The sequence below is a fragment of the Myotis daubentonii genome, chromosome 11, assembly GCF_963259705.1.
Source record: "Myotis daubentonii chromosome 11, mMyoDau2.1, whole genome shotgun sequence".
NCBI lineage: Eukaryota > Metazoa > Chordata > Mammalia > Chiroptera > Vespertilionidae > Myotis > Myotis daubentonii.
Window position 1 is genome coordinate 64,509,339 of NC_081850.1, and position 136,815 is coordinate 64,646,153.

At 44.0% G+C, this 136,815-nt stretch overlaps 1 protein-coding gene across 4 annotated transcripts; it reads right to left on the minus strand.

Annotated features, from left to right (window-relative positions):
* Positions 1-19,668: 19,668 nt before the first annotated feature.
* On the minus strand, positions 19,669-112,440 carry SUSD1 (sushi domain containing 1). Of its 4 annotated transcripts, XM_059657650.1 has the most exons (17): positions 112,189-112,440; positions 99,088-99,201; positions 97,318-97,473; positions 90,326-90,478; positions 89,257-89,436; positions 73,489-73,668; positions 67,580-67,677; positions 66,780-66,966; positions 57,958-58,067; positions 53,734-53,926; positions 44,068-44,159; positions 42,593-42,779; positions 36,947-37,043; positions 33,201-33,459; positions 31,305-31,344; positions 24,487-24,580; positions 19,669-24,136 (listed from the first exon to the last, which is right to left on the minus strand). In XM_059657650.1, coding segments are annotated over exons 1-17 (2,247 nt in total). In that variant the 5' UTR covers positions 112,295-112,440; the 3' UTR covers positions 19,669-24,135. The 4 variants fall into 4 exon arrangements, 3 of the variants coding, with proteins under 3 accessions (XP_059513633.1, XP_059513635.1, XP_059513636.1); XR_009447698.1 differs by lacking the exon at positions 31,305-31,344; XM_059657652.1 differs by lacking the exon at positions 89,257-89,436.
* Between the last annotated feature and the right edge of the window lie 24,375 nt (positions 112,441-136,815).

Below are 136,815 nucleotides of genomic sequence, written 5' to 3' on the forward strand. Positions count from 1 at the left end.
CACTGAGCGCACTGAGCCATAGCAAACATTTTTGTTTAATGTATTCTACATATATCAGTAATTTAATATTCACACCAATCCATTGAGAGAGGCATTATTATTATCACTATTTTACAGATAAGGAAAAAGGCACAGAGAGATTAAGTAACTAGCCCAAGGTCACACAGCTAGTTAGGAACAAAGCCAGACTCTAAACCCAGAAAGTTTGGTTCCAAAGTTGGTGATTTAACCTCTGTACTACCTTGCCTTTCAAAACAAAAGGCAGCCCTGGCTGGTGTGGCTCAGTTGGTTGGACGTCGTCCTGTGCACCGAGAGGTTGCTAGTTTAATTCCCGGTCAGGGTACATGCACAGGTTGTGGACTAGATCCCTGAAAGTGGGGGAGGTGGGGAGTGCTTGTGGGAGGCAGCTGATTGATGTGCTCTCACATTGATGTTTCACTCTTTTCCCTTCCCCTCTAAGAAATCAATAAACTATTCTTTAAAAACACACACACCATTTGTCAAGTTGACTGCTCCTGCCCAGTAACAAAATGAAGTTTGCCAATGAGTGTTGCCCTCACCAAAGGAAAAATCCAGTGTTTCTCATAAGAATAAAGTAGGGACACGGTATTAGAGTGCATGTTTATTCCTGCGGAGGCCTTAAAATATCAAAGAACCCCACAACAAGACATCAAAACTTCTTTAACTTAGTAGTTCCCAAACTCAATTCACTGTAGCGCATTGAGTGATTTTAATCAAATCTAAGCCATCATTATGGCAAAACACAGCATCATTTTACATATCACCGAGAAGGAAAAAAATGCCGTCAATGAAACTAAACGTCCTATTTATTATAAGGTGCATTGGATCTTAGAGATGATGTTAAAATGTGAAAAATAGTCCATATCTTAGAATCAATGAAATATGGTTGTATCAGTGTTGAGAGGGTGAAACAGGTCACTCCTATAGAGTGCCTAGAGCAGTGTTCGACCCACAGTAGGAGCTCAGTAACTGTTAGCTATGAACATTATTACTGAAATGTCTTGGCTATTCGTATATTTAGTATTTAATTCCAGTACAGGTTGGAAGCCCTCTTCGGGGTGAAGAATTGTCTCGGGGCAGAATGGAAAAGTACAGGTTGAGTTGGTGAGCTGAGTGGTCAGAAAGACAGGCTGCTTGGAGCGTGTCACAGTGTAGAGACACGCAGGAAATGAAGCAGCCCTACCTTCTAGAAGCAAAGTCACAGCAGGAACAGCCTGGGCAAGAAGGTTTAAGAAACCTGTATCATTATCTTTAAAATGAGGCCGAGAATTAATAACATGCCTGGTGGGAAAGGGTCCCTCACCATCTAAGAGAGAGTGATGATGGTCCTGAGGGAGCTGGGCATTGATGGAGTGATGGCACCGCCAGGGAAGGAGCAGTAAGGCTGCCTCCTGACACTTCTGTGCCCACCTCCCAAAGTTCTGTGCGGGACCCGTGTGTCCTCCAAGCCTTCATACCCTTCTCCCACATCCCCTTTGGTTTCACATACATTGTCGTCTAGGACTTACTGTTCAGAACAAGGAGTTGGAGCCCCAAGGCTCTCATGAAGAAGGCATGCCATCGGTCAGAGCAGATGACGTGAGCAGGTGACACATGCTAGCCCATCTGCTTTCTGTTTCTCAGAAACCCACATTCGAGGAAGTGCCACGGCAGCTGCCAGCAGTACCCACGTTGAGGAGACTTGTTGAAGAAAGCTGCTTCCTCCCTGGTCCCTGAGCTCCTCTCTGGCCCATAAAGTGGAATCCATCCCTTGTGAACTAATCCCAGGCCTGCATATGGTGGCAGGCCTGTTGGGGGAGGCATGCCGGGCCAGGGGCCAGAGTCAGCTTCTGAGTAGCTCCCTCTTGAGCAGGGAGCATCATGGGCAGAGCCAGGGCTGTTTGAGAGAAGGGCTGTGGCTTCTGTTTCTACTCAGCCTTTGGCTACGAGGTTTCCCGTTGAGTGGGGCTCAGAAAGGAGACAGCCTATGCTTCCTGTCCACCGACAATCAGGGCTCACCCAGATTTCCCCACCATCTCCTAACAAGCAGCATACATGTGGCATGTACGGTTCTCTCCCCCAAAGGAGAAAGGCGTAGAAAACTATGAAAGGAGTTGCCCGGCCAGCATGACTCAGTGGTTGACCCTCAACCTATGAACCAGAAGGTCACGGTTTGATTCCTGGTCAGGGCACATGCCCGGGTTGCAGCTTGATCCTGGTGTGGGGCGTGCAGGAGGCTGCCAGTCAATGATTCTCTCTCATCTTTGATATTTCTATCTCTCTCTCCCTCTCCCTTCCTCTCTGAAATCAATAAAAAATATATATATTTAAAAAAGAAAACTATGAAAGAAGGGTCACCTGTGAATCAAGAGTTTTACGTAGAGCCTTTGGTGTTCATAGCTGACTTTGGTTAAATCTATTTTAGAATAATATGAGTAAATAAAATACTCAGAGCAAATCATTTTAAGACAGAACATCCTGATTCAAACCAATCTTGGGAAATGTCAGAGAGTTTATGTTCTCTTCTGCACAAATACTTTTTTCACATCTCAAATTTCAGATTTATGATTTTCAAGCCTAAGGTCACCTTTGAAGTCTCAAGGCTGTACAACAATAACTTCCCATCGCTTAAGGTTCCTCGCGAACACTAGAGTTTCCACACACTCTCTGAAGCTGTTCAGCGCACATCAAAGAGAGACTTTGATCAACAACATGGTGCTTCGGCCAAGGCCCAGCACTGTGGTTCATTTTCTTTTTTCTTTTTTCAATATGTTTTTATTGATTTCAGAGAGGATGGGAAAGGGAGAGGGAGAAGGAGAGGGAGAGGGAGAAACATCAATGATGAGAATCATTGGTTGGCTGCCTCTTGCACGCCCCCTATTGGGGATCAAACCTGCAACCCGGGCATGTGCCCTTGACCGGAATCGAACCCAGGACCCTTCAGTCTGCAGGCCGATGGTCTATCCACTGAGCCAAACCAGTTGGGCCATTTTCTTTTGACCAGGACAAGTGGGCAGGTGTGTGCACGCACACATAGATGTTATTTTGATTGCATTGATTTCTCCGAGGAAGCTTTAAGCAGAGACAGAAATCTACTATTGTGATTTACTAAATGTTTATTTAAATGAAAAGACTGGTTCCCAGGAATTTCCACTGAATTCTTTATTCTAAGTAAAACACCGGCTGTCACCATCACATCTTGCCCAAGCAACAGCAGACAGGGCGCTCTACCCCAAATTCTCTTCTTGCTTTAGCTTTCTCATTTTTCTTTCCTTAGCACCAATAACCGGAACGGCGAGCCGGGTCTTTTTTTCCTGGGGTCGTGTCTTGCAACGCTGAAGAATGAGCTCCATGGACCAGAAGATTTAAGCAAAAGTGTGGAAAGACTATTACAAGCAGAGTCAGACTCCCCGCATGGGGAGGGGAGCCCAGTAATGGCTGCCCCTCAAGCCTTGTAGTCCAGGGTATATATGTGCTACAAACCTGCTCTGTGTCTATCTGTGTCGTCACCTGATTGAGTCCCTCACTGTTCTTACCCAGCAAAGGGCCTGAACTCTGTTTCTGTGTGTGCGTACACCTTGTTGCTACAGGCCCTCCCTTGTTTTCCCACGCTTCCTGCTCTGAGTTCTGCTTGGTTGGTTTCTGTGGTTAGGCTGCTCTAACTGCCATGTTGGCCTCTCCTATGTTCTACCTGCCTTTGTTTCCCCACCGGACCCCTGCCCTGCCTGCCCGCGTTTCAAGTTAACCCTCTCAGCACCATCTTCCTTAAAATACTAGGTGTCCAACAGGCATTCACAAACTCCTCTCCACAGCAAGATCTCTAAGGAGGAGATCGGTACCAGGCTGCTTGGAATTCTTGCTGGAAGAAAGATATGTGAGACGTCCACGACTCAGGTCAGGACATTGTCCTGCCGACCCCTCAGAAAGAAACACTGAAGAGGGAAAGTAGGCATTACCTTTAAGGATCAAAGGAATGCTGTGTGTAGGATCTTTTAAAAAAAATTGTAATTAATGACTTTGTTGAGGTATAATTTACATACCAAAAACTTACCCATTTAAGATCAATGGCTTTGGTACATTTACAGAATTGCGCTTCCATCACCCCAATCTAACTTGAGAATACGTCCATCACCCCAAAAAGAAACCTTGTGCTCCTTTACAGAAACGCCCCACTCTCTTCGTCTTTTGGCTATGATGAATAATGCTGCCGTGAATGTTTGTATACGTGATTTGTGTAGATATATGTTCTATTTCTCCTAGGACCTAGGTAGATACCTAAGAGTGACATAATGAGGGATATTAGCTTCCTCTTTCTACTGTATCACAAACCAGTGGCTTAAAAGGACACAAATTTACCTTAAAATTCTGGAGGCCAGAAGTCAGAACGGGTCTTATGGGCTAAGATCAAGGTGTCAGTGAGCTCTGCTCCTTCTGGGAACCCGGGAGATAACGCCTTCCTGCCTTTGCAGCTGCTGGCATTCCTTGGCTCACGGCTCTTGTGATTCCATTGGGCCCACGCAGTTAATCCAGGATAATCCCTTTACCTCAAAATCCTTCAGTTCATGGCATCTGTGGAAGTCCCCGTGGCCGGGTAAGGCAGTGTGTTCACAGGTTCTGAGAATGAGAATGTGGACTCCTTTGGGGAGACCCTGGTTCTGTCTACCATGTTGGGCCGCATGGTAATTCTACAGTAAACATTTTGTGAAATTGCCAAACCGTGTTCGAAGTGGCTGCACCATTTTACATCCCTACCAGCAATACACGAGGGTTCCAATTTTGGTGCATCCTCACCACCAGCTGCTGTTGTCCTTATTTGTTATTGCAGCCATGCGCGTGGGAAGGAGCTGGTCTCTCGGTGTGCCTTTGATCTGCATTTCCCTGATGGTGATGACGTGGAGGGTCTTCTCACGTGCCTAGGATCGTCTGTACCCATTTGATCTGTTTCAATCAGGGCCTAGGACTGTGAGAACACAGAGATAAAATGCATCTCTTGCCTTCCTCAGTGTGCAGTCTCTCACCTTTCTCATCCCTCTTTTTCTTTAAGACTTTTTAAAAACTGATTTTTAGAGAGGGAGAGGAAGCGGGAGGGACAGAGAAAAAGAAACATCAATGTGAGAAATACATCAATGGGCTGCCTCCTGCATATGGAGGCCACAACCCAGGCATATGCCCTGACCAGGAATCAAACCAGGACCTTTTGGTGCATGGGGACGATGCCCAACCAACTGAGCCACACCAGCCAGGGCCTCACCCATCTGTCTTATAGCCCTTGCACAATTCAGTGACATCTGTAAGCCAGTCCTGGGGCCCAGAATATAGAACCCTGGAGTACAGAGGAGTTGGACTGCCACCCTCAGTGTCATGCCCTATGTCCATGATTAGGTTCCCTCCTGTAAAGCCAAGTCCTTTCCCAGGTTCCCAGTTTGGAAAGGTTGAGAACCTGACTGTAGTGTGATGACATTTCTCCATGGCAATCCTCAGGGTTGGAGTAGTGAGACCACCTAAACACTATCCTGTCCTTGACTTCTCAGAGCCTCTGTCAGCCAGACAGGGAGGAGTCTCTCTCCGGCAGTGATGAATCCTTTGTCATCGATAGAAACGCAAGGCCCCTCACAATCGAAGGCACAGCAGAAGCGCTCACCCACACAGCACGTGAGAAAGGCCCTGCTCAGAACAATCTCTCCCTGCCCCTTCGCAAGCCTAATTTGCAGGCCGGACACGCTCAGAGGATTCAGGCCGTTCTGGCCCCAAAATGACTCGTGTCAGTGCCTGAGAGATGTCATGTCTAATCAGGCCTCTCAGGCCTCAGTCACGGGAGAGGCAAATTCTCCTATCCCCCCTCCCCCCAATCCCCACCCCCCCCAACCCACCTGCCATCGCCCACCTTCCATCCCTTTCTTCCTACTCTGTACTCCCTGGTCCCTGGCCCCTACCTCCTCGCAGGCCCCACCTCCTCTCACTCTTCCTAAGGTTTTTTAGGGAGCCCTGAGGACCTCATGCTCAGCAAGAAGTGTACCACCCCAGTCTTAGATTGACCATGTGCTCCAGTTATTTTTTTTTTTGGGGGGGGGGCGGAGGTGATGGCATAAGACCACAAGGAAAGGCCACCTGGCCCGGGCCTGCTTCCTCATTGACACCAGCTGCCCCACAGCTGCCAGTACCGATGTCTGTGAGAAGGAAAAAGCCCCTGTTACTCACCCAAACCACTGTCCCCAGTTGAGTTCTGTTAAGTCTGAGTGATTTTTTAATATCTATCTATTGGGAACTAGAAAAGACTTTTGCCCCTTCGAACATTAGAATAGTGTTGCAAACTATTTAGAAAATCTATAATAATAAAAGCGTAATATGCTAATTAGACCAGAAGTCCTTCTGGATGACCTTCCGGACGAAGCCGGGGCTGTGAGGGAAGCCCAGGTCCTGGGTGCCAGAGGGAAGCCGGTGCCGGCAGCCAGGGGAAGGAAGGCCTACTCTTGCACGAATTCCGTGCATCGGGCCTCTAGTAGAACTAATAAAAACTAACAAGATGCTGCCATTAAATAATGCTTTTTATCACCAAAGAATAACAATAATGTGTTAACATTTAATGACAGAGATTTAAACAGAATCTACCCTAAAGCAATCACGATGAACAAAACGGGATGAAACAGATAAGAAACGCAAGAGCTGTTTCTTTGGGAAAACAAAAAACAGAGAAACAAATTTCTGGCAAATCTAGTTATTAAAAAAAATAAGGCAACACAAATAATTATATTTATCCTAAGCTTAAAGGACTTAATTACTGATGTGAAGATTTAGAAATCATTAACAAAGACCATAAACTGCTGTGTGCTCAGGAATATGAAAGTCTCAATGAAATACACAATTCTTGCCTCTGCCAAGCTCCCTCCCCCCCTTACCCACCCCCCCATCTCCCGTGACACTCCCCCTCATTCCCCCAAAGCTTCACTCCTCACTTCAGCAGCCCCGAAGGCCGAAAGGTCTCTTAGAGCAAGGCCATTGGCCTACACTTCCAGCTTGGCAGGGCTCTTTGACCCCTTTCTCCATCTAAAAATGCAAAAAGTTCAGGTTACCCTACAAACCTGAGGGCACAATGCCGGTTCCTTTCAAGTATTGTTGACCTTGTCTCTATTCAAGCTGAACTGCAGCCCCGCTTCTAGCCCTAGTAGAAAGCCTAACTGAAAGGGAACACCTGGGGAATGTGGAGACTAGAGGGCATAGAGCCCAGTGTTTAACCGGGAAAATAGTGCACTTTGTTACAGGAGAACGTGAAGGGGCGAGGAGTGGGGAGGGTGGAAGTCGGGGAGAAGATAATAAATGTTCCATGGGAAAAGGTTCAACAGCTTTGCTAATCTGCTAATATTTTTTTTTAATCTAGTCCCATCTTTTCTAAGTTTTAGTTGTATAACTTCTGGTTTTATATTTTCTGTAAATTAGAGATAATCACCACTTATCCCACAGAATTATTAGGAGGAAGTAAGGTAACACATATGGAAGTGTTTTTGCAAAGAGCAAACCTTGATACCACGGTAGTGCAATAGAGGGTCTCACTGCTTATTTGGGGGGAGAATGGACAAGACACGACATTCAGCTTTCAGATGCAGCCGTCACCCCTCACCGGCCACCGGCCTCCTGTGTCGGTTCAGACACACCTGGAGCTGCCAGTGGGCTGCTGTGGGGTGAAGACCCGTCATACGTCAGAAGGTCCGGGTTGTCCCAGCCAAGTTGGGGGAGCATACTTTCAGCGCCCAGTAATCTCACAAGGATGTAAATAACGGCAACAAGGAGACCCTGTGTTACCTTCAGGTACCCAGATTTTTAAAAAATATCTGTATTGATTTCAGAGAGAGGACGGGAGAGAGAGATAGAAACATTAATGATGGGAGAGAATCATTGACCGGCTGCCTTCTGCACACCCCACACTGGGAGAATGAGCCAACCATCCGGGCCTGTGGCCTGACTGGGAATCCAACTGTGACCTCTTGGTTCACAGGTCGACACTCAACCACTGAGCCACGCCAGCTGGGCTGAATCCCACATTCGTAATGACATGCCACACTTATCCCACCCGCTCCACCGTGAGCACCACAACATACAGGGACTATTTCATGCTCAAATGCTGAGTCTGAATTTGGTGCTAAAAATGAAACCCTTGGGGAGAGAGTGGAGGCTGGGAAGAGGAAGAACTAGACTTTCTTGAGTGCCTACTAAAAGTCAGGGGAAGAGCTGGGCCCTTTTCCATGATCTCGTGTGGCCCTCAGACGTGAGTATGAGTTCAGTATTTTCATTTATTTCCAGGTAAAACAGGAAACTGAAGTTCAGTATTAGAAATGGAATTCCAACCCAGTGCTGGTACCAAGCTCATGATTTTCTGAGTACACGCAACCCAGGCTCTTCCCCTAAAAAATAAAAATGTAGATCTCCATTCATCCAATCTCCCCTGACCACGGGCCAGAAAACGGAAGGATGGTAGGACAGCAGGTGTCAGAGCAGGACTCACGATTCACAATAACAGGATGTGCTGGTGTGGCAGAGTTCTCTGTCCCCCTCCCGCCAGGCAGCTGCTCTTCTCTTGCCTATTTACAGCTCAGGAAATGAAGTGGGGGGGGGGGGGGAGGGGACGAGGGGAAAATTGAAAAATTTAAAGCAAGCAAACTCTAGGGCAGTGGTTCTCAACCTGTGGGTCACGACCCCTTTGGCGGTCGAACGACCCTTTCACAGGGGTCGCCTAAGACCATCCTGCATATCAGAGATTTACATGACGATTCACAACAGTAGCAACATGACAGTTATGAAGTAGCAACGAAAATAATTTTATGGTTGGGGGTTACAACATGAGGAACTGTATTTAAAGGGCCAGAAGGTTGAGCACCACTGCTCTAGGGGTTTCACTCAGCAGTGAGGTTCTCTCACATTTTGTTACCAGCAGGATAGAGACAATGTCAAGGTTGCGGCCAAGACGAGTGGGTAGATCATGTCTCCCAGGGCCACACAAGGCTGCGCCATAGTAAGAGCAGAACAGTCACGGGCGTTGGCTGAGCAACTTAAACAGAGCCTGAGGCACCAGCAGCGCTCCCTCACCATCCCCCTTCACCCCCCCACCCCCACCCCCCACTACTTCCCGTCCCGGCCCTCATCCCTCCCTTTCTGATCCAAGGGCCAGACTTCCGAGGTAGGCATGCTTGGTTTAAATCCTGGTTCCACTGTGTCCCCTTAGAGACGCGTTGTGAGAAAAGTGTATATGAAGGACCAGCACTGGGTGGGGTCTACTCGCTTTACTTGTCAGGGTAACGCTAGACTTCAAATGCTTACAGCCTCCTTCCCCAGCCTCTGTTCAGGCTACCAGGATGTTCCACCAAAACATCCCATCTGACTTTTCCATCATCACAGAAATACAGATTTGAAAGAAAAAAAACAAGTGTATCATTGGACTGTACACCTGTATTCTCCAGTCACACCACACACCGAGGGTGCACTGTTACTTAAAATGGTGTTAAATGCCTCCAGTTCTTGTTAGGGAGTTATCTTGCGGAATAGCACTTTGTGCACTGCCGTAGGGGAAGGCGTGGGTTTCACTCACTTTAGTGTGAAGAGTCATTTCTCGCTTAGAGTTCCCCATCTTCTTGTCACAGCTGACTTGAATGCAGCCTTGGTCTGGGTGGCTTGGTTCAGTAAAAGTGGTTCCGCTTCTAGGGTAAACCCCAGATATATATTTTTTTCGACCATTGGTGACAGTTCATTTACAATGTTGTGTGACCATCACCAGCGTCTACCTGCAGAATATTTTTCTCACCTCATACCCATCAAGCAGTCACTCCCTGTACTCCTCCCCCTAGACCAGTGGTTCTCAACCTTCTGGCCCTTTAAATACAGTTCCTCATGTTGTGACCCAGCCATAAAATTATTTTCGTTGCTACTTCATAACTGTAATGTTGCTACTGCTATGAATCGTCATGTAAATCTCTGATATGCAGGATGGTCTTAGGCGACCCCTGTGAAAGGGTCGTTCAACCGCCAAAGGGGTCGTGACCCACAGGTTGAGAACCGCTGATCCTGGCAGCCACTAATCTGCTTTCTGTACCTATGGATTGCCTATTATGGGTATTTTATACAAATGGAATCATACAGATAGTGTATTGGGGTTTTGTTGTTGTTTTTTTTAAAATATATTTTATTGATTTTTTTACAGAGAGGAAGGGAGAGGGATAGAGAGTTAGAAACATTGATGAGAGAGAAACATCGATCAGCTGCCTCCTGCACACCCCCTATTGGAGATGTGCCCACAACCAAGGTACATGCCCTTGACCAGAATTGAACCTGGGACCCTACTGTCCACAGGCCGATGCTCTATCCACTGAGCCAAACCGGTTAGTGCCAGATAATGTATTGTTAAGAGCTAAGGATAACCATCTGACTGAGTGGTCCTGGCCTGGGCGGCCCCAGGCCAATCAAGATTCCCCAGGCGGTCCTAGCTGGTTTGCATCCTGGGTTCAATTCCCATCAAGGGCACGTACCTCAGTTGCAGACTCAATTCCTGGCCCTGGTCAGGGCGTGTGCGGGAGGCAACCAATCGATGTGTCTCTCTCACAACAATGCGTTTTTTTCTTTCTTAATATAATTTTATTGATTTCAGAGAGGAAGGGAGAGGGAAAGAGAGATAGAAACATCAATAATGAGAGAGAATCATTGACTGGCTGCCTCATATGCCCTGACCAGGGATTGAACCGTGACACCTGGGTAATAGGTCAACACTCAACCACTGAGCCACACAGCCAGACAAGAGCTTGTGTAAGGTGGATAGGGAATCGCCCGTGGAGGAGAGATTTATGCCGCAGGAGAGAGAATAACCACAAACGGTGGTGTCTCAGAAGGCAGAGGATGGAGTTGGGACAGGGATGCTCTGAGAATGGATCGGCCCCAGCAGGAGAGTCTGGGGAGAAACCGCCAGGCCCACCGTCTGTCAAAGACATCTGGAAGGAGGGAGAGTCCTGGCAATGACCGTGGGGAGGAGAACATGGCAGGCGGAGAGCTCCTCGCCCACTGGCCTGGCCTCATATCACAGTGACCTCCCAGAAGTGTCTTAGACAAGAAATTGGTGCAGAGCCAATGTCCCTCCGGGACTCCCTCACAGCTGTCCTAGAGGCAGACAACGCCTCTATGTGAGAGTTGTGTAAAGGGACAGTCCTGAGTGGAAAAGATAGATTGGAGCAAGAGCCAGAAAACAGGATTCCTGACTCCCGAACTCTGATTCCTACCCTTCCTAACAGGGCGACATCCCTCAGATGGAGCAGGCGCTGAGAGGCCGACCAAGTCAGCAGACAGAGGCAGTAACTAAAGTAAGTACGCAGAGCATGTTTCACAGGAAGAACAAACAATATCACGTCATTTAAAATAAATAAATCTGCAGGCTTTGGGGTCATTAGTTAGCCTGTCTCTGCAGGATATACTTGCTGAGATTTGTTTGGAGCCTCCAGGATCTTTGGCTCCATTTCCAATGAGATTGCTCAAAAGCCAAGGCCAAGCCCCAGCAGAGAGGGAACTGTCACAGCCCCTCTTGCAGAGTCACATGACACTGGTGACCAGGCACCCAAGGCCGGAGCACTCAGCAGGGCACAGGGACGGCTGCTCCTCAGCCTGCAGCATCAACTGAAGCACCCATGGGCTCTGCCCGTCCTCCTCCGCCTCTGCCTCTCCAGGCCTCCGCTTGCCCGGCATTTACAGTCCAGCCTGATTCGAGGCAAACTCTCCCCTCCTCTGCTCTTGGGTCTCTCCACCCCAGCCCTGGTCATGTGACTCTGATGTGATTATGAGGATGGAGGTGTGGGTCAAGGGAACGCTGCTAGTTCTCAGGGCTAGTCACAGCCCTCGGAAGAATGAGAAAATGTGGGGCCACATGCTTGTTTTCAAAGCCAGAGCCTTATCTTCCCCCCACAGTCCAAGCTTACGAGGAAAGGCTGTCCCTCCATACCTCAGAGGGTATTGTGTTGGGCGTTCTCAGAAAACTCGGAAGGGAAGCCAAGTTGTGGTGACAAAGAGGGGAAGTACACAATTTGGCCTTCCTCAGGACACCTGGCTCTACGTAAGGTGACTCACTGTCTTGGCTTATAAGCAAATTTGCTGGTTATTTTGTGCAACCACTGGTCCCTACCAGCTGCCACTCCAGGAGGACTCCCAGCACATCTGTGGTACAAAGAACGTCTACCAGCCAATTTCCACTTTCCCCACCAAAGCCTGTTTTGCTTCCGCTTTGGGTGAATTGCTTAAGCTCTGTGAAACCTGAGGTACCATAAGAAGAAAAGGAGATCAAATGCACTTCAGTCATGTCATCGTCTCCAGTCCCTCAGCCCAAAGAGGCCTTTTCCATCTTCAGAGCACACGCTCAACGGCGCCCGTTTCCCATGGCATCGTACTCTTGGCCGACGTCGGGTGTCTGTGGGCATAGCGCTGGCTTCAAGCATGGTTCCTGCAGCCACCTGCTCCCAGCAGGATGGCCAGGCTTCCTGGAAGAGAATGTTCTCTACGCAAAGAAATATGAGCTAGGATAAGTCATCCTCGGGGGGTAGGGGTTGGGCTGGCACTCGAGCTCTTATGGCGTCCACAGGAGGCAGGCGTCTGCTGCCCAGACTTGAACGCTATTCTCTCAAGTGCAAAAGAGAAACCATCGTCCAGGCTGATTTCGTGCTCCTTCTCTGTGCCCCCGTCAACCTTTGATGACAAGATCATTTTTTATGCCCATGCGTATCAGACAGGAAAGACTCAACGAAGCTTCGTTATATGGATAAATGAGATGCACTCTCAGGAATGTAGCAGTATTTGCTGAATTTCCTCCACAGCTTTAGAGAGATTTTATAAAATAGCCTTATCATTTCACAGGGCTGTATTAAGCCCCCTGACTTAGTTGACTTCACTTTTTTTAACTTGACAAAATGATCCTTTTGTTGTTGTTGTTAATTCTCACCCAAGGATATTTTTTCCCACTGATTTTTAGAAAGAGTGGAAGAGAGGGAAGGAGAGAGAGAAGCATCGATGTGAGAGAGACACATTGATTGGTTAGCTCCCACCCTGACTGGGGCTGGGGATCCAACCTGCTCTTGACCGGGAATGAAACCTGAAATCCTTCGGTGCTCAGGCCACTGAGCAACACTGGCCAGGGTGATAAAATGCTTTGTAAATTCTGGATGGCTGCCACACATCTGCTTTCAAGACAGAAGTGTGTGTGTGTGTGTGTGTGTGTGTGTGTGTGTGTGTGTGTGGTACACCCTTTATCAGCAAAGTAAAAGCTTCCCCGGAAACTCCCCTGGCGGACCTCACTGCAGTGGAATGGACTACCAGCGGTTCTCAACCTGTGGGTCACGACACCTTTGGGGATCAAACGACCCTTTCACAGGGGTCGCCTAAGACCATCCTGCATATCAGATATTTACATTATGATTCATAACAGTAGCAAAACTACAGTTATGAAGTAGCAACGAAAATAATTTTATGGTTGGGGGGTCACAACATGAGGAACTGTATTTAAAGGGCCAGAAGGTTGAGAACCACTGGACTAGACAGTATACTCGGTCCTCAGGGCAGCAAAGGAGGTTGGAAACTCTAGTGTTCATCTTCTCCAGCCTCTGTTGAAGAGGCGGAGAGGGTTTGGAAGGGTATAGAAGGAGTTAAGCTGAAAGTCTGCTGCAAATAGCTACACAATTTTTAAAAACAAGAGCACTGAAGGGGAAGCTAGATCTGTTTGCTACTAAAATATGTTATAAAACCACAGGATTCAGAGAAAATGAGAATTAGCCTAGAAACAGATCTTAGTATATTTAACACCCCGACTGGGGGTTGAACCCACACCTGGCTATGTGCTCTGACCGGGGATCAAATTTGCTGACCCTTTGGTACAGGGGCTCATGCTCTAACCACAAAGCACACCGGCCAGGACTATATTCCTGTGTCAAGTTCACGTTACTTTTATTACTGTTGCTTCATAGGATTTAAAAGGGTGTTAAATAACTACAGATCAAACAGGATGATGAGTGAGAAGCTGCTGGATTTGGACTTAGGTCCCCTGTGAGTAGTTCGCATGGGCAAATGGAGATGAATGCTAGATGTAGCAATGTTTGGGAATGAGAGGGAAGTATAGGCTGTGCTCCTGAAGAATGGGACAATGAGAAGAGGGAAGGAGGGGGTATGGAGGATTGAGTGGGAGGCAGGAAAAAGAAAAATGTTTTAGGGCCCAGGAAAGACTTGCACATTTGTGCCCAAAATGAAGGAGTCCGTGAAAAGAGACTAAAAACTGTTCATGTTTATTAACATCTTTGCTACAAACATCTTCCCCAAAGCACTTACCAGGTAAAATAATGTCATTATCATAAAATGGTGTTACTTGGTTTCAGTAGAAATGTGTGTTGCTGTTAAGTTTGCTGTAGTCTCAATTCAACATTAAGCAGTGTATTGAAAAAATAAATACAATCAACTCCATTCTCCTCATTTGGGGAAAACAATAATGAAGTTAATTTTTTCTCTGTTGAGTATGATCCTGGGAACAGATACCGAGGGAGGAAAGTGGTGGAAAGCACTGGACTCCAAGGCATCACAGGGAGCCTGCTTCTTGGGCAGCAAGGTGGCAGCAGTGGTGGTACCTAGCATTTGCGGGCCCCTTTTATTCTGCTCCAGAGAGGAGAGTGGCTCAAGCTGTGCCCTGGGGCTCTGGGGTGGTGTTTTCCAAACTTGGCTGCACCCTGGAGTTTCCTAAGGAGTTTTTGTTTTGTGTTTTAATCTCAACTCCCAGATGGCCCTCCAGACCAATTAAATCAGAATCGCATGAGACCTGAGCATCAGTATTTTTTTTAAAACTTCCCCGCTGGTTCCAATGTGCAGCAGGGGCCGCAAACCACCGATCCGGCGCTTCTGAATCAGCTGACAACGTAATGCTGTTTCTTGAGACTGGCACACGAGAGCCTTGGCCAGGCCTAGCGTGAGGAGACAGCTAACCAAGACAACATGTGCTGGGGATATTCTCCGTGAGCTGATTTACTTAGGATAACCTTCAAAGAAAGTTCTACTGGTACCTGGACTTGGGCTATTTTCCAAGATGTTTCTAACATGGGCAAGAATCAGAAAGGCATGAGAGTGTTCCCATAATGGGGTGCAGGGGAAAAATATGTTTATCACAGGAAACGAAAGAGCAGTTACTTCTGATAGGGAGTTGAATGTGAGCATTTAATTGCTAAAAGCAAGAAAGGAGTCATTCACTTAGTAGTTTCCTAGGAGGTGAACTCATTGAAGGCTCTTTAAACCAACGGCCTAGCGGCATGTTAAAATTAACTGTAGTACAAATTGTTTTGACATGCAAGCACCTAGCACAAACACATAGTCACACCCACCTCAAATCAAAGTTTGCAAAACTGAAAACATATTTACCAGGAAACAAAATAAAACATGTTAAAACTTTAAAAAATATCTTTATTGATTTTTAGAGAGAGAAGAAGGGAGAGGGGGCGAGAAACATCAATGGGAGAGGGGCTGCCTCCTGCACGCCCCTTCCCAGGGATTGAGCCTGCAACTCGGTCATGTGCCCTGAACGGAGTCGAACCAGCAGCCTGGCAGAGCACAGGATGATGCCCAACCAACTGAGCCACACCGGCCAGGGCGAACATATTGAAATCTGAAAACTAGAACACTAGGGTGTCACCCTGACTTTTGAGAAGCAAATAGAAATATTTATGAGTGTTTGCGTTTGTCAGTTGTTTTGTGATCTCTTACCTAAAGAACAGAAAGTTGAGTTTTTTGCCCAGCGAACTCTCAAATAATGAGTGGGATCAATAGGCCAAAATCTAGGCCTAGGGAGCTACACTGACACCAGGGTTTGCCCTGGATATGTGTCTGGACTTTCATTTAATTAATTTGCCTCTTTCAGCGCCCATACCAATTTACTTATTTTCTGGTAAGGAAAACTTTTTTCCCCCCAAAATTGTCTAAGATTTCCACAATTACTTATTTTCCCAAGCGATCTTTTAAATTATTTGCTCAGAGACTTTTCTGAAATGAAACGAGCTGAGAGGACTTATAAGGAAAATGAAGAGGGAAGTGAATGTTAACCCCCAAACCCTTTACCAACAAAAATGGGATTGAAAAAGAACTGGAAATAAGGGAAAGTACTTGAAGGATGGAGTAGCTCTGAAAACTGCATTATACTTAACACTCTGAAGAATGCAGCCAGATATCATGCCATCCTGAGAGAGTCCCATGACCTAACACCAATCTCTAACTCATGAGCACAGTGCAGGGCTGCAGGTCACAAGTGGAGGAAATTCCAAAGAGCCTCACCGGTATGAGTTCTGGGGTCATGGGCAAAAAAGAATAAGCAACACTCCCCCTGGGAGCCCATCGTCGATAGCTAAGGGGGGATGTGTTGCAATAGATACGCCTTGCCAAGCACACCGTATCTTCTCTGTCATTGTTTCCTACCACTTTGGGGCCGTGTCTAGAGGCCGTGTCGCTCTTGCAGAGAGAGTCACAGCTGCTTACTTCCTGATTCGGGTCATGGGAAAGGCCTTTCCTCCCTTCGCAAAATGACTCCGTTTTTGCAAAATAAAGCCAGTTATTGATGAGCTAAAGTCCAGTCCTCCTCAAAATCTGCCACTAGCATGAGTCTTTCATGGCATCAGGAAATGCCCTTCACTCCCCAATTTTGTCCGGGTCTTCATGGGTGATTTAGGCAGAGGTTCTAATCATGAGTGACTGCACTGGAGGCCACTGTGGACCAGAGACGGTCATATAACAACTTGTCCACCCACGATGACAAAAATTCCCCAGAGCATATGTAATCATGGAACATGGTCTCCGTGCCAACAGTCATCTGCAGGGGCCAACGGTGACTCCAACACTGGGGCTGCTCACAGTATTGTCGGAATCCTTCTGATCGCCTCAGAGCCTGCAGCCCATTTGGGGGGATGTTCTGAGTCCACAATTAGGATCCTTTTCAGGTTGCATTCGATTTTTGGAAATGGGTAAAAGCCATTTGCCACATGCTCCGGTTTCTAAAAGTCCAACTGGCTCAGTTTTAATGATACATATTTTATATACACGTATAATGTTTTCACCATACACTGACAAAGACAGAGAAAACTGTGAGGTAATATTGACATTCTTTCGTAGCTCATAAACACATTCCAAAGGCAATCCACAAGGGACTTTTAAAGATTTCTTTAAACACTAGTAACATCACTGAAATAAATGTTCAGCCTTTCAGAGTAACTACTTAGAAGGAGAAAGAAATATAATTTCTATGAATATCTAGTATGGGTTTTATTATTTTTTGGGGGGGGTAGTCTCATTAGAGTTACAACTTGTGTATCAGCTGTAACTCCTGTACCCCTACCTACCTCCTGTACCCCTTCAATACTCACCCAATCCAATGCACCAACTCCTTCATTTTTACTTTGGTAATGTCTCCTTGACATTGGACCTTCCTCTCTAGTCCCTGGATTGCAATCTTTAATGTCTCTCTTTTTGAAATGTCTTGCCTTGGTTCACATTCTTATGTTCCCCTCTCCCATTACTAGAATTTTCCTCCTGGTCTTCTCCACCTGACAAAACCCTAATAACCCTTCACAGTCCAGCTCAAACTCCCCCTGAGGAGCCTTGGCTGGCCTCCTGCTCGTCGTCCTTCTGCTCGTCACCGAACCACGGTGTAGTGTAGAAACCCCATCACCGAAGGCGATCAGTAAGCTACTTGCTGGGTGTTGTGAAATGAAGCCTGCACTGATTTCTCAATCACGGGGTAGGTTCAGGGTCAAAACAGGAGCAAATGACATCAGTTCATTTCAGTTTGGCAAGAGTTCCATTTGCTCAGAAGGAATGCCACATGAACACCGGATGGGACAGAACTCGACACTTCCAGTCTCATTCCTCTGAAAATGTATTCAGAAGCTTCCTGGGGACACTCAAAGGAGAGGGCACAAGGCAAGACCTCCTTCAGGTTTAAACAATATGACTCAGAGAGAAATGATCAAGGGGGAGCCATCCATGAGACGAGTCGTGTTAGGCAAGAAAATAAAGAAGTGCTACCTGGGTGTAGAGAGGAGGGAGACACACGTTGCGTTGAGCTAGGATGGAAATCACCCCTAGCCTTTAGAGAGTGAAAACTGTAGTCAGCTGTCTGATGTCCACCTGGCTTCCTACTCCGACGTTCCCACAGAGAACACTTGTTGCTCCGTTTTTGCTGGTGTGAGAAAATTCAAACGCAGGTATGACCGCCAGAGAAGAACATCAGCAGACTTGCCGTGAATCGTCTGATCATTTTCCCCCTTGCAGGAGGATCTTACAGCTTTTCCTTTTGATGTGTAAGGCTTGTATGTAGTAAACCTATTAACTCTTTGTTAACCATACTGATTGCAAACAAGTTTCCCCCCAAATGGTTAGATAGTTATTCCCACACTTCCCTAATAATCCATCATCCCCACTAATTTGAAATTGTCACCAAGGCTTGATAGTTAGCCGGGAGTATATGCACTTCTCCAAATGACAGACAGGCAGGCCCCTAAAGATGGGATCAAGGTTGGGCCCAGAGCAACTCCCAGACAATTGGACAATGACATTCAGGAAACTAGTAGTTTAAAAAAACAAGCCAACCAACCAGCAAGACTTTTCCTGAGAATAATTTTTTAAAAATAATAATCTACACACTTTGGACTTAGAGTTTGCGATATAGATATTGAGTTTGGAACATTTCCAAAATAAAATATAACGCAGAGTAAGTTAAGTGATGATTTCTCTTTCTGTGCATCAAATCCTATTCCTTTGTGGTAGGGATGGTTTAAAAAGCTTCCCTTTCACTCTAAGGATTCAGTCCAAACCTTATGAAAATAGATGTAAGCGACTCGGATGACCTATCACCACCCTTAGAATGGGGTTCCTAAGGAGCTCCCTCAGAATTAGACGGGAATGCACCCAGATCCGAGAATTATGGACCTTCTCGGTTTAAACGCTTGAAAACTCAGCATAGCTGGGCATCCTCCCCTTTGGACTCGACTGAGTCTCAGGCTCTCATTTCACTTAGAAAGTATCTGCTCAAAAGAGGTTCTTTTTCCTGTTGTTCAGGTCAAACAATTGACTTTCCCTTCCATTTACCAGAAGGTAGCATGATGCCTGACCAAGCAAGCAAGTTTGCAAAGCAGAAATCATGTAGCAAAAAAGGTGAGTCCATTTGGAAACTTTATCAGAGTTTGCAAAAATGCAGGCTAATGCACGGCAGCAGACTAGAGGTAGTGGGAACTGCATGTTCTTGGGAAACTGGTGAACACATCCCCAAGAAAAATGTTGAGATTTTGAGGGGGAACATAACCAAATAATTATCTAGTGTATGTACTATAAATATATGTACATGAATAAATATACAATAAAAGCTGAGAACACTCTGAGAATCAACTGAACAAGAGTGGTAGCTTTGGCTTGGTATATAAAAAAAGTATTTCACAATTACAGTATGTGGTACTGGCACAGAAATGGATCAGTAGAACAAAAAAGGAAGTTCAGAAATAGACTTTAGGATATAATTTAGTATGATCCAAATCACTAGGGGAAAAACTAACAATCAATGACTATTAACAGGACAACTGGCTAAACCATTTAGCAACAATTAAAAATATATATATTCCCCCAACCCCACTCCTTATACTTAAATAAATTTCAGATGTTAAGTATTTTATTTTCAACTGCTGCATTATATTTCTCACCTTGAGAATGGAAGTTCTGAGCATGGCACCAAAGGCAAAATACATAGGAAAGAGACTGATAAATTTGACTATACAAATTTAAAGTTTTTATGTGGCAATTTATAACACAAACAAGGTCAAGGGAAATGATAAACTATGAAAGTTTGTTTACAAAACACAGGGTGTCCCAAAATATATAAATATACACTTTGAATAATTATTAATTCCAATGAGCTAAATCTGAAAGAAAGAAACATCAATTGAGCTATCAGTTGTTGAAGTGTATATACATTTTTTGGGAGCCCCTGTATATGACAGCTAAGAGTGAAAATTACTATGATACACAGGGCTTTTTCAAACCAATAAAAGACAAACATGCCAAGTACTGAGAAAAAAGAAAAGTCACCAAGACAGAATTACAAATGACCAATCCACATGAAAAATAGTCAAGAATATACAAATAAAACACTGAGACAGCATTTTCACCTACCAGATTAACGAAGATTAGAGATATCAGTAATGCCTAGTGGTGTTGCAGCTTTCTGCAGGTGAGAGTATAAACTTCCTGTGAGATTCCTCTGACAATATGTAGTAAATATAAAATGTAAATAGTGGTTTTCATTACAACAATTTCACTTCTAAGAAGTTAGCCTAAGTAATAATTGCATACAATTATGCAGACTTGTATAAGGATAATAAACATCTGGAAACATTCTAAGTGCCCAATAGAGTACTGATGAGATAAATTATGATTCAAACTTTTTAATGCAAGCATTATTAACATGGAGGATGTGTTGATGAATGAAAGAAGCATATTACAAAACTACATGCATAGTTTGACCTCATTATGGGAAGAAGGAGAAAAAGGAGGAAAAGAAGGAGGTGGAGGAGGATGAGGATGAGGATGAGGATGAGGAGGAGGAGGAGGAGGGAAGGGGAAGAGGAAGAAGCAGAAGGAGGAGGAAAAAGCAGGAAGAAGAGAAAAGAAAGGAAGGAAGGAAGGAAGGAAGGAAGGAAGGAAGGAAGGAAGGAAGGAAGGGAGGGGATAGTTTGGATATATAAAGACCTGACTCTCCCAAGAACCAAAAGGGCTGTCCAAAGGTTAGCTCAAGGTCTATGAAATCCCAGCAATGAGAACTAGGCTTGCAGTCAGAAGACTTGGCCCACAATTCAAGTCACATATCTGTCTGAATCCATTTTCCATTCTAAATTATGGTAAACAATAACCCCTAACATTCCCACCACACAGAACTGTTGTGAGAATGAAGTGAAAAACCACGTACAAACAGAAACTAAGGTGGAGATAAATAAAAGCTATGAGCCGCACACACACACACACACACACACACACACACACACACACACAATCAGCCAGGAAACAATGAGCTCTGTATCTGGGCAGTGCCCCACTTTGGGTTCCTAGTCTAGAAGGGAGCTCAAGACTAGATCTCAGTGCCCACCCCTCCACACTGTCCCAAGACAGCCAACAGGGAAGGTCCTTCCTTCCTCCATCCCCACCGTGGGACCCAGCTTTATGTCTGGCACTCATTACCCAATTCCGGGTGCCACCTGACCTGTCCTTCGATAGAAGGACCCACATTCTCCCAGGAAGACGAACTGTCAGTCTCCTGAGATGCCCTCCCCCCTTAACCTGGAATCCATTTTGTGGGGGAAAAGAGCAATATAGCGGTAAAGCTACCAGGCGACTTTAGAAAGCTGAAAGCTGCTTTCACGTTGATGAGAAAGCTGTTAGGAGCGAACTGCAGAAAGATGGCACATCCTTTCCGCAAATGCTCAGCACCTGCTTCTGTTAAGGATTAACACTGAGGGACTCTGTTACAATCTGGAACATCTAGAGGAAGCAGCAAAGTCCATGCTTTTGCTATCTTAGTAGTCTTGCCTGAACAGTTTTCATATTTCTGCACGGTACCCAAAAGTGCATTTTACTTAATAGTTATTTTAACTAGGATTTTTTATGCTAAGCAAGTGGGATTTCCCAATGACAATTATGCTAAGTTTCCATGCGGACCACCGTAGCTTGTTCAGAAGTTAATTCTAGAGCTGGAAATTAGGGGGGCTATGAAAACATTTGTTGTTTACATAGCCAGTATTAAAAAAAAAAAAGGAAGAGCCTGGCTGGCATGGCTCAGTGGTTGAGTGTCGACCTATGAGCCAGGAGGTCACGGTTCGATTCCCAGTCAGGGCACATGCCTAGGTTTTGGGCTCGATCCCCAGTGTGGGGCGTGAAGGAGGCATGCTCATAATTTCCCTCTCTCTCTCTCTCCCTCCCTCCCTCCCTCTGTATCTGGGCAGCCCCTCCCCCTTCATCTCTAAAATTAAAAAAATTATTTTTAAAAAGGAAGAGGAGGAGCGGGGGAGAGGAAAGGCTTAGATTCTCGCTTGGGGCAGAGGAAAATCCTTATTCATCAGCGATCCTACCCTATATAATCACAATAATGTGTAATGATTCCAATTTTCATTCAAGCTGTGAAAACAGTATGAGTTTGAATTGTTGCACATAAAATGAAAAGTAGAAAGCTGTCTGCATCAATCTATTGAGAGCTCTACTCTATAATTCACCTGAGACGAGAGCAGGAATAGTTCTAAATGTGGATCCTAAGTTGTAGTCTGAGGTAGTACTTCAGAGGATGAAGGACAATTATTTCTAATACTGCCCCGTACTGGCAGGGGCCAGGGCTGACAGCTGGCACTGAACGCCCAAGTGTCGGGATATTACCTCCATCTCTCTGACTCCTCCCAAGGACATGGATGCACCTGGGGCTGGAGCCCTCAGGGCGGAGCAACCGCACGGGCATTTTGCACCTGTTCCTATTGTCTGCTCATCTGCCTACAAGCCCAGGCTACTCAAATCTGTCCCTCGCCAATAAGCCCAGGAAGCCGGTGGAGAACCCGCCAGCCCACCCTGTGGGCAAGGCTGTCCCTTTTCCTCAGGGCTGCAATGTTTTCCAATTCTAGGATCATGTTCTTACACGCCGCACCCGGAGGTTGTGCAATGTAACTGTCCTCCCTTTGTCTCCCCCACGCTTCTTATTCTCCGGGCCTGGGAAGGGAGGGAGGAGGAGAAACCACTGTTACTTAGGGAAGTCACGAGCCTCTGCTTTTCTTCTCCGTTGGCTTCTTACTGAGCCTTGGAGTTACATGTCAGTCAGGGAGGAAAGTTAAATACACATTCACTTTGGAAGTCAAATCTGCACTCCACCTGTCAACGCAGCATCGTCACAGTAGGCCCAGGACAGCCTCCACCTAATGCGTCGTGGTTCACGATAGAGAGGCAGCCGTCGTTGCTGTGGGTAAACGGGATGATCACGGTACCCACATTGTTCCCCCTCCCCTGGAAACATGGATTCTGGCCATGGGCTTGATATTGTTCCAACCCAGTGTTACTATGTGAATCTAAAGGGGGGCACAGAGCACTTTTATGAGACCCTCATTAATAAAAATAATTAACCAAGGCTGCTATAAATATTCATATTCAAGAGAATGGTCTAAATTCACAGAATATTTTTCCTCAAACCAACACTTATGGATTTTGAACACGTAAGACTAATGGGACTGTATCAAACAGACATGGCAGGGAACATACCCTTTCTAATTAGATGTCAATTAATTATAGGAAAAGGGCTGCTCTACAGTGTTTGACAAGCTGGCCTGGGTCAGTGATCTCTATCCTTTTCATGACCTTTCTCAGTCAAATTCTAATCCAAACTTAAATCCATCTCACCCAGTCGGTGTTGCTCAGTGGCTGAGCACTGACCTATGACCCACCAAGTCACGGTTCAATTCCCAATCAGGGCACATGCTTGGGTTTCAGGCTCGATCCTCATTGTGGGGCATGCAGGAGGCAGCCAGTCAATGATTTTCTCTCATCAGTGATGTTTTATTTCTCTCCCCCCTCCCTTCCTTTCTCTGAAATCAATGAAAATATATTTAAAACACACACACACACGAACAAAAAAACTTAAGTCCATCTCATTGCTTATTGTAAAAGAATGGATTCCAAATTAATTAACAAAGATGCTATAAAAGAAGACACAGAGATCCTCTGGCATTCAATGTCTGGAGGAGCTGTCTCTCGGGCCTCACTCAGAGGAAGATGCAGGCCCAGCCCATGTGATCTGTAGCCCGTGGTCAATATTCCATCATATATCAAGGGTCTCAAGTTCATAGACACCAAACTGGTTGTGTATGTAGCAGGGGAGACGTCAGCAATTCCTGAGTTTCCTCCTTTTGGGGGGTTCCATAGTTACCATCTTGAATCCAGGAATGGGGCCAAGCTGGGAATGGAGAACGTCACAGGCCCCCACACACCTGGATGGAAGCCATGCACCTGGATGGAAGGTGCTCTATGCAGACACCTGAGAAGCTGTCATAACATCTGCCGCAGCAGCAGTGCATCCGCCCCACGTAGCACCCATCTGCAATCAAGACATGGAGGAGGAAAGAGAGTCCATTGGCACACTTTGGTTTTCCCATGGTGCATCCCTGTGAGCAGCCCAGGCACATTCATGAGAAGCTGCATGAGAGAAGAGCCACCACTCTGAGTGGCCAGGGCAGCCATCACTCACCTGGCTCTTCCCCTGGGACAGGAGGGCATCCCCACCACCCTAAGGTACAGAGTTACTCATGCCTTTTGCCTGCTGAGTGTCCATTGTGCCCAGGACAACCTCCACCCGTATCCCTTTGACCCTCTCAATCCCAGCCTCTTCATGACCCCAGCCCCATCCTCCCTCCGCTGCACTCATTTCTCAAAAACAGGCTCACATACCACACTGCTAAGAAGGATAGGAACGCGAGCACCATCACGACAGCCACGGAGCCCAGCCCAACGCCTACCATCTGCTGCAGCGTGAGGGATGAATCTGTGGGACAAAACCACACACTGAGCCCACAGTGCCCGGATCACGCCCGCCCAGGAGGCGCACACCCACCTGTGCTCACCCCGTTTTAACCCCAAACTTGGCTCCATGTAACAAACCATCCCGGAAATGCCCAGAGAGCCTCCTGCCCCCTGGGTTGGCCCCGAGGATGCAGGGCCTCAGGAAAACAGTGCCAGGGTATTTCTGAAAAGGAGGCATAAAACCAGGCCACACTCAAGTCACAAGGGAGGAAAAGACGGACCTTGGAGAGCATACAAATGCAGCACACTGTGTGCTTTGGTTGGTCCTCTCTCAAGTCAATCACTTATGGCTAGACTAGACTTATGGGCAGTTTTCCTTTGCATTGAGGAAGAAGTCGTTCCGACATCACTTGGATTTTTTGCTCAAAAAATGATAGCTCCAATAGTTGAATAGAGCAAATCAATCCTGTCTGTTGGTAGACGTATCTCTCATTTTCCCTTCACATCAGCAAGAGTGGTACCTCCCTGTTCTGCTCAGGTTCCCCTGGGGACAAAATAAGAACATTGATGTAAAAGCTCTTTGAAAGACGTTAATATTTCTATTTGGGGTGCATCACATGCCAACTTCTGGGAGATCCCTGGTTATAAACTGGAAAAGACCCACATGTGAGGTATACATTTGGGCCCAGAAACTGTCATGTTCAGTTCTGTCATGTTCTAAACTAGTGGCCATGTTTTAATTTGCAAACACTTATTAGCACTTACTACGTGCCAGACCCTGTTCTAATTACTTCCCCTAACCACCCAGTGGGTACTATTTTTTCACAGCAGCACCTAGACTAGCCTGTAAATAAATGGGAAAAAATGGGTGTACACCAGGGCCCAGAATTTGTGAGGCCATCTAGACCTCTGCCAATCACAATTATGAAGGTTTTATTTTATTTTTTAAATATATTTTTATTGATTTCAGAGGGGGAGGGAGGGGAAGAGAGAGAGAGAGAAACATTAATGATGAGAGAGACTCATTGATCGGCTGCCTAACGCTCACCCCACACTGGGGATCGAGCCCACAACCCAAGCATATGCCCTGACCAGGAATCGAACTGTGACCTCCTGGTTCATAAGTTGATGCTCAACCACTAAGCCATACCAGCTGGGCTAGGCTTATATCTTGATATAAATCTTATCTGGATTATTTAATTTGACAAGGACACCCCTACTATGCTTTTTCATCAAACTGTACTTCTGGTTCCCTATTAATCATTCAACCCAATTCCATAAATTCTGATTAAGCACCTAATGTGTGCTGGGTACTACTCCAGTTCTTCAAATGGTCTCCCTCCAGGGTAGGAAATCTGGTAAGAAAAGACAAGTGTACCATTGTTCTAAAGCAGGGGTGGAGAACATCTGGCCTGGAGGCCATATAAGGCCCATGAAATCATTTAGTCTAGCCTGCCAAGGCATTAGGGGTGAGTTAATTAAATGTTTGACCATATATAGCAGGCTCATTTTTAAGTTGGTAATTCTGTATGGCCCTCGGATGATGTTATAAATACCCAAATGGCCCTTGGCAGAAAAAAGGCTCCCCATCCCTGCTCTAAAGTACGGCAGAGTGGCTAAAGAGAGGAAGAAATAGAGATCCTGTCCCATCGAGCACACAGAAAAAGCTTCAGGAAGAAGGTGGCCCTTGGTTTAAGTCTTGAAGAACAGGTGGGACTGTAATAAGGAGAGATTACTGGAAGGGTATAGGGCAATCCAGATGGAAGTAAGCATGTAATCGTATGAGCAAGACATGAAGGAGAGAAGGCAGGGCCATATCCAGCGAGGGCTGATATATAAGTTTGCGTGAAGAAGAATGAGAGATGCAATTAGAAAGGTACATTGGTGTCACACTGAGGCTTGGAAATAAAACTAAAAAGTCATGGAGAACTATGGAAAACTGTCAAGGGAAATAATAAAATCAGAGCTGAAATCTAGAAATATGAGTCAGGTGGTGGCGTGCAGGCTAGGGAGAAGAGGGAAACCCTGAACACTTGTGATGGGAAATGAGACAGGAGGCTTTACCAGTCGTCCATGCTAGGAAGTGAACACAGAGATGAAAATCAGAGAGGCATGCCCAGTCGTGCAAAATGTGGGCAGAAAGAGAAAGAGGAGAAGTGACTGACTCAGAGGTTTCTGTCTGCAGCTGAAGAATGTTCCCTGATTGCAGTTTATCATTTCCTATGTATTAAATGACCTCGCTTTGCGACTCAAGAAATCAGACTCACAGTCCTTTGTGGCGGGAAGGGATCGCAGAGATCTTGGGAAGAGGCCACCGAGAATCAGCCAAGTTAAATATCATTTCAAGCCATTCGGCTGATTAGTAGCAGATCTCGGGCAAGGAAGCCCAGGCCTTTGCGTTTCCCATCAAACCCACTGCTGGTTCCCTGGTAACCATCACAAAGCCCTTTTACGGGCAATTTGCGAAAGGTAAACATCATAATTCATGACTGGGCAAAGGAAAGAATGGGCCTTTTGCTTGGCATGAGTGAAATGGAACAATTTCTCCTTTTCACAGAAGAGATTGCCAGAGGTTAGTGTACAACACAGGTTAATTATGTACATAGAAAAATATGTGCTAGCATTCCCCTCGGAATTTCAACATACCCATGGGTGTTCTATTACCTCCAGATCTTTCCAGTAGTTTGAATTCAAAGGTTCACACTCACTTTCAGTGTTGGTCCTTAATTTGAGAGGCGGGGGCGGGGGGGGGGGGGGGGACTGCCAAATGCCACTTAGATATTTCCAAAGCAAAGTCCTTCCTGTCTAACTTAATCATAGTAGAATGCAGCCAGCTCGTTGGCCATTTCTTCTACCCAGTTTGAGTGTTTGCCAATCACAGTTGCTGAAAGCAGTGGCATCTGGAAGTTATCAATTCTATGTCCGGGATACTTGCACATCTCTATTCTTCTGAAAAAAGCACCTCTTTTCCTTGTGGCCACCACTCCATTCCTACCCTTAGCGCTTCAGGGAATGGACTGGCAGAGAAATGTCCCAGTGTTGAATGTCTGGCTGTTTCTTGTGGCTTTCATTCAACTCCAAGAAAGGGAGCTTAGCCTGTCTGCACCCAGAAAGGAATAGCACACATCTTTGTTAAGCAAGGTCCTCACTTATTATGCTGAGTGAAATACGTCACACAAAGAAGGACAAATTCTATATGAGCTCCCTTTTATGTAGAATCTAATGAAGCTGAACTCATCAAAACAGAGAATAGAATGGTAGTTGCCAGGGGGTGGGGGAAATGGGGAGATGTTGATGTAAGGGTACAAACTTCCAGTTATGAGATGTTCTGGGGATCTACTGCATAGCATGGTGACCATAGTTAACAATACTGTATTGTAAACTGCAAAGTTGCTAGGAGAGTAGATCTCCTATGTTCATCTATATATATAAAGAGCCAGGGTCCATAACGACCGAAGGCTGACCAAACACCGGAAGTCAGTGCTGGGCTGCCGAGGCGACCCAGCACTGACTGCAGCCTGTGCTGGCGCAGCAACCCAGCACTGACTGCTGAGGGAGCTGCAGATCAGGCCCGGAGAGAGACCTGCAGAGAGAGAGGCAGGGTCTGATCCGCAGCCTCTGTGGCAGCTGTTGATCAGCTGTTGCCTCTCTCTTTCTCTCTGGGCTTCGCCAGCAGCCGTGCTTCTGTTTCTCTCCAGGCCTCTGTGGAGGCTACTAATCAGACCTGCCTCTTTGATCAGGCCCAGAGAGAGGCCTGGAGATGCCGACTGGCATAGAAACCGACCAATCAGAACCTCATCTGGGTGAAGTGCCAGAAGCCAATGGCTGTCTAGGAGGCAGAGCTTTTGACGCTGACTGGCATTGAAACTGACCAATCAGAACCTAATCTAGGTGAACAGCGAAGGCAGAACCTAAGGTGGGGGCTGAGGAGGGGTTTTAAGGGCAACAGCTGTTTGGTGTAAGGTGTAAGAAAGCGGTTCAATTTTTTAATGACCGTTTTGGCAATATAGTACATATGGCTGGCTATCAGTTCAGATATAGGGATTATGTGTTTTTGTCTCCCAAGAGCATCTCCTCCTGCTGAAAAAGGCTTCCTCCCCCATTTAAGCAATCCTATCCTATATAATCTATCTATACTAATAAAAGGATAATATGCTAATTAGACCGGGTCGACCTGCCATCTTCCGGACGTCCGACTTCCTTCTAGACAAAGCCATCTTGGTGGGGGCCGAGGCAGAAGCCATTAGGGGCGATTGGGCTAGCAGGGGAGGGGAGTTGGGGACAAGATCAGGCCAGCAGGGGAGGGGAGTTGGGGGTGAGATCAGGGCAGCGGGGGAGGGCAGTTAGGGGCAATGAGGCAGGCAGAGGCAGTTGGGGGCAACCAGGGCAGCAGGGGAGGACAGTTGGGGTCAAGATCAGGCCAGCAGGGGAGGGCAGTTGGGGGTGATATCAGGGCAGCGGGGGAGGGCAGTTGGGAGCAAGATCAGGCTGGCAGGGAGGGCAGTTGGGGGCGATCAGGCTGGCAGGGGAGCAGTTAGGCATTGATCAGGCTGGCAGGGGAGTGGTTAGGGGCAATCAGGCAGGCAGGCAGGCGAGTGGTTGGAAGCCAGCAGTCCCAGATTTTGAGAGGGATGTCCAATTGCCGGTTTAGGCCCACAGGGATTGGGCCTAAACCGGAAGTCAGACATCCCCTGAGGGGTCCCAGATTGGAGAGGGTGCAAGCTGGGCTGAGGGGAGCCCCCTCCCCAGAGCACAAATTTCATGCACTAGGCCTCTAATGTGTGTGTGTGTGTGTGTGTGTGTGTATGTATATGGTTATTTTGTGAGATGATGGAGGTGTTAAGTAACTTTATTGGGGTAGTCATTTTATAATACACATGTATGCCAAATTATACACATTATACACTTCAAACTTACATGATATCATGCCAATTATATATTCATTCTTTCTCAATAAAGCTGGAGATAAGAGAGCAAGAGAGAAACCTTCACTGTCTGGCCATCCATAAGCTAAGATGGTTCGTGGTCAGGTACTACCCTTCCCAACTGAAAAACCAAGTCCTCTACCCTTGGTGAAGTTGGTGTGAGTAGAGTAAAAAGAGGAGAAATAAGCTGAGGGGATGAGCAGACAAATGAAGAAAGCCTAATTCCCCAGGTCCCCCTCAAGCATTTCCTGCTAAGTCCCCTCTAATGACAGGGTAGGAATCTCCCTGAAAGCAAGGTTACATCCGCTCTTCCTCACCACCCCAGCCTCTTGTTGTATGCTGCTCTGAAGTAAGGGACAGGATGTAAGGGGTTAAACTGATACTGCGGGCTATGGGCAGAATTCCTCAGGAAGTTGCTAGGACTCATAAACCACAGGGAAAGGGTCCAGACTCAAAGGTCGTAAACTTGACAAGATTTCTGGTATTAGCTATAAACTAATGGAATTCTGGGAATCAAGTCCCCTGGCTGGCTGCTGGGGAAATCCCAGCCTGGCATACAAGGATACAAGGACCTGTCATGGCTTAATCCCTGAGGCAAGTCCCCGCCTGGATAAGTGCATGTAGGAAGCAGGAGGTTTAAACTGTACAGCACTCAGCAGAGCTCCTCCCAGCTCATCTCTTCGATGTGGCTTCGGAGGAAATAGACAAGGCTACTCCCCAACAGGCAGACCCAGGAAAAGACCGAGGCAGCCCAACCGACTGATCAAGTGACCCATTCTGCGGCCAGGGCAAGGGGTACTTGCTTTTCCTCCCCAGCATGAGGTGGTCATTGTTCTAGGCCCCCTGACCAGTGCACAGTACTGTAGTTTTTCCTCCTTTCTAAGTGAAAGTACTTATTGTTTTTCCTTTCATAATATATACTGTGGTTTGAGAATGGCAGCCGTTTCGTCATGGATTGCTAAACAGATCGTGAGAAGCACATCTGGATTTGATGGAGAAGAACGGAACCATGCCTGGGAATCTTGGTCTTGGAGCTGGAGGCAGTCAGAGACCCCCGTTTGAGTTATCTTCCACGAGGGTGCCACTTGTGGTTGTGTGGCGGACCATTCCATTTCCTTAATGGAAGATGTCTTTCTTAATGGCATGTGTGTATGTATGTGTACATGCAAAGCAGCCAAACGGCTGGAAGCAATGGGCTGCTGTAGCTCTTTGTTGTCGTCTGCCAGCATGTTTTTCTGTGCCTCTTTTCCTGATGGGGATCATGTCCCCCTCCTACTGCAACGCTGATGGGGTTGTCTATCACATCGATCTGCCCCCAACCAGTCATATGAGTAAGCCCCAAACCCAAGATAGACCAATCATCGTACCCCATCTCCTGTGTACAGTGACTCATCCAACAGACAGTCACATACCCTAGGAGAAAAGGCGTTCCCTGAACTGAGGAACTTTCTGTGCCTACTGAAGTTGCTAAGGTGTGGTAGCTGGGGCCCATCCCTCCCTACCACATGGCTTATAGTCAAAGAAAATGATGCCAACTCACACTTAGAAACAGAGCAGAGACAAGAGACAGAAAGAGAGAACCCCACACATGGTGCTGAGTCCCAAGTCCCAGTTCCTGGGGTCCTGGGGATGCTGCTCTTATGGGACTTCCATAAACTCCCACCCTTAGACTCCCATTCTTCTCAGCTTTCTGCTTAAGCTGCTATGAGATGGGTTTCTGGCACCTGTGACAATTTCAAAAGAAATCTCACTAACATACACTTGATGCTGCAGACTGGACATAGAGATGAGGACAGGGTTCGTAGCAGAAAAGGGTTTTACCTTTCACCTGAGCCCACACTGCACAGGAGCATCTTCTCACCTGTAACGGCAAACACAGCAACATGTTTAAGCTGATGGCACAATCTGTCTGTCAGCATATCTCACTCTCCAAGTTTCAGCTCTTAATTTGAACTAGAACATCTTTGAAGTCTCATCTAGCTCCAACATATTACATCTCAACCATGTGATCACCAGGTGTTCAGGGGACTGGCAAGTGACCCCAGGGATCACTTCGATAGCTTTCCATCGATCTCAGAAAGCACACCCTATGGGTAAACAACAGGAATGGCAGTAAGTTTCATTCCCCTTGTCAGCGCTGAGCAACTGGCACTGACCCACAGGAGAATGATGTTGAAAAGATTCTGAGGACAGATCCAGGCTCAGCAAGAAGTTTTGATGCACATGATAGGCAAGGCTACTAGAACTCCTGGCACATAATACTTCACCTATAATGATGACACTTATCTGGCAACCACATTTGCCCAAACAGTAGCCAAGAACCAGGAAGAAAGGGAAAAGAACATGTATGGCCCGACTAGGTGGCTCAGTGGTTGAGCGTCGACCTATGAACCAGATCACAGTTTGATTCTCGGTCAGGGCACATGCACAGGTTGCAGGCTCCTTTCCAAGTAAAGGGTGTGTAGGAGGCAGTCGCTCAATGATTCTTTTTCATCATTGTTGTCTCTCTCTCCTCTCTCTCTCTCTCTCTCTCTCTCTCTCTCTCTCTCTCTCTTTTCTTCTCTAAAAGCAATAACAATATATTTTAAAAAATTATTAAGATGGTACATTTTATTTTACCACAACTAAAATTAAATATTTTTTAAAATCACTACTATAATGTTCTGGAATTAGACGGTGGTGGGGGTTGCACAAGCTTGTGAACACACTAAAAAACACAGAATTTCTCACTTTAAATGGGTAAATTATATGGTATGTGAATTTTATATCAACAAAGCAGTTTAAAAATGAGTAAGTCACTACTGATTTTAATATGACTAATATATTTGAAACCCCTGGGGTAAGTAGTTGCGATTCAAATATGCAAGTCCACATACACATTTTTTCAAAGCTTCTTATCTCCTTTAGCATCCCTAAAAACAGGCACATGTTCCACTCAGCTGTATGAAAAGGAGGTAACAATGACATCACAGGAAAGCTTCCTATTAACTAAAATTTTTATCATAACCTCCCGCTTTATTCCCTCTGTCATAGACTCAATGTTTGTCCCCCAAAATTCATCTGTTGAGCCCTAACCCCAGTGTGATGATATTTGGAGGTAGGGCCTTTGAAACTTACAGAGTTCAACCATCACAATGTTTACTCCAGAAGACCTTCCATCCCTGGCTGACTGATCCAGGTCATTATATTTATTTATTATGTGATGAGTATTCAGTTCTACGTCTCACGGAAGAACCACAGCTGGGGGAGCACAGCCTTTCTAAGGACAGGGGAGAGGAGAGTGAGGCCTGTGCAATAGCCACAGACGTGATGGACAGTAGGGCAGGACTGAGCCTAATGTGCCCTCCCCCCTGCTTCCAGAAGAATGAGGGGAGGCTGCAGCCTGGCAGGAGAACGGGGAAGTGACAAGAGATCTAGAAATTCCTCTCCAACTCGGGCTTCCGCAATGCACTGGAAGGAGGGCGTCTGTCAGCGTCAGAGGAAGAACCAAAACCGGATCAGTCCAAACGCAGGTCCAACCAGGTCCTCCAGGAAGTTGAGACTATCACCCTCCATAGAGGTTTCACCTGCCCGTCCTTTACCAAGGCCAAGGGTTCAACACATTCTTATGGTTATTATGTGCAGTGTCCATCTCAAACACTGGAGAAACAAATGTTCAACCATCCAAATTTCACGTGAAGAAGAACATAGTTCAGAAGAGCTTTTAAAGAAATATACCTTATTCCACTCGCTTGTGATTCGTAATATAATGCAATAATCATTCCCTGCTTTCAAGGGTGCATTATAATATTTCCCGTAATACAGCCTGTCTCCAATGGAGATCTCCATGGCATCATCTGGAACATGTCTGGCCAGTAGTTCTGCAGCCACATAGCCATCGGTATGAGAAGCATTGCTAAAGAATGAGGTCGCCCCTTCAGAATCACAAGAAAATGTGCTTTGGAGGGCCAGGGGAACCACTAACACCTGATAGGAACTGGAAGGAAAAAGAAAATGTCTATCAGACTCTTGCTTAGGGAGTCATTCATTCATTCATTCATTCATTCATTCATTCATAGTTAAGCACTTGCAATGAGATAAGCACTTATCTGAGCACTGGAGCTACAACACTGGACAGAAAAAAAGTCCTTGCCCATGTGAGATTTAGTCTGACTGCTCCAACAGTCAAAGGAACTCCAGTTTTAACCTGCAGCGTTATTGCCAGATGACACTGGGCGAGGGATGTCTTCATGTTCTGGCTACCGATGGACACCAAGCACATCTTTAGCTGAGAGAAGTGGTTGTACACATCACCGCCCTGGACATACAAGCCATAAAGTTGATCTGATCAGTGATTTTTCATGTGGGCAAATAAAGCCCTGCTGTGGAAAGGGTTTAGTCGTCACGTGGAGGCTGGCTGTCCGCAAGAGTTAATGTACTAAGTCTGCAAAAAGGCTCCAGGAAATCACATGGTAACCGAACATGGAACTCATGTGATTTACATTCCCTGCAGCTCACAGACGGATAGCAAAGTTCATGTGAAATCAATGAGAAGAAGGGCGTGCACAGTCACCATGGCTTCATCTCATCTGACAACATCCCGAAACAACCAGACTGGCCAAATGTCACCTGTGTATTGTGAAACCGCTCCCTAACTGTGGGCACAGGAACACGTGAGCAATCAGGTGTCATTTTGTCATGTGTATTTTTATTTATCCCCCCAAATAGAAAACCTGTCAGTGAAAGGAAGTCTAAGAATAAAATTTCACTGAGAATGAATCACGCCTTCCCTTTCATTGCCCTCTCCTCAGTACATATCACCTGACGCTGGTGCAGTAATTGTTTGAACATCTGCTTTCTCGATCAGGCTTGAGGGCAGGTACTTGAATGATTTACTCTCATATCTTTGCAACTCCTTACCCTGGTCTTTGGCTGTGACTGACTTCCCACTAATGTTTCCTGAGTTAAAACTTCAGCAAAGAGAGAAAAACATGCATCAGCAGCAGATATGATTAGGGTAATTTCCAAAAGTCATTAGGCCACATAATTCTGTTTTAGCCATAAATGCACACTTCCTATTCCACATGCATAATGCCCCATCTCTTGCTTGCTAACGGCCCATGAGTCACTGGGCTAAGGAAAGGGAGCCCTCCCCCACAGCAGGTGTTGGGTTTGGAAAGTCTCCATTCCAAACATCAGAGGTGTCCTCAGGGCCCCGATTTCCACAAAGTGTGGGTTCACTTTCGGGCCAAGTGTTTTCTACGAAAGGGACAAGCTAAAGCCTGCAGGGCAATGAGGTGTCACTGTCATCACCAGTAAACATTTACTCAGCGCCCACTGGCTACAAGGAAACACCTGTCACACACACTTTCCTGGGGACTTGAAGGTTTCCCAGTGAATCATGGCTGCAGGGAAGAAAGTACAAGTTGCAGCAGCTCCATCCTTCCCATAAGCATATCTTCAAATCCCTCTGATCTTTCCACATAGGTGGTGCTGCTCAAGTGCAAAGTCAAGGTTCACCTGAACTATTTGACTGTGCATTGTCCATTGAAGGCACTATTCACGTGGCAGAAAGCAGTCTCCCCAGTTAGCATGGTCATAATCACCCGAGCTGCTTGATAATTATACAAACTTCTAGCCCCCCTGCGGGCACTACTGGTCAAAATCTCCAGGAGTTTCCCTCAGTGGGTAGAGCGTTGGCCAGCAGACCAAAGGGTCTCGGGTTCAATTCCTAGTCAAGGGCACATACCTCAGTTGCAGGTTTGGTCCCCAGTCCCGATTGGGGTGCATATAAGAGGCAACCAGTCGATGTGTCTCTCACATTGATGTTTCTCTCTCTCTCTCTCTCTCTCTCTCTCTCTCTCTCTCTCTCTCTCTCTCCCTCCCTCCCTCCCCCCGCACCTCAGTCCTCCCTCCTACTTTCTCTCTAAAGATCAATGGGAAAAAAATATCCTTGGGTGAGGATTAAAAAAAATCTCCAGGAGTTGACTCTGAGAATTTGTCTTGCTACTAACACCATCCAGGTGACTCCTGTAATCTGGCAAGTGTGGGAGACACCACCATTGAGAAAGCCCAGGAACAGGCCGCATCATCTACCCCAGGTCACCAAGCTAAGGAAGAAAGCCTCGGTCCCAGAGCCCCTCCCCTGCTCCACCATGTGCCCCCAGCCACTGCCCTTTATCAACAATGCATCGCACACTGGCAAAGCTGCTACTCCCAGCTCAGATCAGACACAGCAGTCAGGCGGAGGACACCACCCCACTGGCCTGCTGGTAACTAGCCCTGATGATATTGGGGGGGCAGTTGGGACTGTTTAGAACAGGACTGTTCTGGAAGGACTTTTCCCCTCTTTCTCAGCACACCCTCCCTTGAGTCACTGGAAGGATTTTTCCCCTCTTTGTCATCACCACCCTCTTTGAATGACTCACAGATCTCCACTTCCTGTTTTGGAGGCACGTGCCTGCACAAGCCATAAGGGTAGACTGTCATTGGCTTTTCTTTTTGCCTTGCATCATTATTTGTTCCAAATATCACATTTTCTCTTGCAAATGCTCTCAGGTAGTGATGTCACAACTTCTGTTGCCTTTATAACAACAGAATTACAGTGCATTCCAGTCACTTGACAGGAATCAAGAAACAGAACAATTTAGGCAACATCCATCCCAGGAAAGACCTTTGAGCATTTACTGAACGTAAACTAATGGGAAGACAGAAGAAGCCTAAGTTTCATTATCAATGGACACACAAGTGTCCCCAGGTGTTCTTTTTTATAGTATCTCATGCTTGGATTGGACTGACGGGTCAAGAGAGATAAAGCCATGTCCGTTAGGTCAAGCATGGCGAGGTATTGTTATCTCCTTGATGTATGCCTGTGAGGCAGTTGCTCATCTCTCCAGGAAACCTCTATCTTCCTCTCTTAAAAGGGGGATAATTCTGCTTTCGTGACCCTATCATGACCTTTGTAAATAAAATGCTTAATTGAACACAATGTAGTCCTCCAACCGAGATAAATTAATTCCATCCCACTACTATCTGGGATTCCAGAAGCAGTCATTAACTATGTGGTATTTTGCCCATAACTCAATACATGAGTGAATTAAAAGAATTATCCAAATGACCTTTTCAGAAGCTGCCCATCCTTAAGTAAAGGAAAATATGTACTGGTTTTGATAAATGTAATGATGCCCCTGATCCACCGCCACTAACAGATACACATGGAGATCTGAGTGCCAAGGATAATGCCTGACATGTCCCAGACTCCCAACCATTGCTTGTCCAATGATCAAAGAAATGGACTGAATTTCTTGACCTGAGCTGCCTAAATGCTGGTCTCTGGTCCTTTGGAAGTCTCTGTATTTGTTTGGAAGGGGACTGGTTGAAATTAAGGGTCCAGTCTGTACCCAACTATTCAGGTGCTGCCACCCAGACTCCAAAGCACTCCATGAGGGTTCCTGGGCAGCCCTGGAAAAGGGGCGGCTACTGACCTGATAGGCCCATTGTTCTCCTTGGCTCTCCTCAGTTTCAGGCGTGGGAGAGGCCCTCCGTGCACTGTGAAAAAATCTACTTCCGGAAGGGGAGGCTCTGAAAACATGTGGAAAAGAAGAAGAGAGTACGATCAGAATAAGTAGAAGCAGGAAGAAAGTGGTCCTCGTGGGGCCAACAAAAGGAAAGGTTTAATGTAAGAAGTGATGAGCATATTCGGGTACATGCTACAACATGGATGGATCTTGAAAACATTACCCTGAGTGAAATAAGCCGGACACAAAAGCACAAATACTGTATGATTCCACTTCTGTGAAATAGCTATAACAGGCGAATCCATAGACACAGGGAAGTAGATTAGAAGTTGCCAAGGACTGAGGAGGCTGGGTCAGGGAATGTGGAGTTACTGCTTATGGGTCAACAGAGTTTCTGTTTGGGTTGATAAAGAAATTTTAGAAATAGGTAATGGTGATAACATTGTAAATGTACTTAATGCCAATGAATTGTGTACTGGAAAATGGTTAAAATGGTACAATTTATGTAACATATATTTTACCAGAATAAAGAAGCGATACCCGAGCACTGGCAGAGGGTGGATGCTCTGGGCATTATCGTTCACTGAGTGGACAGGTCCCTATTTGGCGGAGAAGACCAGCACGTTAGACTTCTAGATCCTTTATAATCACACAGTTCTCTGTCTTTATTCTGCTCTCCCCGGCAATCAAACTCCCCAAATGGATTTTCCACTGGGAGGAGAATATACTAATTGTCTGACACTGGTGTTCTAGCATTTAACCAGAAGCTACCTTCATGTACCAGCTGCCATTCTGCCTTGTGGATGAACTGACCACTAACCGAATGCACTAGATGTGTCCTGTACATGCCTCATCTCATTTAATCTTCTAAACAATGCTATCGAGTAAATGAGATTTACAGACAGAGGGAGGAAGAGAGAAAGAGAAGGAATAAAATATGAGTATGCCCCCTTCTGGCCCTAAACTCTGCCATAATGAAATCAAGGACTGGGAGGCCAAAACAGACTCTATTTACCCAATTAGAATATACCTTTGAGGTAGAAATTCTCACTCCAAATTTTAATAAATAAAAATGTAGACCTTCCTAGATAGTTTTAAAAGCTCTATTGAAAATAGTAGAGACAGTTTTGTAATCACAAGAGGCTTAGAGCTATGATAAAGTTATACACCTGGGCGAGGGGAGGAGGGAGCCTATGGCACACAGAAACAGCTATCTGCAGGAGCAGGAGGTGAGAGGGTGCGGACAGCACTTCAGTATGGCGGAGGATGAGTCCAACTGGGTAGAGGCAGGCCATAAAGTGAGAGGTGTGGGTGGAGGTCAGATCTAAGTCCTAGAAATAAGAAGTCATTTAAAGATTCTTAGCAGACACTAGCGTGGCTCAGTAGTTGAGCATCGACCTATGAACCTGGAGGTCATGGTTCGATTTCCAGCACATGCCTGGGTTGTGGGCTCCATCCCCAGTGTGGGCTGTGCAAGAGGCAGCCAATCAATGATTCTCTTTCATCATTGATGTCTCTCTCTCTCTCTTCTTCTCCCTTCCTCTCTGAAATTTAAAAAAAAAAAAAAAAAAAAAGAACCTGACTGGTTTGGCTCAGTGGCTAGAGTGTCGGCCTGCATACTGGAGGGTCCCAGGTTCGATTCCGGTCAAGGGCATGTACCTCGGTTGTGGGCACATCATCAGTAGGGTGTGCAGGAGGCAGCTAATTGATGTTTCTCTCTCATCAATGTTTCTAGCTCTCTATCCCTCTCCCTTCCTCTCTATAAAAAAATCAATAAAATATATATTTTTAAAAAGATTCTTAGCAGATGCATATTTTAGAAGAACAATTTAGATGGCTCATTGGAAGATGAATTGGAAAAGAGCACGTGTACAGGCCATCTAAAATCTAGGTGAGCAGTGCTTGAGATGTGAGGCAAATGGTGGCATGGAGACTGAAGAAGAGGGCCAGATGGGAAGCGATGGAACAGGAAGTGGTGGAAGACGAGGAAGGGGAAGGGATCTGGGCTTGGGTTTTGGCCTCTGAGTCAGTGGTGACGACCTTCATCAAGATCCAAGGGGAAAGTTGCCCTGTGAAGTTCGACGTGCTTATGGGATTGTCCAGCAGCCAGTTGGAAACACACATCTGATTGCTTCTCAGCCTCTTGGCTAAGATCAAGTGTAGAAATACAGGTCCAGAGCTCAGCAGCACACTGTGGTGGTGCCATGGAGTCAGTCGTCAGTAGGAGAGGCTATGGTTATTTGGGGGACAGTATAAATGCATCTGAGAAAAGATGGGCCCAGAGGGAACCACTGGGCAACCCAGGCCTCTAGGGCCAAGTGGAAGAGTGAGAGTCCCTGTAGCTTTTGTTATGCAGCGCTAAATCTGGAATTTCTTCCAATGTCACCAGGTATGGTCACTTGGATTATGTATGAAACCTGTGGAATTGCTGGGGACCCCAGGAGGCGACAACCAGGGCCTCACACAAAGATGCTGAAGGCTGTTTCTAAGAGGCATCCAGAAGGAGAGTCCATACTGACACTCCCCAGCGAGACCAGCTAGGTTCCGGGTAATGGCCTGAAGCAGGGCAGGCAGTTGGCAAAGCCCGGGCCCAGGCCCCACGGGAATGTGCCCCTTCCAGTTTGAGGCTTTCTGCCCCCAGCCCCCATGCTGCCACTGAGATGCCCTTCTGTTTGTGCTGTTCTGCTGTCTCGGTAAAGGTAAGTGGCTTTTATCACACATTTCCTGCTTTCCGCCCAGAGCGAGATGAACTCTTTTCTCTGTGAGAACCCTCCAGAGGCTCTTTTAAGTTATTCCTCTGTTTGATCTTCCCTGAGATGAAAACCTCTAATTCTACTAACCTTTTAAAACCACCCGTTTCTCCCTTTCTCACCGCCCTCGCCCTCGGTAACAGCGGAACGAAGCGCTCGCTCAGCTCTGAAAGGCGCATCCACAGCCGAGCAGGAGGCCTCCGAGGCTCGGCCCAGGGCCGCCGGGCACTGGGTCTTCGGCTCTGAATGTGCCACTGCCATCAGGTTGATTCAGTCACCTGTGCTTTCTGCTCGGCCTGCGCTGGGCCTTCCCACCTGAGATTTCAACAGTCGGCTCCACCTCCCCGATGTACACGCCTGAACCTCATCACGCTCATTCTCACTCCGCCACCTTTCGAGGTGAAAGAACGCTAACTTCCAGCCATTTTCCCACGGTCCTGTTCCCCATCCCCCCCCCCCCCCCCCCCCCCCCGCTGCTGTGCTTGGCAGCTTTGTTCTCCTTTCCCTTAGCCTCGTGGCGGACTGAAACCAAATCAGATTTCAGGCAAGAAATGGGGGGTGTCTGCAGAGCGTGTACGGTGGGAGGACCCAGAAGGCGACCCTCACAGCCATTCCCGGGTGTTGACAACATCCAGCCCCTCCTAGAAGCAAAGGACAATCTGGGGCTGCCCTGTGGGAAAACTTTACAGAGTGTGGAGGACAGCAATGAAGGAGGACTTGACCTGGAAGAAATTAAATATATTCTAAAATCACCATAATTGAAATAGTAAGACATAAGCACAGGGCAGGCAAAGGAACGGAAGAAGCTAGGACAGTCTTGAAAGAGACCCAAATAACTGGAAAAAAAAATTTTTTTTTTAAATAAAAAGATAATAAATAAAGAGACCCAAATAAATAAATGAAAGTAAATAAGGGTGTGACATGAATAGTCTTCCCAAAGGTGACAGGAAACTGGCTTATCATTTGGGGGGACACTACCATGTGAATTTAGCCTTACACCACACATCCAAACCAATCCCAAATGGATCTAAGTTTAACCGTGAAAAGCAAAGATATTAAGAGCACTAGAAAACAAGAATTAATCTGATTTCAGGGTAAGGAAGGCTTTTCTTGGCATGACCAGAGGCAGAAACCATAAAGGAATCGATGGAATTGATCACATGAAAATTTTAAAATGTCAAAAAGAATATTGAAAAGAGAATTGAAGTGTAAATAGCCTGGGGGTTGTGATAGGTGGAACAAAAGATTCATTTCACTAATGTAGACAAACTATTAAAATCCATAGAGAAAAGAGGTAATGTAAGGGCAAATGTGTTAAAATTCCTCTAAAACCCACCAAAAATGAACTAAAAGAACCAAAAACAGGAGAAAAATGTATTTGTACCAAAACCAAAGTCCCAACATTATACTATGTAAACTTCAAGTAAGTGCAAGGACCTAATACACATAAATAAATATGCATAAATAAAGACACCACAGTTGTTCTTTCCTCATCCTTACCACCCCACAGAGATGTTGCCACCCACTGAAGGCAGGATCAATTGAAATTGATGGCCACAGGAGACCTGGTAGCATACACCATAAGTCATCAGACGTCACAAGGCTAGCTACATCTCCCCATCGATAAAGACTTGGCTCCCAGCAAGAAGGAACAATCTTTTTTTCATCTCTACATCTCCGTCAGCACTTAGCCCGGCTCGTTGTACATCGCCAATCCATAAATGTCCGCTGAATTAAATTGTTAAGTTGCAGCATGCCCCTCCCCCACTCCTCTGCCCCACAGAAACCCTGGTTCTGGGTTCCTGGGAGTTCCCATCAGTAAGATTTAGTTTAGTGTAAGACACTCGGAAGGGAAATCCCATTCACTTTTCTTCTGGGAAATCAGCTACTGCGTTTTCCAGGGCCGACCCCCTTCCTTGCCTGACATTTCTGGTCAAATTCAAAAGTCCATGATGTTTCTGAAACAAAGCCACATCTTTGACAACCACATGTGCCTCTAAACAAAACACCATATATTCTTCTGATATATATATATAAAAGTTCCCATTCGCGTTTTCTAAAAGCCACCGAACGGATTTCCACCTCGCCCGCCCCTCTCACCCCCTTTCACGGCAACACTTGTCCCTGTCCTTCCGCATTCCTGGAACGTCAGACCTCTGCTGAAGTCAGCAGCACCGCACCGCAGCTAGAGCGCTAGTTTTCATCCTGTTCCCATGAGGAAGGTTTTGTTTAATGTAAGACACTCAGAAGAAAATTCATTCACTTTTCTTCTGGGAAATCAGCTGCTTTGCATTTTCCAGGCCCAAATGCCTTGCCTAACATTTCTGGTAAAATTCAAAAGTTCACAATTTTCCTAAAATAAAGCCACATCTTAGGCAGGCGTACCTCTTCGTATCAACATATAAAGTTCCCTTTTTTCCTCTTTTATAAAAGGGATGGGTCCTCCCCCCCACTTTCGTAAGATCTTAACAGCTTGAATTTTTACACTTATTTAAAATTGCAAATTCTTTAAAGTAGGGTAGAGTTGGAAAACATGCTGTTGTGGGTCTCAAAGAACTTAAGCAGCTCACCAGTGCCCCCTGGTGGCCATAAGCACAAATACAGAAGGAATTGAACCAACACTCAGGTACACACTACCCAAAATTTAACCAAAGATAACATTTTGTTTCAGACATCTTTGTAAGAAATAAAACAGTCACCGTTTCAGGCCCCTTAGCACCCCTCTCCAATTCCATGTCCTTCTTCCTCTCTTTCTTGAAGTTCATCACATAATGATAAAAAGGAATACTGTCCCTCTTTACCCAGGCCTAGCCACAGCCCCGTGGTGACCCTGTGCATCCAAACACCTGTATTTGAGATGTACCTGTTATCTGGGTTGTCAGGGAGATGAGCACGGGAAGGACAGAAGACCAAGCGTAAATGCTGACACTGTAGTTGGTACCCGGGCGCAGGTCTAAGCACATCTCAGGAGCCTGGCTGCTGCTGGTGATATTAAAGGTGATTTCCTGGGCAAACTCCTCCTGATACCATCTCTGGCCCTGAATGCGGAGCTAGAACACAGACAAGTTTGCAGGTGAATCATGAGCTTGAAGGGCTAGATCTTTACCTTTCTCATGAACTCTCTTGCCCTTGACTCTAAAGTTCCTTCAAAATGTGAAATGCAGCAATAAGTAAAGATTAGAGTCGTCATACCACAAATACTGTAGTTACAATATTATCAGTGTGATAAATATATTTTTATATCAAAATGCACGAGAGGTCGAGGGCCAAACACTGGCAACTTTCTCTTTCTTGTTCTCACATACACAGTTCAATGTGAAAGTCTATTGGCAAAATTTTAGAAGCAAAGCCGAAGAACATTTCCCTAGAAAGAAAATTAAGAATCTGACATAAGGCCCTGGCTGGCGTGGCTCAGCAGTTAGAACCATCGGCCCACGCACCTGAGGGTCTCGGGATTGAATCCTAGTCAAGGGATGCAGGTTCGATCCCAGGCCCAGGTCAGGGTGCATGAGGGAGGCAACCAATTGATGTGTCTCCTCTCTCACATCTATCTCTCTCTCTCTCTCTCTCTCTCTCTCTCTCTCTCTCTCTCTCTCTCTCTCTCTCTCTCTCTCCCTCTCTCTCTCCCCCTCCCTCACTCCCTCCCTTCCTTCCACTCTCTAAAAAATCTACGGGAAAAATATCCTCGGGTGAGGATTCACAACAACAACAAAGATCTGAAGTAGGGCTTCTCCAAAGCAGGACATGAATTAGGATACCCTCAGGTGGTCTGGTGAAACCTGGGAAGGGTTTTTCTCCTCTGCCCACCCCTTTCTGACATTCCCTATACTTCCCTGTAACATTCCAGTACCTGCGCCAATACACACACACACACACACACACACACACACGCTTCTTTCTACTTAATTCCTTTTAGTAACAGCTCATCCCAGGATCTTTCACTTTCTTACTGACAACCACATCTAGCTTCCAAAGTTCCCCTGGACTCTCTAGGCAACACATTCAGACCCTTGTCAGGGACACTGGTGTGGAGAGTCACACACATGCAAAAGCCTTTGGATTCCTCCTCGGATCCTGCCTGAACATCAACTCTCAACTCTGCTCTGGCTATGTGCTCACACCCAGAACACCTCTCCTGGCTTTCTCACCAGTCCCCAAGGTCACTCTTGTCAAAAATGCAGCAGAAGCGCCCATTTTATTACTTCTGACTATAACTGTCACTATAATTCTCTTATTCGCAATGGCAGCTATGTAAGCAGATTTTTAGGTGCGTGGATATTTTTTAAACCTCCCACACAACACAAACAGCCATCAATAGAGTAACTTTCAGTAACTCACTAAATACATTTCCTCTCTATCAGCTATCTTCATGTTTCTCCATCTCAAGCAGGTTTCATTAAATATTGAAGTGTTGCTGATGGTCTGTTTAACTGCAGGGAGAAAAGAATGAGAAGTCATTGGACACCCTGTACAAAAATACTACCTTTTCATTTTCCAAGGATAAGCATTTCCATAGAATGATTTCAGCAGCATTTTAGTTTACAAATGAGTGGTAACACACTTTTACATTTATGTAAAATCAGCCCTAATGAAAGATGTAGGATTGCAAGATGCCCAATCAGAGGATCCCTCTTAAAAATTATTTAAATCTGTCCTGCTGCTATGACTCAGAGGTTGAGCATCAACCTATAAACCAGGAGGTCATGGTTCACTCCTAGTCAGGGCACATACCTGGGGTTGTGGGCTCAATCCCCAGTAAGGGGCGTGCAGGAAGCAGCCGATCAATGATTCTCTCCCTCCCTTCCTCTCTCTGAAATCAATAAAATAAAATAAAAACATGGTTGTTTTTTTTTTAAAAAAATGATACTTTTTAAAAAACTATTTAAATATCCAATTTTGCTGCAAACTCCCTTGGTTTACTTAAGTTAAAACAGCAACTCATTGTACCAGCTTTGGAAACATCACTTATACAAATAAGCATCAGTTTGCAATTCTGAGCTGAGGGCCACGTTTCAGCCCCGAGCTGAGAATCGCTCTGTGAGGGCCTGAGCATCCCTATCGTAAGCAGTCAGGCTTTTCATGATGGGAAGGCTTCTATGTTGGGCTTCCTCATCTCTGATGATCAAAGTACTTGTTGGCCTCTGCTCCCTTTCATGGTAATCAATCCAAAGTTAGTTCAGATCTAGTACAGTGTAACAAAGAAGCAACCTCCACCGCCAGCTTTTTAAAATAAAGACTACTTTTCAAAACTCTGCTATCAGAGGTCTACCCCCTTCAATAATTATCCCTGTCCCTAAAGTGAAAAAAAAAAGAGAGAGCAGGCTTGCTAAGAAGTCTCATAGGAACACTGTGATAATTAAGACGTGATAAAGACAACTCCCACAGCATCTGAAAAAGAAGTCTCATGAGAGCCAAGCCTTTATGTGTAAGCCCCTGGCCCGACAGGTTCCTACGAATGAAGCCAAGTTGGTCAACGTGAGAGTTCTTTATGGACCAGGTGGCTTTGCCCAGAGAAAACCTGTCCCACAGGTCACATGCTATCCTCTAAATGTTGTAAGACCGAGTAGGTAAGAAGGTATCGATGATTCAGGATAACATACCTCACTTCTGGATAGAGAAGATGGTTTTAGAGATAAGTAATAGTGGCCCAAGGAACCTCACACTGATGACACATACAAAAATGAAATAACTTCACTACTATTTAATCAGTTCCAGACTATACAAAAAGGTGGCAAGTTTCCCAGTTCATTCACTATGACTAGATAATCACACACCCAAACGGTACAAGGATGGCACAACCAATCGCTGAACACACTATGCCAAACTCACTTATAAATACTAAAATCCAAAATAAAACATTAGCGAATAGGCAGTAAACCCAAAGTACAATACACTATGATCAAGAGAGAGTTATTCTGGGAATACAGAGATGATCATTATTGGGAAAGCTATTAATAGATGAAAAGAGAAAATAACATATGGTTATTTTTATAATTACAACGATGAATACATTTAATATTTAGTATTAATACATTCCTAACTAAAAATCTTAATAAACTAGGATTTAATTTGATAGAAACTCCTTAATTTAAAAGTGTTTATTAGAAGCCACCATGCTTATAAAACATTCTCAGTAAAACAATGAAGCAATTTCTAGTAAAGTTAAGAACAATACAAGGATGCACGGTCTCATAGCTATTAGTTAGCATTAGTCAGAAGATTCCAGACAATCAGAAAGAGGCAAGAAAAAAATGAGCTATAAATACCAGTAAGAAAGAGAACAAATGACGCAACTGCCAGTAAATCTAAGAGAATCAACTGAAAAACAAATATAAAATGGCTTGAAAACAGAAAAACAAATATGGGAGTTTGGCAAAGTGCACACAACCACAAGAACATAGAAAAACTAATAGTTTCTTATATAGCTGCAAGAACAAGTATGGCAGGCTGAATAACGGCCCCCCCAAAGAGGCCCACACCCTGGTCCCTGGAATCTGTGAGCATGCTACATCACCTGGCAAAAGGTCTTTATAAATGTGATTAAAATAGGGAGATTTTCCTGGATTAGCCACATGAGCCCAAAGTAGTGACAAGGGTCCTGATAAGAGGAAGACAAGAAAAGCAGAGTAACTGTTTAGTGTGGCTCAGTTGGTTGAGCACCATCCTGTGCACCAGAAGGAGGTCTCCAGTTCAAATCCAGGTCAGGGCACATGCCCAGGTTTCAGGCTCAATCCCCAGTAGGGGATGTGCAGGAGACAGCCAATGGATGTTTCTCTCTCACATGGATCTCTCTCTCTCTCTCTCTCTCTCTCTCTCTCTCTCTCTCTCTCTCTCTCTCTCTCGTCAATTAAAAAAGAAATAAAAAGGCCCTAGTCTGTTTGGCTCAGTGGATAGAGCATCAGCCTGCAGACTGAAGGGTCCCAGGTTAGACTCCAGTCAAGGGCACATGCCCAGGTTTCAGGCTTGATCCCCAGTAGGTGGTGTGCAGGAGGCAGCCAATCAATGATTATCTCATCATTAATGTTTCTATCTCTCTCTCCCTTTCCCTTCTTCTCTGAAATCAATAAAAATATATTTTTAAAAAAGAAATAAAAAGAAAATCCAGGTTTGAAAAAGATTTGTGGACAAAAGCAGAGATTAAACTGATGAGCTTCAAAGATAGAGAATTCCACCAGGAATGAAGGCAGGCTCCAGAAACTGGAAAGGGCAAAGAAATGAATTTTCCTCTTTTTATAAGATAGTAAATTTGTGTTGTTTTAAGCCACTAAATTTGCAGTAACTTATACCAGCAATCAGAAAGTAAAACACCAAATAAAAGACAACAGAAAAATTAAAAGATCCCTATTCACAAGAGAAGACACCATGAACAGCCCCGGTTGGATAGTTCAGTTGGTTAGAGTGTCATCCCAATATACTAAGGTTGTGGGTTTGATCCCTCAGTCAGGTTCAAGTTCTTTCTTTCACACTCTCTCTCAAATAAATAAATAAAACCCTAGCTGGTTTGGCTCAGTGGATAGAGTGTCGGCCTGTGGACTAAAGGGCCCCGGTTCGATTCCAGTCAAGGGGACATGCCCGGGTTGTGGGCTCAATCCCCAGTACAGTGCATGCAGGAGGCAGCCAATCAATAATTCTCTCCCATCATTGATGTTTCTCTCTCTCTTCCTCTCCCTTCCTCTCTGAAATCAATAACAATATAGTTAATGGATAGATAGATATTTTTTAAAATATTTTTTTAAAAACCACACCACAAACAAACTTCCAATACCTGGAAATAAATCTAACTAGAAATGTCCAAGAGTTGCAGGAAGATTTTTTAAACTTTTTTTCCTGAAGGGACAAAGAAGAAAACAATAAAGAGAGAAATGACACATCTGTGAACAGGAAGGCTCGCAGGTGAAAAGAAATCAATTCTCCACCAATAAACCTATAAATGGATTGCACTCCCAATGGTGATTCCGATGGGCCTCCTTGAAATGTGGTCAGTTTACACATTCATTCAGTGACTATTTAGAAAGTTCTCACCATGTGCCAGGCATGCCTTAGGGGCTAAGGATAAAGTGGTGAACAAAATCCCTGCACCTCATGGAATTCATTCTAGTTAAAAAGGCAGAAAATAAAGTTACAAATAAATAAAAATATCATCTTGTGGGCTAGTAAAGACTATGAAGAAAAGCACCATAATGGGACAGCTAGAATGCCCAGGGAAGGCCCTCGGAGGATGTGATACATAAGTAGAGACCTGAAGGATGTGAGTGAATGAGCCACCAAGAACGGAGATAGAAGGGTCACACCGAGGGCTCCAAGGTCAAAGGCCCAGATGCAGGAATCAATTGGGCACACACATTCAATAGAAAGCAAAACTGCTAAATTCCTTTGGGAAAATTCATGAGAATAGCAAAGGGAAAAGCTATTGAAAGAGGACACAGCAAGGTATCAGTACCTATTATAAAGGTATAACAGTGTTTCTCAACCTTTTTTCATTATAGTCCTATAAGCAGTCCTTTTTATTTTTAAAAAATATATCTTTATTGATTTCAGAGAGGAAGGGAGAGGGAGAGAAACATCAATGATGAGAATCACTGACTGGCTACCCCCTGCATGCCCCCAACTGGGGATCGAGCCCGCAAGTATGTGCTCTTGGCCGTAACCAAAACCCGGGACCCTTCAGTCTGCAGGCTGATGCTCTATCCACTGAGCCAAAGCAGCTAGGGCCATAAACAGTCTTTTTTTTAACACCACAGAAAATTGTGTTTCTTAGATATTGTGTGTATACTATGCTTCATATATAAAAAGAATAATTTTTTTTTTTTGCCCCTCAATAACTAATTTTTGCCCTCCTGGAGTGAATTTTGACCCCTGAAGGTGGTATCACCCCCATTAAGAGTGCTATAATAATTAAACAGTTTGTAACTACTAAAGGTATAAGTGAAATAAATAGAGCAACCCTGGCCTGTGTGTCCCAATGGTTGAGCATCAAGTTTGGTTCCCAGTGAAGGCACACGCCCAGGTTCAATTCCCAGGAGACGGCGTGTAGGAGGAAGCCGATCAATGATTCTCTCTCATCATTGATGTTTCTATCTCTCTCCCTCTCCCTTCCTCTTCGAAATGAATAAAAAATATATTTAAAAATAAATAAATAAATAAATCGATCAATGAAACAAAACAGAATCCAGAAATCTATCTATGCATGGGAATTTATAAACAGTGAAATTTCAAATCAGTGGAAAATAAATTGAGTTGGGAAATAGTTATCCATAGAGATAAGCTAATATTGGACTCCCACGTGGTGTTGGGTATGCACACGTAATGGTACAGTAGTGGTGGGTCTGTAATCCCTCCTGCTCACAGGAATGTGGGAGAGCAACTCTGCTCTGTACTCCCTTAGTACCTTGCAAATACCTCAACTACATTTTGTCTTTTTTCCATTGATTTGTAGAGAGAATGGGAGGGATAGAGATTAGGAGGGGAAGAGAGAGAGAAACATCTATGTGAGAGAGACACATCGATTGGTTGCCTCCCACAACCACCCCGATTGGGGCCAGGGATCAAACCTGCAACCCAGGTACATGCCTTTGACCAGAAATCGGACCCAAGACCTTTAGGTGCAGGGGCCAATGCTCTAACAATTGAGCTACCGGCCAGGCCTCAATTACATTTTATGTATTACTATTGATCCTTGTCTATCACCCCATTGAACTGAGAGCTCCTCCTTCATCGTGTCCAGGACAGTGGCAAGCACAGCATTTCTAGTCGTTTAAATGAAAACAATCAGCAATAAGGGAAAGGCTAAGCACCTCATACCATATTAACCCAAGGGAACAGAGGAGCTCTGAATAAGACATATTAAGTTTCTGCCCTTAATATGTATTTCATCTAGGAGAAGAGTTACACCCTCTATCAGTATGACAAAAATTCAAGAGAGTGCATAGCAAATGTCATAAGGTAAATGTAAGTAATAATTAACATTTGGCAGATGCTTATTGTGTATTAGGAATTGTGCTGGTTCTCCATAACCCATTCAGTCTCACAAGTCTCTGAGACTCCTGATAGGAGAAAGGTACTGCTTCTGGGAAAGAAGAGAATTAAAAGGAAGGACTTGGTGTCCTTGGGAGACTACGTGGTGATGGGGAAAAGGAACTCAGAAGGAAATGCAAGATTCCACAAGGCAAAAGAGAATCCCAGAATAGAATACACAATTCAACCCCACCCTCACCAAAAAAAAAAAAAAACACAACAAAAATATCCTCTAAAGAAACTGCACTTCACTCAATGACAGAAGAGGGCACTCTTGACCTAGAAATTTTATTAATCCTTTTAATTACCAATTATGTCTAAGGAATTGATAGACATTAAGAAGAAACTTTATTACAAAGCCACTGTTCTCAAAACTGCCTGGTACTGGCACAAGAACAGACATATAGATCAATGGAATGTAATAGAATAGAGAACACAGAAATCGACCCAAACCACTATGCTCAAATAATATTTGACAAAGGAGGCAAGAACATACAATGGAGTCAAGACAGTATCTTCAATAAATAGAGTTGGGAAAATTGGACAGATACATGCAAAAAAATAAAACTAGACCACCAACTTACACCATACACAAAAATAAACTCAAAATGGATAAAGGACTTAAACATAAGATTGGAAACCATAAAAATACTAAGGGAATCACAGGCAGCAAAATCCCAGACATAAGCCAAAACAATTTCTTCACCGATACAGCTCCTAGGGCAATGGAAACTAAAAAGAAAATAAACAAATGGGACTACATCAAAAAAAAAAAAGCTTTTACACAAAAAAAGAAACCATCAACAAAACAACAAGAAAGCCCACTGCATGGGAGAACATATGTGCCAATGTTATCACCGATAAGGGTTTAATCTCCAACATTTACAGGGAACTCATACAACTTAAAAAAAGGAAGATAAACAACCCAATAAAAAAATGGTCAATGGACCTAAATAGATACTTTTCGAAAGAAGATATAAGGAAGGCCAAGAGACATCTGAAAACATGCTCAAAGTCACTAATCATCCAAGAGATGCAAATCAAAACGACAATGCGGTACCATCTCACACCTGTCAGAATGGTTATCATCAACAAATCAACAAACAACAAGTGTTGGAGAGGATGTGAAGAAAAAGGAACCCTTCTGCACTGCTGGTGGGAATGCAGACTGGTGCAGCCACTGTGGAGAACAGTATGGAGCTTCCTCCAAAAACTAAAAATGAAACTCCCATTTGACCCTGTGATCCCACTTCTAGGAATATATCCCAAGAAGCCAGAAACACCAGTCAGAAAGGATATATGCACCCCTATGTTCATAGCAGCACAATCCACCATAGCTAAGATCTGGAAACAGCCTAAGTGCCCATCAGCAGATGAATGGATTAGAAAACTGTGGTACATCTACACAATGGAATACTATGCTGAGGTAAAAAAGAAGGAACTCTTGTCTTTTGCAACAGCTTGGATGGAACTAGAGAGCATTATGCTAAGTGAAATAAGCCAGTCAGAGAAAGATAAATACCACATGATCTCACTCATTTGTGGAATATAGAGAACAACATAGACTGATGGACAGGGACAGATCCAAAGACAGAGAAACAGCAATCAGACTATTAATCCCCAGAGGGAAAGTAGGGGAGGGTGGGGGTAAGGGGAAGAGATCAACCAAAGGACATGTATGCATGCATATAAGCCAAACCAATGGACATGGACAACAGGGGGATGAGAGCATGAGTGGCGGGGGGGGCGGGGGAGGAGGATGGGGGTTAATGGGGAGGGGGGATGAGGACACATTTGCAATTCCTTACCTAATAAAGAATTTAAAGATAAAAAAGAAAAGAAAAGCAAGAGAAAGGATATGAAAGCAAACATTAATGACTCAGAGGAGGAGTCAGCAACTTTTTTTCTACAGAGTCAGTTAGAAAATATTTCAGGCTTTCTGGGCCCGTGGTCGGCAAACTGCAGCTCGCGAGCCACATGCGGCTCTTTGGCCCCTTGAGTGTGGCTCTTCCTAAGCCTTAGGAGTACCCTAATTAAGTTAATACCAATGTACCTACCTATATAGTTTAAGTTTAAAAAATCTGGCTCCCAAAAGAAGTTTCAATCATTGTACTGTTGATATTTGGCTCTGTTGACTAATGAGTTTGCCGACCACCGCTCTGGGCCATAAGCTCTGTTACAGCCACTCAACTCTGCCTTTGCAGCACAAAAGCAGTCACAGACAATATGTAAATGAATTCTTTATTTACCCCATGAGGATGGTCCTACCTAGCTGGATCTACAATATCACTATCTTTTTTCTTTCTTTTTTTAAAATACTTTCCCTGTTTTGGACACATTACAAATGATTGGGTATACCAAACCAATTTCTGGCTTGACCAACTGCAAGTATGAACTTCTCAGGCTAATGGTTTGTAAGACAAGTAGGCAGACTTCAGACATAACTCCTCCAACAGAGAACAGTTATATTTATCATTTTGTGGGAAAATATAAGAAACAATGTTAAATTATTTGTGGTCTTTGACTATCTTTTGTTTGGAGTTCAATTCTGTAAACAGGAATCAGCTATGGGGGATGTTTTATAAGGTCACTGTAGAGCTCAAATGATGCATGCAATCCGAAATCTGCATCATAAACTACCCTCAGGGTTTTCTACCAGGGAATAGAGAGAAGAGTGCTCTATCCCCCCCTTCTTTTGATTTTAATTCACAGTGAATACCTGAGCTGTGGTCAAAGAAGCTGCTTTTCTTATTATTGGGCACATTCATAGAATGCTCCGTGTGACAGTGGTTTTCTCCACACAGATGAAGTCAGAACCTCTTGGGTGGAATGTGGATATCATCATCATTCTTTGTTTCCTCCTTTTTAATTAATTTATATATTAAATATATTTTTATTGATTTCAGAGAGGAAGGATAAGGAGCAAGAGATAGAAATGTCAATGATGAGCGAGAATCATTGATTGACTGCCTCCTGCACATCCCACACTGGGGATTGAGCCAGCAACCCGGGTATATGATCTGGCCTGGAATGGAACCATGACCTCCTGGTTCATAGGTCGATACTCAACTACTGAGCCATGCTGGCTGGGGATTTTTAAATTTCTTTTTAAAATTCTTTCTTGTTGAGAGTATTACAAATGCCCCCCTTCCCCCTCCATTGCCCTACTCCACCAGGTTCCCATCCCACCCCAGGCCTTCATGGCACTATTGTCTGTGCCCATGGATTATGCATATATGCATATAAGTTCTTTGATTAATTTCTTCCCGCTAAGAGCTGCAGTGAGTATGAGAGGGAGACCTCAGGAAGACAGGAGCAGGACCCATCCTCTTCTACTGTTTACCTTTAAAGGGGGCAGCCTCTCCACCTGGTTGGCCATAAATTTGTCTGGGAAACCCCAGTAGATGAAAGAACAAAAGGCCTTATAGAGATTTCTGTGTCCCTTCCCGCTAGGGGGAGCTGTGGAGTTGATAGAGCTGGCCTCTCTGTGGCATCCTCACAAGGCCATGGGGCCTTTCTAAGGAACCTGACCTTCATTAGGCCACTGTGCTCTATGGGGGTTAATGCGCTCACACATGGTCTGCTCAGGAGGCCTCTCTGTCCTGCCAGTGCTGACGTAGTGCAGCTCACATTTCTGATCCCCTGGAAGTTAGTTCTAGCTGTCTATAATGACTACCCTTAGGCTCAGCTGCCTCAAGTTTGGGGTGAGAGATAGGAGGCTTCACAGAATATCCAATCCATCACTACAGGGGAGCTCTGAGTCCAACAGTCCATTCCTGGTCTGTACCTCTATGAGCCAGCACCCCCCTGTGTGGAAGGGGAGAGGTGGTAAGTTTCAGGCACCCTCATCCCCAAAGTTGGTAGTTTATTAGGACTAGAATCCACATCTCTTGACTCCCAGACTAGCATTCTTTGTGGCCCCCACATCGTACAATTTTCATACTTCGCCTGTGGTCCTGGGATACTGAGCAGAGGGGCATGCAAACCTACCTGCAGGTGCGGTTGTTACCATTACTTGCACTGAGTGCTGCTCCGGCGACCCCAGCAGGGTGATAGTCGCTGTGTAATCAGTTGCCGGGTACAGGTCCAAACACACGACCGCTGCTCGTTCCCCCGTTGTGAAGTTAAACGATGCTGCGTGATAAAAACCACTCAGATACCACCTTCGGCCCAGAATTTTAAACTGTCGTGAGATTAAAAGAACGCATTGCATTACCTTTTCTGCTGGCTTGCAGCTATCTAGACTAGAAGCAAAATAACTATAAAGCAAGAAGTTTCCTTCTATTGGTTCTGACCCAGTTAGAAGTATGTTTAATGTAATAGCACGCGAACCTGGGGAAGGACTTTACAAAGCTGCCCTACCTAGTCTATGCGACTTCCCCCTCAAACAGCTACAGACTAAGCTTAGCATGCACAACTTGCTCATCAGATGAGCCAGATGTCTGGCTATTCTCAGATGATCCCTTAATGCCTACCCAGTGAAGGAGATTGCCCTGAAGCTGTTGGGCAAAATTATTTTAAATTCTTTTCATTCCTAAGAAATCCATAGATAAGCCTCAAGGAACAGTTTTTAAACTTAGGAGAACTACTTCAAATTATGCATTCAAAGCAACTGTGCAATGTTACTTCACTTGTTCTTTTCTAGTTGAGCTCTGATAAAAAAAAAAAAAGACAACAACAAAAAACCAATGATACCCCCTCCATCACCAAACTCTGGTTGCAGGTATAACATAGGGACTTACAAGGGCAAATATATGTGAGGGTCCCAGAAGTAATGTAATGTGATCAACCCTTGAACGGTCAGTATGCGTTAGCTGGGTGTTCATGTGGTTAGTGTTTCCTTTGATGCTCATGTTATTGGCTATCCCACCCGCTATCCTTCCTCATCATTGTTATTCTTCCATAGTCATCCAACACTCATGGGAGAGTCCTTACTCCCCAATTCCCAGCATTCTCTTGTGTAATTTAAATGTTTTTATACATAAGTCATCAAAACCTGGCCTCAGAGTACCTTGAGCTCAATGCTATGAAGTTCTTTCACTGAACTTCAGTGACTCAGATCCACAGTCACATCCTAGACTGTGTCATCATCAGAGTTGCTCCACCAACATCTCATAATCTCCTAATGATCTGCACTGCTCACTCCCACTAGAGATGATCTCTCTCAAGAAATCCCTCAAAATTTCCTCACTCATAATTTTCTTTCAAGTTCTAGCCTGTTTTGCTCAGTGGTCACGTGTTCGATTCCAGTCAAGGGCACATACTTTGGTTGCAGGCTTGATCCCCAGCCCTGGTTGGGGCACATGCAGGAAGCATCCAATTGATGTGTCTCTCTCATATCGATGTTTGTCTCTCTCTGTCTCTCCCTCTCCCTTCCACTCTCTCTAAAAATCAATGGGAAAATATCTTCAGGTGAGGATTAACAAAAACAAAAAAGAAACAGAAGATATAAAAGTAAAGAACTAGGATGGTAGAGTGGGCCTGAGAATTTGTAACTTTTGGCTGCCAAGGGTCCATCTGCTTGTTCCAATAGCACTGTGGTTTCCTATTGGGAAAGCACCACTTTAGTGTGAGCATGAAAGCATATGATTCTCAACAAATACTTCTGTCATCTTCAAAAAAATTCTGTATTTTAAAACGTTTTTAGTTATTGTCATGCGTAGATGCTCTATCTTAAAGAAGCTGATTTTTTGCCTGAGTGTGTCTGTGTTCATACCACACATATACAGTATGAGTTTTTCACTCAATATTTTTTTTTGAGACGTATCCATGATGAATTATTTTGATCTAGGCTATTCATTTTTAGCACCTATATAATATTGTTTTATGACTGTATTATAAAATGGCTGAGTAGCAGTAATTTCAGATGATTCAACCAAACATCAAAATTCTCTATTTTCCAACTGATGAACTTTTAAGTTATTTTCAATATTTTATTATTGTAAGCAATGATGTAATGAAAATCCAATTATATATCCCTTAAGTGCAAGTCAAAAATGTCTCTAAGGTACATACTAAAAAGTAGAACTGCTGGGTTTTAGGGTGTGTACAACTTCTTTTTAACTATGTGGTATTTTCTTAACCACATAGCTAACCAATTGTCTAAGAACCATTTATTTCTGTACTCATCTGAAAGATCATTTTTTATCCTATATTAAATTATTTGGGTACTTGAATATGTTTCTAGGCCCAGTGTTCTCTCGAATATGAAAAATTGAATATTTCACTCACCTGCGTAAAATCCTTCAGTGCCTCCACACAGACATCAACATAAGATCAACACAGAAAAGTACACGATACAGAGCTTTTCATGATCTGGCCACTGCTTAGACTTGCGCCTCATCTCGTCCCACTTCCCCTTAGTTTCTCTGTTCCCCAAGAGAGTCACGTGCTCTATTACTCAATTTGCTACTTTGCTTGCCAGTGTGCCCTTCTTCACCCTCACCCACCTCTTTAACTGGTTAATTCTTGCTCATTCTCCTTGATTCAACACCATCTTTACTTCTTGTTTTTAAAAAATTGTACCTGGTCACACACACATATACACAATATCCTATTCATTTATTTACTTTTTATAAAATCACTCATTATGTCATATTATAATGGTCTGTTTAACTGTATAATTAGTTTGCAACAGAATTTCCAGGTCCCAATACATGATACGCTTTTGGTAAGTGACTAATTAATTAATTAATTAATTTTCATTTAATACTTAGTCTACTCGTTGCCAGATGATTTGCTAGGCACTGAAAATATGGCACAAAAATAACAAATCTCAGTTCCTGCCTGAACTTATTCATAATTTTACTTGAGATTTGTAATGCATAAAAAAGTCAAGTTAAATGAGGACCAACAGCCATGCAATAAGTTTCTTTAAAAACCCACATCCAAGTGTGAACTTAATAGCAAAATAAGCTGCAATTATTAAATGCACTAAATTATCAACACTAATAAAAGAGAAAAATGGTAATTGGCGTACGAGCTACCCTTTTCATTGGCTAATCAGGGCTATATGCAAATTAACTGCCAACTAAGATTGGCAGTTAACTGCCAACAAGATGGCGGTTAATTTGCATATGTAGGCACAATGCAGGGAGGCGAAAGGGAAAGCAGGAAGAAGCCCCCTGCCACTGACAGTGATCAGAAACCCAGGGGGGAGCTAAGAGCTGAGGGGCAGGGCAAAGGCGGCCCTGAGGCCGCCTTTGCCCTGCCCCCCAGCCATGATCAGAGAATCAGGTGCCTTTTCCGCCCTGGCCAGTGATAGCAGGAAGTAGGGGTGGAGCCAGCGATGGAAGCTGGGCACGGTCGAAGCTGGCAGTCCCGGGAGCTAGGGGTCCCTTGCCTGGGCCTAAAGCGAAGCCCACGATCGTGGGGCCACTGCAGCTGCGGGTCCCCGCTGCCCGGACCGGACGCCTAGGCCAGAGGCGTTAGGCCTGGGTAGGGGCGGAGCCTGCAACCGCAGGGAGCTGGGGGTCCCCTGCCCAGGCCTGACACCTCTGCCGGAGGCCTCAGGCCTGGTCAAGGGGGCGATCCGGTGATTGGTGATCGGAGGGTGATGAGGGTCAACTCCTCTGGCCGAGGCATCAGGCCTGGGTGGGAGGCGGAGCTGGGGATTGGGGGGATATGATGGTCCCCTTGCCCAGGCCTGAAGCCTGGGTCAGAGGCGTCAGGCTTGGGCGGGGGGTAGAGTAAGCGATCAGAGGGAGATGGGGGTCCCCTGCCCAGGCATGATTCCTGGGCCAGAGGCCTCAGGCCTGGGTGGGGGCCAGAGCCAGTGATCGGGGCGAGATGGGGGTCCCCTGCCCAGGCCTGACACCTCTGTCAGAGGTGTCAGGCCTGGGCAAGGGGCCGATCCTGCGATTGGAGGGTGATGGGGGTCAACGCCTGAGGGCTCCCAGTATGTGAGAGGGGGCAGGCTGGGCTAAGGGACACCCCCCCCCCAACACCCAGTGCACGAATTTCGTGCACCGGGCCCCTAGTAATACATATAAAATACCAGACAGGGAAAATGATAGCAAGTCACCAAATAGGGTCTTCCTTCAATTTAGTCCCTCACTTGTATCCATCTCACATCTCATATCCACTGCTAGAAACAAAAATCAAGCTGTCTAGAATTGCATTTCATGTGTGGTTTCAAACTTTGAATCCTCACTTAGAGAGCACCCAAATTTTTAAGTGGCCCAATTCTTTAATAAATAACATAAAAGATCTTACTTGGTACATTTGTTCTGATCCAACTTTCCTAGAATGCCTGTTCAATTTCAAACAAGTTTCATTAAATAGTGAGACATTGAAAATTCCATCATCTTCTAAGAGATCATCTTCTAAAAAATAAGAGAGAACATATGGAAAGGTTGCATCATCTTAGCAAAACGTATCGTGGCTAATTACAATTGAAATTTTGACATCTTAAGAGAGCCAATAGGATGTTTAACAGCAAGAGCATTGCATTTGGCTTCAAGTCCTGGCTCTACAACTTCTTAATTGTATGAGCTTAGCTAACCCACTTAGCCCCTCTGAACCTGTTTCCTAATTTGTGAAATCAAGTCATCCAGTTTGCTTCTCTTACATCATAGGCTATTGAGAGTACCAAATGGAAAAAAAACGCATTTAAAAAAATTGCTGTAGGCTAATAAAGCTGTGGTATTTTTAGAAAGTTAATCCTATCACTTAGATGGTCCATAAGTAAAATGCCAAGTTTTAAGCATAAATGGCCAGAAAAGTCTGAGACTAGGAAAAAGGTGAATAAAGGCAAAGGCCATGGAATAGAACTCTCAGAGTGAGTGTTTCCAACCTAGAAGATGATGAGAAAGTAGGTGACTAGTGAGATGCTTGTTCTCACAGCAGACAGTATTTCAGGAGAGCTACTCATATGAGTACTAGGACGGTAAAATAATCAGAAACAGACTAATTTCACCCACTATACAGAAAAAAGTAATTTCATGCCTCCTGCAGTCGAATTCATTCCGTCAATGCTCCATTTTCTTAATGTAATCAAAAGAAGAGGTTGGTAATGAATAAAGAACTCACAAAGAGTCTGGGAGTACCACAGCTAATTTTCAAGGAAAAGCAAATTTCCTACCACACAAGCCTGCGTGTTTTCTACAAGTGAGAAAAACTTTGAATGTCTGTCAGAGGGAAGCTTTTTATAAACACCTTTTATGTATATTTCTCCCACAGGAGTCTCTGCTACCTAAGAAGTAATGATGATTACAGTAAATTATTCTACTCAAAATCAGGACTGTCCACAGAATTGTAACCGTCACGGGCATTTGCAGCACAAGGCAATTAGCTGGGAGAAAATATTCTTGGCTGTAACTGGCAATGTGGAAACACGGTTATGAGAGAGAATCTGAAGGCCTATCACGTGTTCTCCTTCATCTTCACAGCTTTTATGTTAAAGGTTTCCTAAGGACCTCAGAAATAAAAACTGTCACATGTATGCAAATGACTTCTTGGCACATCAAATGTGTGTTAAGAAATATCACATGTGGTCAATGTACACAAACAGAACATAAAGCAAAACTGCCGTCTGCATAGCTCCCATCTCCATAGGATTGTCCCACTTACAGCCATTATCATCTGAATCCAGGGGATGATGGCAACGTGAATAAAGGCATCTGGTTCCCACTTCCCACCGCAATCCAGAGAGAAGTGACTGAGGATTGTAAAACTGGGTCAGAATTTGCATCTGGGTTGGGAAGAAGGGTGGGATGCCATACAAAAGGCAGAAACATGAAGACGGTTCAGCTTAGCACCGTGTGGAAGGGAGCGGGAGAGAAAGAAAGACACTGAGAGATACTGTGCAACTTGCCTTCCAAGCAAAGGATATGGTCTCAAAGCCTCAAAGGATGGAGCTGGAGGAGGAGCAGTGTCCACAGAGGTGGGCGCTGGAAGCTAGAACAGGCCACAGGACAATAAAGTGATGAATTCCCCATCTGCAGCCATTTATCCCAGAGGTTCCCAATCCTAACTGCACATCAGAATCCCCCAGACATAGCAGATCTAAAGTAAAGGTTGAACATCTTTTCTTTTCCTTGTTTTTTTGTTTTTTTTTAATTCATCAAGCAATCTGATAGGCAGACGGAGTAAACAGTACATGTACTACTATTATCACTACTATTGATAATGATAGTCCCTCTTTAGCACACTGGAGATCTTCTAAGGAGAGGCCTAGAACCTGGAGGTTCCATCAGCCTGGGTTGGCAAAAGGAGAGACTTGGTTCTTTCCTGCCTTCATAGGCTGTAAGATCACAATGAAGCCAGGCAATGCTGAGCTGGCCCAAGAGTAACAACATTACCAATCAGAACAGCAAAGTGCTCCGAAATAAAGCTCAGGGCAGTGGGTTTTCTCATAGCTGCTCCCCAAAGGACACTAGATCATCCAACTTACAGTAAATCCTTCAAGATGAGATCCTTCAGTATGAGATAAGCATGCTAATATTATCCAATAAAAAGTAAGATCAAAGGCAATGGCATCTGTTTTAATATATATATATTTGAGTTTTATAAAGAAAAAGGAAGGTAGAGGGAGAGAAAGAGAGATCAAGAGAAACATTGATGCAAGAGTGAAAAATCGGTCCGCTGTCTCCTGAACACCCCCTACCGAGGATCAATCTCACAACCCAGGCATGTGCCCCACGGAGGAATCAAACCTGCAACCCTTCAGTCAAGGGACAACGACACCTAACCAACTGAGCCACACTGGCCAGGGCAATAGCACCCATTTTATCCAAAAAAATGTCACACCTAATAAAACTTTTATCTTCCAAGAATCAATAATCCAGAAGGGGGTGGAGCCCATAGAATGGTCCTACAAAGAGCAAAAGGGAGACTGTGTTTAGAAGGCAAAGAATGAACATACTTTAGGGGGGAGAAATATTGGGCAAAATAATAACAAAGTTAGGCAACATGTGTTATATACTTTCAGTAAAAAAACTTTAAAGATGGGTTCAAACAGATAAAGGATGAAATAATAAGAAAGTGCACTAACAGAGGGGCATTGGTTAAGAGAGGCAGAAATAACAAGGGAACCGGATGAGATAAAGAAACAAAAGGAAACGAAAGTGCAACAACAGAATATAAAGTGCATTAGAAATGATAGCGATCAGAAACGTCAATGCACATGTGCATGAATGCACACAGAGAACAAACGTGCCACATCCTCAGAAGACAGAGGAAAAAGACATGGACATAACACAAGAGAAAACGAAAGAACAATGCAGACAGACAAGCAATTCCACATAGGAGTACCTGAAGAGCCAAAAGGACAAACAAAATAAAATAAAATAAAAACATAATAATCAGAGTTTTAATGAAAGAAAATGTTCCTAATGTGCAGATAGAACCAAATTCTGAAGATCCAAAAAAACTCACAGGGTATGAGGAAAACTTAGTTTAAAAGAGAATAACATTTTTATCGGCCATGGCTGAAGTTTCATGAGAGAAGGGATTTCTGTCTCATTCACTATTGAACTCTCAATGCCTAAAACAATATCAAACGTGTAGTAGGTAGTCAATAAACATTTCCCATGTGTATGAATAAGTGATTAGCGTCGTGAATTTCACATATAAAGGAAGCCTCTATGTCATATGTGGAATCTAATGAACAAAATAGATCCAGAGATGAAGAAGCATGGAACAGATGGCCAAATCTCAGAGGGAAGACTAGGGTGGGTGGGTGGGAAGAGATCATCCAAAGAGCTTGTATGCACATATGCATAAACCATGGGTACAGACAATAGTGGGGTGGGGTGGGGGTGCGGGCTATAAGGAGTCAATGGAGAAAAAAGGAGGACATCTGTAATACTTTCAACAATAAGGATTTAAAAAGGAAGGAAGGAAGGAAGGAAGGAAGGAAGGAAGGAAGGAAGGAAGGAAGGAAGGAAGGGAGGGAGGGAGGGAGGGAGGGAGGGAGGGAGGGAGGGAGGGAGGGAGGGAGGGAGGGGGGAGGGAGGGAGGGAAGGGAGGGAGGGAGGGAGGGAGGGAGGGAGGGAGGGAGGGAGGGAAGGAAGGAAGGAAGGAAGGAAGGAAGGAAGGAAGGAAGGAAGGAAGGAAGGAAGGGAGGGAGGGAGGGAGGGAGGCTCTCTGATACCCAGGCGGAAAAATCTGAGCATCTACATAAGATTTTTTAAATCACAACCTTCTTCAAACTCCTCTCTTACAACTTTAAATTCCCAAAGCCAATGTGAAATGCCTCCAGAATTCTGACAACAAAGATTATGGCCCAAGAATTTTATCTTCAGTCAAGCTCTCATTCACTTGTGAAGACAATAAAAAGACATTCTCAGAAAATCATGGGCTCAGAAAGTATCCCATTCCTCAGGGAGTAGAAGATAGAAATCACTGTGCAGAGAGACAAAATAAAGAAAAATAGAGAAACTTTGGTATGAAACGTGGGAATGCAGTAAACATTGAGACTGTTGAAACATATACCTGTTTAAATAATTGTTACAAATCAATATAAAAATGAACTCTTTGAAGGTGTAATACATGTTCAAAGTAATTAGAAATGAGCTGGCAATAAAATGTCGTGTTTAAACAATAACAGAAGGGAAGCTAGAGGGGGGAAAAAAAAGCAAATAAAGAATACTAATTTCCACATCTTATTCAAGGAGAAGTTAACAATATTTCCAACTTAATGCTGGTAATCAGAGGAATACATATTCAAGTAGTCTTATTTTTGTTTTTGAATATGTATTGTAGAATTAAAGCAAAATCTAGATTGTCTGAATCATTCAAAAAGAAAACCCAAGCAGCAAAAAGAAAACAATGGACATAACAAAGTAGCATAAAAAAGAGTAAAATAAATAAGATGACAGAAGAAGGGAAAATTTTATCACAAACAACACTAATGTAAATTGCTTAACTACAAAAAATAATACTTTTCTCAAAAAGGTTTCTTCACATATGCAGCCTCCTAGCATACATCTCTAACAATGTTACCCACGTAGCTTTTAAGGAGAACAAAAGTGGGTGAAGGCGTATTGTGCAAACCAAAGCACAAAGAAACCAAGAAAACAATATTAATAATCAAAGTATAATTCAAGGCAAACAATATTAAACAGGATAAAGTGAGCCATTTGTTACTAGTACCAGTAAAAGTTAAACTCTACAATTAAGATATCAGCCATGAACATAAATATCAGGATATCAAAAGGTGTGAAACAAAAAAATTAAGAATTTCTAAGAGAAATTGAGAAAAAAACGGCAATCCAAGCAAGCAACGACAACAACAAAAATTAAAAACAAACAAACAGAAGACCTGGAAAATCTTATTAATAGAGTTCATTGAAACCTAGGTCCACTCTACCAACAAGTAAACACTCTACTACCCACCACCAACCACAAAATTACAAAAATTGGCCAAAATTACAAAAATTAGCCAAAAGTTAGCCCCCTCAAAGTGTCAGTAAATCCACCCAAAGAATATCAAAATGTAATTAAACTAGAAATCACAATAAAGTGCAGATGTCTTTAAAAATACCACTGGTATAACACATAATTAATCCTTCAATCAATGGGGAAGTCAAAATGGCAATTATATAGTGCATTGACAGTAAGGATAAAGAGACCATACATTAACACACTCATAAATAATTCTTAAATCAAAGGGAAAATCAGAATAGCAATTATATCATGCCTTTAAAGTAAGAATAAAGAGAACAGGTATCCATCCATACCTAAGGAATTCTGCCCAAGCTCAAATTAGGAGAAAGAAGCATTAGAGACTTTTATTATCAAATAGGAAAGAATGGAAATAAGTTGGATTATGCATTCAACTCAAGAATTTGGGAATAGAACAATATAACCAACTTAAGAGAAGCAGAAAGAATAAAATAATTAAAAATAAGGGAGAAATTAATGAGATAGAAAAAAAATGAAAAAAACCTAAGTTTATGGGGGGGGGCGGGGAGAACAGTAGTAAAACAGACAATTCAAGTTAAACTAATCAATTTTTTAAAAAGAGAAAACAACAGAATTAAGAATAAGAATAACCTGGGGTTATATAACCCGTAATCCCAGAGGAGTTGTAAATAAATGTTCCAAATGACATCTGGCCAATATCTTTTAAAGCTCAACAAAATGGACACTTTTTAAAGAAAACATAAATTATAAAAATTGGCTCAAGAAAACATAAGAAACAAACCAAAAATAATCATAGAAGAAACTGACAAAGTTATCAAAGAATTATATTCCCAAAGGGGTGAGATTTAAATAATCTTATGAGCAAATGTGTCCAACTTTAAAGAAAGGGAATAATTCAAAAATTATATAAACTTTTCTAGAGCATAAAAAACTATGGAAAACTTCCCAATTCATTTGAAGAGAACTAGCATAATCCTGATAATGAAATCAATAGTTAAATATACAGGCTCTAGAAGAAAAAAATGATAAATCTTTACAAAAGTGCATAAATAAACAGGGAAGACAAAAACCTAAGTATATATTGAGTAAATGTGGAAATGTACCTGTTTCCCATTGAGACAACTCAATCTAAATCCCAATTCTCACTAGATTAATTTGCAAATTTAATCCAACTCCACTTAAAATTTAAGACAGAGGAAAGCGGGCTGGAGACATTAAACATGTCAGCCATGGTCATCCAACTCTTCAAGGCAGGGTTAAGATGCAAAACCAGGTCTGTCTGACCTCAAAGAACATGCTTTCCCAGTGGAAATTAACTTGAAGAAGTAATAAGATATTAGTAAAAACAGCTGACTGACCCTGAACAGCAAACTGTCACTCTGACCGAACAATAAAAAATGAGTTTGAAGTCCTTGGATGCTCTTTTTAAAAAAACATATTCCTAATAAATCCATAGCAGTTTATTATTAATTTTGTACAAGCTTCTCTAGTTACCATATTAATTTTATATCTTTCCTTACATGTTATTGACTTAGAAAGAAATCATTTTGTTTTAGTCATATACAAGTACCCAGGGATCTAATTTGTATAATTTCATAGTTGGCTTTATATTGTTAAGATTGGCAGTCATTTTTATTATTTCTATCAAATCTCTATCACTTCCCGTTCCTAGTGGCAGCAATAACTGAAGGCTGACATATATTTTCTTAAGTGAAAACTATCTCAACTCCCCCCAAATAAAAAATGACCCCAGTGACTTCTCCAGGCTTGCTTACAAAGTATTTAATTAGTGCTAACACCCTATAACTAGAATTTTTTTTAAAAAACTTACAACTGTTAGAATCCAATATAATAAAAGACAAACATGCAAATTGACCGAACCTTCGCTATGCCTTAAGCCATGCCCACCAGCCAATCAGAGCGACTGTATGCAAATTAACCCAACCAAGATGGCGGCCGGCAGCCACGAAGCTGAAGCAAGCAGGAGACTTGCTTGCTCCAGTGATGGAGGAAGACAGCCTGCTGCTGGCTCTCAGCTCCACTCAAAAGCAACAAAGTTGCAATTATAAAAGGTAAATAAACCCCAGATACCTGCTTTCAGCCGGCCGTGGCCACGGAGCTGGAGTGAGCAGGAGCCTGCTCTCAGCTCCACTGAAGGCAACAAAGTTTCAATTATAGAAGGTACATAAATCCCAGAATAAAAAAAAAAGAAAAAAAGGAGAGGCTGGGAGTTTCCGTCGCCGACGGGCTTGGCCAGCCTGAAAACAACCCTCAACCCCTCACCCATACTGGCCAGGCACCCCAGTGAGGACCCCCACCCTGAAGGGGTGTGACCAGCCTGCAAACAGCCATCAGCCCCTCATCCAGGCTGGCCAGGCACCCCAGCGGGGACCCCCACCCTGATCTGGGACACCCTTCAGGGCAAACCAGCCGGCCCCCACCCGTGCACCAGGCCTCTATCCTATATAATAAAAGGGTAATATGCAAACTGACCCTAACAGCAGAAAGACTGGGAATGACTGGTCACTATGACACACATTGACCACCATGGGGCAGACGCTCAATGCAGGAGCTGCTCCCTGGTGGTCAGTGTGCTCCCACAGGGGGAGTTCTGCTCAGCCACAAGCCAGGCTGCTAATACAGCAGTGGTGGTGGGAGCCTCTCCCACCTCCTCAGCAGTGCTAAGGATATCCGACTGCAGCTTAGGCCTGCTCCCCGCTGGCAAGTGGACATCCCCCAATGGCTGCTGGGCTGCCAGAGGGATGTCTGATTGCCAGCTTAGGCCCAATCCCCTGGGGAGCGGGCCTAAGCCAGCATGTGGTCATCCCCCGAGGGGTCCCAGACTGCAAGAGGGCACAGGCCAGGCTGAGGGCACCCCGCCCTCGAGTGCACAAATTTTTGTGCACCAGGCCTCTAGTCCTATATAATAAAAGCCTAATATGCAAATTGTTCCCTCGACTAGGAGTTTGACCCGGGGGCGTGGCCAGCCAGCCAACAGCCTGCTGCCCCTCCCTGAAAACCCTCCCCCTGGCCGGCCCGATCGGCCCCAATTGGGGCTGGCAGTCCAGACACACGAATTCGTACACTGGGCCTCTAGTGTTACTATAAAAATCTATGTGATAACTATATAAAATGAGGTTTATTACTACTTCTCGAAGCTTCTTCCTGCCAATTTCTCTTTTCATCCAACACTTACCATCCTGCACCTGGGACTGCCTACGCCTATCCACCCGTCCACAGTCAACATGATTACCCAGCCCCGATCAGTCCTGGGGTCAGTTCCCATTTAATATGAAAGCCATTGGGTCAGTGTCCCTGGCTCCTCCTCTCATAGACAAGAGTCGGAAATGACTTTTGTCATTTCCAAAGAGCCGTATGGCCACCCTCTATTGCCTTGGGTAATTGAGAACTGACTGCGTCATCACCTCATGTTGTCCTCTTTTAAATGCCTTCTTATCACCTCCCACTTCAACCAGACGCCCAGCTGAGACACAATACATTGAGCCTGGCATCACTAGTATAGGAATCCCTCCTGCTGGACATTCTTCTGGCTACATATCTCAAAAAGCAACTCTGAACTCTCCTGCCCAGTTGACTCTGAAGCATATTTCCCCTACATCCTGTGCTTCGCATTTTCTGGGAGGAAATGAGACTTCACTTCTACCCACCTGCTGTCTGGAACCTGATGATGGCTGGCATGGAGCGTTCGGGAGGGGCAGTGGAGATGGTCACGGTGTAGTTGGTGCCTTGGTACAGGTCTAGGCACACTTGTGGGGTCCTGCTGCCTGTGGTCAGGTTGACTCTCTCCTCATGAACTGATTCTATCGGGTCTGCCCGGTGTCCTTTCACATGTACCTTTGCAAGGGGCAAAGACAAAAGAACCCACCATGACTCCAGTTAAAACGACCAAGAGAGATTTGATGGTGCTGGGTCCTTTTCTCCTACTGTTCCCTTGACACTGCACTGCTCCCCTGGGGGAGAAGGGACAATCAGGTAAACTTCTGCTGTCAGGTATCTGATAATGAAGTCTGATCAGCCCAGTAACCAATAGGCCCTAAGAAGTGATATAAAATGAGGAGTCCCTCTATGTGCTACCCCACACACAGATGACCGGCGATCAACCGAGAGTCACAGCTTGAAACCCACTCCCTGCAACCTGTCACAGAGGCAGCAGCCACTGCTAGGCTGACGCGGGGGGAGTGATGTACGAGTGCTTGGAAACAAGCTTTGATACCAAATATAAATACATCCCCACACATACACCCTGTCCAATGACAAATATATTAAACACAAAATGTAAGGTAAAATAATCCAGATATCTTTAAAAAAAACTGTTCCCGTTTTTAAAGGATGATGGGATTTGGAGAGCAATTAGGTTGAGAGGTTCTTCCGGAAGCAAGCCCATTGCCTTGTGTCCCCTGGATTCCCATTCCTGCACTGGAAGGAAAAAGGCCATCACTTTGCTTACCACATATACGATCCTGGAGTTCATTCTTCCTGGGTGTATCTGCCACCTCACACAGGTGTCATTGAACACTGACACATCGTTAATTTCTATAATTATCTCTAAAACAGAAAAAGAGATAGTCCACTCACAAAATGCATCAGTGGGTTTTGGAAAAATCCTAACAGCAACCATGTTGGAGAGCATGACTTTGTTTATCTGTCCAGCTAGTATCTGCTGCTCACCATTCAAGCTCTGATTTAGAAACTGAATCAGGCAAGTCAAGCTACCCTAGGCCTGTCACCGCATTTCATTTATCTTCATCATGAATGATCCTGGCCCACGACCTGACTTGGAGGAAAAGGAAAGATTCCTGCGTGGGTGAGTATTGGTAAGAATTCCAACCTGTGGTCGATCCAACAGGCCACTGGATGCCACTGGCTTTCTACTCGTGTGAGGTGGAAAGAGGCCCAGAGCTGCGCCTGGCCTCTCCCCTGCAGCTGCACAGGTAAGATCTGGTTCTGGCTCCTCATGCCACCGGCTGATGGAGCACACTTATTTCCAGGCCACTGCCGCTCCCCAGAGGGAAATGACATGCATCACCACTCAGGACCGTCCCTAAGGAGCAGGTTGGGGTAAATGCCATGAATTCTCACAAGGTCCCTGGATACTACTGTCGCTATTTAACCCTGACCTATCAGGAAGCCACCGATTCCTTCGAGTTGTTGTGCTTCTTTTAAATATTCTGCATGAATTTCCTGTAATGAATTTCGCAACGTGGGAAACCGTATCAGGATCTTGGTTCCCTGAGGTAACACAGTTTCTAATGGCCCGTTACTACCTAGGAAGTTGTTCAGATGGGAAGAGGGCATAGCTTTTTACCTATTTAAAATCAAACCCCCTAAAGATAAGTAAAACTATCTCTATCAGTAGATGACATAATTTTATCTATATTCAAAAAAATAAAAATTAGTCCACCAGTGTGGCTCAGTGGTTGAGCATCCCATGAACCAGGAGGTCATGATTTTATTCATGGTCAGGGCACATGCCCGGGTTGTGGGCTCCATCCCCAGTGGAGGGTGTGCAGGAGGCAGCCAGTCAATGATTCTCTCTCTTGTTGATGTTTCGATCCCTCTCTTCCTCTCCTTCCTTTCTCTGAAATCAATAAAAACATACTTTTTAAGAAGTAAGATGACTGATCTCCTAATATTTCTCATACGCCACTCCAAAGGCAATTCCCAAATGGATTATAAAACAGATTTTGTTCATGGCAGCATCATCAAAATGAGGATATGGCTTCCCAAGGTGACTACTTGGAATAAGTGCATATTTGAATAAATTAAATGATGAGAGTTCTGCTATGTTTCCTTTCTTCTTCTTTTTAATCTTTAGAGTCAGAAAATAAGCAGAACTAACATGGCTTAGAGTAGTGATTTCCTAAAATGCATGCATATACTTTAGGATGATTTTTGGTTGTACTTAAATCAATGATTGCTTTGTATTAATTTTTGTGTGTATTAGAAAAAATAACACACTCATGATATCAAATATATTACAAAATGTCCTTGATCAACAAATTTAAATTATAATTTTAAGTTTTAAATATAAATGGTTTTAAGAAAACTATTAAACAAATAATACTTTTGTTATAGCAAACATTGTCAGGGTGGCATACAAAAAAATCAAGCTTGGAAAACACTGGCATAGGAGGGAGATCATGGGCTTTCAAGGCTAATGGACCTGAGTTCAAATCCTAACTTTGCCATTTGCTGAATGATCCTGTGAAAGATGTTTAACTCTCATGAGTCTCAGATTCCTCATCTATGTAATGAAAATAACATACTGAATCTTACAGGGTTTTTCTGAGGACAAAATGAACTCAAGCAGTAAGGCCTCTAGCAGAGGTCTGGGTGAGTAAGTTGGTATGCAGTCAATGACGGCTAGAATGCTGGATGGTCCAAACGTTATGCACATGTTCAAACAAACCCAGCCCTGTGGCTATTTACATAAATGAGCCCATTTATCCTGGATGACTATGCTTTTCCATCAGAAACATGGAGAACTTCAAATGAGCATCACTGAGTTGAAGAGGAAGATGGACAAAAGAACAAAACAAAATAAGGAACAGAGGCTACCAGGAGGCCTGGAGGCAGTCAGGAGTCGCTGCCAGAGTCAGGTTAGGGGGCTCAGAAAGGATCCCAGCAGATAAACAGTCTGTGTTCCAATAGAGATATTATTACCGCTCTGAGAGCCTGGAAGGAGTGAGCATCAACCTTATAATTATTAACCCACACTCTAAACATAAAAAGCCAAATGACCTGTGCAGAATGAAAGGCAGGATAGGCTTATCAAGAATGAATCAACCTCTTTGATCTTGAGGGAAACCAACTCACTGCACATCAAGCTTCCACCTGGGGTTTTTCCAGACACTAAAGCAGTTACCTAATTCTCAGCTGTCTGGAGTTTCCAGTCCAAACCAGCCTTTAAAAAAAAAAAAAGTCCACCACCTTGCTCGGGTTCACACTCCATTAGAAACGTGGACAGATGCATGCTACTGATGCAGAGTCAGAGAGCTCCAAAAAGATTTTAAACCGAAAACAACCGGGGTAAAATGAAGATAGATTCTTCCCCCCAATTTGGAACGAAACATTCAGTGTAAAAAGAGCTGGAAATGGAATGAAAAAAGAGAACAGAGGAAGAGGGCAGTCAGAGGGTAAGCAGAAAAGTAGACGATGGGGGAAAAACCCAAAAGTGGCTCAATGGTTGAGCATCGACCTATGACCCAGGAGGTCATGGTTCAATTCCTGGTCAGGGCACATGCTGGGGTTGTAGGCTCGATCCCCAGTGGGGGGGCATGCAGGAGGCAGCCAATAGATGATTCTCTTTCATCATTGATGTTTCTATCTCTCCCTCTTCCTTCCGCTCTGAAATTAATTTTAAAAAAAATTTTTTTAAAGTGAAGACTGAGGAAGGCAAACACCAAATATACAGAGGGAGCTGGGATGGAAGGGAAGGTATAAAGAAATGGGTGAAAAACAAGGAAAAGGAAAAAGAAGGGGGGGGGGGGCAGCTGAGCAAGAGCCAGGGTAACCAGCTTCTCTCACTACATTTCCAGACGCCTCTCCCACCCACCCACCCCGTGATCAAGTGCAGGGCACTATGAATTGATCAGCATGCAAATGGCCCCCTTTATCTGCGGAAATTGAATTTAGTTGCCAATCTTGATTGAGAGCTAGAGGCCTCCTCACAGAAAGATAACAGCTCTCAGGGAGAATGCCTTTTCTCTCCTTAAATCAAAGCTTGACTAACCCCATGGAAACAGCTGCAGCTGGAGCCACAGACTCCGTGAAAGGTGGCAGGCTGAGGATGTAATTAAAATTAGCAGTTACATAACATGTTTGTTCTTCAAAGTGCCTACAAGCATCGGCTAATTAATAGCTTACTATGCCCCATGCAGACCCACTGGTTTTTCATGCAGTGACTAATCTTTGTACACCGCCCCCCCCCCCTTGAATTCTGAATGGTGGGGGCAGAGCAGCTTGAGCAATAAAGCAAATGGCTGAGTCCAGAAGCCATGCCCCGCTCTCTTACCGAGGGACTCCCGTAGAGAGCTCTGGGCTAGGAACGCGTCCCCAGATGTTGAATTCTGCACCTCCTGAGGCAGCTGCCTCACTTTCTCCGAATAACTCTTAGAGGTGCCGTTGAAAATGCTATAATAGGTTGGAATGACCATTAAGACTGGAAACCTGGAGTCCTTGTTGTTAGTTACAGGCTTGTCTGCTTTCCTGTGCAGGTTGGGCGAGTCAGGGAGCCCTCTCTAGAGATCTCTGGGTTATTATCCACGCCAGCCCTTTGTTGTTTCTATGGTTGCAGTCTCTAGCCTACGTCCTCTCGTGTTTGTGTAGAGATGACTGGATGTGGAACTGCATGCCACAGACAGGGCCTCCGCAGTGGAGCTGAGTTCTCCATCTACACCAGGACTCTAGAGGCCCACAGCACCTCGAATCTGTAAAACACTGTATGTACATGTGTATGCGCATCTCTTTGGAGAAAAGTCTGTTTACCCAATTGCCCTGTAAATTCCAAAGAGGCAGCATCTAGCGAAGTACCTCCTCCATAGTGTTTGCTACATGGATCTCTATTGAATTGATAGATTTCATCAAATTTGTATCCTCAAACTGGTTATGAACTATTGCTCTATGGACAAATAATCACCAGCAGGTCACATTTTGCTTTCTCTGGCTAGACTTTGCTATGGAAAACTTTGATTGGCAAGACTCAAGACATTCTACCATAATTCTGCTGCAAGTCAAACCAGAGACCAGATGAAAACTATCTTGAGATTTCCACTCTTCCGCGCTTTGCCTTTGGAGCCAAGAAAGCCAACATTTAGAAATACATGCCCTGCCCTAACCGGTTTGGCTCAATGGATAGAGTGTCAGCCTGCGGACTCAAGGGTCCCAGGTTCGATTCCGGTCAAGGGCATGTACCTTGGTTGTGGGCACATCTCCAGTAGGGAGTGTGCAGGAGGCAGCTGCTTGATGTTTCTCTCTCATCGATGTTTCTAACTCTCTATCCCTCTCCCTTCCTCTCTGTAAAAATATCAACAATATATTTTTAAAAAAAAGAAATACATGCCCAGAATCATTCAACCATTTGTCACACCCCCAGACCAACCATCACAAATGGTAAGAATCATTGCCTTTTCCCACCTTGTTTCTTAGAGGCACCAATGGGAAATAAAGCATGTGGAAGTGCACATTTCTCATTCAGCAAGGCGAATAGTTTCAGTAAAGACCTGACACGTGCACTGTGCTTTAAACTTTTCAAACTGCTCCCCGTAGATAATCTCATTTGATTCCCTCTCAATAACTCTTTGAAGCAGGGAGAGCAGACTTTATTTTCCCACTTTTAGAAGTGAAGAAACTCAGGGTTAGAGCAAATGATGCCTTACCAGATGGCACACAGCTTCATAGGTGGCACTGCTAGAATTTGAATTGAAATCTCAAAACTCCTATTCACCAGGAATTCTATTTGGAGGTATATATATATATATCCAAAATAATTGAAAGAAGGATCTCAAAGAGGTATTTGCACACCTATGTGCATAGCAGCATTATTCATCATAGCCAAGAGGTGCAAGCAACACAGTTTGTCCATCAGTGAATGAATGGATAAATACAACAGAATAGATACACAAGTGGAATATTATTCAGCTTTCAAAAAAGAAGGCAATCTCACCACTTCTGACAACATGGATGAACCTGGAGGACATCATGCTAAGGGAAATAAGCCAGCCACAGAAGGGCAAATGTTACATGGTCTTGCTTATATGAGGTAATTAAATTAGTCAAACGCATAGAAACAGGAAGTAGAATGGTGGTGCCAGGGTCTGTGGGGAGGGGCAGTGGGGAGTTACTGTTTCATGGGCACAGAGTTTCAGTTTTGGAAGATGGAAAAGTTCTGGAGATAAGTTGCACAACAATGTGAAAATACTTGAAAAATGGGTAAGATGGTAAATTTTATGTTGTATGTATTTTACCACAAATAAACATTAAACGCCTATTTTTCATTACATCACCTCTCTCTGAAAATCTGTCAACATGGGCTAAGTTAGGACTTTTAGGAACGGCCCCCTGAGAAAATGGTTCATAGAGAAAAATTCCTCAGCCAGCCAAGCCGAGGAGACAGGAGTCACTGTGATTTAACATGAGCTTCAAAAGATGGCAGCATAAAATTTTCTATCCCAATCCACCCTCTAAATTTTCAGGATTTAGCTGACAAACTTAAAGCCAGGTGCCCACCCAGGTACAGGGCATAGCCAGGCGCACGCAGAACACAGAGTGAGGCAGCAATCGAACAGCTTTAGGTCCCTTGCTCCCGCTGGCCATTCGCTTCTAGCAAACAGGAGCCCCGGGGAATAAAATCTATACCTGTGCATGTCAAAGTACTTTCTCTCCAGGTGCCTTTCTCTGTGCACACGGAAGTGATCTTGCCCCCACGGCTCTCGAAGCCCTCTTGACAGGCGTAGTGAGCCACACTGCCCAGGCTGGAGCTGTGATTCCCCACCAGGGACGCATGCTGCACTTCCGGAGGGCGGCCGCAGCTGATCTCTGCAAGGGGAGGCAGCACAGCACTCGTCATGACCCCGAGTTCTACCCCCATAATTCATATTGTGGAAATAAACATTTAGCAATGACAGAGGCCACTCATGGGAAAAGAGAAAACACTGGTCCAATTGCAGGTATACAAAGTAAGATTGTTCAGAAGTACAGAAATTTACAAACTCACATACATTAAAAAAAATCCCAATTATAAGATTATTTATATTATAAAGACTTCCTTGGTCAATGAAATAATCCATCTCAGGGTTCTTTTAAATATCAATACTTTCTGGTACCTTTTGCCATGCACCTTCAAATCATTAGCTCCTGAGTAGACAATAATGCAATTGTAGGAGTCTTGTTGCCAAATGAATATTTAATTATATATATATATATATATATATATATATATATATATATATATATCTGAACTTTTTAAAGCAAATTAATAGGGGAAATATTTATAGGAAAAGAACATTACCATTTTAGACCCAGCCAAATGCTAATTAACATAAGAGTAAAAGAAAGTCATGTTTAGATAATCTACAATTAGAAAAAAAAATCCATGTGTATCTTTTCTGAAAAAAAAAATTCAAAGCTAAGAATATAAAAAAAAATTAATAATTTGAAAATGAAATTCCAAATTATTTGAACAAAATCTGAGCAGGGAGGGGAAGGGAAGAAATAAAACATGCTACATTTCTCATGTTGTAGTGAGGAGCTCATATATACACTTTCATTCAAGAAAACATAATAAATATAAAATACAAAATAAAATGGTCATAATAATTACAAAGGTAACCAATAGTCCTAGCTATACCTAAATACAGAAAGAAAGAAAAATATGACATTTGGCATTCATTCTGATTTTTAGTTTTCTCCCCATCTGTAGAAAGACAAGAAAATTAAGCACTCCTAATATCTAGGTTTTTAAAACATTAGTCCATTCATTGAGATAAAGCATTCAAAATAGAGAAAAAGATACGATCTGTTTCCAACTCCTCATCAACTATTCTTAGCCTTAGAAATAGGTGGCCACTCTCAAATGAGCTTCTGACACAGAATTGGTGGATTTAATGGAATTGCACTCTTCTCCATCTCATATGGATGCAAAACCCCAGAGTTATTTCCTTGAGGGAGGCCTCTCTCACCTTTTGTCATTGGAGTTATCTCAAAACCCTTAATACAACAGCTCAACCCACCTGTCCAATCACCTGGCTCTGAGGTTTTTTTAAAAATAGTCTCTGGTCAGTGCAGATTCAAATCAAATCATCAGCAGTTATGGCACCGGAATGAGGTGGTCATTTCACAAATCCTCCAACCCTATCTACCTCTCAAGTCCCATGTCTGCTCACAGAGATTTGTGTCCTTTTCATAGATGTTTACCAAACACAAGACCTCCTGGCCCTCATCATGTTTTCCCAGCATCAAGCCTTTAGACACTTATTGGCCCAAAACATTCCAAGACATGAGTATATTTGTGTGTAAATGAGCAACCAACAGAACAGGTGGTTAATGTTTCATAAGACTGCCCAGTCATTGTTGACATCTAAAACATCTTCTAGTTTAAGCCAGGGTTCAGTTACACCAGGAAATAGGTGGAGCATCAGTGAAGACATTGAGGGTACAGGTTTATGCAGGTTTATTGGCCTTGAAGCTGGAATTCTAAACAGCACATTGGAGATGTTTGGGAGGGAACTCAGTGACAGTTGGATTAGGGGGGGAGAAGCACAGATACTAAAGGGGTAAGAGTGCAGAAGGTAAGCCCTAGCCAGTTTGGCCTAGTGGATAGTGTCGGCCTGTGAACTGAAAGGTCCCAGGTTCAATGCTGGGTTGTGGGCTCGATCCCCAGTGGGGGACTTTGTAGGAGGCGGCCAATCTATGATTTTGGTTCAGTGGCTAGAGCGCCGGCCCATGGACTGAAGGGTCCCTGGTTCGATTTCAGTCAAGGGCATGTACTAGGTTGCAGGCTCAATCCCTGGCCCTGGTCAGGGCACATGCAGGAGGCAACCAATAGATGTGTCTCTTTCATATCAATGTTTCTCTCTACATATCTCTCTCCCCTTCCCTTCCACTCCCTCTAAAAATCAATAGAAAAATATATCCTTGGGTGGGAAGTAACAAAAACAAACAAACAAACAAACAAATAAATAAATAGCATCCATTGAAATCCTACTGAACATGGGTAGTTTATTAGATACATACTATCTTACTTATTCCTCACAGAAAACCCTGCAAGGTAGATGTGGTTTTTATTTTTTTCATGTAGTTTATAGATATGGAAATAGAGATCCTAACAGCTTACGTCACAGTCAAAAGCCACACCCCTAATAAAAGATAGAGCCGTGTCCAAACCAAGGTTTGTGTGACCCCAAAGTCCAGATCCATTCAATCTGGGCAGCCTCACAGTGAAGGGGCCCGCTCTAGGCCCTGACTGGGACTAATCTTGCAGGTGAGCTGGTACCTCGGGGGAAAAAGGTTGCATGAAGGAATATTTGAATCAATCTGTGACAACTCCCTCTGCCCAACCTTGTCTCTAAGAATTCTCCCAGAGCAAAAGAGCTGCTGGAAATAGATTTCCTCTGCAGTTGTGTGACCCCCAGAAGCTTTCTTGGTAGTGATGTTTAACCCCATAGTATGGGGTGTGGCCTGTGTTTGGCCTGGAACATAACCCTGCCACAGATATTGTCAAAGTCCCCACCCCCCTTAAGAGAGATGGCAGACACTGCCATTTCTACTCAGAACAAAAGATGTGAGAAAGCAGGTGGCTCCTATTAAGAAATAATCAAAAATCAATCCAATGAGACTGCAATAGGTAATGAAAATATAGTTCTACATGAAAACCCCAGATCTCTCACCCTCACAAGGAAATACATCACTTAAATAGAGTTTTGAGCCCTGCAGTAGTGGTTCAGTGATTAGAGCACCAGCCTATGCACCGAAGGGTCACAGGTTCGATTCCCAGTTAAGGGTATGTACCTGGGTTGCAGGTTCAATCCTTGGCCCCAGTCATGTGCAGAAGGCAACCAATCAATGTGTCTCTCTCACATGGATGCTTCTCTCTCCCCCCCACCCCCTTTCCACTCTCTGTAAAATCAATGGAAAAAATATCCTTGGATGAGGATTAACAAAAAAGAATAACAATAAAATAATAATAAAAAACAGTTTCTATCCAAAGGAAAGAAAATAATAAGCAGCACAAATCTTGTGCTGCATATATGTTCATTAAAGCACACATTTGTCTGGCTAATTATATTATTAAGTAACGCTTGGAACTGCATCAGGAATACAGTCCACTAATTATGAACATGGCTGGGAATATATCTTACTATCCTATTATCTGTGATTTTATTCAAATGACTGACTTCAAAACAGGTCTCCCTGGGGTGGGGAAGAGGGGATGTGCTGTGCCGGTTTTAAGGATCACATTTATATTGTAACTTTATTTCATATCTCGAAGGTGAAAATGTTTACCCACATGGCTAGCTTTACTACTCTACCCGAGAAGATATTCCAGAAGGAAATCTGGCATCTAATCAATGACTCACTGTATCACCAACATCACCCACAGTGCCTGCTGCTTATCATACAGTCAGCGCAATAAGGTGGCTGATGACAGAGCACACAGAGTAATAAAAGGCTTTAACCAAGACTGCTTTAGAGACCAATAAAGACCAAGCTGAGAAAGGAAAGGAAAAAGAGACCGATAAGGTCTATAAATTGAGGCAGGCATTTCGCCAACTGCTGGGGAAATGAATGATAGACCTATTCCACATACTGATCTTGACTGAAAAACACACACAACCATCCCTGACAAATAAACTACTAGATGAAAAGCTTTGGCAAAGGAACAGAAACAAGGATGAAAACTGAAGAAAATCCCATTAAAGTCAGTTGTCTTCTTTGCCCAGCAATAATAGAAGGAAGTCTCTAACCTTCTCAAATCAGAAGCTTTATGTAACACCTGGAAATTAGTATAATGTGGTAGGTTGTAAGGGTGACAGGCCAATTACACGAGGATCTATATTCATCCCCTGGATCCGGTAATTCAGCACTTATACCTTATACTTTCTTCATTTATTTCATTTGTAAAAATTTTCTCTTCTCCTCTTAATGGTAAGCTCTTTGGGGGCTGTGTCTATATCCAATATTTTTCAATATCTCCTGTATTCATGTGAGTAATTAATATTATGAACATTAATCTCTGTGATATTTTTATGTAAAAAACATGCTAAAGAATGGGTCAAAGTGTAACTTTATGACAGAGTTTCATGCATTTTATGGCATGTTCCAAATTTGGCCAAATATAGTTTGACCCTCATTCTGGGCTCACTTGGGCACTAAATTACATATATCATCGATGTTGGGGGCTGACATCTAATGTCTCGATCTGTGGCAACTTGAACTTAGCAAATGTTATCATAACCATCAAAGGAAAATGGGAGGGTTTCAGTATGCCACAAAGCAGATTCTCCAGAGTAGCTTATTAACTGCTGACACTAAGCTAATGAGCTCATTAGCACCAAAAAAGCCCATTTGCCTTAGGCTATGAAAGAAAAAAATATTTTTTGATGTACTCTGTATTCTAAAGTCTTCCACGAACTTAGCCTTGACTAACAATACATTTCCTTCAGGTAGAGAAAGCTCATTTGGAGAAAAACAAAAGCTATTTCCATACTAGATACTATTTGTTGACAATAAATGTTATGTGTAATTCCACATAACATTTATTGTCAACAAATAGTATCTAGTATGGAAATAGCTAGAATCTAAACCCTTCAGAAACTGCAGAGGATGTTATCATAGGTAAAAGCATGGGTGCTAGAAAGAGAAAAAAAGAGTTTATGAGCACATCTCTTATAAGGATCTTGCTTCTGTAGAAGTGACAATGGGGTTTGATGCTGTGAGCTGCATATGAACCTTCTTTTTTTTAAAAAAATCATTAAAATTCTTCATTTTAATGTTCCAGTTGTAAATAGACTATTTGAATCAAAAACCAATATGTTAGGTAAAGGGAAAGCTGAAGAATTGTTGACCTTCCCAGTTTATGATAGGAAGTTTCAGAAAGATCTTGAAATTTATTTTATTTTTGTTAATCCTCACCCAAGAATATTTTTTCCATTGACTTGTAGACAGAGTGGAAAGGAGAAGGATGAAGACAGAAGAAGAGAAACACTGATGAGAGAGACACATCAATTGGTTGCCTCCTGCACATGCTCCAACCTGTGCCCCAAATGGGGCCAGGGATCAAGCCTTCAACTGAGGTTCGTGCCCTTGACAGGAATTGAACTGCCACAGGATAAATTGGGGCTGCAGTGCAAGAGTCAATACCACAGTATCTGCCTTTGTCTGCGCCACCTTTTGAGGGGGATTCAGGATGCATCCACAAACAAGGAAACAGTGACTCTAAAGGACACACTGGATCAGAAGGATTTAAATAACATAGAGACTAAAAAAACAATACAAAAAAGCAATGAAACCAAAAGCTGGTTCTTTGAATGGATAAACAAAATTGAACCATTAGCCAGACTCATCAAGAAACAAAGAGAGGGGAACCAAGATGGCGGCGATATAGGCAGACGTGTCCCAGGTCGTGTCCCGGAGCAAATGGAACGAGCAGCTGAAGCTAGTAACACTCACACCGTATTGGCGAAATTGCTCAGCTGGTGAGAGGGTTTACAGCCGGGAAGAGCAGAACTCCCCTGGTAAGGTAAAAAAAAAACCAGGGATTTGGGCAGGAAAGTTTGCCAGACCTCTGAGCCCAGAGAGTCGGAGGGAGACCGCGTGGCAGACAGCCGCGTCCCTTGGGACAGGCACAGCCCCTGACGGGGGAAAGGAGAACCGCGGGATTCCTGGCGCCGCCAGGGAAATTGAGAGCTGGGTTCTGTGATCACGGAGGACTGAGCCTAAAGGGGGCAGCCTGAAGAGCTGACCTGACCATGCAGTCCCGGTAAGAGAAGAAGCTTACAGAAACCAAGCCTTCCCCGTTTCGGCGGCCGGCATTTGTTTGTTTGTTTTCACTGAATCCTGTTCATGGGACATTTCGGATACAGACACTCACCTGTGCTGAAGAGAGGGAGAGTGTGCTGGGGAGTGGAATCTGGGGAGAGACTGGGGAAAGAGGGGGAGCCGGGAGAGGTGGTAGTGAATTGAGTGCTGAGACACCCCAGAGCCCGGGACTGGGGCAGCCACCCGCTCCTGAGAGGGAGTCTCCTCCCCCCAGCCCCCAGGCAAGGAGCACAGCCACACCCAGATTCCACCCTGTACGAGATCAAGGATTAAGATAACCTGATCAGTCCCTGGGAGTTAACAGGGTCTGGCCTATAGGGGGATTTTCAATCCCAGCAACAACATAGCGCGTAACTAACTATTACGCAGTCAGCTCTGGGCAGTGAACTTCCACTGGACAGAGAGGCCCTATAGCCTCAGAGGCCAACCCCAGAACACTGCCACCCAGAGGCTGACCCACAAACTGACTCTTTGCTAAACACAAAATAAGGCAGTCTGGGAAATAAATGCGGCATGCTTTAAAATAAGGACTGTGGTTTACAACACAGAGGAACAGTATATCGCAGGGAAACTCAACACTCTCCTGAATACCTGGAAGGTCTAAGGCGAGCCACACTGAAGAATAGAAGAAACGAAGGACCTTCACTACTGCAATTTTTTTTCTTTTTTCACTTTTTAACTAAGAAACCAATTTTTTTTTCATTCTTTTTTTTTGTTCTTTTTTTTTTTCTTTCTTTTCTTCTTTTTCCATCACCTGATTTTACCCTTTTAATTACTACCTTCTTATTTTTAACCAGTATTATTACTGCTACCATTTTACCATTTTTTAAAGTGCCATTTTATTTTTTCTTTATTTTATTTTGGGATTAGTGTTCACCATTCTATTTTCATCGTTATATTATTGGTTGTTTCTAGTTTGCATTCATATCCAGGGAGCTGTTGCTGGAATTTGTTGGGATTAATGGCTGTTCTATAGGAGTATTCTCCTCATATAAAAAGTCTCTTCCCTCTTCCACTTCATTCTCTCTTTTCGCTCTTTTTTTTTTTTTTTCTCTTTTCTTTTCTCGCTTTTATTTTCCCCCTTCCTTTTTCCCAATTTCATTTTTGCACTCCCTTTTTTTTGGTCCCTACTTTTCTTTTCCTTTTTCTCTTTTATCTTTTTCTCTTCCTTCTTCCTTATCCCCTAATTCTCTTAATTCAGGTGGTCACCTTTAATTGGGGTTATTAATATCGTGAATATATTTGTGTATAGTGCCTGGTACGTGGTGCCTTGTTGTGTTGTATTTTGTGCCTTTAAATCAACGCAGCAGATCCAAGCAACAGCAACCTCCTGAGCACCTCATCCTCTGCTGAGGAACAGCAGCTGTACGTGAAACCTCGCCCCACCAGCCGGAAGAGCCACCACAGCTGTGAACAGCACCCACCAGAGGAGCTGCTGCCAACTGAAGAGCAGCTGCTACCGCAACCGCCCGAAGAGCAACCACAGACCAAGGAGTCACTGCCACCAAGGGAGCAACCACTGAACAACTCAACGTCTAGATATGTCAGTGAGATCAAACATGGGTAGACAAAGAAACCCCCAAAGGAAAGAGAAGGGGGACTCTCCAGAAAAGCAGCTAAGTAATACAGAGGCATGCAACATGACAGATAAAGAATTCAGAATAAGGATCCTAGAGTGCATAAACCGGATGGAGGAAAAAATCGACAACCTCTTCAAGAAGCAAGAAGAAACAGATGAAAAAATCGATAACATATGGAAGAAGCTAGAAGAAACAGATGAAAAAATCGATAACATATGGAAGAAGCTAGAAGAAACAGATGAAAAAATCAACAACCTAAGTAAGACCCAAGAAGAAATGAAGAGTGATATAGCTGCAATGAAAAACTCCATTGAAAGTATCAACAGTAGACTAGGAGAAGCGGAGGACCGAATAAGTGAATTAGAAGACAAGGAAGCAAAACACACCCAAAATGTACTGCAATTGGAGAAAAAAATTAAAAGACAGGAGGAGAGCCTAAGGGAGCTTTGGGACAACATGAAACGAAACAACATACGAATAATAGGAGTACCAGAACAACAGAAAGATGAACAAGGATTAGAAAACCTACTCGAAGAAATAATATCAGAAAACTTTCCTGAGGTGGGGAAGAAAAAAGTCACACAAGCCCAGAGAGTCCCAAACAAGGTGAACCCGAAAAGACCCACACCAAGACACATCATAATCACCATGGCAAATGTTCAGGACAAAGAGAGAATCTTACAGGCTGCAAGAGAGAGACGGAAAGTTACATACAAGGGATCTCCCATTAGATTGTCAAATGACTTCTCAACAGAAACACATCAGGCCAGAAAAGAATGGACTGAAATTTACAAAGTGATGCAAAGCAAAGGACTGAATCCAAGAATACTCTATCCAGCAAGGCTATCATTCAAACTTGAAGGGGAAATAAGAAGCTTCACAGACAAAAAAAGACTAAGGGAGTTTGTCACCACCAAGCCAGCAATGCAAGGAATGCTAAAGGGACTGGTATAAAAAGAAGAAATAAAAAGCTCAGAAAGAAAACAGCCACACACACACACAAAAAGAAATGGCTACAAACAAGTACCTTTCAATAATAACTTTAAACGTAAACGGACTAAATGCTCCAACCAAAAGACATCGAGTGGCTGAATGGATAAAAAAACATGACCCATACATCTGCTGTCTACAAGAAACCCACCTCATTAGAAGGGACTCACACAGACTGAAAGTGAAAGGATGGAAAAATATCTTTCAGGCAAATGGAAAGGAAAAGAAAGCTGGGGTAGCAATACTTATATCGGACAAAATAGACCTCAAAGTGAAGGCCTTAACAAGAGATAAGGAAGGCCACTTCATAATACTAAAGGGATCAATACAACAAGAAGATATAACCCTGGTAAACATATATGCACCCAATGTAGGAGCACCCAAATTCATAAAAAAACTCCTGGAAAATATCAAAGGAGAGATCGACAACAATACAATCATAGTAGGGGACTTTAATACACCATTGACAGCACTGGATAAGTCCTATAGACAAACAACCAGCAAAGATACAGCAATCCTAAATGACTCACTAGATCAGATGGACTTAATAGACATCTTCAGAACACTTCACCCCAAAGCCAGAGAATATACGTTCTTCTCAGGTGCTCATGGGACATATTCAAAAATAGACCACATATTGGGTCACAAGCAAAGTATCCCCAAATTCAAGAAGATTGAAATCATAAAAAGCGTCTTCGCAGACCACGATGGCATAATATTAGAAATAAACTACAATAAAAACAACCCAAAATACTCAAACACCTGGAAGCTGAATAGCATGCTATTAAATATTGATTGGGTTACCAATGAGATCAAAGAAGAAATTAAAAACATCCTGGAAACTAATGACAATGAAAACACAACAATCCAAAACCTATGGGACACATTGAAAGCAGTCCTGAGAGGGAAGTTTATAGCTCTACAGGCCTATCTCAAAAAACAAGAAAAAATGGTAGTAAATCATCTAACTCTACAACTCAAAGAATTAGAAAGAGAGCAACAAGAAAACCCCAGAGTGAGCAGAAGGAAGGAGATAATAAAGATTAGAGCAGAAATAAATGACATAGAGACCAAAAAAACAATACAGAAAATCAATGAAACCAAGAGCTGGTTCTTTGAAAGGATAAACAAGATTGATAAACCTCTAGCCAGACTCACCAAGAAGCAGAGAGAGAGGACCCAAATAAATAAAATCAGAAACGATAGAGGCGAAATAACAACAGACCCCACAGAAATACAAATGATTGTTAAAAAATACTATGGACAGCTTTACTCCAACAAACTAGACAACCTGGAGGAAATGGACAAATTCCTAGAAAAATACAGCATTCCAAAACTCAATCAGGAAGAATCTAAAAATCTCAACAGGCCAATAACTATGGAAGAAATTGAAGCAGTCATCAAAAAGCTTCCATCAAACAAAAGCCCAGGACCAGACGGCTTCACAGGGGAGTTTTACCAAACATTCAAGGAAGAACTAAAACCTATCCTCCTCAGACTACTACAAAAAATTCAAGAGGAAGGAACACTTCCAAGCTCATTCTATGAAGCCAGCATCACCCTAATACCAAAACCAGGTAAAGACAACACAATGAAAGAGAATTACAGGCCAATATCCCTCATGAACATAGATGCCAAAATCCTCAACAAAATCTTAGCAAATCGGATCCAGCAGTACATCAGAAAGATCATACACCATGACCAAGTAGGATTTATCCCAGGGATGCAAGGATGGTACAATATCCGCAAATCAATAAACGTGATACATCACATAAACAAATTGAAAGAAAAAAACCACATGGTCATATCAATTGATGCAGAAAAAGCATTTGACAAAATTCAACACCCATTTTTGATAAAAACTCTCAGCAAGGTGGGAGTAGAAGGATCATACCTCAACATAATAAAAGCCATATATGACAGGCCCACAGCCAACATCATACTCAACGGACAAAAACTAACACCATTTCCCCTAAGAACAGGAACAAGACAGGGATGCCCCCTCTCACCACTCCTGTTCAACATAGTACTGGAAGTGTTAGCCATTGCAATTCGGCAAGAAGAAGAAATAAAAGGCATCCAAATTGGAAAAGAGGAAGTAAAACTGTCCTTATTTGCAGACGACATGATATTATACATACAAAACCCTAGAGATTCCATCAAAAAGCTACTAGACTTAATACATGAATTTGGCAATGTAGCAGGATACAAAATTAACCCCAAGAAATCTGAGGCATTTCTATACACCAATAGTGAACTTTCAGAAAGAGAGATTATAAAAACAATCCCGTTTACCATTGCACCGAAAAAACTAAGCTACCTAGGAATAAACTTAACTAAAGAGGTAAAAGACCTCTACTCAGAAAACTACAGGACGTTGAAAAAAGACATAGAGGAAGACATAAACAGATGGAAGAACATACCGTGTTCATGGATTGGTAGAATCAACATCATCAAAATGTCCATACTACCCAAAACAATCTATAAATTCAACGCACTTCCCATTAAAGTACCAACAGCATACTTCAGAGATCTAGAACGAACTTTCCAAAAATTCATCTGGAATAAAAAAAGACCCCGAATAGCTGCAGCAATCCTGAAAAAGAACAAAGTAGGTGGGATCTCAATACCAGATATCAAGTTGTATTACAAAGCCACTGTTCTCAAAACTGCCTGGTACTGGCACAAGAATAGGCATATAGATCAATGGAATAGAATAGAGACCCCAGAAATCGGCCCGAACCAATATGCTCAATTAATATTTGACAAAGGAGGCAAGAACATACAATGGAGCCAAGATAGTCTCTTCAATAAATGGTGTTGGGAAAATTGGACAGATATATGCAAGAAAATGAAACTAGACCACCAACTTACACCATACACAAAAATAAACTCAAAATGGATAAAGGACTTAAATGTACGACAGGATACCATAAAAATTCTAGAAGAATCCAAAGGCAAGAAAATCTCAGACATATGCCGAAGCAATTTCTTCACTGATACAGCTCCTAGGGCACTTGAAACTAAAGAAAAAATGAACAAATGGGACTACATCAAAATAAAAAGCTTCTGCACAGCAAAAGAAACCATCAACAAAACAACGAGAAAACCCACTGTGTGGGAAAACATATTTGCCAATGACATATCTGATAAGGGCCTAATCTCCAAAATTTATAGGGAACTCATACAACTTAACAAAAGAAAGATAAACAATCCAATCAAAAAATGGGCAAAGGACCTAAATAGACACCTTTCAAAAGAGGACATCCAGAAAGCCAAGAGACATATGAAAACATGCTCAAAGTCACTAATCATCCGAGAGATGCAAATCAAAACAGCAATGAGGTACCATCTCACACCTGTCAGACTGGCTATCATCAACAAATCAACAAACGACAAGTGCTGGAGAGGATGTGGAGAAAAAGGAACACTTGTGCACTGCTGGTGGGAATGCAGACTGGTGCAGCCACTATGGAAGACAGTATGGAGTTTCCTTAAAAAACTGAAAATGGAACTCCCATTTGACCCTGTGATCCCACTTCTAGGAATATATCCCAAGAAACCAGAAACACCAATCAGAAAGGATATATGCACCCCTATGTTCATAGCAGCACAATTAACCATAGCTAAGATCTGGAAACAGCCTAAGTGCCCATCAGTAGATGAATGGATTAGAAAACTGTGGTACATCTACATGATGGAATACTATGCTGCTCTAAAAAGGAAGGAACTCTTACCATTTGCAACGTCATGGATGGAACTGGAGAGCATTATGCTAAGTGAAATAAGCCAGTCAATAAAGGAAAAATACCACATGATCTCACTCATTCGTGGACAATAGAGACCATTATAAACTTTTGAACAATAATAGATACAGAGGCAGAGCTGCCTCAAACAGATTGTCGAGCTGCAGCGGGAAGGCCGGGGAGGGTTGGGGGGCAGGAGGTAGGGGGGTAAGAGATCAACTAAAGGACTTGTATGCATGCATATAAGCATAACCAATGGACATAAGACACTGGGTGATAGGGGAGGCTAGGGGACTGTCTAGGGCGGGGGGATAAAATGGATACATATGTAATACCCTTTGTAATACTTTAAGCAATAAAATAAAAAAAAAAAAAAAGAAAGAAACAAAGAGAGGCCGAAACCGGTTTGGCTCAGTGGATAGAGCGTCGGCTTGCAGACTGAAAGGTCCCAGGTTCGATTCCGGTCAAGGGCATGTACCTGGGTTGCGGGCACATCCCCAGTAGGAGATGTGCAGGAGGCAGCTGATCGATGTTTCTCTCTCATCGATGTTTCTAACTCTCTCTCTCTCTCCCTTCCTCTCTGTAAAAAAATCAATAAAATATATTAAAAAAAAAAAAGAAACAAAGAGAGAGTGCCCAAATAAATAAAATCAGAAACGAAAGTGGAGAAGTAACCACTGACATCATAGAATGCCACTGAATTGTATACTTACAAATGGTTCAAGTTTTATGTTACATGTATTTTACTACAATTAAGAAATGTAAGGAGGTTGGTATGTCAAGCAGAGGAGGAGCGTGTGCAAAGGCCCTGAAGCTGGTCAGAGTCCGGCATGTTGGCTGGGAAAGGGTGATAGGAGATGTAACTGCAGAAAAGACAAAAGGCCAAACCCCTGTTGGGTTCTGAGGCCATAGATAGGAGCTTGGATTTTATTCTAGATAAAGTGGCCAGTCCCATGTTTTTAGAAGAGTTTTAAGCAAGGAGAGAGGATCATTCAATTTATGTTTCAAGAGGTGCATTCCTGGGGAATGGGCTGAAGTGGGCAAACCTCAAAGTGGATTCTTAAAAGGACTGTTCAGTAAGAATTCCCAGCTCGAAAGGAAGATGTGGCCCATAAGATAGCGGGCACATCTGGATGATAGACGTCCCCTCTCCCTGCGTGCCCACACTGCAAACCACCCTTCCTCAGTGGGCTCTTACACAGGAAGCAAACACCTCAAAGGGAAGAGCACCAACACCCCTGCCTCCCTGGAACCACCCATGCCCCCACTGGAACTGTCTTAGTCTTTGCGTATTCTCCTCACATAAATATAGGTGTGCACCTGGATATCACGGTGGCGTAGCTGTCTTCTCTCCTCCCAGACTCCGGACTTTCTCGGTCACAGGATCTATCACATATAACATGAGACCCAGACTCCATCTTGTTGTTGATGATAAACATGGTCCAAGTGATTCCCTCACCTTGCTCCTGGCTTGGTTGATTTTTTTTTAGAAACCTACATTCTTTAAGCTGCCACCCACAACTCACATTTTTCTGAAAATTAAAAATGTAGTAACCATAACAAAATGTAGGGAGTGTAAGGTAGAAATACTATCCTTTCAGCCACATATTTCCATCAAGTCCTACCTAGGTCAGAAGAGGAGACCACAGCCCAGCCGGTGTGGCTCAGTGGCTGAGTGTCAACCTATGAACCAGGAGGTCACGGTTTGATTCCCAGTTAGGGCATATGCCAGGGTTGCAGGCTCAATCCCCAGTAGGGGGCACTCAGGAGGCAGTCGATCAATGATTCTCTCTCATCATTGATGTTTCCATCTTTCTCTCCCTCTTCCTTCCTCTCTAAAATAAATAAAAATGTTTTTTTAAAAAAAGAAGAGGGGACCACAGGGGCCTGTCATCCTCACTTCCAGCTCTGAGGCCCACTGGGATGGGGGACCCATGTCACAGGCCCCCCTGCCAAGGCAGCACTGCCACCGGGGGACACAGGAACCGGAAGAACATGAACAACAGGTCCACCAACTGTACCTTCTCTGTCGGGGAAGCCTGTTCTGGGACACAAACGCTGCCATCTGTAATCACAGCTGCTCCCTTCACAAGCACCTGCTCCTCCGCAGCACCCAAGTTCACAGTCAGCTTGTGTTCTTAGCGGAATTCCCAATTCCTGTGGCTTTGTAACTCTGAGCTAAAAATACAGTGCTGGCTGGCACATGGCCCAGATTCTGGAGGCCCCACGCAGACTGCAGGGTAAGTAAGAAGGGGTGGGCTTAGAGAGGGGCAGGCACAGCTCTGAGAAGCCTCCGCCATGTGGTGACAGGGGGGAGGCGGAGGAGGGTGTCAGCAGGCAGAGAGCAGTCATTAGAGGAGGGAAAGAAGTGAAGATCTTCTAAATAACAGTTCTCAGAGGAATATAACAAGCACGCTCTAACCTTCTATAACCTCAGTCCAATAATCCAGATGGAAATCCCATTTCCAAAGTAATACAAATTGTTTCAGATGGGGTTTCCTGTATAAGTCCTTAGGGAGTTCTTTGAAATGCATTATGACACATTTTAATCTAAGTTCTGCATTTTAATTGATTTATTGAAAGATGTTAGAGCTAAAATATACTTTTAGGATTTCTTACACCTCGGGATGATAATTAACTATTAAAATGTGTTTAGAACCTGTAATCACAAATCAGAGTAGCAAAAGGATTAACTCAGCCAAGCATGTCACTGAGGTTACTTAGTTATGCAATAAATTCAATGAAAACTGGGCTTTGTTATATGTTAAAAATTCCTTCAATTCAGAAAGTACATAAGATATAAAATCACCCAGGACCCACCCACCCCCAGTGCAAATTACCACTTGTTAACATTTTTTTTAATCCTCAACCTTTTTTTTTTTTTTTTTTTTTTTTTTTAGAGATAATGGAGGGGAGGGAAGAGAGATGGAGAGAGAGAAACATTGATGTGAGAGAGACACAACATCAATTAGTTGCCTTCCATTTGCACCCAACCTGGGCCGGGGATCGAGGTATGTGCCCTTGACCAACAAACCCACGAGAAACAACTTTTTTAAAAGTTGAAAAATAAAAGATGGAATTATCATTATTTGCAGATGAAAGAGGATACTATTCCTGGAAAATCAAAGAGAATTAACTGAAAACCTATTAGGGAAAAAAAGGGATTATTGGGTTTATTCAATTCATTCACCACCCCAAGGAGAAATTTAAGAGAGAACTATGAAAATCTCAACATGGTATAAGCCGTGAACCTGAACCTTTTGAAAACTCACCTTGGCAATTTAATTTGGGGGACTCCCATGTGCCCAAGACTGTGCAGCTTGAAACTATATCTTCCGGGCCACTGAAAAACCCTTCTTTGCAAGCATAACGAACCTGGCTGCCAGGGCCAGAGGAATAATTTCCTATAATATAGGCATCTGGGACCTCAGGAGGAGTGCCACAGTCTATTTCTGCAAATGAATTAATGTCAAATGAATTATTATGTGAATTTTCAAAATTCATCTCTACCTCTACCCCATTCCCCCTCCCTACACACACAGACCCCAGCCTCAGGTTAAATAGGTTGGTTCATTTCCACATGACTTTTTGGCATGTTTCCAATGATTATCTCTCTTCAATCTTCTGACCCGCCATAGGGAATAGCATCTATACCTGCACAAAGCTGAACGAATTCGGCAATCAACCTTCACTAACTCATACTAACTAAAGAGAATCCTTGCCCTGATCGGTTTGGCTCAGTGGATAGAGCGTCGGCCTGGGGACTGAAGGGTCCTGGGTTCGATTCCGGTCAAGGGCATGTACCTTGGTTGCGGGCACATCCCCAGTAGGGGGTGTGCAGGAGGCAGCTGATCGATGTTTCTCTCTCATCGATGTTTCTAACTCTCTATCCCTCTCCCTTCCTCTCTGCAAAAAATCAATAAAATATATTAAAAAAATAAAAAATAAAAATAAAGAGAATCCTAGTCCAATGAAGTGAAAATTTTAAATTGCAAAACACCTTATGATATATATACCTTTATCATTTTCAGGGTCACTTTTGAGATGCTGGTCCCTATCAGATCAGCCGTGTTTTACAAGCTAACGTAATGGTTACCATCAAAATATCTACTAACTGCCAAAAAATCCCCAAAGTTTACTTATTTTAGCCTTTTAACATAGCCCCTTCTGTCTTGATTAGGTTGCTACTTGCTTATTTCATAGGTTGTATAAATGTGCAAAGGAACTAATAATCTCCACCTACCTCCCCAACAGAGACCCACAGACAGAGGTGAGGGCGGCAGAAAGTCACCACCAACAGGAACGCGCTTTCCGATCTTGCATTCTTCAACAGAAACCCACCTGTGCATGACGTGGCATCTCTGGTCGGGTGGAAAGGCTCGGGGCCACTCTCTGGCAAGTATCCATCCATACAGTAGCATTCAAAGCTCCCATGAGTGTTCACACACCGTCCTCCTTGCCCACACAGGCCGGAAACCTCACACTCATCTATGTCTTGAGACCCATCCCAAAGAGAAGAGGGAGAGAAAAACAGAAAAAAGAAAAAATGAGGGAGGGGGGATGACATTGTGACAACCATTTCTCACATTCTCAGTCTATGCTTACAAATGGATGCATTTGTGTGCAATAGTATCATGAATTTTATTTTACTTTGTACGGGGTCTTCTCAGATATCCTTCACTAAGAGGTGCTCAGAAGTACTTGTGACCTTGTTCTGGGGCTTTATAAAAACCAACAGCCATCACCAATTTTCTGACACCAAATCAAATGAACAAAAAAAGAGCATGTTAATAAATGTCAGCCCTGGCTGGGTGGCTCAGTGGTCGGAGCGTCCTCCTGTACATCAAAAGGTGCTGTGTTTGATTCCTGGTCAGGGCAAGTAGGGGAGGCAACCCACCGACGTTTCTCACACAGGTGTTTCTCTCTTTCTCTCTCTTCCTTCCTCTCTCTCAAATCAATAAAAGCATATCCTCAGGGGAGGATTTAAAAATTCAGTTACTATAAAATAAGAATGGCCTTAATCTCAAACTAAAAATATCTAAAGAACTCCAAATACAGAACAATTTAGACAAGAGTGAAAAATGCTTTCAAAAATGAACACAGGATACCAAGACAGATAGTAAGGGGATACTTCAGAAAGATCTCACTAATTTTACCAAGATAACGGGGCCTTAAAACAGGCTTCAAGAAGGGTAAGCCAGGCTTCTTGGCAGACTCCCCCGACTAAGGATTATGAGAAGTAGCAAGTACAGGGGTAAGAAAAACATACAGTAATTTTGACAGAAATACACTTTTTTCCAAAAAAAACTATGAACAGCATAATTTCATAAAAGAAGGAAGAACATAATGTCAAAATTCTTTTAAATTTGTGATTTTACTGAAATTCACTATATTCTCCTTTTTCTTTGTTTGTTCTTTGGTCTTAGACCAATGAATACCTCATCACTCACTGATCATTGTTTGGGAACCAGCAATTCACTCAATTGCTGAAGGAGCCCATACAAGTTACCAATGTTTATTATTATTATTATTACTAGGGGCCCGGTGCACGAAATTCATGCACTGGGGGGGGGGGTGGTCCCTCAGCCCAGCCTGCCCCCTCTCACATACTGGGAGCCCTCAGGGGATGTCCTGCTGACAGCTTAGGCCTGCTCCCTGCTCCCCTTGGGGAGCAGGCCTAAGCCGCAGTCTGGCCTCCCTTTGTGGGAGGCAACCAGGCTGATCAGGGGAAGGCATCAGCACCATCACCCCGCTGCTGCAGCCACTGCCAGTCACCGCAGCCACCAAGGTGTTTTCATCAACACAGACTCCAGTCCCTTCACCATGAAAAAATGACAACTTTCTTTAGGCATTTTCAAGATGTGTCTTTCATGGGATATGATATTTCTTTCTTTTTTTTTTTATCCTCACCTGAGGATATGTTTCCATTGATTTTTAGAGAATGTGGAAGAGAAAGGGAAAGGCAGAGAGAAACATCAAAGTGACAGGAACACTTTGATTGGTTGCCTCCTGCATGAGCGCTGACCTGGGCCCCAGCCAGGGAAGAGCCTGCAACCTAGGTACATGCCCTTGCTCAGAATTAAACCCAGAACCTGTGGTAGGCAGGCCGAGGCATTATCTATTGAGCCAAACTGGCTCGGGCAGGATATGATATTTCTTAGCCCCTCCAGCAGCAGACCTTCATTTTTTTCTCCAGGAGTGAGATGGAAAAACCCTACATCACCTTCTTGGATTCTTATTACCCAAGTTACTAAGAATATTACCAGTGGCATACAGGGAGCTTAGCCAATGAGCGTCAAAAAGGTGTTTCCTCTGTAGTTCACACCAGTCCCTGGCTCGGCCCCTGCCCAGGCCTAAGGCCTTAGGCCAGGCATTAAGCCTGGGCAGGGGACCCTCAGCCCCGGGAGATCACCGGCTCCACCCCTGCCTGCCAATGGCAGGCTCCGCCCCTGCCCAGGCCTCAGGTCTCTGGCTGGGGCCTTAGGCCTGGGCAGGGGACCCCCAGCCCTGTGCGATCGCTGGCTCCACTCCTGCCCAGGCCTCAGGCTTCTGGCGGGGGCAATCGCCGGCTCCGCCTCCCCGGGTGGCATCTGGCGCTGCCCGCCCCACCTCCCCAGTCCCCGATCTGCGGCCCGGATCCCACAGGCGGCGTCTGGTGCTGCCTGCCCCACCTGCAGTATGCAAATTTAATAGCCATCTTTGTTGGGTTAATTTACATACTCTTCTGATTAGATGGTGGGCGTAGCAAAGGTATGATCAATTAGCATCTTTGTCTTTTATTAATGTAGATTATTATTATTATTGAATTTACTGGGGTGACATAGGTTAATAAAATTATATAGATTTCAGGGAAAAACTACCAATTCAGATCAACCTACATATTTAGTGCTTCAAACTTTTGGGAACTGTTTGTGGGAGATTGTCTTCAAAGATGGCTGGCAACAATTCTGCTTCTCCCTTTCTCACATGCCACTCCTCCCATCAAGAGTGTGTGGCTCCCTGGGGCTGGCCTTGGGACTTGCTTTGGCCAATAGGACAGGGCAGAAGTAACATTGTGCCTGCTCTGGACCTAACTCGGAAGACACCTGGCAGCTTTCTCTTTCTCTCTTAGAATCCAGTGGCCATGCTGTTAGGAAATCCAGGCTGTTATACTTGGAGCCCACTCAGAGAGGCCCTAGGATGAGACACCATATGAAGAGAGGGCCACATAGAGGAGAACTGACCATCAGCACGAAGGCCCTAGATGTGTGAGAGGCCTTCTCTTACCTACCACCCAGGCCAGCCACCAGCTGAATGTATCTACACAAGTGATAAAACTACCTAGCCATGGAATTGTGAGAAATAATAAATTGCTGTTTTAAGCCACTAAATTTGGGAGTCAGGAGACTAGAATTATGTAGTAGTAGATATTTAAGAGATACAGAAGTCCAAACAAGATTAAGAAGAAACTGTGTCAATAAAAAACAATGAGGTTTTGAAAATTAAAAACAAAATATGAATGCCAAAAATAAAAACTCGATCAATGGAGGCATTGAATAATAGCTCAGTCAATGCTGAAAAATAAATGTGCAAATTCCAACTTGAGGAATTCTCCAAAAACACATAGAAAAAGAAATTATGTGAGACAGAGTACAGAACAAAAAAAACCATGAAGATGAATCTAAAATACTTAATATCCATTTAATTTTTTAGATTATACTTTTTATACTATTCTTGCATTCCTTTTTACCATCTCCCCTCCCACCCCAGTCCACTTGGCAACCATCAGTATTCATTTAAGAGGAATTGCAGAAGAGAACTGAGTAAATGGATAAGAATATTTTTTAAAATCCTCAGTTTGTGTATTCAAATCCAAATAGCTTTTACAACTGACAGGTCTGAATGTTAAAAAAATGAAAGTAATTCTGAATTTCATAGAATAAGGGAAGAATGTATAACCCCCTGAGGGAAAGGAACAGTAATATATAGGGAAAAGAGAGCCCATCTGATCTAGGACTTCTTGTCTGAAACACTAAATGCTAGATAGCAAAGGAGTAATGTTACAGAGTTCTAAGAAAAACGGAGCAAAGCATCATGCTGTATTTAAACAAAGGAATGACCTTTCAGACCACGAGTGATACCAGGTATCAGCACTGACATTTCTTTTCTGGAAAAGATTTTGAGAAAATACTGGAGCCAGCAAAAAAAAAAAAAAAAAAAAAAAAAAAAAAAAAAAAAATCAGAATAAACAATGTCAAGAAAGAGAAAGACATAATAAAACACAACAAGGAGTACTGAGAAATGAAACAAGTAAAGCTTAGGGTTCAATAATTGTTGATAATAAAATCATGATACTTTTGGCAATTGTTAAGAAAGGATTCCCAAAATTAAAATACCACAAGATAGCCCTGGCCTCAGTTGGTTGAGTGTCATCCGTGCACCAAAAGGTCGCCAGTTGGATTCCCAGTTAGGGCATATGCCAGGTTTTGGTGTGGTCCCCGGATGAGGTGCATACAGGAGGCAATTGATCGATGTTTCTCTCTCACATCAATGTTTCTCTCTCTTTCCCTCTCCCTTTTTTTCCCTCTCTAAAATCAATAAGAACATTTTTAAAAAATAAATAACATAAAATAAGTTCAATCTCAATCTAGGACAAACTTTAGAGATGATTTCAACACTGCAGAATACAACATATGTTTCTAGATTTGATCCATCATTTTAGCTTATCAAGATTTTTTTATCCCATGGAGGAATTTGTAAAGTATATATGTATAGCTTTGTCACAGAAATCATTTTCCAGCCTGTCCACCTGCTCTAGACTCCTCAACAGATAGTGGGACTGAATGGTTGTCTTTTTTATTTTTTTAGTCGAGTTCTAAAAATAAACAGTACAAATAACTACAGAGCAAAAATGTGGCTAAGCAGTCGTGGTATGGAAAATACTTGGAGCTCCTCGGTACTGATCAGCGCCGAATAGAAGTCACTACAGTCATTAATCAGTTTGCTTTGTGTACAGTCATTCAACAACCTCATAACAATAATCATTATGCCCAGCTGGTGTTGCTCAGTGGTTAAGCATTGACCCATGAACCAGGAGGTCATGGTTTGATTCCCAGTCAGGGCATATGTCCAGGTTGTGAGCTTGAGCCCCAGAAGGGAGCATCCAGGAGGCAGCCGATCAATGATTCTCTCTCATCACTGATGTTTCTCTCTCTCTCCCTCTCCCTCTCTCTGAAGTCAATAAAGACATATTAAAAAATAATCATTGTGACCTTTAATAACTATTCCTGCATGTCATCTTACACATACCAGGCACTGTTCTAAACTCTCATTATTTATTACTGATTACTTCCGTCTTATTTAGTCTTCAAAATAACCTGGTGAGGCAGAGGCTATGGTTACCCCCATTTTACAGATGAAGCACCTAAAGTTGAATAATTGGACTTACTGTAAGTCAGGAAGGTAAGTAGCGGGAAGCCAGATATCTGGCTCCAGAGACCATTTTTAAAAAACATATATTTTTATTGATTTCAGAGAAAAAGGGAGAGGGAGAGAGAGATAGAAACATCTATGATGAGAGAGAACTACTGATCGGCTGCCTCCTGCATGCCCCACACTGGGGATCGAGCCCAAACCCGGACATGTGCCCTCCACCAGAATCGAACCCGGGACCTTTTAGTCTGCAGGCCAATGCTCTATCTACTGAGCCAATCTGGCTAGGGCAATTGGTACCTAATTTTTTTAAACCCACCTAATTTAACCCTGCAACACTGGGCTTCTGCAATCATGTGGCAGGAAATTTGCTACCTAAAACAACAGGATATTATCAGATGTCTTTTCTGAAGGAATGGGCTCATTTGTGTCAAGAATAGATCAAATGGACCCTTGGAGGGATCTTTACCTCGGTACAGGTCAAGAGGGAGAATGCATCAGAGCATCAGAACCTGTGGTTCTGGGTGAGTAAGAAGCCATGTTCTCCTCTCCCTTTCTTTTCCCTGGAAACCTTTAAATAATAAAGCTTTTAAGCAGTCATTAGGTCTGTACAAACCCATCTTAGAATCAGCAGTCTCTTCCTGCCTTTTCTCTTCATTACTATTCAAAGATTTTCTAAGAAAACCAAAGAGCTATACGGTCATGGCAGGATGTAAGTAGAGGTCAGATAATACAGGGGCCACTGACAATTAGGAGGGTTTTGCCCAACCCATTGTATTTGACCAACATATGCCCAGAAAACTGACCCCTAAGCTACTGAGGTTCCAAAAGTTACACTCCTCACTTATTTCTGTGGGAGGTGGATCCACAGCTCTAATAGGAGCAGCACTCTGACCTCCCGGGAGCCAGCATCACGGTGTCCAGCCCCTGGGGCATTAGGGGACAATGTGCACAAGCTGGTACATGCCAGAGTCACCCCAGGAACAAACAGCCCGTCTGGGGTTCCAGGAACCTGCAGATGACACACCATCTCTGAGGGCCCCTCCTTGTTATTTATTATGAAAATGTTCAAACACACAGAACAGGAAAAGGAACATTACTGCCCGGAGACATGGCTCAGTGGTTGAGCATCAACCTATGAACCAAGAAGTCACGGTTCAATTCCCAGTCAAGGCACATGCCTGGGTTACAGTCTTGATCCCCAGTGTGGGGTGTGCAGGAGGCATCCAACCAATGATTCTCTCTTACCATTGATGCTTCTATCTCTCTCTCCATCTCCCTTTTTCTGTGAAATCAATAAAAATATATTTTAAAAAGTAAAAGGAACATTACACTGAACTCCCATAGACCCACACCCCCAAGAATGAACAATTATTTACATTTAAAGTGCCTTACAGATCTAATAACACGAGGTACTTCATAATAATATCCCAGATACTTCAGCATGTGTCTCCCCAAATAAGAATATTATCCTAAATACCACTGTTATCCCAGCTAATAAAATTAACAATAATTCTCTAATACGAACGAATACTCAGGCCACGTCCAAATCTCACTCCTATGCCCTGCCTGGTATTGCTCGGTGGTCATCCTGCACATTGAAGGGTCTCAGGTTTGATTCCCAGTCAAGGTCACGTACCTGGGCTGCAGGTCCAATCCCTGGCCCCACTTGGGCCGCATGCGGGAAACAACCAATCAATGTCTCTCTCTCTCTCTATTCCTCCCTCCCTTCCACTCTCTCTAAAAATCAATGGAAAAAAATATCCTCAGGTGAGGATTAACAAAACAAAAAACAAATTTTCTTACAGGAGAGTCCCTCCCTTAAATCACACCAGTCCCGGCCCTGCCCTCTCCCTTCGCCAAATCCTGGACACTGTCCTGCCACCAGCCAGTTGCCATCGCCACAGCCCCCTTCTGAGTACCTGTGCAAAAGGTGCCGTCGTTGGGAATGAATGTCTTGTTGTTGTTTGTGGCTCGATATCCTTCTAGGCAGATGCAATAAAAGCCTCCGAGCGTGTTGTGGCAAGATGTGTGGTTCCCGCAGACCACAGTGGCCCCAAATTGGCACTCGTTTTTATCTGTTGATACATTGAGACAACATCCAGGAAAAGCCATCCGTCCACACCATGTTCAACAACCCCCTGTCCGGTGCTGTGGGCTCGGGAATCAATATTCTGGGACATATTCCCCAGCCTCTTTCCCTGGCACTGTGCCCCTCTGACTATAGGACGGGGGCCCCTCGGAGTTATGCGCCAGGTATGCATGAAACCACGAGGGAAAGCCAACATCCCCATCCTGAAATCCGTCTTATTTGAAGATTGGGAGGAGGGGGTTCTTTTTTACACTTTAAAAGATCTTGTCTTAGTCCTGGGGAACTATATCCAGCAGAATCCCAGGTTCCCAACTGAGCCATTCTTCTTGCTTTCTTCATGAAAGCCAGAAGGGGATGATTTTACGTGCAGTGATTAACTGGAAAAACTGTTACTTCTGAGTTACCAGGAAACACAAAGGTATGAGCGCTTTAGCCTCACCCAGGAGCAGGACTACTGTTGTGGCAGGAGCAGCTCCTGCGAATGGTCAGCGACCCACGTGAATGGTATTCGTTGCCCAGTGAGGCGGAGCTGGAGTGTGGATGCTTAATGAGTCCACAGAAGCTGCCCTGAGCATTTTGAATTCAATAATTTTACATCAGTGCAAAATGAAAGTAACTCTCCCTCCCGTCTGTCCTCAGGCCCAGGAGTCGGCAAACTTGCTGTAAAGGGCCAGTCACAGGCCCCTGGTTACCACTGTTCGGCCATGCTTTTGGAGCCTGAAAGCAGCCATAGACAATAGGTAAAATAAATAAATAAGCAATGTGATTGTGAAAGCTCATATCTGTGAAGTAGAACATGACTTTTTGAACTTTAGGGAGAAAAAAAAATACAAAGCTATCACAACAAAGTTGTGTACACTGCCAGTCCACAACCTCAAGGCAAAACTATCAATGTTTTTACTGCATGTAGCAAGATTGCCGGGAGGAAACTGTGATGATAGTAGCAGTCACTATTGTAAGTTGCTGTGAAATGCTCCCTCTCTCTGAATTGGACTTGAACCTGGCCGTTGTCTCACTCTCATGGCATGGTAGATAACGCGAGGCAAAAAAATAATCTCAAGTGCTTCTAGCTTAAAGGTCTTTATGTTCTTTTAAGTCACCCAGGACTCCAAAAGGTCATAGCCACACACAATATGGAGGGTGGATTCTGCTTGACATAAGACTCAAAGCAACAGTATTTCATCAATTAGCCAAAAAGTCTAATAGGCAATTGTGTTTTGTTTTTTCTCGTGATACTAATATAAGTAGTTTTATATCAGAACAACCAGAGAAATTAAGAAAACTCAATATTGACTTAAGTTACTAAGTTAAATTCAAGACCCAAAACACATTTCAAATATGTAGTAGGCCAGAGAGTCTCCAAAAATTCAAGTTCAATGACCTCGAACATGAGGGCTACTTCCTTGGAAACCCTAGAGACAGGATATATCCAAACACTAAAACAAAGAGTTATTATAATTGACAAAACTTCTTGTACCAAAAACAGTGAAGAAAAAAAATAGCAATGTTTCCCTCCCAAGGACATCAACTCTTTAACACTAGAGAATCTTATTTCTTGGTTCCTTCAACTTTTCAACTTAACACAGGATTCAGAACTTACCAATACACTGAGTCCGCCCATTGCCCACAAATCCATATTTGCAAATACACATCTTCTTCCCTTCTCTTTCCTTGCAGGTGGCATGTTCGTGGCACGTGGCACAGATGTCTAAACCTGAATCATAGATTGTATATTTCAGAAAAATAAAAATTCAATCACCTCCTCTAGGCGGATCATATTTTGGGTAGTAAACATTTATGACAGAGAACCAAAATTTAAATACCAAAATTAAAAGGGAACTGACCCCTTCCCTACTCATTGCCCACAGAGTAAAGTGCAAATTCCTCTACCTGGCAATCAAGGCTCTTAACGGCCTGACTCTAGGCTAGCTCCTCCAACTTCACCCTTCCCAAACCCAAACCATACATGGTATTCTCTGGGGAGAAGACCGGCTCGTCTTTCCCATACATGCTATCCACTCCTACTTCTATTAGAATGCCTATCCCACCCAGCCGGCTTGGCTCAGCGGTTGAGCATCGACCTATAAACCAGGAGGTTGGGGCACATCCGGGGTTGCGGGCTCGATCCCCAGTGTGGGGCATGCAAGAGGCAACCGATCAATGATTCTTTCTCATCATTTGTACACATATATACCAAAAAAAAAAAAAATGCCTATTCCTCCATCTCTGTCCAGCCTAGCACCTATTTCTATTTCAAGACCCAACTTAAACCTCATTTTCTCCCTGACATCTTCCCCATTCCCTCATTCTTGAAGCAAATTAAATGTATCTTCCTCTGTGTTTCCCTAACACCTGTATATTCTCCCATCAACCACGTTAATTTGTCATTATACTCTGTTCCAGCTCTGTCTTCCCAGCTTGGAATTATGAAATGATGATGTCATTTGCCCATATGTCTTTATTGATACAGTGTAAACATTCTATTTTTACTGACCAACTGAAAAGAGGAACCTATCATCCTACTTGCTATACTTCAAACAGCAAATGGAGGGTAGAAAACCTTCTCTATTACCCTATCCATTTTCCTTTCAGGGAAAAAGTGAATGTGTTTACAATGCCAGTGAGATAACAGCAGGGTCCCAGCAGGATGACCAGATCCCAGTTACTTAGATAAGCAGCAAAACTGTTTGGGGCTAAAACTCCTGAAACATCCAAATCTATCAGACGGTGATACATGGCCCAAGATAAAACAAGAATTTCTACCCGAAGCTACTGAGCTATCGTGTTGCACAATCAGTGTCTGTAATTTCAGGAGTGGCCCTGTAAGGAGAACCTTGCGCATGGAATTTCATCTTGGCCCCATTACTCCCCTGGAAATAAAGTCTTAGCCCTCGGGGCTGGGCCGCTCCAGGCAGGAAACCAACTGAGACAGGGAGATTTCTCAATACTCTTAACCATGCTTGCTTGCTTTTTTTTTAAAAAACAAAAGATAACACAGAAACGAGACAAACCACCACTTATTACTAATACCAAATTAACCACGGAATTTTTTAAAAAATTTATCAGATCCAGACCATAAAGAAAAATACAACAAATTTGTCAAAGGTAGAAATTGTAGAAGTCCTACTATCTGACTACCATGTAACAATATCATAAAACTCCAAAATAAAACATAAGACTAGCGTTCCCATAAGAAAACCTACTTGCAACTACAGAACACTCTCCCAAATCATTCTTGGGACAAAGAGGATATAAAAATTGAAATGCTTACTACCAGATATAAAAAGTTGTCTACTCTAGAAAATTTGAGTTTTACATATCTTTATGCTTGAAAGAGAGAAAGCAAAGCAGACAGCCAGGGAAAACACACACCCTAGAATTTTAATGCAGGAAGCTTAAAAGAGCTGAAAAAACAAAATAGAGATTTATGGGGGAGGGTTAGGATTTAGTGAAAATAAAAAAGATGTTAAAAATTAGAAAACATATTCAAATTCATTAAAAAAAAAATCTTTCCCAAAAAGTCAGTGCACCATAAAGACCAGTAAAGTAGTCAAAACTCAAGTAAGACTGGGGAGGGAGTAAAAAAGAATGTGCACAAACTTAGGAATCAGAAAGAGCTTATAACAAAAATACATAAAACATTTTTTTAAAATATGTTTTTATTGTTTTCAGAGAGAGGAAGCGGGAGAGGGAGAGAGAGAGAGAAACATCAATGATGACAGAAAAATCATTGATCAGCTGCCTTGGGCACGCCCCCTACTGGGAATCATGCCCCTAAGCCCACAACCTGGGCACATGCTCCAACTGGGAATCGAACCATGACCTCCTAGTTCATAGGTTGACACTCAACTACTGAGCCACACCTGCTGGGCCATAAAACATTTTTTAAAATTACAAATGAAAGACTCCCAGTTAAATACCACAGATTTAATACACTCTCAACCCCACCCCCACAAAATGACAACAAGGACTAGGAAGGTGTGGACCCTGGTAGGAAAGATGATAGCAGACGAAGGACATTAACAATATTTCAGAAGATGGAAGAAGTGGACATATGGGAATTGCCTGAGAGAGGAAGAACTAAAAGCAACTCCCAAAAAACTCAGGAATTAAGGTCACTGAGTACCTCAGAAGGGAGAGGCCTGAAAGTTCAAGGAACTGCGTGAAAATATGTCTAGGGAGTAGCTAGATACCCAGATCCCCCGCACCAACCCGGGCATCAGATGGAGTTTTACAACGAGGAGAAAATGGACCAGAAAAGCTCCTAAAAACAGGGATAACAGACAAAGCCCAAGTGAGAATGAGCCTTCTACATATGGGTAAAATATATGTAAACATTTTGACATTTTGGCACATAATATTTTAAAACAGTTCCTTAGGGACACTGTCAGTTCTCAGCACATGCAACCAAAATTCTGGAAGTACTTTTAAAATAGTGGATTCTGTCCTGGCTGGTTTGGCTCAGTGGATGGAGCAGTGGCCTGCGAACTGAAAGGTCCCAGGTTCGATTCCGGTCAGGGGCATATGCCTAGGTTGTGGGCTTGGTCTCCATTCAGGGGTATGCAGGAGGCAGCCAATCAATGATTCTCTCTCATCATTGATATTTCTATCTCTCTCTCCCTCTCCCTTCCTCTCTGAAATCAATAAAAATATTTAAAAATAAATGAATAAATAAAATAATGGATCCTGGGTCAAGTTCACAGTCCCAGTTGTGATCTACCAAAAGTGATGCACATTCTCCCCAGTGTGTGTGTACAGTGCAATAATAGATATAAACACCATCTAATAAAACCAACCAAAAAACGGTAAAATGTTTGATTTTTTTCTTATATGGTATGCTTGTCATAAAGATGGCAACATTTATATACATTCAGTTCCATTTGTTAATGCTCACCTGAGAATATTTTTCCCATCGAGTTTTAGAGAGTAGAATAGAGAGAGAAACATCAATGTGAAAGACACATCGATTGGTTGCCACCTGCATGCACCCCAACCAGAGAGGGGATCGAGCCTGCAACCTAGGTATGTGCCCTTAACCAGAAATAGAACCCATGGCCCTCCGTTGTGTAGGTCGATGCTCTAACCACTGAGTCACGCCAGCCAGGGCCAGAAACTTTTATCATGTGGAAAATGATTGCTACGTATAACTGCTGAGTGAACCGAATAAACACACACAAGAAATTAAGAAACAAATAAGTCCCACCAATTCAGATAAATTAAAGAGAGTCCCATCTGAATTCGTGAAGGACAGAATCTAAAGTATTTTTAAATAAATTTAGTTAAGTTCAAGTTAATTCAATAGATAGAACCAGACAAACAAAATATGGCCCTGGAGGAAGGCAGCCAGGTATAGAGGAAAGTACTGGTGTCCAATTCATGTATGACCTTTAGCAAATCACTTAATCTCCCGAGTCTCAGTTTCTTCATCTGTAAAACAAGGGCTTTGGGCTTCTCAGATTTTAAAATGCATTCAAATTACCTGAGGATCTTGTTAAACTGCAGGCTCTGATTCAGTTGGTCTGGGGTGGGGCCCTATATATTGCATTTCTACCAAGCTTCCATTTGAGTAGCTGGGTTAAATGGCCCCTGAAGTCCTTTCCCTCTAATGTTCTGACACTTCATCCTCAGGATGCCTGTTTTAAAGGCCCATTAAGAATAATTTAGCATAAGTGTAACTCCAAGGACAGTACCTGGTTTGTTTGGCTCAATAAATGTTTGTTCCCCATACTGGCAAAAAAGACCAACTGTATGCTAGGCTACCAAAGACTTCTCAGCCACAATTAGCGCAGTCTGCACAGCCTTGTAGGGTGGCCCTCTGAGTTCAAATGTCTGAAGGACCAAGTAGCCTCTTGGGGAAAAAAAAACTTGTCCTAAAGGAAAAGGGCAACCCCAGCCATCGTGGCTCAAGTGGTTGAGCGTCAACCTATGAATCGGGAGATCACAGTTCGATTCCTGGTCAGAGCACATGCCTGGATTGTGGGCTAGATCTCCGGCGTAGGGCGTGCAGGAGACAGCTGATCGATCGATGATTATCATCATTAATGTTTCTCTCTCTCCCTCTGCCTTCCTCTCTCTCTAAATAAAAATCAATAAAAATATATTTTTTTAAAGAATCACCTGGAATTAGGGTGACAAAACTATCTTGGTTTTAATACTACAAGTCCTGTGTCCTGGGAAACCCCTCAGTTTGGTACAAATCAAGACAGTGGGTCACCCTACCTGGAGAGCTCATTAAAACAGAACCAATCCCCAGAGATTCGGATTCAGTAAGAGTGGGGTGGGCTCTGAGAATGTGCATTTCCGACAAGCTCCCAGGTGGGCCACACTATGAGTTGTGCTGCAAGGCTAGCTCAACCTCAGGATGCGGGTCAGAATCCTGGGAAAGGAAAAAGTAATACTGAAGAAGTCTTTCACCAAGTCTCAACTGATGCAAAGTACAGCACCGGGAGCAATGTGACAGCGAGAAGGACCCCAGGAAGAGGAGCCCATCAGGCCAACAGAAAGAGCGCTGTGAGTTTGCTATAACCTGACTCACTTCACTTCTCCACGCTGCAGGGACCAAGCCAGTGTGAGCCACATCCAACACAGAGAGGCTGGCACCTAGGCTGGCATCTTCTCTCTTGCTCCCTACTGACCGTACACTGTCAGTCCTCCAGTTTGGTCTGTGTTGTGAGAACTATAAATGCTACATGAGCTCTAAAGCGCTAGACTGAGGGCATTTACATCAATATTTATGTCTCTTTCTGTAGATATTGTTATCATTGTTAGAAACAAGTCACACAAGATGCAGTGCCTGGTATTGGTCAGGGTCATTAAGAGCAGGGTTAAGAGAGAGATTAGTTGGGCAACCGTCCCAACGCTGCCACTTGCTAGTTGTGGAATCCGTAATAATCCCTGTGCCTCAGTTTCCTATAAATCTGTAAGATGAGGATAATAACAAACCTGGTTGTTGTGAGAATTAGAGTAAATGAGTTAATACATGAAAAGCAAATAGAATATGTTAGGCATTATTATAACAACCACTCAACAACTCTTTGTTAATGAATAAATGACAGCTAGCCAATTTTACTAATGAAGAGAGTTGATAAATAACTGCATTGATGCAAAAACCCAAAAAAGGAACGTTTTTATGTGAACAGATGCCTACCTGTTCATGGGGCTGATATTCTAGGAACCATAATATCTTATTTTACGTAACTCCCTGCCTACCCCACATCCCTCCAATCTCCTGGGTAACACCTGACTCAGAAGTTGGAAGTTCAGCTTCCTCGGGTTTTCAGCGCTGCTCACCTCTCCCTCCTCTCCACCGCACACCAAGTAAGCCCACACCTCAGAGGGAATGGTAGCTGCCAGCCCAAGCAAGCTCCTCTCGCGCCTGATTTCAATACCAAGCAAGAATTTAAAGGTACTTCTGAAATAACAGCAGGTGGACTTTGACAATACAAAGGGAAGGAGGTAGTTGAAAAGCACAAATGGAGTGCTTGCATTTGAATCTTAATCTAATCCCCAGTCATTCACAGTTAGACCAGCAAATGCACAGCACAACCTCCTGAGATCCTGAGTCTCACACTGATGGAGCCATGGGGAAATTAATGAAACGACCTGAGGAAAGAAGCAAAGGAGGCACCAAACTCAGGAAGAGAAAGCATCTCCCATCTTCTACAACATGGCATAAAATTGCATTGCTCTTAAGAGACAACATCAAATTCCAGAAAGTGAAGGAACCCAAGGAATCTCATATACTCTCCTCTCCAGCATCCCTAACAGAAACAAGTAAAAGCATAGCCTCTGCTTTAAAATCCTCCAAAACAGAGAGCACTCTATTCTTCCAAGCAATGGAATACTTGCAGGGCAATGTGAACCAGATGGTATTTCCCTTCTCAACCCAACCCATGACTGACATTGCCTACAAGAACCCATAACCTTTCCTCCCATAAAACGGTTATAGGGCCCTCAGCTTCCTTTCTGTCTACTTTCCCCTTTGACCAAGAACCACTTGCAGTGGGGCTATGAAGGAGCAGAAACTTGTTTAACATGACCCTTTCTCCTTTTTGTCCAACCACTCCTTTCCTTAATCATTAATCCCTTAGGACATCAGATTCAGGTCAGTATCAAAATGTCTTCATAACAAAGCCTCAGGTCTGTTAACCACAGAAACAGTTTCCTTGAAATTAAAGATAACATCTCGACTTCAGTTGTGTTTCAGCCCCCTGCCCTATGAAAGCAGACACATCCTCATGAAATCAGACAGAACAATGCCATGGCTGACATCAAGACCTGATACAATGAAAACTAACTACTCCCTACACTGGCCCCAACCAGTCAGTAGAGCCCAGGACCCCACCTCCTTGACCCACCATGATTAATGATTTTTCCCCTATATAACCCATTCCCTGGAAGTCATCCGGGAGGCTTAGTGCCATTTCCTCAACTAATAAACTCTTACTTTCTTGGCTACAAATTCCTGTTCGAATTGGATTGGGCTTTGATGCACGAAAGCAAACACACCCCTTTAGTACAGTAACAGGGCCCCACCCCTGACCTCCAAATCAGGAACCAACCCTTATTAAGTGCCCCCATTGAGTTTTGAGGAGCCCTATATATTTTTTAAATATATATTTTATTGATTTTTTACAGAGAGGAAGGGAGAGGGATAGAGAGTTTGAAACATCGATCAGCTGCCTCCTGCACACCCACTCCTGGGATGTGCTCGCAACCAAGGGTACGTGCCCTTGACTGGAATCGAACCTAGGACCCTTCAGTCCGCAGGCTGAAGCTCTATCCACTGAGCCAAACAGGTTAGGGCGAGGAGCCCTATATGTAGGCCACACTTTAGGTCCCTGTCCTGGTGTCACTAAGCTATATCATTCTTGAGCAGGCTATATACTTTCCTTTAAAATATACTTTTATTGATTTCAAAGAGGAAGGGGGAAGGAATGAGAGAATCATCAATGATGAGAGAGAATCATTGATTGGCTGCTTCCTGCACACCCCTCACTGGGGATTGAGGCCACAACCCAGGCATGTGCCCTGATGGGGAATCAAACCATGATCTCCTGGCTCATAGGTCGACACTCAACCACTGAGCCAAACCGGCTGGGCTAAATACTTTTTTTTTAATCTAGCAATTCAGTCACTGTCCCTGCAGAGCTGAGGCCAATAGGCCACTTGCTACCTCAGGCTGCAGAGCCTCAGGAGCCCTTTTTATGATTTGACCAGAAGACTGCCCAGAACCAAGTCTCTGGAGGTAGACGACAGGCCACGGTGGCGATCTTCCTGGGCTCTAATCCTGCTCCCTTACTTGGAGCCACTGTAAGTCACTCCAAAACAATTCACTCCCTGTTTTCCCTCTTTCCTCTGCTTCCCGCTCCAAAGAGTGAATATGCTGCTGTGATTCAGGATAACAGAGTGAAGGCCAAGCCAATGAAATACAGTAGTAATGTCAGGTGCACTTTTTACAGAACATCTTCCCCAACCCTCTCCACCATTGCTCCCCCAAGATTTTCAAGGCCTCTGCCCATCCTCCTCTGGCCTTCCAAACCCCAGCCAGGCCTGAGCCAACAAGTCCCCCAGCCACTCCCACACTCAGAGCAATGCCAGAAAAAGGTTAAGAAACAGGACTGACTGGTTCCACCCATCCTTACCAGGCCTAACCTCCCTATTCCCCTCAGGCTTGACACCCCACCCACCCACCCACCAACCAACACCCTCCTGCTCCACCAGCTATGCTCTCACAGGCCATCGGACTGGCTCCCCCAGTCTCTCCTCGCTGATCTTTTCGCCAAAACATCTTTAATAACAATTAAATGCAATTCCGTGAGAGACGGAACACACAAATGGACAATGGTCAGGCCATCTATAAAAATAGAACTCTGACCCACAATCTATAGCAATCAGCCCAGGAAGTTAAACCACGACCTCTTTAGCAATCAGCCCCAAATGGCCAGGCCTTAATAAGAGCCAACTTCCCTAATTTCTGCTCCTCTGCCCCACCCCAGCATTTCAACTTAGGACCAATCAGGGAAAGCCAAATATGCTCCCCTAACCAATCATATAGGACTCCTGTTGGTAGTGTTACTGGAAAGGGGACTTGGCCCTCAGCTGGTCTGCCTGGGGCCAGCAGGTAGGGTGTGGATTCTTGATTTTGTGTAGGAAAATTTTCACAAGTCCAGGTGGATTTTAGACGGTGTTTATTAAAGCTGGGGACAGTGAATCAAGGAAGGGCTAGGATAACAGGAGGGACTAGGTGGGGAAATGAGAAGTCAGACTAAGAAGTCAGAGAAAAGGGGGCCTTGGAACAGGTTCAGGGGGCTTGCTTGTGACAAACTGCCCCATCCATTGCTGCCCTGGTTGCAAGCCTCATGGGGTCCTTTAGTGTTTAGGAGATGTGGGAGGGAGAGCATGTGCTGGGTACCTTGGTTTTGAGGGTTTTAAAGGCTGGGAGTTTAAGGGAAGTTTTAGGGGAGGATCTCAATAGAATATTCATCAGTTTTATGCTGATGTACCAAAATGAGATTTATTCTCTTAACTTCATTGGGTGTGATTGGCAAATGGCAATAATTGGATTTCTGCTCTCTCCCTCCCTGAGCAGGGTGATTTAAGCTATTTACCCTGTGGTTGGGGAGAAGTGAAAACCATTTTACTCTTAAGTGTCTTTAATTTAGAAAAGATGGGATTTACTAGACGGCTGCAACCTGCTGTTTAACTATCTGCCTCAGTTTCCCTATTCTGGCTTACTAGCCTGTCTCAGCAATAAGCCGCCTCCAGCTTCCCCCTGTCAACATCCAAGGAGGGCACACCTGAAGACGTCCCCTTTGTTCCACTAGAACAGCGGTTCTCAACTTGTGGGTCGCGACCCCTTTGGGGGTCGAACGACCCTTTCACAGGGGTCGCCTAAGACCATCAGAAAACACATATATAATTACATATTGTTTTTGTGATTAATCACTATGCTTTCATTATGTTCAATTTGTAACAATGAAATTGGGGGTCACCACAACATGAGGAACTGTATTAAAGGGTCGAGGTATTAGGAAGGTTGAGAACCACTGCACTTGAAAGCTTTACACTCACTCCCCTGCCTGCCTTTGAGTCTCTGACAAATGTGATGGCGGCTATAGTAAGCTCTGACGAAATCGCCGTGCCTTTTCTTATTTGGGTGGTCTTCATTTATTTCCGTATCAGGTTCCTCACACAAGCCACGGTCCCTACTCACAAGGAGCTCTTAACAATTACACTGGTGTAAGTATCTAGAGGACCATAGAAATGTGTATGTGAATAGTGTGTGCCCCATACAAATATGGTACAGAGGCATGGGCATGGTGTCTCTGGTACTGCAAAGGGACCATAGAACACCAGGGGGCTTCCAGGGAGTCAGGACAGCGGGGTTGGTTTGGAAATATGAATAGACTCACTGAGGAGACGGCTGTGGGGGGAGGGACGAGCAGTTCTCCATTCTTCCCCTTCTGTCCCCTTCCTGAAACTAAGCTTTCTCACTTGTAGGCCAACTTTGCCTATCAACCTGCTCCAGGGAATATCTCATTTATTTTTGCATCTTTATTTTCTTCCTTCCTACTAAATGAAGCCCGTGAGTCTAAAATGTTCTGGGTCTGCTTTACCACCTTCAACCCCCCGCAAAAACATTGCTCAACTGACCTGGCCAGCCCCACTGAAGGCTACCTTCCATTTCCTTCTCTTCTTTAAAGAGCATTCGCTCTGCAGCCAAGTCTCTGTACCCTCTAGAGCAGGATTTTCAACCTTTTTCATCTTATGGCACAGATAAACGAATTACTAAAATTCTGCAGCACACCAAAAAATATATTTTTGGCCAATCTGACCCCAAAAGATTAGGCATAATTTTGATTCACTCCCACCAGATGGCTACGGTTGTGTTGGCCGTTGTCATTCTTTTATTGGACAATCTAAGGGGAAAGAGGTCAGTGCCCCTGACTAAATAGTCAGGTATTGCATGTTTTAAAAAGTCTTGTGGCACATGGGTTGAAAATCACTGCTCTAGAGCCCTTTGTCTCTGACTCGCACCCTCACTGCTCTGCTGGAGCTGGCTCACCTCAGACCTGAGTCACCAAATCCAAAGCCTTCTTCTTCTCCATCTCCACCCCCTTGGATTTTCCTCCCCCCGGGTTCCTTGATGCTATGCTAACCCCGTCTTCCTCCTACCTTTGTAGCTGCTGCTCTTTCTCCTCTACAGTCTTCTACCATCTAAATTTGATTTCCCAAAAAAATCTGTCCTTGGTCCTCTAACTCGTATTAACCACAGGCTCCAAGTGACCATCAAGTCTACATCATTTGCAGACATCTCCTGTCACAGTCTTAACTCCCTACTGATTTAACCCGAAAGCCCTAACATCACCTCCAATCCAGGTTATCTAAAACAACTAGTCAGCCAGAGATGAAAACTAGAGGAGCCTGATGATGTCATTAATCAAGCCAGGAACTACACAGCTTCCAAACTTAAGTGAGATAATAAACTGCCATATTAAAAAAAAACACATATATAATAAAACAACTAGTCATCTTTCTTCCCAAATCTTTTTGCTCCTCCTAGAGAACCACAGACCCAAGTCACCCACCCCGCAACCCTTACTGTCGTCTTTCATCTTCGGTTCCCTTGTACGTTCATGTCTGTTAGGAAGTCCTTCGGGATCCACTCCCCCTGACCACTACATTCAGTCCTCTCCTCCTGCTGTCCCACTGTGAAGCCAGCCCTTAGAATTTCTAGGCCAGCTACTGCCCCAACTTCCTCAGTGGCTCTATGGCTCCAGTCATTCCCCACTTGGTCCACTATCAAGAAACCTGCTCTTAATAAAATCAGGTTCTCCAAGGTTGTAAAGGAAGGGAGAATGCCTACATAAGGAGAGAAGGTTCAATCAGGCAACCCTGGCTTCTATTTCCCCAAATTCATCCCACAGCCTTTAAGTACCTGCAGATGGATGACCTGAGAAAGTTACTTTGTTCAACCATCTTAGCCCAACAATTCGATGAGACTACTGTATATTGGACAGTTTGCTAGTCTAGAGAGTCTTAACACAAAGATTCTAACAGGGGAGAGGGGGGGAATGGAAGGACATAGAAGAGGGTAAAGGAGAGATAAATGGTGATGGATGGAGTGGTGGACACACAATACAATATATAGATGATGTATGACACCTATATAATTTTAACTAATGTCACCCCAATAAATTCAATTAAAAATTATACACACACAAAAAAAGCTCATTCTGAAATAGGTTCCAAGGGTCTACAAGCGTTTATGCACACTGCCATGGGAGGCCATGTTAGGGAAGGAAGTTAGAAAGCCTACGAGAGCACCGAAGTACAAAAATGGCCACTTCAGAAGGTTGAGCCATCAAGAGAAATACCCACCAGTGATGGTAAAAGTCCCAAATAAAGAAAATTTGGGGGGACAGGAGTCTGAGCTGCAAAGCACCCCCCTTTCTCCTTACATAGAAGTTCCTTCCACTTCAGGATCAGTGTTTGGTTTTATTAAGGAAGTTAGTGGGTTTCCTTATAGCCACTTTTTATATCACTCTGTACAGACACCTGCAATGTCTTCCAATGGCTTCCCACTGCCCAGAAACAACTAGGTCTCAAAGCCGCGTCGGGCCAGTTAAGGCACTCCGCCTTCTGGCTCAATCCAACCTGCTTTCCCACCCCACTTCCCAGCCATCTCCTGCAAACCAATCAGAACTGCTGGGCCCTGCTTTTGCTTCCTGTCTCTGCCCCTCCGCCTGGAATTCACCGTTCTATACGTATTTGTGGAGTGCTCACTGTGCCTCTGCCATGAGCTGGGGTGCCTTTCTCTCATCATCCCTTATCCAAATATCACCAATCCTAGTAGGTCTGGTTAAAGGGTCGCCTCACCCATGACGCCACGGTTCCTCAGCTAGAAGTAACCTCTCCCTCCTCTAACCACCCCCACCTTCTCAAAGCACCTATGGCATCTGCCTTCTCTTATAGTTGTTTGGATAAATGCCCCCTCCCCTACATGTCTGAACTCAACACTGCGTTTGAAGGTGGTGGTGGAGGGGGAACTAACTACTCCAATTGCCTGGAAATGGACTATTTGCTTGTCTGTCACCTGCAGGAGATGAACTCGTTGAGGTTCAGCACAAAGACCTCATCAAACCCTCTACAGGGAAACAAAGGCCATCTGTTGAATGAATGAATGAATGAATGAATGAATGAATGCTTTCTTCCTGTAAACTTTATACTTTATTCTCACCATATGAGCACCTTACCGCATCATCTAGGTGAAAATATTAAAAGGTAGAAAGAAAATTGCTTCTAGAATTTGTTGTGCAAAAGCTACTGCAGAGCCAGCAGCGTGACAGTGCAGCGGGAACGCCCTCCCAGGCCGGGCGGCTCACCCTGGGGCGCCGCTACCGCCCAGCCCCCAGCTCCCCTCAACCCCTCGGGGGCGCGGGCAAGGCCGTCTCCAAACAGGTCTGCCCGGCGGCTCCGGGATGGGGCGGGAAGGCCGGGGAGGGGAGCCCCTCCTGCTTCTCTGAGCCCCGCCTTCCCGATCCCCAACGGCCAGGGCAGCCCCACCTGCGCCCCACGCCCGAGCCTGCGCGGGTCCGGCCCAGGGGCGGGGAAGTGCGCCTCGGGCGCGCCCAGCCTCGTGGAGGCCCCGCCAGCGCCCCGGGGGCCTCGAGCGGCGCCCGCGCCCGTCCGCACTCACCGTCGGCGCCCCGCGCTCCGGTCGCGCCGCGGGCCAGGCCGAGCAGCAGCAGCAGCGACAGCAGGCGGCGCGGCAGGTGGCCCGCGCCCCGGGGCCCCCGGCCCATGCCGCCGCCGCGTCCCTCCTGGCGCCCGCGTCTCCTCCTGGGCCCGAGGCGCCGAGATAAGGCGGCGGGCGCTGCGGGGAGGGGGCCGGCCCGGCCGCTTCCGGCGCGGCGCTGCGGAGCGGAGAGCGCCCGCGGGGTCCCGGGGAGGCGGCCCGGCCGGCGCCCTCCGCGGACGCTCCGTCATCCACTCGCTCCTTCTCTCCTTCGTGCACCTGCCGGGCGCGCGGGGGCCCTGGGGACACACAGGGGCAGCGACTGGGGCCGGCCCTCGGGGCGCGTAGGTTCCCACAGTGCGAGCCGCCGCCCGGCAGATAGCGGCCCAGCTGAGCAGAGGGTCCCGACGGTGCCAGAGGGAACGGCCATCGCGCCCTGGCATCCCAGCCGGTCGGGGGCTCAGGGAGGCACCCCGGGATGGCAGAGGGAGTTGGAGGGAAGAAGGAGCAGGAATCTTGTGGGAAGTGGGAGGCCTGGCTGAGTGGCTGGAGCTCAAGGGCAAGAGTTTGTGGCCCAAAAGCACAACGAAGGGCGAGAAGCCGCTGGCCCGGGCGACCAGGTGCCAAGACCTTAAACTTTGGGCGACAGAGTTGTGGTGGGCGCGGGGCCGGCAGGGGGTCCTGCTGCTCCGGGAAGTCAGCTAAACCCCCGAGGATGAGAGAAAGGTGGGAGCGGAAACCAAGCAGGTGAGAAAGGCATATGCAGAGGTGGGGACAGGGTACAGTATTCTAGATGCTTGGAGAGAGGCATCAAGATGCAAATAAATAAGACCTCATAGACCAAGTAAAGGGTGTTGCGGAGAAGCTGTAACTCGATTTTAAGCTGAGTGACTGCATCAGGAAAGTCTCCCCGAGTCCGCTCTGGAGGGCTGGGGTTGGGGCTGGGGAGGCAGGGAGAGCAGCCTGGCGCGGCCGCAGGAATCCGGGCAGGAGAGGACTTGTCCCAGGAGCAGGCACTGGCCAGGAGGATGGAGAGGAGTGGCGACTGAGAGCGGTAGTGAGAGGAATGCACTGGATTTTATGAGCAGTAAAATGGAGGAGAAGGAAAGAGCCATAACCGATGTCACCTAGATTTCTGGTTTGGGCAACTGGGTTGATGGTGGTGGGAGTCACTGAGACAGATCCCAAAGGCGTTGTTATGAGTTGGGGCGGGCAGAGGCCGCAGCGGGGAGAAGAAATAAGTTCCAGTTTGAAGGCTTTGAACTTGTGATGTCTGTGGGTCTCTCCAAGAGCAAGGGCCCCCACTACTTCACCCAGATCCTCACTTGCTTTCTCTCTCTACCATGAGCCTGATCTCAAACTAACCACCCGTGAACACACCCATATAAGGGCTAAACTTGCTGTGCAGCCTTAAAAAGAAGTAGTTAAAAATAAACTTCCTGGCCTCCTTTGTAGCAGGCTTTCTTATTAATTATTTTTTTTGTTCCTCGAAGATAAGAGCCTGCTTGGAAGAGTAAGAGACAGACAGTGCGGGTATGGTAGCCTGTCTCCTGTTAGACAATTTTTTTGTTAAACTCAGTTCTCCGTGAACTTAGAAATTATGTAATTTTTTTTAACAACAACAAAAGAATACATTCATTTAATAAATTTGTAAACCAACCTATATCTCTTCTTTTCTGCCCTGCCCTCCTGCAGAATAAATAAATTTAAATGTATGTTTGAGTGTGTTCATTGGTGGTGATGTTAGGAAAAATTGTCCAAAACTTAGAAATGGCCATGGGCAAAAGAGATGGTTTGCATGTCTTTCCAGGGGGGTGCTGGGTGTTGTCTAGTAGCCTTTCCGGAGATTATCTGATTCTATAGGGTTGTGTGCCTTTGATGGACTTTCTATGGGTGAGGCTGCTTTATAACTCTGTAAGGTAGAGTTAACGTGCAGAAAGTTGATGATAATGCAAAAGATTCTTGTCCATAGTAATGCAAATGCATCTTTTCAAATAGAGATATAAATTATTTCTTCCAGGTAAAAATAAGATAAACCTAATAATTAGACTTTGTCCTATATGATATTAACCGGTTAATCAATTTTTATCTATTAGCTAACTTTATCATTCCTGACTGAATATATATATCAACACTAATAAAAGAGAAAAATGGTAATTGGCGTACGATGATACCCTTTTCATTGGCTAATCAGGGCCATATGCAAATTAACTGCCAACTATGATTGGCAGTTAACTGCCAACAAGATGGCGGTTAATTTGCATATGTAGGCACAATGCAGGGAGGCAAAAGGGAAAGCAGGAAGAAGCCCCCTGCCACTGACAGTGATTGGAAACCCAGGGGGGAGCTAAGAGCTGGGGGGCAGGGCAAAGGCGGCCCTGGGGCCGCCTTTGCCCTGCCCCCCAGCCATGATCGGAGAATCAGGCGCCTTTGCCACCCTGGCCAGTGATAGCAGGAAGTAGGGGTGGAGCCAGCGATGGGAGCTGGACACGGTCGAAGCTGGCAGTCCCGGGAGCTAGGGGTCCCTTGCCTGGGCCTAAAGCGGAGCCCACGATCGCGGGGCCGCTGCAGCTGCAGGTCCCCGCTGCCCGAGCCAGACGCCTCAGCCAGAGGCGTTAGGCCTGGGCAGGGGTGGAGCTTGCAACCGCGGGGAGCTGGGGGTCCCCTGCCCAGGCCTGACACCTCTGCCGGAGGCCTCAGGCCTGGTCAAGGGGCCGATCCGGTGATTGGTGATCGGAGGGTGATGAGGGTCAACTCCTCTGGCCGAGGCATCAGGCCTGGGCGGGGGGCTGAGCCGGGGATTGGGGGGATATGATGGTCCCCTTGCCCAGGCATGAAGCCTGGGTCAGAGGCGTCAGGCTTGGGCGTGGGGTGGAGCAAGCGATCAGAGGGAGATGGGGGTCCCCTGCCCAGGCATGATTCCTGGGCCAGAGGCCTCAGGCCTGGGCTGGGGTCAGAGCCAGTGATCGGGGGGAGATGGGGGTCCCCTGTCCAAGCCTGACACCTCTGGCGGAGGCGTCAGGCCTGGGCAAGGGGCCGATCAGGCGATCGGAGGGTGATGGGGGTCTACGCCTCTGGCCGAGGCATCAGGCCTGGGCAAGGGGCAGAGCCAGCAATCGGAGGGGTCTGGGGGTCCCCTGCCCAGGCCTGATGCCTGGGCCAGAGGCGTCAGGCTTGGGCGGGGGGCAGAACCAGTGATGGGGGGAAATGAGGGTCCCCTGCCCAGGCCTGACACCTCTGTCAGAGGCGTCAGGCCTGGGCAAGGGGCCGATCCTGTGATTGGAGGGTGATGGGGGTCAACGCCTGAGGGCTCCCAGTATGTGAGAGGGGGCAGGCTGGGCTGAGGGACACTCCCCCCCCCCCCACACACACACCCAGTGCACGAATTTCGTGCACCGGGCCCCTAGTGTATATATATACATATATATATATATATATATATATATATATATATATATATATATATATATATATATATATATGAATGAATGATTATACTCATTTGAGGTATTTAGAGTAGTCAAATTCATAGACAGAAAGTAGAAGAGTGGTTGCCAGGGGCTGGGGAGAGAGGGGAATGGGTAGAGAGTTTCAGTTTTGCCAGATGAAAAGATTTCTGTGGATGGATAGTGTTGATGGCTGCAAAATAATGTGATTTTACTTAATGCCACTAAACTGTACACTTAAAAATGGTTAAATGGTAAAAAAAAATAAATAACAAAAAATGTTGGGTGCTAATTTTTCTTTTTATTTTACCACACTGGCACTAATATATAGGACTTTCCAACTCAACTTTGGATCCTGGCCAATCAGAATTACAAGGAAGTTCCCTTGGAAAGCCCCATCCCCCAACCCCTGAGACTAAGTGGTGAGATTCTAAGAGAGCCCCTGTGGGCTGAGAGGCAACCAGGGGTTGGGAGGGAGAGGACAGGCAAAAGGAAGGTAAACACTAGTCCAGTATCTCCAGGCTTTCCCCCAGGCTGCCCTTCTCGGTCTGCTTACAGTGTAAAGTGTGGGGTTTGCCCAGTGGGTTTCCATGTGGGTATAAGGCCAGAAGTAAAAAGGAACAAGAGATCTGGATACCAAATATCCTGGAACTTTCCTGAAAAAAATCCCTAGCAGGTCATGGCACTCCTGACCAGAAATGATGTACAGCTTTTCCCAGAGGATGGCTTGAGAATACTACTTAGCAGGCTTACAAATTGTAAATAAATTGCTCATATGTGGGTATTTCAGGAATGGCTTGCATATCTCATTGTAATGAGTTTGATATGCTCTGGTATTAGATGCTTGGCTTGAAGTTTGCATTAAGAGGAATGATTTAAATGTTTGAAACCCTTGAAAAAATAATAAAAATGTTTTAAAGTTGGGGAAAAAATGTTTGAAGCCTTTGAATTATATTGGTTGAAAAACTGTGTGTTTGATAGATAAAAGTGAGTCTCTCTGTGTAATATCCCACTCCATGCTCACACTCACCTGTTCCCCAGTTGACATGAAAGGACCACGCTGGCCCTTCCACAATGGAGCCTTCATCTCAAGCAGCTCTATCCACACTAACCTGGGGTCCTGTCTCCACAGAGAAGTGCCCACTGAAGACTGCCTCTAAGTCAAGTGAAGACACGCTTCTCACTCTTAGATGCTCAATGACTCCCAGACACGTGAGAAACAGTAGGATTGCTCGGCCTTTTTTAACATGCCTCTCCCGAAGATACAAACCAAACGCCCTGCCTGGAGTTCATTTGCAGAACTTGGGTAGCAAATACATTCTTGGCCCCTGCACGTGGCTGTGCTACAAACGGTTCTATCAATATTTCGCCCACCCAAAACCAGTGTTCTCAGCAAAGCAAAACAAATGTGGATGGGAAGTGGCAGCTCAGTAGAGCAGGGAAGACCCCTGGCCCTCCCCACTTCCTCAGTAATGCCATCCCTCCTCACAGACTCCCTCTGCTCCCACCAGCAGAAGCTGGAAGAACAGAAGATTTGGAGTTGGGAGCAAATTTCAGACACTCCCACAGAGTCAGGTTCAGGGAGCAGCTGGCATAGTACTCACCAATCCTCCCCCTTACCTCAGGAGGTGGGAACACCAAGTGAGACTAGGGCTCTGTCACCCAATTTGTCACACACACACACACACACACACACACACACACACGGAGTCACTTGACTCACTTGAGGAAACCTCAGCTGTTGGTCTGTTTGTTCCACAAACTCTAAAAGGAAGCCTTGCTGACAGCCCATTTCCGGGCCCACAAACAACTCAAGGACCCTTGCAGCTACCCACAGGCCCGAGGAGAAATGGGGCACACCCAGCAATGACCAGCACAATTGCTGAGGAACCCCACGACAGCTGTGAAGGCTGATTCACCTAGACTTTCCTTGGTAGATACTAGCTGACAGTGAAGACCCATATTATTGACCTTGGCAAATAGTGCAATCTTCAAAATATACTTTATTCAGTTATTTTACAATGGAACTTAGCTATAGGTTGTATTGGTTTCTTTGCTTGCTGCTGGTGTTGTGTGTAAGTGTGTGTGTGTGTGTGTGTGTGTGTGTGTGTGTGTGTGTGTGTGTGTTCCTCTTTCCCCTCTACCTCTTTCTTCATCTTTTTCTGGTACATCTTTGTGTATCTCTTTCAGAAAGTATGTCCAGATGGTAAACTTTCAAATTTTGCATGTCCAAATATATCTTGAATTTGCTCTCATAATTTACTTGTAGATTAATTGAGTATAGAATTCTGAATTTAAAATAATTAAAGGGTAGGTTAATGGAGTCTAGATTTCTGGGTCCAAAATAATTTTCTTTCTGGATTTTGTGTTACAGATACAGATCACAGGCTCATTTGGTTATAAATTCCTTTCCAGTGATGTGTGTCCTATGCTTCCCACACCAAGCTTTGGGGATTTTCTCTTTATCCTTGGAATTCAGAAATTTCATGCGAATATAATTTTTCATTATTCTTGCCCAGCACTCATTGGTCCCTTTGAGTTTGTAGATTTGAGCTTTTCTTCAGCAGAGACTTTCCCCCCTTTTGGCTCTTTGATAATTTCATTCTCTAAATTCTTTCTATTTATTACTTCTGGAACTTATGAGTGACAGTTCCTAAAAATTTGCCTCTAGTCTTCCTGATTCAATATTTATCTTATTCCCTTCTTTGCCTTTATTCACTGAATGTGGGAGACTACCCTCACTCGATCTTCCTGTTCACGAATGTGATCTTCATCTGTACCTACTCTGCTCTTCCATCTGTTGATTTTCTTTTTTAATTTGGGAAATCATGCTTTTAATTTCCAAGAATTCTGTTTCTTTTATAGAATGCTTTTTATTTCTGTAGATGTGATCAATTCTTGAATTCCTCTGAGTAGGCCAAACTATTGCATTTCAAAGTTCTTTCCTCTCCTGCTCATCAGGAGGTTGATCATTCATTTATAGAATTTGATGAGTCTTCTGCTGGTTTTCCTTGGCTGTTTCATGATTGTTGACTGCCTGTTCTTATTTTTTACATGAAAGTCCTATATGTTTAGAGTTAGTCGTGTGGATATATTTCCTCAGTCCAGATGAAAATCCCTATTTTCTTCAGAGTAAATTTGGTGACACTGGTCCTAGCTCCAATCCCTTTGGGGCTGGGAGGGGGGAACTGGGTAGTGGCTACTTTCTCCACTTCAGTGCCTTCTCTGGGAGCTTCTTGAATCATGATTCTCATCTTAATTGATAAGCAGCAAGCCTTACTTAAAATTTTCAGATGGGGGAAAAAATTCATAGCTAGCCGCTTCTAAAGCAGAACATGTGTGCAGATGTTCGCCCCTCATGAATGAATTACCAGTTCACTATCATACCAGTACCTTCTCCCTGTTTCTGCTGTCTCTGAACTTGAGGTTATTCTGGAGTTCTAATTAGAAAGTTCACTTTTTTGGAGATACTCTCTGCCTTTGTGGGGCTATAGGTGCTTTAGCTCTTTCATGAAATCTGATTACATTTGCTTTGTATCTCCCACAGATCATCTCTATTTTAGTGCTCTGAAAAGAAGACCCTGCCTGAATTTCCAGTACTGCCTTCAAGGGATTCTTTTTTTCTTCCCATTTTTTAAAATCGAGGTATAATTTACACACAGTGAAATACAACGTGTACATTTCTCCTTCCAAAGTCCTCCGATATATCCCTTTTGGTGCGTACTGGTCTGTCTTTCCCATTAGACTGTTAGCTGCTCAAGGTCATGGTCAGTGCCCCGTTAACCAACCCATCACTAAGACCTGGCAAAACTCCAAGTACCTAGTAAGTGCTCTGCCTATTTGGGGAAGGAAGAAAGGAACGGAGTCAGTCACTGTCAGTCCTAGGTTAGCAGTGGGTGTTAATATTCAATTCAGCTGCACATCCTTGGAGCAAGCTGATGCAGAAACGCTTCAGATTAGTCATCTCCCTACTTGTCTCATTTCCTGTTCATTTAAGGGCTCGGTGGCTACCAGGTGCTATGTCCCCAGATGACTGTCTCCCACGCTGCCTCCAGGACTCTGGTGATGCTCCACAGTGTCCTGACTTGCTCACGCAGTTGTTTTAAAATGAATACGAGAGAAAGACTTTGACTCTGTGCCAAACGGGTAATAGAAAAGGAAGCATGTATTATTAGCCAGTTCAAAAGCTTTCTTATGCTTTGATTTTCTCTGGCAGGTTTGTAGAATAAACCTTAAGCACTCACAGGTAATTTTTAAATCAAATTATTCTTTCTCATCATCATAGCCACTTTTTAAAAAATATGTTTTTATTGATTTTAGAGAGAGAAGAGGGGAGAGGGATAGAGAGACAGAAACATCGGTGAGAGAGAGAGAGAGAGACATCGTCAAATGGCTGCCTCCTACATGTCCCCTACTAAGGATGGAGCCTGAAACCTGGACATGTGCCCTGACCGGGAATTGCGCCTGTGACCTCTTGGTTCATGGGTCTACGCTCAACCATTGAGATACACTGGCTGGGCGGTAGCTACTTCTTAAACACAATTTACCAATGTCAGCCACAATAGCAGACTGACAGGCCACAAACCTTAGATGCTCAGAAAACACAGAATGTCACACATCACCTAAATCAAGCCTCTTGCCCCTGCCAGACAGACTAGCTCTCCCTCTTACCAACTCACCAGCTGCTCTCAAAACCCCTCTCCTTCATAGCCCTGCTGTGTACTATTTAGGAGACTTGGTTCTAAGTGACTTAAAATGATCCAAAATGTTGAAAGCAAAACTGGAATGTATTGGCTCCTATAACCGAAAAGGTTCCCCAACAGATGTGACTTAGGGTGTGACGTGACCTAACACACACAGTGCGCGGGTTCCAGTTTCTTCTCTTAGCTCTGCTCGCTCCTGTCTCAGACTTCCCCTCACGGTGAGAAGAGAGGCTGCAGTGTCCTCTCAGCTTCAAACTGAGGGGACAGAGAAAGCTTCTCTCCCCCAAGAGTGACACAAAAGCCTTGAGCCTATGTGTCCCTGGGGACAAATGCCCACCGCTAAACCACTGCACTAGAATCCATGATAGCCTGTGCTGTGCCAGGCACACTGGTTTGCTGCAGGATTTTTTTTTAATTGATCAGAGAGAGAGAGGAAGAGAGAGAGAGAGAGAGAGAGAGAGAGAGAGAGAGAGAGAGAGAGAGAAACATCGATTTGTTGTTTCAATTATTCATGCATTCATTGGTTGCTTCTTGTATCTGCCCTGACTGGGAATTGAACCCACAACCTTGGCATTCCAGGACAATGCTCTAACCAACTGAGCTACCTGACTAGGGACTAGGGCAAGAACTTTTAAAACATGCAATGCTTGACTCTTTAGTCAGGGGCACTGACCTCTTTTCCCTTAGATTGCCAAATAAAAAAATGACAGCAGCCAAAATAACAATAGCCATCCAGTGTGAATGAATCAGAATGATACTTTTTTTTTTTGGTCAGATCAGCAAAAAGTGTATCTTTTGGTGTGCTGCAGAATTTTGGTGCTTAGTTTATGTGGGCCATGCAAAGAAAAAGGTTGAAAATCGCTAGCCTAGAGCCACAGGGGCCCACCTCCAGTGTGGGATCAGCCTCACCCCACGCCCAGGGACCGAGCTGGGTACTGTTTTCTCAGAAGGGTAAAGGGTGCTAGGCAGCCAGACCAGCAGCTGCGGCGATAGCTGGTGAACATGCGGGCTGGGCAGCATCCCTCCCTCCTCAATGTAACTGGCACGTCTTTGCACAGATCCCGCCCCATGTGGGCTGGCCCTGCTCTCTTGTCTCTCTCATCCTTCTGGGTGACTCCTTTTGTGCTGTTGTTTCAAACTTCTTTTTTTCTGAAGAATTTATTTATGCTCCAAACGAAACACAATACTCTGGAAACAAGTCTGACCGGTGTAGAATCAAGTGCATCTTTTCCTGCAGGTCTTCATAGTAAACCCTTGCAATATACTCAAATTTTGTCTAACCCAAGCGTAGGACCTTAGTGCGTACCCACTACATTTTACCCTGTTAATGCAGTCTACTGCATGTGCCCGCTGTCTTTTAGAATATGATGACTCCAGATTGCACGATAAGTGGCTTTCTGGACAGCAACTCTCCTCTCCCCCTCCCCCAGGAATAATGAGCCTGAAGTCACCGTGGGCTAGCTCCCAGGATCCCTGTAGGGTGGTCTGAAAGGGGAAGTAAGTACTGGGCAAGGAGACTCCATGGCTTCCGTATACCACGCAGTACATTGTAGCCTCTGCAAAGATGTAGGAAGGACTATGCATCTAGATAAACCTGGTTTTTAAGAAGCATTTCCGTCTGGCTTAAACCAAGGCCGATAAGGCTTCAGAAAAGGGCCTTCCAGCTGCCAAGATAAGGACAATTATCATGAAGGAAGAGGCCTTCAAGCTAGAGCCTGAAAGATGGACAGGTTTTCAACAGGTGAAAATGGGGACCCAGCAGGGAACACAAGATAGCTAGAAAAGGTCTTCTCTCTGAAAAAAATTGTACATATATTAATTTGCTAGTGGACGGAGGTGTTTAATTTGCGGTGGACACTCAGAGAAGAAAGTCAGAAATGAAAAGGAAGTTAAAAGGAGAATTCTGCTTGTGCCCAGCCCTAAGCCCCCATGCTTCCCCAGGAAATGTCTCTAAGCCAGAATGCTCTTTCATTGTAGCGAGAGGAGCCCCTCCCGAACCCCACTTTTCAGAGGGCCCTGCATATTATATTCTTTTTCTTTTTAATAAAAAATATTTTTAATTTTTTTAAGAGAGAAAGGAAGGGAGAGAGAAAAAAACATCAATGTGAGAGTGAGACATCGATAGGCTGCCTTCTGCACAATCCCTATCAGGGATTCCGCCTGCAACCTAGGCATGTGCCCTGACTGGAATCGAACCCACAACCTTTCAGTGCACAAGATGACGCCCAGCCAATGGAGCCACAAAGACCAGGGCTACAAACATATTCTTAAAGATAAATTTTATTTATGCACAAAGTAGCACAACCACCATCTGCAGGCCCAGCAGTACCTGCTTGGCCATGACGGGCTGCCAGGGGCAGGGAGCTAGATGGCTGGGCCACTGAGCACTGGGAACTGCCCCTCTCCAGCACTGGCTGGGAAAGTGGGATGTTTTAATACAGACACATTGTGAAGAAGAAAAGACGGCATAAACATAAAAATTCAATAATTAAAAACCACACAAGTGCCCTGTCACGCAGAATTCTATCCTTAGCATTGGCATAGCAACCTGTCGCTCTACAGCCACTCCCAGGGTTAACCCCATCCAGGCTCAGGAGACGTGTCTTCCCATATCCTGACCCATATCCTTGAAATGAGAGGTGGCTGCTTCCAAATGCCCGGGAAGTGTCTCATTGTATCACTCACTGCTCACAGCAGAGGTGGGCGCTTCAAAATGTAGGGAGGCCTGAGAAGTGAAAGCCCATAAACAGAGAGAAGACGGATTGGTTGATGAAATCCCTTCTCTGTGATAGTACGAATGTAGCACATTCTTGGATGATGAAGTACATTTCCCAGCAGTGCAGTGTGTCCACTTTCTGTTTTCCTTCATGTTCTATCTGACTCGTAGCTCTAGGTAGTTACAACTTTGGACGGTTTTTGCAATAATTACAACAGCTGAGGAACATCTACATTAGCAATTCATGTGACTCCGGAGTTTGTGAATAAATAGGTCTAGATCAAATGTAGAGGAAGCAGAATACCAGTTCTTCATGTTCAAAAAAAAAAAAAAATGAGTCCTCAAGGCTAAAATTGTGAACAGATTTATTTTTATTAAAATATTTAATAAGATTTAATCTTGACAAAATTCCATTAAAAGTCAGCTTTGTTGAAATGATTTTGACTTAAAATGTTAATATCAACTAACTATAATGTGCATTTTACTCATAATTTTAGCAGAGGGTTTTGAATATTTTAGAAGACATCTTGAAAATGTACCTACATAATTAAATTTTTTATTTTGATTTACTGTTTTTGATAAAAATATGTTCAAGTGTTGTGCCCTGTGAACACAAATACATTTTCTTTTTAATCCTGCACAATCAACTCTGGCCCACCACCAGACATGTGCATAAAATTCAATTCAGTCATCTTTAATAGCCTGTCAACTTTCAACCATATAAACTCAGAGCTCTTCACATAGTTTTTATGTTTGTATTTAGGAAGGTGTATTTTTTTTAAAAAAATATATCTTATTGATTTTTCACAGAGAGGAAGGGAGAGGGATAGAGAGTTAGAAACATCGATGAGAGAGAAACATCGATTAGCTGCCCACTGGGGACGTGCCGCAACCAGGGTGCATGCCCTTGACCAGAATCGAACCTGGGACCCTTGAGTCCGCAGGCCAACGCTCTGTCCACTGAGCTAAACTGGTCAGGGCAGGAAGGTGTATTTTTTTGATAGGAGGTATGTTTACTCTTGTCCCAGGCTCTGCAAATAAGGGGGCAGGCCTGCCAGCGTGTGCTCTGAAATGTGCCAATGTCCTGCCAGAGTGAGGGCTGGAGAGATGGTCCCTGTGCCCTGCTTCAGGCTGGGAGGCCACAAGGACAGCTGGGCAGACACGGTGCCTGGAAGGACTCCTCTCCTCTTCTGGAACCGACCAGTGGGACCGGCTTTGGCCCCAGAAGGCCATGTGAAGGCCAGGGTGCGTGGGAGGCTCTGGCCTTGGGACGAGCTCCCGAGAGACAGGCTCTCCTGGCCACCCCAGCAGCCCTGAGTTTCCTCCAGCAGCTGTGGTCTTCCGGCCACTGCCTGGGCTCTGCTCAGCCCGTCCCCGTGGAACCCACATGCCAGCAAGTGCCTGTGGTGGCCGTGCAGCTCGAAACCTCAGGTCCCATCCATCTCGACTGTTGGCGGTGGCAACCGTTCACAAAATGTCAGATAAGCTTTCCTGAACTGTTGCTAGATTTGGTGAATAAAATTACAGATGCCCTATTAAATTTGAATTTCAGATGCACAACAACTGCTGTCTCACTACAACTAATCATGCAATTACATTGCATAATATGCCCCATGTGTCACATCTCAGACGAGGCATTTAATATCAGGGACATTTAAGAATCATTGCTCTTTCCCTGCTGAGGAGACTTGGAGGCCATGTGTTTCAAAAGATGCAAGATAGTTGCCCCACCCATAGAAATGAAATTTTATTCCTGGTGGGAAGCTGTGGATAGTTAGGGTTTATCTGTTGCCACAGCATCGCCTAGAGTGACTCTCCTGACTATTACGTCATCCAAGACCTGCCTAGACTTCACTCTGGCTCCTTCCTTCCGCTGTGCTCCTCTGATGCTTTCAGAAACCTCCCTCTTACAATGCGTTATAAATGCTTATTTGCTTATCTTTCTCTCTCTAACCAAGTTTAGAGCCAGGAGTTAGCTTCAAATTTGCCTGAACTACCAAGCAAAATAGAAAAAGACTCATAGAGAGCAGGCAGACGGCTCTGGAGGGGGGTGCTGTGGTTGAGAAAAGAAGATAAAAAAAAAAGAGAGAGAAAACATATGGACATGGACAGCACTGTGGTGATTGCAAGGGAGAGAGGTTAGAAGAGGAAAGAGAGGGGATAAATGGTGATTGAAACAAAAACAAAAAACTACAAAACAGCCCTAACTGGTTTGGCCCAGTGGACAGAGCATCAGCCTGCGGACTGAAGGGTCCCAGGTTCGATTCTGGTCAAGGGCATGTACCTTGGTTGTGGGCACATCCCCAGTAGGGGATGTGCAGGAGGCAGCTGATCGATGTTTTTCTCTCATCGATATTTCTAACTCTCTATCCCTCTCCCTTCCTCTCTGTAAAAAATCAATAAAATATATATATTTTTAAAAAACTACAAAACAAATTTGCCTTGGTCTCCCCAAGGATGTCAACCCTCCAGGTTTTATCTGCTATTTCTTAAATAAAGGATAGCCTCCCTTTCAATAGGTCTGCAATCTTGGGCAATTCAATTACATGTAGCTGTGTTATTTATGTACTGGCTGGTAATCAGAAGAGCAGGAGATTGTGGGTGATGACATTCATTCTTAGTCACAAATGAAAAGGGAAACATGACAATGGCATTTCCACAATGAGAGAAAAGGTCGCCTGGCATCGCAGGCCCTCATCGCAAGACTGCGTCTGCCTTCTAATTGACTGGACCTCCCCCATGTCTTGCCCTGATGCTGAGAGCCTGGGCCCCCAGTCTACTTAGGGGAAAGAAGGAATGGCCATGTCCCGAGTGTTTATGCTAGATCCGTGATTCCCAACTGAAGGTGGGAAGGGCACATATCGAATCTCAGAATGGGGGAAAGCATAGAAAATATATATTTTTTATTTTAAAAACTCATTTTCCTAATGAGTTTCAGAGATTCAAGTGTGACACGCCAGGCTGATAGGCATGTGGAGAATATGGAACGAGAAAGCATTCAGAACAAGCTGCCGAACCAACGTGGCGCTCAGCACGCATTTGCCAAAGGGTGTTATTTGTATTGCATGCTTGGCACCATCTGTGCCACAGTCCCCACTGCAAACACAAAGCAAGTGCTCTTTGTCTTAAGGGGAGCACAGGTTTTTATTTGAAAGTAAGTTCTGATTTTGAGTTCTTTTATTTTATTTTTATACATTTTTTTATTAATTTCACAGAGGAAGGTAGAAGGAGAGAGAGATAGAAACATCCATGATGAGAGAGGATCATTGATTGGCTGTCTCAAGCCCCACACTGGGGATCGAGTCCACAACCTGGACATGTGCCCTGACTGGGAATTGAACCCAGGACCTTTCAGTCTGCAGACTGATGCTCTACCCACCGAACCAAACCAGCCAGAGCTGATTTTGAGTTCTTTGGAGAGTATAGAAGATGAGGCAGCAGAGACAATTCTGTTGGGCTGTTTGGCTGTGAACAGGGAAGATAAGAAATAGAAAGGTAGGCAAAGAAGGCTTGGGGATTTTATTCCTTGTTTTAAGATTAGAGAGACTTGCGCATGTTTAAAAGGCTGGTAGGGAAATCCAGTAGAACAGACAAGGCGGAAGCAGCAGGAGAGGACAGACAAGAGAGATCATGGCTGGTGTTCAGAGAGATCTCTGGAGGGGATGAGAACCTGAACACCCGAGGGAAGGAGGGGAAAAGGAGAAAGAATCCGTGTGGCTGCATTAAGTTTAGAGTCCCTGGCAGGTTGAGAGCTGCAGGCCACCAAGTCCATTAGGGCCTGTCTAGGAAACCCGAGTTATTTGCCCATTTTTGTGAATATCTGAACGCTGATGCCAAATTTGTACTGTACAAGTTCCTTCCGTTCCATACTGAAGTTTGTGGGTGGCCAAAGAGACATTCACTTGGCGCAAATACCAACCTTATTTGCTCCTTTAAGCATCTGTAACAAAAATCCATTTCTAGATCCTTCACGGTGATATTAAAATGCCATTTCATTTGTTCATCTTGACGATGCTCTAAAGGACGGATCTTGAGATTGGTTTCCAAGAAAAACCAATTCCAATCTAGTCCAGCTGCAGGATGAATTCAGGCTAACTTTTCTTATGTCGGGGGGTGGGGGGGGTGGGGAGTGGGGGTGGGGGGGCGGGGAAGACCCGAATTTCCATTGTGAAACTCTGGGAGGAACATTCTTCCTTCCTGATATTCAGTCATTGCCAGGAAAAGAAAAAAAAAAGCCTCAAAAAGGGTTTAAGTGACACAATTTTGAGTCGGTTGCATAAGGAAACATTTTTTCTATAGAAAAGCACATTGGAGAATTTAGGGATGGAGCAGTCCCCCGTGTGTCGAAGAAGAGACCCGATTTTGTACGCAGCCCTACCATTCATCAATGTGCACTGTTACGCTGATCTGTCTGACCTCTGGCTCATAAGCTGAGCAGTGGCAGCCCTGCTTTGAAACCGCTGTGCTCTGCACACGGCATAAGACACAAGGCCCACTGTGGCAACCAGTATGCTCGGTGTCACACAGATAATGCCTTAAGAAGGTTAAAAACATGGGTTTTTAAAAGATGAAAATACATTTGTTCACAAACATTGCCATTGCTTTGTTTTTAGCCATGATTGTTTACATTATTAGAAATCTTCCCAGGGCCCTCACAAAGAAGGGGCAATGAGGTTTGTAAGTTTATTAAAGGAGAGTAAAGAAGGGTTAAGAAAAACTGCTTTAGATGAAAAAATAATAGTGCTGAGAATGAAGACGCTGGTAAAGAGACGAAGAGCTGTCTGGGCATAGGGGCTCCATCATGCTGGCAACACCCTATTTAATTCACTGCTTCAGTGGGAGGGATATCTCACTTTCTGTATATGGAGAGGGGACCTTTAAAAATGTAACCAAGGTAAAATGAGGTCCGATAGGTGGGCCCCAAGCCATATGACTGGTGTCTGGTGTCCTTATAAGAAGAGATTACGAGCCCTAACTGGTTTAGCTCAGTGGATAAAGCCTTAGCCTGCGGACTGAAGGGTCCCAGGTTCGATTCTGGTCAAGGGCACATGCCTGGGTTGCGGGCTTGATCCCCAGTGGGGGATGTGCAGGAGGCAGCTGATCAATGATTCTCTCTCATCATTGATGTTTCTCTCTTTCCCTCTCTCTTCCTCTCTGAAATCAATAAAGATATATATATATTTTTTAAAAAGAATAGATTAGGACACACACACACACACACACACACACACACACACTCATGACTGTGAAGACACAGAAGGCATCTATCTACAAGTCAAGGGGAGAAGAAACCAAAAACCAAACCTGCCAACACCTTGATTTTGGACATTTAACTTCCAGAAGTTGGAGGATATAAATTTCTGCTGTTTAAGCCACCCAGTTTGTGGTACTTTGTTATGCAGTTCTAGCAAACTAATACATTGTACAAGGCAATATTTTGGCTTCTCTGGAATTGACCATATCCGGGAAATCTATGCTTTTGGAGACATCATGGAAGAAGTTACTCCCAAAATGTATAGGTCAGAGGCAATAGTTTCAGGAAGGATAGGGATCTCGAATACACTCTAAAAGATAGCTGTGCCAATGAGCCCGGCCAGGCTGGCATGGCTCAGTGCTTGAGTGTAGACCTATGAACCAGGAGGTCACAGTTTGTTCCTGCTCGGGCACATTGCCCGGTTTGCGGGCTTGATCCCCAGTAGGGGGCTTATAGGAGGCAGCCGATCAAATGATTCTCTCTTGTCATTGATGTTTCTATCTCTCTCTCCCTCTCTGAAATCAATGAAAATATATTTAAAAAAATAAATATAGGATAGCTGTGCCATTGGAATTGGTCGCCAAATTCCCAAAGCCCTGAAGTCGAGCAGAAAGTAGGTTGTTTTTGCAGGTTATGACAGAGCCTCTATTTACTTCTGTGAGCACCCACTCAGCTTGCTGTGTATTTCTCTGATCGGCTTGCAGCTCGGTTTAGCCCAGGAGGTGCTCTGTAATAACCAGATTGCTGCCCCACAGTCACTGGAAGCAACAGGGTTCTATCTTTAATGTCTCAGTAGTTTTACTCCCAGGGTGGTGTGGCTCAGTGATTAAGGGCCGCCCTATGAACCAGGCCGTGGTTCTCCCAGTCAGAGCACATGCCTGTACCTCAGCGTAACCAAACAGTGAGCCAGTCAGAGAAAGACAAGTGCCATATGGTTTCACTAATACGTGGAATCTAGTGCACACAATACGCTAACAAACAAAACAGAAAGACTCATAGGTACAGAGAGCAGACTGACAGCTGTCGGGGGCTGAGGGGTGGGTGAAAAAGGTAAAGACATTAAGCAAAGGAAAAAACCTCATAGACACAGACAACAGTATGGTGATTACCAGAGGGAAAAGGGGTGGAGGAGGTGGGAGAGGGTAAAGGGGGAATAAATGGTGATGGAAAGAGACCTGACTTGGGGTGGTAAACACACAATACAACATACAGATGATGAGTTATAGAACTGTATATTTGAAACCTATATAACTTTATTAACCAATGTCACCCCCAACAAGTTCAATAAAAAAGAAGCTTCTCCTATTATATAAAGGTAATCCAAATAATACATGCAAAAGGAATGATAGAACGTCATCACTTTGCTATCCCTAAAAATGAATGGATCTAAACAATGATCATCAATGGCTACTACCATCACAAGAAAGGATACGTAATGTAAATAAATGCCCAATGCCATTTAAAATTCTTAAAAATTTGAGGTGGGGGAAACATTAAATACCATCATGAAGGCATAATCAGTGAAATCCAGGCTGTGGGGAATTTTTCCAGAGCAAAAAGCTCAGTTTCTGCAAGGGGCAGGGGGGAAAGATGGAAAGGGAAGCTATATATGAAAAGACTTTATCAACAATTGCAGTTATGAACTTAAACATACTGAAATGTTTGTAGATGAACTTATGATGAGGATTTGTTTCTAAATAATCCAGGGAACAGAGGAAGAACAAATGAAACAAGATTGGCCTCTAGTTGCAGTTGGGTATTGGGTACCTGGAAATTCATTACACTATATTAGTATATATTTAAGAATCTTAATGACAAGAAGTTTCACTATGCCTTTTGTTTAAGTCTCCTCTTAAGATGCTAGAGATCTAAGTAGGTCTTTCTGGGTTTTCTTTTTAAATATGTTTTTATTGATTTCAAAGAGAGGAAGGGAGATAGAAACATCAATGATAGAGAATCATTGATCGGCTGCCTCCTGCACACCCCTCACTGGGTACCTAGCCATGTGCCTTGGCTGGGAATCAAACCATGACCTCCCGATTCATGGGTCGATGCTCAACCACTGAACCACACTGGCCAGGCTTTCTGGCTTTTCTTGATGAAAATATATAAGGGGCCAGACATCAAATAGCCCACCAGATAAGTCCTATAGCTGCAAACACAAAGCTGATATGTACATTTGACCCTTGAACAATGCAGGGTTAGGGGCACCAACCTTCTGCACAAAAACCAGAGTATAGCTTTGATTCCCCCAAAGCTTATCTGCAGGCATCCCTTGATGTCTGGGGGGAGTGGTTCCAGGTCCCCTTGCAGATACCAACATCCAGGGATGCTCAAGCCCCGTATGTAAACAAAATGGCATACCACAATGAGTAGTTGACTCTCCATATCCATGGATTACCAACTATAGATCAAAAATACTGTTCCCAATCTGTAGCTGGTTGAATCTGCATCCACGCATAAGTGGATCCGCACAGTTAAAACCCATGTTGTTCAAGGGTCACCTATATTAATAAATTATTATTTGAATTTAGTTGGGTTTAAAACTGTTCAAAAATATAGAATTTATTGGAAAATAGTTTTTGTTTTGTTAGGGAAACATTTTCCCTGTAGGTATGCTATGGCCAGAGAAATGCAATACCACATACATGTGTCGAAGAGTTTCATGGTGAAATTCAGTCCATGGTATCTTCAGAACTTTGTGACAAGGACTGGGTAGAATAATCAGCTGATTTAACAAGCGTGGACAACAGTGTGGTGATTGCCGGGGGAAGGGGTAGTAGAGGAGATGGGGGAGGGTATGGGGAGATAAATGATGTTAAAAGGAGACTTAACTTGGGGTAGTGAACACACAATTCAGTGTACAGATGATGTGCTGTACAATTGTGCACCAGAAACTTGTATAATATTGTTAACCAATGTCACCCCAAGACATTTAATAAAAATGAAAAGGAGAATGGACTATAGCACCTCGTTCAATTACAACCAGTTTTCAAAATGAAACATAAATGAAGTAGAACACACAGATAAATGCACAAATTCTTAATGTACAAGCTCAATGAATTACCAGAAAGTAAACAGTCCTGGGTAACTGGTACAAAGGTTATGAAATAAAACATTAACCACACAGTAAAAACCTCTCCTCATACCCTCAAACTACTACTTCCTTCCCCAAGTTAACCACTATCCTATTTTTGAATTTGATGCAAATAGAATTATACATTATATGTCCTTTTGCGTATGGCTTCCTTTGTTCAACATCACATCTGAGAGCTTCTTCTATGTAGCTTTATTGTGTTCACTTGTATAATTATAAATATCATTATAAAATCTCTTTATCTCTACCAGTACCTGTTGCCTGAAAGTGTACTTTGTCTAATACTAATATAATACCGGTTTTCATTTGGTTAAAGATAATTGCTTAACAGGTCAGAATCTGATATTTGTATTCTCTAGGATCAAGGATTTAGGAGATAATTAACCTGGAGCATAGTTTATTTAATCCGAGGGCAATTTATCCCAACAGGACCATTGAATTTTTCCCATTACCCTGTCTACTAGTATATCTTTGGAACATAGGAATAAAACAGAAATACAATTCTTCATGAAACATTAGTATCCACTTTTCCTGGTTAATTATACTTTCTTTATTCTAGCAAAATTGGAAGATCTACATCCAAACCCTTTATGAATGCAGTGATTCCAACAAAATTGTTATTAGATTCCTATCAGCTCAGCATAAATTGTTTGGATAGAAACACACAGTGACAACTTTTCATTAGAAGTTGAAATAGGACAACAGAAAAAAAAATCATTGATGTAGGAACAACCATGCAAATTGTAAGCACACTGGATTTAACACTTAAATATTCCTGAGCCAGCACCACAGTTCACTTATCAACAAATGTTGAGCATTAAAAATTGGGCACAGCTTGTTTGATGGTGACTTCTTAATGATTCCTGCACTGTTCAAGTTACAGAATATGTCTTAGAAGTGATCATTGCTGAAATAGCTTATTTCTAAGAGTGGAGTAGAAAATTATTGAACAGCGTGTATTCCTACATTAATTAGCTATATGTTAGCGTTAACCATATACTAGTATATTCTGACTCGAATTGCCTAGAGACCTCATGATACATTTTGGGGGCTTCCTATCAAAGGCAAGAGTTCAAGACTATTTAATTTATGGATTTAGGTTGACATTTCCACTGTATAGCATATTTCTAGGAGGTAAGTCAACATATTCTTAACTCTTTATATCTTGCCCAGCACCTAGCTCAATTGCTGGTACAATCAGTACGAGGGGAGCTGAATGAGTAATTTTTATTAGTGTTATGGGCTAAATTGTGTCTCCCCCCCCCCCTCAAAAAATTATTGAAGTCCGAAACTCCAGTATCTCAGAATGTGACTATATTTGGGGATAGCGTCTTTAAAGAGGTAATTACGGTAAGATGAGGTCAGATGGGTGGGCCCTAATCCAATATGACTGGTGTATCTTATTAGGCCACAGGCACAAAGAGAAGAAAAGGCCATGTGAATGCAGGGGACAGGAGGGCCATCTCTAAGCCAAGGAAAGAGGCCTCAGAAGAAACCAGCCTTGCTGGCACCTGACTTTAACTTCTAATATCTAGAACTGTTAAGAAAATAAATTCTGGTTATTTCAACTGCCTCGTCTGGAATACTTTGTTACGTCAGCCCCAGCAAACTCAGACAAATAGTAACTGCATTTTTTAAAGTTAGTTTTCTCAGATTTACAACTTGAAGTTACATTTTTCATTTAAAATGTTCAGAAGTAGGTAGGCATTTTTACCCTTCAGCAGAAACACCACCACCACTTGTGCAGTCTTTCGACTGGTTATGGTAGTATAAACATCCCAATTCCATGTACAGACCTTCAAGGTCGTAACCCTCACAGCACAATCCCTGGGTGTGATGGAGTGTAGTGGATAATCTCAAGGAGATCTGGTTTCTAGTCCGGACTCCGCAATGAACTGGCACGTGGCCTTGGGCAAGTCGCCTCCTTCTCTGTGCCACTTACCTGTAAAAGTGTGAACTGAACTAGGCGAGCTTAGATCCATTTATCCTAAAAAATGCATGCTTCTTGGTGATGGTTGTAAGCAATGTGATGTGTAAATAAGCATTCATGGTCAAGTTTGTAAAACCTCCCTTGGCCATAGGGTTACTTTATTTTTCCTGACAAAAATGTCTCTTATGCTTTTTAAAAAAATTTTGATCTAGTTACATTTATGGAGATAATAGAGCTTACAGGTGAGCCAGCAAAGATCAAGGTTTACCTAATTTTCCAATCCATTAAAAATAAATTTTCTTCCAAAGATCCGAGACTCCTACAATCCAGTATTTCTTTAAGAGAACCCAGACACAAAACATTTATCTACGGACAAGCAATATGTAGGCAGCTGATAACTGTATTACTCTTTAATTAAAAGGGACACAAACATGGTTTGAGATCACACCTGTCTCAAAATTTATGGACACTAATCCCTTAGGAGAGCCAAAAACTGAACTAGAAAAAGTGTTCCAACTCTTGTTTGGCATTGCACATATATCAAGTGTGTGTGTGTGTGTGTGTGTGTGTGTGTGTGTGAGAGAGAGAGAGAGAGAGAGAGAGAGAGAGAGAGAGAGAGAGAGAGAGAGAGGTGGAGATGGAGTGAACTCATGCAAGTGTGCCAACGTGCACTTTACTAAAGGGGGGGGGGGGGGTGCCATAGAGAAAGATGCATTACAGGACAATTAGAAAAGCAGTTTGCTCCGCAAATGAGAATTGTTCCTTAATTTTATTTTTTATCCTCATCTGAGGATATTTTTCCATTGCCTTTTTTTTTAGAGAGAGTGGAAGAGAGAGGGAAAGACAGAGAGAAACATCAATGTAAGAGAAACACATTGATCGGTTGCCACCTGCACAAGCCCTGACCAGGGCCTGCACCAGGAAGGAGCCTGTAACCGAGGTACATGCCCTTGACCGGAATCGAACCTCGGACCCTTTGGTCTGCAGGCCAACTCTCTATCCACTGAGCCAAACCCGCTAGGGCATTGTTCTTTAATTCTAAAAGGTGGTTAGCAGACTTAAGGTTTTTCAGTTTTTGAAGTTATATAGATATGTGCTCGCTATTCTCTAAATATGAGAAGTTTAGATGTATGGCTATGAAAATTTTTAAAGAATATAACATCATTAGAATTACAGGTAAGACAAGGGGAAACCCAAAGTACAGACAAGAACACAGAAAAAAATTTAAGAGCGTACAGATGTCATGACATTTATTAAAAGGCATGCTACAATGCTATACTTGTTAGGAAAAGAGATTAGAGATATCAAGTAATAGTTGGCAAACATACAAACTGAACGAGAATGGAATACACTGTAGTGTACAGAAGCTTGAATTAACCATGCACGACGCATTTAGAAAATATGTTTTTTTAATATTTTATCATCTCTTTGCATTTATAACATAGTTCACATCAACAATAACAGAATCCTTTTTTCCCAATGCCACAAACTGTGTTACAAATGAAGCTGGTACTGCTGCTTATCAAAATATACAAGATAATCGATGTTTTATATAAAACCACTTTATATGTTAACTTGTTCCCCAAACCCCCCTTTTTTTTCTTTTTTGGCCTGGTTAAAAAAAATGTTGTTACAAATATTTACAGCATCTTCTTCTGTTAGATGAACATTCTTATAAACTGAAAAAGGGAATCTTATGAACAGACCACGCAAAACACGAGACAATGTCATAGGCTCCTTAGCTGTGCTATTTTTTTTTTCTTAAGTACAGTACTGAAAATGCCCATCCAACCCTTGTCATCCTAACCCACTCTGCTCACATTTAAACTCCCATTTTCTCTAAGTAATATCAAGTAGTCTATTCACCAACAGGAAATAGGAAGTAAAGGCCGCTCTGCACTGGGTCTTCTTTCAGAAGGGAGCTTGGGGAAAATGCTTAATAGAAAGGAGTTACAACCAGAAGTCAGTCTTTGGTCAGAGCAATGAGGTGACATTTTGATGCAAAACTTTGCTTGGTCAGCGATCTTTACAATTAGTACTTTCTGTATGTGGGATGAATTTTTCAAATACCTGGGTAACAATGGAAATGGGGGAAAAGGCCAGAGTCTGACATCAAAAATAGCCATTTAAATATCTGTTATTACAACTACTACATAGATTCAAAAATTGAAAATAATACAAGAACAAAAATCTGTTTACAGTGCTGAATCGAGCTTGCCATAAGCAGCTTTCAGTTGTGACTAGTATCACCAAGGTCACTGGACCAGACAAATATCCCTGTTCTCTGGAACACATGCCTCAGGTTACAGAAACTACGATGACTACCACAAAGATCGAAAGCGAGCAGTTCTGTTCCTGAACCTGCACAATGCAATATAATAAATATTATGCAACAAAGGCAAAAGTGTAACTGAGGCTGCATTTACACAGTTACAATTCTTCCCTTGTATGAATAGTCTGCGGGATAACATTCTTTTAAAATTACATAGTACATCCTTCCTGAAAACCAGAATACTGATACTACCTTAGTCTCGAATAGGAAGAAAAGGTCAATTAAGACTACTGAAGAAGGCACATAAACTTTGGTCCCATTTAGTTTTTCTCCCTCTATAAAACCCCTAAAACTAATATTTTAGTTATTTTCTATTTTTTTAAACAATTCACAACTAACTGTTAGAATTTGCTCTGAAAAAAGACTGCAAATAGTTAGATAACAACACAGCTCTTTTAAAAGACAGCTGAGTTATATTGTCTTTAAAGGAAAAGTTTTGTGCAATCTAAACTGTATTTCTTTGAGGACAATAGTAGAATATTTTAAGTCTGGCAGTATTCTTGATAACAACAGATCAAGACAAAGGAAAGGCTAAGAAAAAATGCTTTTACGCATAGTCATGCTGTCTTTTTGGTTTTAAAAATAGCAGTACACATTAAGTTTTCTAAGAGATAGGCTAATAGTTTGGCAAACTTCAGGTTTTTTAAGTGACTCATTGGGGGTGGAGGGCACTTACTTTTGAGCTTGTTATCTTTTGTCCAAAAATATTTAGTAGGAACAGAAGAGAAATTACATGATAATTTACTCAATCCTATATAATAAAAGCCTAATATGCTAATGATATGCTAAGGTTGCTCAACCACTCTCTATGATGTGCACTGACCACCAGGGGGCAGATGCTCCTACTGGTAGGTTAGCTTGCTGCTGGGGTCCAGCCGATAGGGACTGAGTGAGACGGGCCAGACACGCCCTGGAGTCCTCCCCGGCCCCGATCATGCACCAGGGGAGTCCCTCGGCCTGGCTGCACCCTCTCGCAATCTGGGACCCCTCAGGGTATGTCAGAGAGCTGGTTTCACCTGATCCCTCATGCCAGGCCGAGGGACCCCACTGTTGCACAAATTTGTGCACCGGGCCTCTAGTGTATATATAAACTTTGCTGCCAAAGGACAG

Coding starts and splice junctions, on each gene's coding strand:
- SUSD1 (XM_059657650.1), bottom strand. CDS start 112,294: ATGGGCCGGGGGCCCCGGGGCGCGGGCCACCTGCCGCGCCGCCTGCTG. Junction 67,678..73,488: donor AAGTACTTTGACATGCACAG/GTATAGATTTTA, acceptor TTTCTGTTTTAG/AGATAATTATAGAAATTAAC. Junction 66,967..67,579: donor ACTCCAGGATCGTATATGTG/GTAAGCAAAGTG, acceptor CCCCTTGCAAAG/GTACATGTGAAAGGACACCG.